At 40.8% G+C, this 144,179-nt stretch overlaps 1 protein-coding gene and 3 long non-coding RNA genes across 6 annotated transcripts; 1 reads left to right on the top strand and 3 right to left on the bottom strand.

The window, feature by feature from the left end:
- The first annotated feature begins 4,392 nt into the window (after positions 1-4,392).
- Positions 4,393-32,234, top strand: LOC137850531 (uncharacterized). Its single transcript, XR_011092582.1, has 4 exons — positions 4,393-4,873; positions 27,327-27,514; positions 29,350-29,541; positions 31,766-32,234. It is a non-coding gene; the product is annotated as an uncharacterized lncRNA (long non-coding RNA).
- Positions 21,007-23,739, bottom strand: LOC137851728 (uncharacterized). The gene is made up of 3 exons (XR_011093401.1): positions 23,644-23,739; positions 23,410-23,541; positions 21,007-21,733 (listed from the first exon to the last, which is right to left on the bottom strand). It is a non-coding gene; the product is annotated as an uncharacterized lncRNA (long non-coding RNA).
- Positions 32,235-40,957: 8,723 nt separating the features above from the next.
- Positions 40,958-121,012, bottom strand: STAC (SH3 and cysteine rich domain). Of its 3 annotated transcripts, XM_068670659.1 has the most exons (13): positions 120,442-121,012; positions 120,180-120,345; positions 92,081-92,354; positions 70,675-70,775; positions 68,680-68,761; positions 67,013-67,128; positions 62,317-62,389; positions 58,363-58,427; positions 57,322-57,410; positions 53,852-53,903; positions 53,340-53,477; positions 43,070-43,124; positions 40,958-41,539 (listed from the first exon to the last, which is right to left on the bottom strand). In XM_068670659.1, the coding sequence occupies exons 3-13, from the start codon at positions 92,241-92,243 to the stop codon at positions 41,292-41,294; spliced, it is 1,182 nt and encodes a 393-aa protein (XP_068526760.1). In that variant the 5' UTR covers positions 92,244-92,354; positions 120,180-120,345; positions 120,442-121,012; the 3' UTR covers positions 40,958-41,291. The 3 variants fall into 3 exon arrangements, with proteins under 3 accessions (XP_068526760.1, XP_068526758.1, XP_068526759.1); XM_068670657.1 differs by lacking the exon at positions 120,180-120,345 and having other exon boundaries at positions 120,442-121,010; XM_068670658.1 differs by lacking the exons at positions 43,070-43,124; positions 120,180-120,345 and having other exon boundaries at positions 41,296-41,539; positions 120,442-121,003.
- Positions 121,013-123,275: 2,263 nt separating this feature from the next.
- Positions 123,276-135,834, bottom strand: LOC137850530 (uncharacterized). Its single transcript, XR_011092581.1, has 3 exons — positions 135,307-135,834; positions 123,967-124,010; positions 123,276-123,836 (listed from the first exon to the last, which is right to left on the bottom strand). It is a non-coding gene; the product is annotated as an uncharacterized lncRNA (long non-coding RNA).
- Positions 135,835-144,179: the final 8,345 nt, after the last annotated feature.

The following is a 144,179-nucleotide window of genomic DNA, read 5'->3' on the forward strand; positions in this document are numbered from 1 at the left end:
TGTCATCGCGGAACCTCTCTCAATTATTTTTCAATGATCCTGGGAATTTGGAGAGGTCCTGGTAGACTGGAAGCTGGCAAATGTTGTGCCGATTTTCAAGAAGGGTCAGAAAGAAGACCCTAGCAATTACAGGCCTGTCAGTCTCACGTCAGTGCCTGGTAAAATCATGGAGAAGATGGTTCTCGAACTTACTGAGGCGCACCTGGGGGACAAAGCAGTCATTGGTCCCAGCCAGCATGGGTTTGTGAAGGGTAGGTCCTGCCTAACTAACCTGGTTTCCTTTTATGATAAGATCACCCATATGGTGGACCAAGGGAAACCAGCTGATGTGATTTTTTTGGACTTCAGCAAGGCTTTTGACACGGTTTCCCATAGGATCCTACTGGACAAAATGTCCACCATACAGCTAAATAAAAACATCATACGATGGGTGAGCAATTGGCTAACGGGCAGGGCCCAAAGGGTTATGGTAAATGGGGCTGCGTCAGGCTGGCAGACAGTCACCAGTTGGGTCCCCCAAGGCTCCATTTTAGGGCCAGTCCTCTTCAATGTTTTTTGTACAAATAATTTGTATGTAGGACTAGAAGGTGTTTTGAGCAAATTTGCCAATGACACTAAACTTGGAGGAGTTGTGGACCCTGATGAGGGTGGAAAGTCCCTGTAGAGAGATCTGGACAGATTGGGGAGCTGGGCGATCACCAACCGCATGAAGTTCAATAAGAGCAAGTGCCGGGTCCTGCACCTGGGACGGGGAAACCCTGGCTGCACGTACAGACTGGGCGATGAGATGCTGGAGAGCAGCCTAGAAGAGAGGGATCTGTGGGTCGTGGTAGACAACAAGTTGAATATGAGCCAGCAGTGTGCCCTGGCAGCCAGGAGGGCCAACCGTGTCCTGGGGTGCATCAAGCACGGCATCGCTAGTAGGTCAAGGGAGGTGATTGTCCCGCTCTACTCTGCGCTGGTGAGGCCTCACCTCGAGTACTGTGTGCAGTTCTGGGCACCACAGTATAAAAAGGACATGAAACTGTTGGAGAGTGTCCAGAGGAGGGCTACGAAGATGGTGAAAGGCCTGGAGGGGAAGATGTACGAGGAACGGCTGAGGGCACTGGGCCTGTTCAGCCTGGAGAAGAGGAGGCTGAGGGGAGACCTCATCACAGTCTACAACTTCCTCGTAAGGGGGTGTTGAGAGGCAGGAGACCTTTTCTCCATTAATGCCAGTGACAGGACCCGCAGGAACGGGGTTAAGCTGAGGCAGGGGAAATTTAGGCTTGACATCAGGAGGGGGTTCTTCACAGAGAGGGTGGTTGCACACTGGAACAGGCTCCCCAGGGAAGTGGTCACTGCACCGAGCCTGTCTGAATTTAAGAAGAGATTGGACTGTGCACTTAGTCACATGGTCTGAACTTTTGGGTAGACCTGTGCGGTGTCAAGAGTTGGACTTGATGATCCTTAAGGGTCCCTTCCAACTCAGGATATTCTATGATTCTATGATTCTATGATAAGTATGAGATAGTTTGTTACTTCAAACATGCACATCAGGTAGAAGGATCCCCTGTGCATCCAGCGCTGACAATAAAGGATACTTTGTCACTTAGAAATTTTGACTTCAATCTTTGAATCAGTTTAACTTCTGCTTTGTAACAGGAAATGGAGATGTATAAAATCCTATTCCATAAGCAATGACCTTTAGAAACACTTATGTCATATTTAACCCTACCTGAACATTCAGCCACTCTGAGGGTCAGGTATAGACTGCTCGTACAGACAATAAATTAAATTGTTAATGAATTAGATGTTTTAATTAAAACTTCACTGATTCGGCTCTGGTGACAGAAATGATTTCTGGAGAAGTAAGATTGTACTGAGGATAAAGTTGATGCTAGATGCTGGCAAATGAGTTAGAGAAATATCAAACTCTGTCTTGTTTTTGATAACTCTCCCTGTCCATCTCCTTGGGACACTGTTAGATTCAGGGTGCTGTGTTAGCTAGGCTTATGTTCTGACCTAGTATCTCTGTTCTTATCCATTGAATAGCTTCAGCATAATTGTTTGCACTTCTTTTTTGAAGAAAGCTTCTAGAGTGAGCAGTCTCAGGCAAACAAAACGTGTCTGTTGCTCAAGCTCACAGTTGCATTTTTATGCTAAATCACCTCAAACACTGGAGGTGAATTTGTTTTTTTCCTCTTTTAAAATGAAAGGGAAATACATTTGAAGAGCACTCTGTGATAAATGTCCAAAACAGGTTAGATGAACTTCTGTAAGGAGGTGACTGTCAGCTATGGAGGGGGTCCAAACCAGTACCTTAAAATAAGTGCCTGAATTTTAGGTCATAAAAGTTAGGAGACATTAAACCTTTTTACTGTGTCATTTACCAGCTGATCTTTTTTTAATGGTAGCAGAAGAATTTGAATTTGTCCAAGACCTAAGCTGTATCAGTGCCATAGTTTGCAAGAATCATAGCGTACACCACTCAAACCATGGTTATCCTGGATCTGGGTATTCTGGTCAGTTCTTGCATCATGTCAAGTATTGCTCCTGACCCAGGACTGAAATTTGCTAAACCAAGCTAGTGTGTCCCTGGATACATCTCATCTGCAATGCCCTCCCCTGAATGTCAGTGAGGGGTCAGTGTTTATTTATTGCACTCTGGAAAATTGCTTGGGCTAATTTATGTGAGGAACCCTGCTAGATGGGTAAGCATGGCAATCCCACTGCTCTCGGTGCAGCAGAGGGAGAATTAACAGACAGCTTCATCTGCCATGACAAAACTTCTTTCTGATGTCTGGGCCATTAAAGCAAATGACAGGTTTTACTGCTCTGTCCATCTCTCAGAGGGACATTGACAATTTGCTGCTTAAAACCCAAGTCACAGCAGAGCACTTAGCTGACAACTGAGACCTTGGCTTCAGCAGCCAATATTGATAATATACAGCACAAATGCCACATGAAGGGTGGAAAACATTGCTCAGACGTACCTTGTTGGAGTAGATCAACAAATAATGCTTCCTTCTGTTATGCTCCAAGAAAAGAACCTTTTTGCTCAGTGTGAGGTAAAGACAGAAGATACAAATTTTGATTTTCTTTTTATTTATTCCTGACAAACTTGATTTATGAATTAGAACACTTTTTTCATTACAGAAAGTATCTGCTTGGTGCCCTGACACAATGATTTGCCTCTAAGCCTTTCTGTCTGTGCATTTCCTAGCCACATTTGTAAACTGTCTTGTCAGTTCCATACATTTTAACAGATAAGTAAATCTTTCTCTTAACATTTTGGGGTGATAGTATTGCTAATATTTTCTGAACATATTAGTCCTGGACTTTTTAAAAGAGAAGATGTGTTGCTCTTTTGTGCAGCACAATAAGAACAAAAGCATCCTTGTTACTCTTTTTGGTCAAATTGGTAGAGTTTTTAACCCTTAACATCGCCTGCACACAAAGTCTTTTAACTGAGAAGTGCTCCATCAAAGCCTCGAAACTATTTTGTTCATATGCATGAATCATCATTTTTTCATGTAATCACTGAATACAGTTAATGAATGTGCACAAAACTTCTTAGCAATTTCACAAATTGAAAAAAAAAAAAAAAAAGCTTGTATCTGTAAAGTCTTTGAATTCCTCTCACTGCTGCGGGAAAAAAAATGTTTTTGCAGAGTTACATTGTTTAAAGGCAAAGAATGTGGTATTGAGATATGCTTGCAGTGATAAGAAAACTTAGCAGACAACCCTGTAAAATGTAGACAACCTGACTCCTTAGAACAATTAGATGGAAATCATGATGTCAAGTCAGAAAAGTGAGGAAACCTTACCACTTCAAACTGTAAAAAAGTCAAAAGAAATTTAACAGGCCAGCAACTGAAGGCCATGCATTGTCTGTGAAGCATTGGGTATGTTGTGAACCTGGATTACCCAGTCAATGGGAAAAAAGGGGAGGGGCCCGGTCATCGAGAAATAAAGTATATAAACTGTACTGTGTGACTAGTAGGCACACTCCTGCTTGTGGGATGCCCGCCACTGCAATTGCGAATAAATTACTACTTTACTGAGATCCTCACCTCAGGCTAAGTTATTGGTTATGGCTTGTTTCTCACAGTGCTAGCAAAGTAATTTTGTGTATATGGGATTCGAATTTGTGCATAGGATTCAAATTGCTTTAACTTTATCATAATTCTTTTGCCATATTCAAGAAGAACTACAGGTCTGCAATGAGATTCAATTATTTTGGCTTAGAATATGAAAGCAAAGCCTTCTTATATATAGAGTGGTAATTCGTGTCGAGAAAACGATTGATATTAATAAAGAAGGGGGAGATTTGGGAGTGTGGCCATGGGGGTCAGAAAGCCTTGTGGTTGATGATAACATCAGACTCTTAATGATGAGGCTATCAGGAATTTAAAGGGAACAAAGAAGGGTGATTCAGGAGACTCCATGCAAACTCCGGTTTGTTGTTCTCCAGCTGGTCTCTTGTTCTCCAGCCATTAAGGCATGGATGATTATGGGTGTTTACTGTTGTTGTTATATTCAAAGTTGTTTGACCAATGAAAAGTTGTTTTTGAAAAGGACTGCTGTGGGGAAAAGGGTATAAGAGGGGAGCCTGCCCTCAAGATAAAAAGAGAAAAAGGCCACGGGACGAAGTTACTTCGTCCCGTCATGAATAAAGAAGCAGGAAAAAGGAGTGAAGAGGTACAGGCTGGCAGAACGGAGACCAGGATGGGAACAGGCACATTGATTGCCTCATGAAGATAGGTTTGGCCAAACTCAGCAAACTGCTCAGAGAAGCTCGTACAGAAAGTCACTGGAAATGGGCGCACCGGAGCTGAAAAGAAGCTCAAGCTGAGAGAAGCGGACCCATGCACACAACCGCCTCCCGCTGGTAAGCAGTTGCACATTATGGGGAATCATAAGTCCTTAGAAACAAAGACTGTCCTGGTAACCTTACAGCTTATTCTCCTTATTAACAATCAGACAGTTTATGAGCCTGAAACATGGGACCAAATTGAGGTCAAGGTATGGGACTCTGCAACTAAAAATGACAGGGTTGCAGTGGGATTGCTCGGCATCTGGCGAGCAATCTCTGAGGCCTTAAAGAGCCATGTGGGACCACAGTCAGAAACGTGTGGTTTGCCAGACAGTGAGGGAGCTGCGGGCTCCTTTACTGATCCGACTGCTACGCCATGGGCCCCTCTGCTGCTACAGCCATCGAAGGCCTTTGCTGTTACACCCCTGTTGACCTGAACGTGCCTTTTGACCCAGGCCTATTGGCCTTGAAAAGGAGATGGACATGCTTTTCTTCTATCTGGGAAGAACGGGATACATAAGGCCTGAAGACCGAGTTGCTTGACAACTTAAAGGGAGACATATTGTTCAAAAGGAATGGAAAATGGAGACTTGTTAGTAATCAAGAAAAGGAATGGAAAATGGAGACTGTTAAGTCATGGAACTTAGAGGATTGTTTTTTACCTTTTCTGATCATGAATATGTATAGGCGTACTTGATTTTAGTAAGTTATGGAACTTAAAGGATTGTTTGTTACCTTTCCTGATTGTACGTATGTATAGGCATACTCGAGTTTAGTATGTAAAAGCAATGCTCTATATATTTAGTATGTTTGATGTTTGTGTGTGCGTGTTGGTGGAGCGTAGACTCCCCGCACACCCAGCGCTGTTTACTTGCCTTTTATACCTTTTATGAATATTTGTTTTATAAATATTACAAAATTCAGATTGAGTTGAGACTTCATTTATAACAGCCTGAAGCTCAATGAAGCTTTCTTAGAGGGGAAAAAAAAAGCAGAGGTCAACAATCAAGAAAAAATATCAGATTAACCATATATCCTTTAAAGTTTATTTCTATGCAAAATGATATATTCAGATCTGAAGGTAGTTTCTTCTATGAATTGTTTGAATGCCTAAACATTATTGTTCTAGAAGGGATCTGATTTGTTAGCTCACTGAAAGGTACAAACCAATTTCCTCCTCCATCGAGAAAAGAGATGACATGCTTTAATTTTATTTCTGTGACTATTAAGCAAAGATGCAAGAGAAATATCTCTTGCCCACATTTTGTAATGATGTCTTGCTACGCCCCCCTTCAAAGTTTCATTTCTCCTTTGATGACTGTGAGTAGCCAGCTAATCAAGCTGTCTGTGGCATGAATTTATTCATAGGGATGGAAACAGGTCATGAATAAAGATGTTTCTTTAAGCACTAGTGCATTAGCAGAAACCCAACCATGAATGTATTCCTGACAGTAACATGAAGTAAGACCAGACATCTGTTAATTATCTCATTTGTTATTTGTTGTTGCTGTTGTCTTTGTAGTTTTCTAGGCTCAGAAAGGTCAAATATAGTCCATGCGGAGATCCAGTTCTGCAGTGTCTTCCATTACAGGTGTAAATAAATGCTCTGTAGTGGAAATTTTGGAGGGCAGGATGGCTGCATAGCCAACTAAGGTCCAGATTCTGCTGTGCGTAGAAGAGGCAGGAACTGCACAGAGTGATTTAAATCATTATTTCATTGGATTGCTCTAGTAACAAGGTACTACTCATTGTGAGCAGAGGTCACTCATAACGAGAGCTCTTGCTATAATTAGCTGTCATTATTCTCAAATAGAAAGCACTAAAAAAAGCTCTCCAGTGTTTTTTTTTTTTTTTTTTTTTTCCTCCATTTTTTGTTTCACTCTGAGACAGGGAACAAGATAAAGGATGTTGATTTCTAGGTCTTAGCTAGCACAACTGTATGTTAACGACTCAAAGATAAGGCAATAAAAGACTCTATGCATAAATAATGGAACCAGCAAGAACTGGCTTGACTGCTGAAGTCTGTCAAAAACAGGAAAGGCCAGAAGATAAGCAGGGAGGAAGACTTCTGGCCCTCAACAAAAAACCACCAGAGCATGCCAGATGACCAACCACACAAGGACTCCAGTATGCATACAAACTGAGATGGAATTTACGTTAATGATTCTTTGGAGACCTGATGAACATACATGAGATATAAGAGAAATGGAATTAATATGTATCATACAAGAGATATAAGAGAAACGGAATTAATATGTATTTGTCCCACTAATATAAGCACACTGCCAGTAACTGTTGGTGCACAAGTTAGGTGGAGCTATTCCCCTTGTGTCCAACGTGTGTGCGCAGTGCCGAATAAACATACCCACTTTATAACTATTCCGAGGTTATAGAGTCTGTTTTTCTGCAAGTCAATTTGGTGAGCCAGGCAGGAGATGGGTAAGCAGGCCCCTCACAACAATGACAAGGTTACCTGGGTAACATTTGCAGCTGCTGGAGGCATATTAATTGTAATATTGTAATTACCATTGTAAGTGGTAATAATTGTATGTCTTATTTGCAAATGTCCGGGTATCTCATGTTAAAAGCATTTGTGTAAGTGTATGTGTTTGAGACAAAGTATTGTTGTGAAGTGAGTTACTCCTCGAGGAACATGGCCAGAGACAATACAAACAAGTCTGGTTATTTTTTAAAGCGATATATTCTTGTGGTATGAACGAGAAGTACAAGGGGCCTTTTTGTGTGATTGCGTGATTGTGCTGTGTGAGTGAGACGCAGCACTGCTGTGAAGTGAGTGCGAAGTTCTGATCCACGGTTCCATATTCTCTGCGAAGGGAATGGCAGGAGACAAACAAAGCATGTAACAGATCGAAAGGAAGTGCTGTTTTATCCAAGTGTAGGCTGGTGGTGCCCAATATATAGGCCCGGTGGTGTATTTTGTAATCCTGTTTTTGTTCTTAAATGTTTTGAGTGTGACAGGGAGGAAGGCCATGCATTATCTAAGTAACGTTCTAGAAGTTTTCGTATATTTGCTGTGGTGTTTGGTCAGTTTCCCAAATATCGGGGGTGGGGTGTGGAGGGGAGGGAGGAGGAGGAGGCTGAGTGATAATCAAAGTGACAGACAGAGAGAATCACTTCTTTGATAATTTGGGCTCAAGCCCTGGGAATATTTGAATGAGGGGGGGAACTTGGTAAGAAAGGGAGGGGAATGAATTTATTTAGGAGGGGTGTATTTAACACCTGGTGGACAGAAAGTGGCCTTAGATTGGGAACAACCTATCCCCAATACTCTTTTAAGCCCCCATATTGACAGCTACGTAGGAGTGATTCCTTGTTTTGTGTCCTAACAAAGGACATGAGAAAAATCCGCACTCGGCTTGGGTCTTGTTGAAATGTAAATCTTGCGAAAAAAGGTGGTATTGTCCGTCTAGAAGACGGAAGGCTGTGTGTCCCAAATGTTTTCCCAAAAGTCCCGTGGATTTATGATTGGGAAAGGGCCCATCAAGAATCTGAAATAGTAAAGTTTGTATATGGAAATTAAAAGTTTAATCGCAGAGAATTGGGACGTTTGGGAAGAAGACTGGGAAAAGACGGTGTGAAATATGTTCATCCGATTCGTGTCAATATGGAACAATGCTAGGGCCACATGACTGCGGTGGTTTTACTGTGCTAGGCAGCTAAACACCACAACTGCTCTCTCGTCCCCCCTCCTTAGATGAGGAAGGGAAGAAGTAAAGCAAAGAACAACTCAGGGGTTGAGATAAGGATAATTTAATTAAAGGGAAATAATAATAACTAAAGAAAGATTATTATGAACTAAACAATGTAACTAAAGGGAAAAAAAAAAGGAAAGGGGAAAAGGGAGGGGGAAAGGAAAAAAAGGGAGGAAAACAAACAAACAAAACAAATAAAGGCTATGTGGAGGTGCAGAGGAAAGAAATTGCTCTCTACTTCCCACTAATGAGCGATGCTTGACCACGTCCTTGCAGCAGGGCCCCAGCGCACATAGCTGGTGTTTGGGAGGAGGGACCGGTGTTCAGGAGAAGGGACCGACATTTTCACAATGAGAGCCCACCCCTCCCCTCTTCTTCCTGTTTCCACCTTTTATTGCTGAGTGTGACATCATATGGTATGGAATATCCCATATTTTTTAGGTCAGTTTTAGGTCAGCTGCCCTGGTGATGCTCCTTTCTCACTTTTTTGTCCACCCCATAGGAGGGTTAGAGAGAATCCTGATGCTGTGCCAGCACTGCTCAGCAGTAGACACAACGCTGGTGTGATACCACTGCTGTTCCAGCTACAAGTGCAGAGCACAGCATTGTATGGGCTGCTGCAGGGAAAGGAAAATCCAGCCAGACCCAGTACGATGATGAAATGTGACCTTCTGTATTACATACCCTTGTATAACCATAAGTCTAAGAGAAACAGAGTGGTTAATGTATATAGTTCTTGTATCTTGCAAAAGAATGGTCTAGCAGTTCATGTTGTTATATATGGAGTGGTAATTCGCGTCGAGAAAATGGTTGATATTAATAAAGAAGGGGGAGATTTGGGAGTGTGGCCATGGGGGTTTGAAAGCCCCGTGGTTGGTAACATTAGACTCTTAACGATGAGGCCATCAGGAATATAAAGAAGGTTAGAGGGAACAAAGAAGGGTGATTAAGGAGACTCCATGCAAACTCCGTTTTGTTGTTCTCCAGCTGGTCTCTTGTTCTCCAGACATTAAGGCATGGAAGTTTCTGGATGTTTGCTGTTGCTGTTACATGCAAAGTTGTTTGACCAATGAAAAATTGTTTTGAAAAGAACTGTGATTACCCAGTCAATGGGAAAACAGGGGAGGGGCCCAGTCATCGAGAAATAAAGTATATAAACCATACTGTGACTAGTAGCGCATTCCTGCTTGTGGGATGCCCACCATTGCAATTGCGAATAAATTACTACTTCACTGATATCCTCGCCTTATTAGTTATTGTTGTTGGCTATGGAGTGTCTCTCACAGTTTGGACTGATTCAGAATATATCTTTGGTGTAGTGTGTGCACATGGGGCAATTTGGAAATCCACACTTAAGGTCCTCTGTAGCCTTATCTGTTTCCAATTTCCTCTTCATGTCTTGGTCTAAATAGTTGTCATGTAGCTGCTGCATACTTGATGGTTGAAGAGATGAATCTCCTTTGAAAAACATAGGTATTTGTTAATCTTTATGAAATTGCACCAGACAAAGGTCTGAGCACAGTGTAAAGGGCTCTTTACAAGGAACAATAGTCCTTTCTATCTTTAACCATAACATGTTTTTGCTCACATTTTTCCCTTTGAACAGAAAAGATAAAATGAATGACAACAGGATCTGACTTTACAGCCTCTAATACGTGAAGTTGTCTGTGTGGGAGTCCTTGTGCTGCATTTTACTGAAAAACACCCAAAGAATAATAAAGAAGAAGTTAATTTGGAGAAGCATTAAATTAATACTGTTCTATGAAGGATATTCCAAATGCTGGGTTAAGACAAAAGAAACATCAATGTGGATGCAGAGGAAACTCCTATCTCATTCTATTACAGCAGTTGAATACTTGAGACTATTTAAGATAAGGTTATTTCTACATAACTCTTATTATTTGCTCTGATACTGGAGAAAATATAGCTGCATTACTGTGGTCCTGTGCCTGTGTGAAATAGTCCTGTCAAGATTAGCTCGGGGTTATATCATTTTAATTGAGAGCATAGACTTACCAAACTTGGGAGGAAGTCAGGAGGTTCCCTCCATACTTGCACTTTAAGGCAATTGTTTTGGGCTCCAGCTTTAAGCCAGAGCACCTTCAGGCTGTAATCTTTCCTCCTGCCCTTGCTTGGCTAAAGCTTCACCTTGCTTTAAGCAAGGCATGGCTTTGTCATTAATGCAGCTGCCTATTGATGCCAATGACATTAATAGTTTATTCAGTAGATGGTACTCAGTCATCCCCTCAGTCCTCCCATCCATCCACTGAACACTGCAATAAGCAATGCTCTGACACTTGCTAAATTTAGAGTTGTGGGGATTTGTTTTAGATGCCTTCATTTGTTTTGCTCGCAGTCAATGTGTTTTCCTTCCTGCCAGGAAAACATCCATTCCTTTTTTGTTTATTTGCACATCTTGGGGAGGGGGAAAAAACAGGGCAGGGTTACATTTTTAGGCAGAATTACACAGTCAACATGACAAACCTGCTTTGTGGATCCTGTAGGTGCTCGGTGGTCTTAATGTCATAGAGTTGTGGGATACCACTTTTAGAAGGTCTGCATGCATCTGGCTCTTGCTGACTTGATTTCAAGATAGATATGTTTTTGAAAACTGCAAGATGTAAATTCTTGGTACCAGGATGTAGACCTGTAGCTTGCTGTGTTGGAAGAAGGTGATCAGAGCATGAAATCCTTTCCTTGGAGTTGAATTGGGTCCTCTCTCTTAGGATAAGGACACCCAGTACTAAGTCACTCGATGACTGCTTTGCACTAGAGATGTTCTTCTTTCCCTGCTAATTTATCTCTTTCTTTCTTTGTGTGCTTTTCTTCCTGAAGCCAGACATGAACAGCACTGACTTCTTACACATTATTGAGCATGAGGTCTGAGGCAAGAGGTCCCTTGCAAAGGGGAGATGCAAGATGGTAGCTGTGTGTGAGCCTCCTGTGCCACCTCCAGAGAAGGTGGCAGTGCCAGCTGCTCAGCTGCCCTCTGACAGCTCTTCACACCAGTCCTCCCTGCTGCTCTGTGGCCATGCAGTTGTGCTGCACCAGTCATGCTCTTGCCATTGGTCTTCCAGCAGATGTTCCTATTCCAGTTTGTCAGATGGGGTTGGGAAAGGCCACTGGTGCTTCAGGGAGGGAGGGAAGTGGTGACCTCTGACAAATGTCCACCACCCCTCCTCTCTATGGGGTCTGGCCACCCAGGACAATGGGGAAAATTGTGTGTATGGGACCAGGCAGTGAATCTACCTTTTTTTTTTTTTTTTTTTTTTTAATGCCAGGAGATGAGTGGTGGTTAGTTGAGGTCAACTTTGAGACAAAGCTGGTGTTGCTTCAGGCACTGCAAGTGTTGTGAGAAAGGAGGGTTTGTTGATTTCCTTGCACTTGCCAAAGCGTATCATTGCTCATTTTGCCTTCTCAGCATTTTTTCTGTCCCTTTATGATTTATATTGTAGGTTCTCTAGGTGGTGCATCTGCACCTTCTTTAGGTACATAGCCTGATGGAGTGGCATCTCAGTCTGGTTGTAAATGCCTCCCATCCTAAGGGTTTGCCCTCTTCATTTTGACTCCCTGTGGAAATGATGCTGTGTGGTCACACTCTCAAAATGTGTGTGTCTCCCTTCCTACAAACTTCTGAACTCATTGTCAACATCAGTCATATCAGAGAGAGAAATATATGTCTCAAAGACTGTAAGTTCCTACAAGGATTATGAAAATAAATGTTTGGGTGGAGGACAGCGGTGCATTCACAACAGTCAGTAAGCTTGTGCCATGGAGGCATCAGAGAATCCCTAAGGGAAGAGACCCTGGAAACTTTGTTCGTGGAATTATTTTTAGAGGGGAATCATCTCTGTAATAACCTTGTCTTTTCTAAAAGTGGTGTTGAATATGTATTAGCCTAGGAGCATAAAAAACAGCCACCTGATGTAATAGGTATGCGTCTTGGTGGAGGGGAGACTCCCGGCGCACCCAGCGCTGTTTGCTTGCCTCTATTCATTTAATAAATTGTAAACTTTAATTGCAATCCTATTTGGGACTCAGTCATTTATTACACTGCCTTTCTTCTTGTCACATTCAAAACATTTAAGAGCAAAAATAGGATCACAAGATACAATGCCAGGCCCATTTATTGGTCACCACCAATCAAAACTTGGATAAAACAGCACTTCTTTTCGGTCTGTCACGCATTTCATTTGTCTCCAGCCACTCCCCTCATGGAGAATATGGAACCATGGATCAGAATGCCGCACTCGCTTCGCAGCGATGCTGCGTCTCACTCACACAGCGCAATCACGCAATCACACAGAGAAACCTCCAGCACATCTCATTCATACCACAAGAATATATAATTTAGAATGATAACCAACCAAACAAGTATTGTTTCTGACAGTGTTCTTCGTGGAGTGACTCATTCCACTTTGTTTCAAATAAACTTACACAAATACTTTCAACACAAAATACCTGGACATTTAAGAATAACACATACAGTTATTAACACTCCAGTTAATATCCCTCCAGCAGCTGAAAATATTACCCAGGTAACCTTGTCACAATTGTGAGAGGCCCACTCACAATTGTGAGAGGCCCGCTTACCCTTCTGCTTCTTATACAGTCATTAGCAGGTCCGTTCTGACTCCCAAAACTGGGATGCAGCGATAACCTCAGATTTCCTTGATCTACTCCCAAGATCACTAGTGGCCGCTCTATGGGACAGCAAATCCCCACTGACTGCTCTATTGGTCAGCTTGTAGGCTACCCTCTTCCCTTACGGGGACTATGCTGCACGCCAGACATCTTTGCATGATTTACCAGTTGCCCTGGCCACATGTACGACTTACAGGCCCTTCCTTTACTGTAAAACATACTGTTTGTCTGCAGCTTCAGGAGGTCTTTGTCTGCTCCCACAGTGTGTGGCTGAGAGTGGAGTTCCCTCCGAGCAAAATACTCAGGATGCACGTAGGGGTGTCCACTCCGCAGTCAATCTCGTAGCCGAGCAGAGTGTCACAGGGGGTAATCCCACCAAAGTCATACGCACCTAATGTGGCAACTTGCTTTGGTTATATGCAGTAAAGAGTTATATATACTTCATGCATATATACATATACATGAAGTTTACCAATATACCTATACATATGCATAACCTGTCCCCGCTTAGTATTAAAATTAGCTACAAGAAGTCATTTCCATAAATTCCTCTTGTCTGCACTTGCGTGGTGCCTTGTGGTGGTGGGCTCTGAGGGTCGTGGGGATGAAGACATCTTATGTCTTCATCAGGGTTGAACTTTTCACCTCATCTCTTTGCGCATGCTCTCTGAGGCCTTGATCACAATCTGGGCCATAAGGTTGGTTTGATCTGGTTCCTGGGGTCCGAGGGGCTCCTGTTATCTGGAGGTCTAAGCGCAGCACAGGCACAGTACATCACAAATGTAGCACATATTCGTTCTTAATCAATCACTCTCTAATTTCTAATTCCATGTTTCAACGGGACCTCCCGGATAATTTTACTTTTTCTGTAAAATATGAGTTGATATACAACTTTGCAGATTGACATCTCTTAACCCATTCAGGTCATTAAAGATCACCAGAAGCATCTTTGGATTGTGTAGACAAACCAGGGAGAGTACAAGGCTCCTGATGGCTGGCACTGCAGAGCAGTCATGTATTAAATATGAGATTAATGTTGGTTCTCATAATCTGGTTCAACACATAAGAATGTAAAGCTGTCTCTGAATGTTTTGCACATTATGAACTGTCATTAGTTTCTCCATTTGCTTGAAGTGCCCTCATGGGATCTGCAGGTCCCTGTCCCTCCTTCCTGCACTCTCCTGCTCTCTGGCCAGAAGCACTTTCTCATGCTGTGCCATGCAGGAACCATGAACACCATCAATTGCAAATATCTGAGTCCAGCACCAGGGCATGAAGGTGGGGAAACAGGATAAGAGCATGGTGGGAGGTTCTGTGTCGCTCTTGGTACCGGCAGCAGCCTCATGGTGCCTCTGTTGCCTTGATTTCATCCCAGGGCTGAGCTGCTGCCCTGCCTTGCTGGGGGGAAGCGATGCAGTGGGTGCCACGTTGTCTGGGTCTATGGAAAAGACCCAGCTGGGGTCCAGCACCCATAGGAAAGTAAGAGCAATGGAGAAATGAACTATGACTCCAGTGGTGCTCTGTAGCAGCAAATTTTCCTTTTCACACAGCTGCAGGCACAATATATGCTTTTTTTTTTCTTTTTCTTTTTCTTTTTTTTCTTTTTCTTTTTTTTTTTTTTTTTCCCTTGCTAATAGCAAAACAGAGAAACAAACCAACATTGGATATCTCCCTGTTTCCCACTTCAACCAAATTCCATTTTCCAATGGAAGAATATTTAATTCCTAAAGTTTTCATCCAACTTTACCACTGGCTGCTATTTCCAATTTCCTTCCCATGATGTGTTGAGCACCAGTAGTGTATCCTAAAGGTGTGCTTTCATCAGCTCCTTAATGTAGGTGAGTACATCTCACTGCAAATTACCCAGGCTTTTTGCAATTTGTCTTTTGGAAATGATCTGTAGTCTTTTTACGCATGGCCTCAGCTGCAAAACACACTTAAATCTTTGTCAAATAGGTAATAATGAAGAGAATATGTTTTTATGCAGCATGGACCTTCTGACTTCTGCATGTAGTAATTTCTAACCCTCCAATGTTCTCGATGACAGAGTTCAGAGCATTGAACTGTCAATCATCAAATGATCTGGAAAGAAGAAAAGAGACAGAGAAACTGAAGAAAATTCTGATACTGGAGTGAAACTTGCTTTATTAGCCAACAGAGCTGTAATAATGTTTCATGTCCCAATAAAGATTACTGCAGATTGTGCTTAATGGCAAACTAAATTAACTGTGTGTGCTTAATTTGGATCTGGTAAAACTGACATTTATTCAGAAAATACAACTCTGCATTGAAAAATTCACTTGCAACAACAAGTTTGACATTGGTCTGCCAAGCGGTCTGTATATGTGCACCCATACTGCAATAACTATATCTACAGTGCAACCTTAATATCCCTTACTGTCCCCTTAGACATTAAGCTGTCAAGACAAAGCCTGGATAACAGTGCGTGGGTGCTCTGCATGTTTGCACAGGGCTTTGAGTAACAAAACCATGCAGCAACCTTGTCTTTGCCCAAAGGTGTATCAGGTGGAAGAGGAACAAACAGGGGTGAGCATAAGGGTAACAGCAATGAGAATATTTGTTGGTGTTGACTTGATGGTGGCTACTGAGAATTGCAGATGCTGAAATCAGTCCCATGTGAGTTGGTGTTAGGGCTTTGGCAAAAAGACAAAGCAACCAGAAGCTTGCAATGAAATGGTGACAGTTGGCATGGATGTGCCTCTTTCTGAGAGAAGGCAGATTTTTAGTGGCAACTGGACTGCATTTCTGATGGTACATGTGATCTAAGGAGTGTCTTTATCATGGCATGGTTCAAATAGGGTTTCTGCAGCACCGATTTTTACCATGGAGTGAGGCAAGTGTGGGGTGCTGAAGCATCACTGAATAGGTTGTTGGTGTTGGCTTGTGTAGCAGTCAAGGTGTCTTACAGCTAATATGAAGGGTCATCCCCACATCTTTCATGTCCTTGGGGGAGCTAAGTCAAAGCAGCCCTGTTTTTGTGAAGATGAGATGACCACAGAGTGCTCTGGACTTCATCCTGTGATAGATGCAGCATTTCCTGAGCATCTGCAGGAACCTCTATGCCCTACGCACAAGTTCTGTGTTGAAAGAAATTATCCTCTGTCATCATGATCAGCCTCTTGGCAATATTGGCAGGTGCTACAGACCAGTTTCGAGTCATATTGGTGTATCTGGTCAGTAAAAAGGAAGATCGCAAGCTTCAGTCTCTGGGTCTGTCAGTAGCGCATAGTGATGAAACTTCATTTTTCTCTTTTCCAAGTGTCATGATTTTTTTCTCACTCAAATGCAGTATTTAATACATAACTTCATGTTGTTTGAACATGTCAGTAGCCCTTTACACTCCCAAAACTGCAATATATCTGTTTTTTTTTTTTTTCCCTGAAAAATCTGTGCTATTGTCAGTACCATATTTTTGTATTGCAAGGCTCCTCTGAAGGCTTAGAGCTGTGGAAAATCTGATTTCCGTGTTAAAATAAGAAATCACTGAAGCAATTGATGTGAAAAAAAGCATAGATTATTGCATGGGTATGAAAACAGGGAAGGAAAATATTAGTTCATATTTTGTGTCTTGTAGAGCAATCTGCCTGTGGTTTCCTTCTTGTGTACCTGACTCATTTATAAGTACAAAGGTAACTACCATCTTTTATGGACAAGCCTCAATTCAATCAATGTTCCAGACCCATCTGCTTGTGTCCAAATGAAATCTCAGCCTGCCTGTCTGGCATTTCCTCTTGATGTGTCATCCTCAGCTCCGGTTTAAGAAAGCTAAAACTCAGCTGTTCAACCTTCATCACAACTCTAAGCTGTTAATCAACAATCTCTCTTTTGGGGCAGCTCTGCTGTTTGGTATGTTGCCCGTTTCTCTTATTTTTTGAACACTTAGGGGATTCTGCTTGTCCTTTGCTTATGTCTTCACATTTAGGAGATACTCCTTAAACAACAACAACAAAAAAACCCACTAATCTCTAATCTTTTGTTGAATTCCTCAATAACATCCTCATTTGATGTGAGTGATGTGAGGCTGAAAGAAAATCCCCTCCCCCAAAAAACAGCAAGCATTTCATGAATACCTAAAATATCAATAATTTTATGTATGTTTACTTTCTTAAGCAGAGGCTTAGAGTATTCAGATTTTTTTTTCTTTTCTTTTTTCTTTTTTTTTCCTGAAATGTACTGGTATTGCTATTTGAGCAAGAGACTGGCACTTGTAAAAGCAGTGTGATTTGGAAAGAAGAACAGATTTTACTATAAATCTACCTACCTTTGGAATAACAATAGATTGACTTCTTCCACTAAAGGACTCCCACGGCAAGAGTCTAATAGCAACAAAATTAAAATGTTGACTGGACAAAATAACAGTCTTTCATCCAAAATTCATACTTCAGACCCCCAAACATGGCTGTGGTTTGGCATTTTCCTCTGGCCAGGCAAGGGAGCTGTGTGGTTGTATTAGATCCATGTTGCCTGCCTCTGAATTTGTATGGTTGTGCCTTGTATGGAGCTTTGTGGCTACAGCTACAGTTTGCAAAGAACACTGTTTTCTAATTCATTAATTTACTTGTAGCTGTTACCATGGTGCTTTTATTTGGCAGGCACAGAGCACTCTTAACAAGTGCACTGAAGTCAAGCTGGAATTAATTCCTGCTTTCTTGCTGTCTCTCTTCCTCGCTCCTCTGGTGGGGTGGTTTGGAAGGAGACAGTGAGGAGTATTTCTTGTGGTGTTATTCATCGATCAGCTACAGACAAAACTGCTGACTTACAAGGCATGAGAGCACAGAAATGGATTTTTTCCATCCAGTGTACACAGGATTTTCTGAGCACTGGCAGGAGAAGAGCCTGACGCTGCTTTCTCTCCAGATCTACCTTACCATCTCTTGCTTTTGAAGTCACCATGGGTTTTCCCCAACTGTGCTACATCACTGTAAATTGGGAATCATTGTTCTCTTTGTCTAAGTGTTTTTTCTCAGTGTGATGAGAAGCCACAAGAGCTGGAAAAGGGAAGTGCTTGCACAGAGAGCAAGTGTTTGCACAGAGACGAGGGTTTCAGCTTCTGGTGCTGCCCTGCCAGTGAGGAGGCTGGGGGTGCACCAGGAGCTGGGAGGGGATGCAGCCAGTACAGCTGGCCCAAACTGCCCACAGGGATGTCCCACACCTTATGGTGGTGGTGCTGCTTGGAGATGCAATGAACATCAGTCAGTGGATAGTGAGCAATTGCATTGTGCATCACTTGCTTTGTATATTATTTTATTATTTTCCCTTCCATTTCTGTCCAATTGAACTGTCTTTTTCTCAAGCCATGAGCTTTTAGCTTTTTTTCGCCCTGATTCTCTCCTCATCCCACTGAGGGGGAGGGAGAGAAGTGAGTGAATGGCTGTGTCATGCTTAGCTGCCTACTGGGTCAAACCACAACAGTCTCTTGCCATTGTCCATACATTTTTCTTGGTATTCCCTTCCATCTACTCTTCTTAGTATGTCTTTTGCATGGTGTCATCCTTCCTTTCCATACTTTTTTTTTTCTTTTTCTTTCTTTTTTCTGAGACTTGCTTTATTGTTATTGTAATGGTAGACCTGCCTCCCTTGTTTATTGGAAGGCAATGGACTAACAGCAATTATTATACATCTAGACATACTGACTTGGTTAATAAAAATGTTAATAGAAATTATTGAATACACAGAACATGCTGCTAAGTCAGCTCCACATCTTGTAGCACAACCTTAATTATGTAAATAATTCACACACAAATTGTTCCATTGAGTTAATAGGGGTACATGAGTAAGTGAGGATTTCTTATTAGGCATTCAAAATTGAGCCCAATGTACGATATAATGAGCCTATATTACAATAATTCTACCTAGCAAGGTAAAAATAGGAGAAGTAGGTGGTAGAGGAAGGAAAAAGAAAACAACAAAAAAAAAAGATGAGTATTTATCTTATTAACAGTTTGAACTAGTCTTAAAATGAGGCTGGGGAGAGAGAGCATTTTCTGGTAGTTTTAAAAAACACTGTACATCCTTTGCCTTGGGGGGATCACCTTTAAGTTTGGTTGTTGTTGTTGTTGTTGTTTTCTTGTCATTAATTCAAATAGCAGCAATATATTTGCTTCTACTATGGATAATGCCACATGAATACTTACTATATAGGTTCCTACTTTCAGTTCAGTTGCTGTGATCAGATCTCTATTCCAATTCCAAGTATTTTTTTCTATTAAAGAAAAATAGTACAGGCAACCAAAGTCCCCCATTAACATGTTAGCAGAATAGCTCTTGCTCCTGAAAATTCAATTTTATTGATAGTGATCTCCATCTGTAGCCCCTTTCTTGGTCCAAATAGTTTTGGAAGGTGGGGATGGACTAGAGAACAACAACTGAAGAGGGTTTTAGCTTCAATGTCTCATTGAAATGGGGACTGTGAAGTTATGTCAGCCTCAGTTAATTTGCTGGGTTTGCTAGTGTTACTCTGAGTAATGTGGTCTGTCATCTGTCCAATGGAATTAGCTCTATGTTCAGGGAACGAATGAGGAACTTTGAAACCCAAGCTCTAAGGAGAGCGCAGGATCAGTGTGAAAAGGGGAGGTGGGGATATATTATTTCACTTCACAGTATTACTTCAAACAGTATTGAATAAATTGACTGATGGGAGAGTACTCCTTTTAAAGTGAGTCTTGTCCATCCCTGTGGTTATCAAAGCACTGCATTGTCTTGCACTGTGAAACAGAGGAGGTCTTCTCTCTTCTGGTTTCTGCTCACCATTCCTGCAGGTCAGCTCTTCCCTTCTAGCAAGCCAAGGGACTGTGGCAGAGTATAACTCAGTCCCAGGCAAAGCGAGTTTCCTTCTCCTATCAGCCTTGCTTGGCTTCCTCCAGCAATTGCTTCAGTTTCAGCAGGTGCAAGACCCATTAAACTGAGGAAGTACAACACAGGGCAGTGGTTTAAATCCAGTAACCACAGTGCCTGGGAACAGCCAGTCTGGAAGCTTTATCTGAATTTCATCTGAGCTAGAGAATATGGAATCAAAAGGGAGAACAGTTAATATTTACTAGAATAGATACAGAATATATAATAGAATTAGGTACAATAACAATTAGAATCATTAGAAACCCCATGCAAAAGAATTTAATTCCCACTAGACCAAGGACTGCTTTTTAAACAAACTTTTTGAATAATAGGTCAAATATATATCATAAACCAAAAAGTGTGAATATAATTGTTGTATAAGTACCACAAATAACTTTCAGTTATTGAAAGCTGCCAAGTGTACTTAAGAGTCAAGTATTTACAGCTTATGGGAAGGAAATAATTTTTCCCTCCCCTCCCCTCTCCTCCCCCCTCCTCCCCTCCCCTCCCCTCTCCTCTCCTCTTAATCCCTTGCTCTGTAAGGCAGATTTTCTTCTCATTTATGCAGGTGGAGGTCAACTGCAGTCAGAGAGACTGGTTTTCATTTAGAAGAGTGTAATAAAATAGTCATTTTAAATACACGATATTAAATGAAGTCTTTTGCCATGCCAGTCTTTTTGCATTAGCTCATACTCTACTCTCTATGGTGAAATAATTTCTTGACAGCACATAGATATATTGTAAATATCTAATATATTCTGCACTAGTTTATATTGTCAGTGATCTCATCTGTTTCAAAGAACACTTTAAGGGAAAAAAGATACAATTTGACCTACAGTTTGGGTGTGACCACATTTTTAAAAAGCGTAGTGCAAAAAGCATGCAGCCCATCCGCTCTAAGCTGTTTGCTCCCTGAGATCTTGCATGTAAAGATTAATCATAGAGCAAATATCTGTGTGTTCTTCATCATTTTAAACCACTGAGTACACAGTATACTTTCTTTAAAGGAGAAGAAGCCAGTAATGTTTTACCCCATGGTAAGGAATGGAGTTTGGCTCCCTACAAGAGTCCAGGGAATCAGATACTTGGGGAATTCAAGGTGAGTTGCTGGGTTTGAATTTTTTCAGTGTCTTGATCATTTGGGACATCATTTTATTTCCATTTAATTTCCTTTGGTCTCCCGTTCTTTCTTTTACATAAAAGTGAAGGAAAAGTGTCACAATGGGCCACAGCTCAGGTTTTCCATGAGGAGGATTGGAGTAACAGGAAAAATGTAAGATCTCTTGCCTTGTTCATCTGCTTCATAAACAGCTGAAAAATAAGTCACACATATCCTTGTTTTTCAATAGCCAAACCTGAAATGGTAGATTTCCATCATGCTTGGCTTGTTTACCAGTGCACAAGCCACAAGGCGTGGAGGTCACATTGCAAACAGACTTTGTCTTGAAACGGACGTGCATCACACACTCACTGCCTCTTTACAGTGGAGAGATGGAAAATCAGTGCCTGCATTGAAGAATGTCTTGCATTTCATGTAACCCTATCCAACAGAGAGACACTTTTCTATATGTTGACAGGCTGCAGGTCTGATTATTGCTAATGGGGGCTGCCAGGACTATTAAGTGAATGTGTGCCCGCTTGTTGGATTGAAAGAAGAGGACTGTGCTCAGCTTCCAATATTTCCAGGCGTGTTCCCACTGTGACAGGTATATGTCTGTGATACCTGGAAAAGCAAAGTGGAAGGATGTCAGAGACAGGTCACTGGGCATGGGAAACCATGCTGCTGAGCGTTCCTATGACAAAGTCAAGAAAGTGTTAAGATTCAGTCACAGATGCAAATATTTTATAATGCTCCATGTACATAGAGCAGCATTAATTGTGGATCTGAAGAAAAATCACGTTAATATCCCAGTAGGTATTTACCTACTGTTTGCTAGGATGCAAATTGTGTCATTTCTATGCAAATATACAATGGCATACACCTATGAAAACACATGTGGTCGCAGTTTGATTGATGGTAGTCTAGCATCTCTAAGTGCCATGAAGTGAATTTATGGGTAGAAAAGCAGTCATAGTCAGATTTTCTTTCCCTGGTATCAGCACAACTTGATGGTCTTTGATGCAAAATCTGCTGCCTTCTTGCTGCTAATGTTGTAGTTTACTACAGTTATGTCTGCAGAACACTGAGGCAATATTTTCAACCCATTTGCACAAATGAAGATAAATTCTAGCTAATACTGAAAGGCAAGTTAATTCCATCCTTTTTTATATTTAGAAATATCTCTCTATATATGAACATCAGTATAGGTACTACAAACAGCTAATGTGGCAAGGTAGATAGAAGAAATTATTAGCATGGCAACTTGCATTCATATTTTTTTAGTCATATTTCAAAGATTTCTGCCACTGTGAACCTGAAAGGAAACAGCTATCATTTTAAAGGCTTTGGATAAAGGTCTGGTCATGATGTCAGAAATGTGTGGGCGTTTCAAGGAACCAACACAATCCAAAGGACAGGCATTAAAATACAACATTTTTAACCATGTGGGACCTGCTTCCCCACTCCCATATGTTTCGTAGATCAATATTAGCTCCTCTACAGTCAATAGAGCTCACTGATGTAAAACTGCTGTGTGCATGTTCTTAATGATTCATAGTTTTGAAGCCTGGCCAGTTCTATAATTCAACCCTCGCAAAGGCAAACAGCCTCCTGCCAATCTGCCCTTTATTCTCCCATCCTGTTATTTGTTAGGCATCTGTAGCCCATTAGCTGGCTTACTATGGTATTAATATGTGGTATAATTATTCATAGCCAGATCTGCTGATAAGAAATAGAATGCTCTGGTAAACAACTTGCTGCTTTTTTTCCATGACATCAACAACAAAGTCAAATGGGGTACTGGAAAAAGGATAATTCCCAGGATCATGTTAAAAGATTACATAGTTCTGTAGCAAAGGGGAAATCTGTTTTCAAAGCACTCATCAGGAATGTTCTCTGTCATTTTCAGCAGATACACACCAGCATGTCTTTGGCTCACACCAGGGACATAAAAATATATGTGGCTAATGAGTACGTAACAAGCTTGTCCAACTTTAAGAAACAGATAGGACTTCATGGTGTAATTCTTTAATATTTTTTTTCAGTCGTATCCCCTCCCCCCAGTGTATCTCTGTAAAAATTAGGGCCATGCTTCTTCACGCCTGTCTCCCTAAGCTAAAAGATTAAGTCTGTGGTAGCTCCTTTAGCACAGATCAACTTTTCTGTGCGGTCATTTATATTTGGGATTGCAAAATGTAACAGCAAAGTTAATATACTGGTACAATCCCAATTTTAGTCTCACTCATGCATGGGTTACTCAGGGCACACGTAATAGCAGTGACAGAAACATGTGAACACACCTGACCAATGGTGACTATTTTCCCCTTGTCCCCTGCTGCTGCTGCAGGCCTACATCTGTTCATATCGGCAGCAGAGTCTCTGTGGCTACGCCTCCAGGGGTAGTCACAGGGCTGGCCATAAAGGGAACCTGCCTGTGGAGGAAAAGGGCAATGGAGGAAAATGGTCTTTTCCTCTGTAAAACCAGCTCCTGAGGGTACAAAGGCTATTGGATCAGTTCCTGGGACTTTACTTACATGCCACTTTTGCAAGGGCCTGTTGCTGTTTGCCATCTGTGAGAGCTAGTTTTGGGGAAGCCCTTTGCTTACTGCAGAGCTGGCTGAACAGGTGACTCTGCACAGAGGGCTGGTCCTCACACCTCTTTGATTTTGTGTCAGTCATGTTGGCATGGGTACAACCCCCTGAGGCAGAACATGCCTTCCCATGTGTTTTGCATTATTGTGACTCCTCTGGCTTCGTTAGGGTTGCTGTGACATCAAAATCTTCCCCTCCTCCCCTCGCCCTTCCTAGTGGCTGGCTGACTAGTAGCAGGTTTCGAGCTTGAAATTAATGGTGATTAGACAACTGAAAACTCCGAGTAACACTGCAAACACTTGGGCAATGCTTTTTGAAAAAGTAAGTATTGTTTTTAAGGCTTAAAAGCATTTATGCTTCTTGTTCCTGGATAGCGCAATTGCTCCATTTTGTTTCTCTGAAGTGCATTCAATAACTTAGTGCAAGGATACTTATAATTAAAGGTCTCTCAGATACTTCCAGTGATTCACTCCCACTTTATATTTCAGGTTAATAATGATGTTTTTTCAACAGCAGCTGAGAGAGTTTGAGTTCAGTTTCAGAAGCGACCCTTACATCGCCTCCCACGTTTCACCTCTCCTTCCACCCCCTCTCCACCCCCATTTTTTTTTTTTTTTTCTCTTCTCATGGTTTTGCAAGGTTACTTTTATCTTGGGGCTAGTAGCTTCAGTGTTAGATAAAAGTAATTTTCTTAGTCATTTCTTTGTCACGTGGAAATTCTGCCAATCTTCTAGTATTTCCTCTATCTGTTCTGATACCCTTGCTCCTCAAAACGTAAGCTTTATTTTTGGTTTGAATTTGTCTCATTCATCTTTGAGTCCTTGGTGCTTTTTTATGTCTGTATGGACTAAAGAACATCTCACTGGCCTTGGCCTTGCTCTCTGAAAGTAATAACAGTAAATGACCAGATTACTCAGAAACTATTCTCCTTTTGACAAGCTTCTGAATGTCTAGAAGTCATTTTTAACACCTCTGGTATGTTTGTTTCCCAGTGCCTAAATTGTGACAACTTCTGTAGCTCATGTTCTTCTTATCTTTGTTGCCTGCATGTGACCTCTTTTGTTGGTAAATCCCTACAGCATCCCACTGAAGCTTCTTTTGTGCTGTGTAGAAAACCTGTGTAGCTTAACTCCATTTTAGTACTTCTCAGGATGCAACTATCCTGACCTGACCATCTGTGGCTTCCCTGTCTCAGAGGAAAATGTTTCTGTTTGTCTGTCTGGGACAGAGTTTGCATCTGCAGGCTCTGGTGCAGAGAGCGTTCAGATAGAACAGGGCTGTGCAGCAGAACTCACCAGGAACATTTCTCAAAGGAAGGACTCTCCCCTGGCTGTTGATTTTTCCAAACTACCAGTTTACTGTATATTTTATTAGGAACAGACAGTGCTGTTTCTTGGTGCACTTGATAGCACTGTGCCGAATACTTTGTGAAGGCTTTCTGTAACTACTGTGCAACAAAACTGTTGAACCCAACTCATATTCTTTACCAGGAGTGAAATCAGATCTGCTGACATCTTTTTTTTTTTTTTTTTTTTTTTTCTTTGTGGTGGTTGAAAAGGATTTCATCACTCTTATGTGAGAAGTACCTTTTACCATGTCTTTCCAAACAGGTGAAAGTGTGTTTGTCTAGTACTGAACTGAAACCTCAGCATCAACATTAGCTGTTGTTAATGCAATTTCTGCTGTTCTGTACGTACCCTGAAAACTCCTCTCTCCTGGCACTGACAGTCCTAGACCTTTCCCTGGTATCTTCAGCATAAGCTCAATTTTTTCATGTGTAGAGGAAAAGAAAAAAAGAAAAAAAAAAAAAAAGGGAAAGGGAAAACTAAACACATTAAGGAAATATCTAGAATCAACTCTTTACGCATTATGATTTACTCCATATCAATTTCTAATGGTTTCAGTTTCTCTTTCTGGTTTTTAATATCAGCAATTACTGACTTTATCACAAAACCAGGGAGTGCATTTAGCCAAAGGACAGGTTTTGCGTCATTGCAGTAGACTCCCTCTGTAGATGGTGGTCAGGATACGATGGTGCCAGCATACTTCTGGGCTAGTATTCTTTTGCCCAGAAGATACCACCTTACACAGAAGTGACTTGGAAACTTGATACAGCAACATACTTGCCCTGGCTGTAGGATCTCCTGAGAGGGGTATACATGCACTTCATGGGATCCAGTGCCTTTTTTTATCTTTTTTTAATGAATGCATATGTAGGCATTCAATTATTCAATATAAAACTTTCTTCTGGTTATTACTGATCATGTTTCATTCATGTGTCTCTCATTGTCTTGAAGCGTTAGGTCTTCTACCAAGTGCATCACCTCCTGTCACTTCCTTCTCTCCCTCCTCTATCACATTTTAAAAAATTATTCTTAATCCATTTTGTTTAACCTCTTCCTTAGTATCAGTTCAGCAGGGATGAAGGCCATCATTTAAAAATAAGGATGGTGTCTAGACATTTAACTTACTCCTCTGGGATTCCTTTGTGATTTCCAACATCAGGAAAACAGTGACTGCTGCTGGTGTTACTTTTTACCCATTTGTTTCATGGGTACTGCTGGTGATCAGTGCTGAAGTGCTGTATGTACTCATGCAAAGAAGGTGCATCTTTTTGGTGGCATTTATTCAACAAAAGACATCTGTCAGGTGGGCCAATACAAAATAACTTCCCTGTGCACATGCACCTCAGCATTTCTGACAAGTGTTTTGGTAACTTCCCTCTGACTATTGAAAGCAAGACAAAACAAAAGGGCAGCTGGCATGCTCTGTGCAAGGCTATATGTCTATGAATGACAAAAAATACATGAGTTGCATGGCTTTTTGCTTGAAATGGTGTGGTAATTTGGGTGTGAATACTGAACAGCACTTATAATAATGTCAGATTATCTTTTGCTGGAAGGACACCTATGTTCTGGAAAAGCCATTATGAAGTTATTATCTTCTTTTAATTTAATTCGAAACCATCCAGCCTTTTATTATGTCAGCTGCTGCATCTTACTACTGAGAGACAGTCAATTTGGGGAAAAAACAACAACAAAGAAACAAACAGTAATTAACTTATATATGTGTGTTTATCTGCAGACCAAGAGCAGCAGCAAGAGATTTTAGAGGACTATTCTTTCTCTTTGCTCACTGATATCTCCTCTGTCCCCTCTTTGTTTTCCTTCCAGTTGCCAGACTTACCATCTCGTGTACTCAAAAGGAAGCAGCAGAGGTAGTGGTGTGTTCTGCTCTGCTCAAGCACTATGCTGTGCCCATGCATTTGTACACATGGAGGCATAGGGAACACTGGGAGGATCAGACTTTTCCTTAAACCAAACTGAAGTTTGCAGAGATATGTTAGAATTTTGGGCAAGATGTTGAGGGTATCCGTGGGGCAAAGGCTGTGGGGAAGCTGTGATGGGGAGTTTAGGGAATGACAGAGGCCATGTGGGAGAAGCTCCTCCTAGTAACAGTATTCAAACATATGATAAGCTACACGGAGTCAGGACCTACCTGAACATAGTTTGGTCTGCATGAATTTTGTGGCATGTGTAAATGTAGGAAAAGTGGGAGGTGCTGCTCTATTGAATCTCTAATTGTGTGTATTTGTGTGTAATTGTGCTGCATCTGTTTGTTTTAGCCCAAGTGGACCTTGCTGTTGGAGTGGTGCTCCTGCAGGAAAGATGGTTTGAATCAGTGGGTGCTGTTTTTTGCCCTGATGATGCTGAGAAAAGACAGACAGGACCAAAAAACCTAGCTGGCATCTCCTGAAAACACTGCTGTAATTCCTGCCATGGCCCATCAGCTCATTCCAGCGGGTGGAAGAAGGTACGTGGATGCAACTGAATATGAGGAGTACATGTGCTTTTCTTAGATCTGGATGAAAGGGGAGGTGCTGCAGGTGTCCTTGCAGGTGAGCAGGACTGGGCTGGCTAATGGCCCCAGGTTGTTCCCTCCTGCATGAGCAAGTCCTGGTAGATGTATGTATTACACTCAGCTCATCTAATTGTGGGTACAGCTAGTGCAAAGTTCTCCATAAGTTTCTCACTCTCTTACAGCATTGCTTTGGTCTGCCCTGGATTCAGTTGTAACTCCTGGTTCAGCTGATGTATTAAATGCTCCGGGGCTGCATGGCACATCTACAGCATTTCACCCCAGACTTTTCCTTTGGCAATTGCCAAAGGAAAGTGTACTCCATGATCAAGTTATATTATTGAGGTGCTGTTGCCTGCCATTATTATTACCCTGAGTTATCAGGGGACTGAAACACAAGGCAATGCTGGGAAACACTTAAGTCTCTGACCCTCAGGTACCAGCACACCTTGATTTGGTAGCAGACAGCCTTGCACTTCACTTTTTAAATTATCTCACTGTTCCCTTAGGATGCTAGGAAGATAAAGCGTGTCCATTGCCCATTACCAAAGACTACATGACAGGCCCAATCTTGCTCTGAGACATCTAATTTGTATGCTCTAGCCCTATCTGTCTATTGTATTATTTATTCCTCTGGCTTTCCCACTTTAATCTCAGTTTTCAGAGGTTCAATTTTCCCTAGCTATCACGTTGTGTTGTGATGTATCATGAGTCATGCCCCATATACTGTGCAGTAATAGCGCATGCAAAGAAAATTGTTAGAGCCAGCATATCTGAAAAAAGTATCGTTTTTGTGAAAGCTGAATCTGCCCTGCTGCAGCAGAGCTAGTTTCAAGTTTCCAGTCTGAACAAAGTTGCTACCTAACATTTATTTTCTTTGAGATTTATTTTGAATACATGGCATTACAACAGCTTTGGTATCTTTTATGACATTCTTCTGTGAAGCCAGCAGGACTGTAATTAGTTCAATGTCCACTAAATGACAGCCCAGTGTGTGAACTCTAATCACAACTGCTCTGGGTGTTATTGGTCTTTCAGGACTTTGACTGAGCCAAGCCATGCAGAAATGGTGTTAATCTTGCACTGCAAATATGATTGAGAGCTTATTATGAATTTCTCCAATTTCCGCAAGATTGATGCTTTAGATCAACCTGTGTCTCTGAGCTCCAGCTAACAGGATATTCATGCAAAATAAAAAAAAATAATTGCACCAAATATTGAACTTTGATTAGAAGGCATCAAGGATTTATTAGAATTGGCCTTTTATTCAGCAAGAATGAAAAAGTCATGACTGGATGCTTCACACATGTGGCATGGGGATCAGTTGTCAACTCCAGGCGGTAATGCTTTTTTATTTTGCCAGCCATTGCAAAGCAAAGGGTATCCTTTCAAAGCAGTTTGTTTTGGATTAAGGTGAAAGGCAGAGTGATGATGAGAGGCTGCTAATTTATCTGAAAACCCTCACGTTAGGACAGCAGCCTGTTCCAAGGTGTAATTTCCAAAAGGCCCTGGCCTTCCGTGATTTGATGTGAGAATTCACTAGGAAATGAACATTTAGGTCATAGAGAAGCTGAAAATTTAGTCCTGAGTGCCAATGCCCTAGTGTAAATACTATGAATTGTTCAGTAACAGACAGAAAAGAAATTTTGACTTCTGAACATGTGGTTGTCTTTGAAATGTAATTTCACCCTTGTTTCCTCACTTCTCCCAATGAGTAAAAATTTGTAGCAACCTGATATTATCAGTAAATTTAATTAATTTTTCCTTCTGGAAACCTTTCCCTTCTTCAGGTTTCCTCTGAGATGAAAGCTTGTTTTGACAGCTGCTCAGGTGGCAAACTGGGATCCTGCCTGCTCTCTGGAATTATTTCAACATGTGCACTTACACCTTGGCTGAAAATCCAAACAGGCTCAACTGTGAAGCATGGCAGACCCTGCTGATAGGCACCATGACATCCTGCAGCCCTACTGCAGCTTTACAAGGTCTGAGTATGAGAGGCAGTGCTCATTGCCATCTCTGTTGAATAGGTTAACATTTTTCTAATGAAATTTCTTTTATAGAAATTGCAATTTATAGGTACCGAAGCATTTGATTTGAGATTTTGTTTATGTTGATGAAATTCCAGCTCTGCATATGCCACAGGGAAATTGTTTGCATGGGTATGTGATATCAAATTTCTTTAGCAGAGGATATATCAAGCTTAATGGAGAAGTAAGCCATATGAAAACTGTGGTTAAAAGGTCATGTGTTGGACACATCATATCTCCCAGAGACTCCTATGACTATGGGCTTTGCACTGTAAAACACCAGTGCTACGTTCCCAGTTGTACTGATTATTTTGTTATGTTGTGTTGACTCTTCAAAACAGGCCATTTCCCCAGTTCCTTGGCCTCCTTTAGAAATGAGTCAAAACCAGAAGGTGTTTTGATGACATCATCTGCCTCAGTAAATCACTGCTGGCAGTCTGCATCGAATGTGAGAGGAGCGCAGAAGCTGGAGCTTCCTTGGGTTTCCTTCACACACAGGCTCATGTGAGGAGGAGGAGGATGGTGGCATGTAGGGTGACTGTGCCAAAAGGACAGGGTGAATTGCATGTGAGCAGCATTTTGCTAGAAAAGGAAAATGCTTAGCAGTAAGGCAGTGGAGTCTGTTACTCTCCATCATACACAGTATGCCCTCAATGCAAACATGCTTCATCAAAAGGGTGGTATCCCTGCGATACCAAAAAATGGGTGGCAAGAAGTTTATTCATTCGGATAGTGGATTTTCACATCAAGCGGGATAAGCAGAAAGGGAATACCCACGCAGGCATTATTTTGGGGTGTGATAGGGAGACAGGATGCACAAAACCAGTAAATATATATATAATGAGAGCTCATCCAACCCTGCAGCTGCAGCAGTCTAGGGCATATATCTGTGGTGACTCCAGAGCCTAGCTGGGAGAGAAAACTTCGTCACAGAGATGCATAATGCAATCACTGTCTGAAGCATCCTTCTTCTGGAGCCTCAAAGGTGGCTGACTTACAGCTCCAACTGCTTTGTCTGTGTAGTGCCAGCATGGCTAACATAATTAGGAGGAAAGGCAGAGTCAAAGGTTGCCAGATGAATAATTTAATCTATAAATATACTCATTGCCATAAACATCTTTCTCAATTCCTTTATTGTTTTTTTTTTTTTTTTTCCTTTTACCTTATAACTCATTTTTTTATTTTCTTGTCAGCAAATATTCCTCACTCAGTTTTTCTCAATAACAATCCAAATGTGTTAACTATCACCTGCTACTTAGTTTTAAACAAATAGCTTGTCCCCATCTTACTAATTTCAATTGCCATGCTTAAATGATCTTTTCCAATCTTTGCTAACCCCAAGGCAACTCTTATCTGACGTCCTGATAGGTGACTAATGACTTTCCATTCTAGGAACCAATGTGAAAGACAGTAGAGAAATAAGACAACTAGAAAAGACTCTTTTTCTAACCTTCCTTTCACCTCAGTCATTTCAGGAAGGAAGGCCAGAAGGGTAATAAATGTTTCACTCTTCTTCAAGCAACACCATGGTGCCCAGTGTTAATTACCTGAAAAATATTTAAGTGAATGGACAGAACTGAAAAAGAAAAGTACTTTTCTCTTGCCAAGTTGGACTGGTGGCAAAAAAAGAGATTTCCTTCATGTCTGCTGACACTGTTAACATTCCCTCCCTTTGAGGAAGGTCCTACATTGCCCCTTACAACCCAGCCAAGCCTAAGAGCAGGAGTGATGCATTTCATGGGTGTGATTTCAGACCTGCCTGTGTATGGCCTTGGAGCTAAACTAATTCAGTCTACAGTGATTTACTGAGCACCAATTGCTACTGCCAGATGTTTGTGTTGTGATAATGCTTTGGACTCCAGCACTAGCTTGGGTATAAGATTCTTGATGTGCTTTGCAGCTCTAATTCTCTCTAATGAATTTTTATCACTCCTGCCCATTTGTTCTCAGCCCCCAGTAGCACAAATTAATCCAGGCATCAAATGATGTTGAGTTGTTCCTGTGCTTGGGCCCTACAAGTTTTATTTGACCTACAAGGTTTTCCTGATTCTATTCATCTTCCTTAAGCCAAAATTGGATTCCCAAACTTGTCTTGCCTACTTGAATGATGATCTGTCTTGTAAGGCTTTACAACTGGTACCTGACTGTGACACACAACTGTGTTTTTTTACATACCCAGGTCTCCCTATACCGTTTCCACTGCAGTTCACCAGCACTACTTGGATCTGAGCAGGCAAGCATCAACCTGAGCATCAACCCAAGCATCAACCCTTCTTACAGCATCCTGAAATCCAGGTTAACTAGCATATCACTCAGTCTGAAGCTCAGCATGGAGTCACCATTCCTCTGCAGCTCCATGCAAAGCTGAGTCCCTGCCTTAAATATTCACCAGCACTGACAGAGGTTGTCCCTGTGTCCCGACCAGTGACTGCTGTCCTCATCCCCATGTGTGTTGCTGGGCACTGCTTGCATCCAACCCTGGCCATGCAGAAAGTGTGAAATCCAGCATCACATCCAGAGGGGCTGAGCCAGGTGTAGGCTTTATAGATACTAGGATTGCTGCAAAGACAGGGGCACAGGGCTGGGAAGGAGGACTTGTGGTGATGTTCAAGCTTGGAGACAGTGTCTCAGGATGCAAGGGTATTTACCTTATTTAAGAGTGATTTATGGCCTCATTTTCAATTCCTGCTGGGACATCCTCTGTTTAAGGGCAGCCTTGAGAATGGGTTTGATATTGCCTAGAGGGTTTTGGTTTAACTAATACCAGCTCGTTTTATATCAGGCTGTGTCTGGTGTGGCTGGGGGGTATCATGCACACTGGCTAACAGGTAACTCTAATAAAGCAATGAACCCTGAAAGCAACATCTGTCTCATCCTACTCATGCTCTCAGATGATAATTGCATCACCTGCTCTGTACCTCATTAGCACTGACAGCTCTTCCTTCCCTTGCCCCCAAGACAGTGAGGGTAGGCACTTGTCCCATCTGTGTTTGGATTTCCACTAAGCATATGGTTGCTGTGGTTTAACCTGGCTGGCAGCTAAACATCACACAGCCGTTTGCTCACCCTCTCCCCTCCCTCTCTGGGATGGGGGAGCGAAATGGGAAAGCGAAGCCTGTGAGTTGAGATAAAGACAGTTTATTAAGACAGAAAAATAATAATAACAATAATGATAGTAATAATAACAATAGTGATGATAATAGTACTACTACTACTAATGTGTACGAAACAAGTGATGCACAATGCAATTACTCACCACTCGCTGACAGATGCCTAGCCTAGCCCTGAGCAGTCTGCCCCTCCCACCCTGGCTAGCCACCCCTATATATTGTTTAGCATGATGTCAGATGGTATGAAATACCCCTTTGGTACAATACTGCCCCCCCCCCCCCCAAAAAAAAAAAAAAAAAATAATCTTGACCCTACACCTTGCAAGAGGAGTGAATTGCAAATCACATTGCTGCACTGGCCATCTTCAGACCCAGCTGTGAAACAGGTCTTTCAGTGGGTCCAGATGCTACCCAGCTGCAGATCAGGCATTTTGCATTCCAGTTGCTCCAGGCACTGCCCAGAAAATGAAAGCCCTAGTGAAGAATATTGCACTCCTTCCCTTCCTTCTGCTTGGGCATCAGTGTCTATGGTGTGAACTGTGTCTGCAGGGGAACTGCTAGGAGACACTACCAACACAGAAAAGCCTAGCCCCAGCATCCTGCAGAGGAATGTCTCACTGCCACTTGGATAATCTCTGCAAGAAGAATTGGCTTTGGCAGGAGTAGAAAAGCCAGAGAGGGGAACCCTTTGCGAGGCTGAGCACAACACAATGAAGTGGCTGATTAGGATGTGCAGTGAGTGCAAAAGAGAATGAGAGACATTTGTTTTCATGTCGCATTTCTTGAGGCAAAATATGCTGACACAGAGTACTAAACCATGTGAATGGGCTGGTCACTGAAGATTTTCCTCCTGTATTTAGTATGACTCATGTAACACTTGGGCCTTAGGGACCCAGACTTCTCCCAAAGAGTCAAAATAAGGTCGCATCTGGTTTTCTCCTTCCATCCTTGGTCACATAGCAGTGGACCCTCATGAACATACAAGAGATTTAAGGGAAATGGAATGAATATGTATTTGTCCCACTTATATAAGCACACTGCCAGTAACAGTTGGTGCACAAATTAGGTGGAGCTATTCCCCTTGTGTCTGGAGTGTGTGCACAGCACCAAATAAACATACCTACTTTACAACTTTACAGGTTGTGGAGTCTGTTTTCTGCAAGTCAGTAGCATAGTAATTACTCAGACGATGATTTACTTTATTCTAACAAAGGTGAATTTATGTGCCTTCTTCATGGTGTGTGTATGTGACTGACTAGCCCTTTTTTGTTAATTTGAAGCCCACAGGAATGCTCCCATCTCTTCCTCTCTTTCAGGCCTCCAAGGAGAAGTTATTCTTTATTTTCAATATCTCATTATTGTGAGGCAGACAGGTCAAAGAGGTATGATTTACGTGTTGCTCTGACAATGTTTTCAGTCTGCCCATTTGCATGCAGCATACAGTCCTAACTTTGCTTGATGGATGACACACATTACAGATCAGTGAGTATCTTGACTGTGCTCAATGTATTGCATATTTGCAGTTCAACTGCCTGCAACTCTGGGTTTATGTGTTATATGCTTTGTCTAATACAGATAAAACTTGTCAGGGCTAAACTTCTCTGTTCATATAGCTGTCTGTCTCAGTACTTGTAGGGCACTGATTACTTTCCTAACCAGGTGCTAAGCATGTTAAGATAAGGAAGAAATCAGCTGAGACAGATTTTTAAGGGAATGGTGTTGTGGTTTAACCTGACTGGCAGCTCAGCACCACAGAGCTGTTCACTCACCTTCCCCCCTCCCTCACTGGGATGGGGGAGAGAATCAGGAAAAGTGAAGCCTGTGGGTTGAGATAGAGACAGTTTATTAGGACAGAAAAGGAAAATAATAATAATAATGATCATAGTACTTCTACTAATAATGTATACAAAACAAGTGATGTACAATGCAATTGCTCACCACCCGCTGACCCAGCCTATCCCTGAGCAGTCTGCCCCTCCCACCCTGGCTAGCCACCCCTATATATTGTTTAGCATGACCCCATATAGGATGGAGTACTCCTTTGGCCAGCTTGGGTCAGCTGTCCTGGGTTTGTCCCCTCCCTGCTTCACCCACAGCCTGCCCTCTGGCAGGACAGAGTGAGAAGCTGAAAAGTCCTTGGCTTACGGTAAGCACTGCTCTGCAACAATTAAAACATCGGTGTGTTATCAACTATTCTCATCCTAAATCTAAAACATAGCACCCTACCAGCTACTAGGAGGAAAATTAACTCTATCCTAGCTGAAACCAGGACAAATGTCCTCTTGCCTTTGACTTGATGTTATTGAATGATGTTATTAAATGTAATGAATAATTATATATAGATATTCATATCTATCTATCTATATGTTCATGCATTGTCTGTATGCATATATACAAAACAAGAAAAGAATGTCAGCTTATCTGATAGAACAAGTAATGTTAATTTGGGTAGATGTTGAATAGAGTTCCTTGAACCACTCAGCAAAAGGACATACATTCAGAACTGAAGCAGCCCTAATGTAGTTTTTCTGGGCCTTTTTATGTTGAGTCTGCCAAGTGTTCATTCCCACAACATTCTTCTATGTAAAGAATGATTTAAAAAACAACACTGTTGTACCTCTTAGATTCAGATGCTTATTTATTTATTTATTTCCCATGGAAATATCAACACTGTGATGACATATATTCCCACTGGGGGAAGTATTTATTCATCCTGCTTTACAAAATGTAGTGCACACATTCTGGATGATAATTTGAGTCTATATTTTTCTGAAATGTCTGAAATAAGAAATGAAACACTTTTGTTGTTCTGACTCTACTTGTAATACAGTAAAATATAAAAAGGAGTGTTCATATGAATATCATTTACATTTCCCCCTCTAATTATTATTACTATTATTATTATTTTTAAACAGGGACTGACCTGTGTTGTACATGTGCACTTTCTTTTGTGCTGTGAAATTTTCAGTGCTGTGATACACTGTGAAATATTAACGGAAAATGAACCATACACAAGTCTACCTCCCCAGGGGTTTGGTGCCTGTGTGATACTGTTGCTATCAGAATTTCTGGGCAGACACTTCTTGCAGGCAGGGATTGGGCCAGGCTAATACTCTCCATGTGTTTTTTTTTTTTTTTTAATTAAAACACTTTAAATTAAAATGTCCTTAGGATTAGTTCAATACTGTATTGAAGTTATATTTTTATTTAAATGCAAAATATTATATTTAGAAAGCTGCCCTTGCCCACCAGCAAGTGAAAGAAATTATGTAGAGAGAAAACGAGGAAAAATGCACTCTTTTTTCTCATTTCTGATAATAATCATAATTAGCAACTTCGGAAGCATTGTAAAAAGCACCAAACAGACGCATCGTAGTCACATGTATTTGTTATGCACATGTATGTGCCACACCTACACATCTAGAAACTGGGGCTAAGAAGTCTGTCCTAGTATAGACCTTTCCTCTACGGAAGTCTGCATATGATACAGCTATCCAAGGCTCCCTGGAGTGTCAATGAATAGAAACAGGCACTTGTGAGGCACAATATGGCTCAGACAAAAGCAGAAGGCTTCAATAGGTCAGATAAACCACACTACTGAAGTGCCCATTACTCTCTTTTCTGGGGAAGGAGTGGAGGGCAATTGAGTTACTAGCTTATTTGTAGACATTTTCAGTTAAATCAGATAAATTACATCACAGAGTTTTGGAAGAATGGTAACACTAACCAGTCTTTTCCAAGATAATAGATGAACTCCAGTCCCTGTGGAATTCAAAGATTCTTTTTACAGTGGACTTTAAATGAGACAAGACTGATATGGTTAGCTGCATTTATTCAGTGTCCTTTAGGGAAAGAAAGATGTAATTTGAGTGCTCAATAAATCAGACTCGTCTGCATACATTTAGAAGAAACAAGTTGGGTTCATTCTCTAAATATATCTGTCCAGTTCCATTGTTTCCGATGGTTTCCAGTGGCTTCTTCAAAAGGTCACAGCTCTTCCAAATCTCCAGTGTCACTGCCTGATAGTCTTCTCTAATGGCAGATCATGCCTGACAAATCTGGTGGCCTTCTAAAAAAGGGTTACAGTGTTGGCAGATAAGGGAAGAACAACTTACATCATCTACCTGACATGTGTAAAGCATTTGGCGCTGTCCTCCATGACATCCCTGTCTCTAAATTGGATAGACATGGATTTGATGGATGGAGCACTTGGTGGGTAAGGAATTGTCTGGACGGTTGCACTCAAGGAGTTATGGTCAGTGACTCCAGGTGGAGATCAATAATGAGTGGTGTCAATATTGGGACTGATGCTGTTTAACGTCTTTCTTGGTGAAATGGACAGTGGGATTGAGTGCACCCTCAGCAAGTTTGCCCGTGACATCAAGCTGTGTGGTGTGGTTGGCATGCTGGAGGGAAAAGAGAAACCTTAACAGGCTTGAGAGGTGGGCCTATGCGAACATCATGAAGTTCAACAAGGCCAAGTGCGAGGTCCTGCATCTGGGCCAAAGCAATCCCAAGCACAATCACAGGCTGGATGGGGAGAACAGTTGTTAAGAATCTCAACACGAGTGGGCAATGTGTGCTTGCAGCCTCGAAAGCCAACTGTATCCTGGGCTGCATCAAAAGAAGCATGGCCAGCAGGGTGAGGGATGTGATTGTTCCCCTCTGCTTTGCTCTTGTGAGACCCCACCTGGACCACTGCATTCAGCTCTGGGGCCTCCAGCAAAAGAAGGACATGGCTGTATTAGAGTGAATCCAGAGTAGTCCACTAGGATGATCAGAGGGCTGGAGCACCTCTTCTATGAAGACAAGCTGAGGCAGTTGGTTTTTTTCAGCCTGGAGAAGGCTCTGGGGAGACATTATAGCAGCCTTCAAGAACCTAAAGGGGGCTACAGGACAGCTGGTGAGGGACTCTTTGTCAGGGAATGTAGTGAAAGAATAGAGAGTAATGGCTTTAAGCTAAAAAGGGTAGATTTAGATAAGATATTAGGAATGAATTCTTTACTCAGGGGGTTGTGAGGCACTGGCACAGGTTGCTGTGGATGCCCCATCCCTTTTGGTGTTCAATGCCAGGCTGGATGGAGCTTTGAGCAACCTGGTTTGGCAGGGGATTGGATTTAGGTGGTCTTTAAGGTCACTTCCAACCCATATCATTTTGTGATTCTGTGACTCCATGATTCCTGTGTAGGCTCCTCAGTCTATAATGGCACTTGGTGCTATACCTAGTTAATTGAACCTCAACCAATAATTACAGCAAAAAGGCCTGTAGGCAATGTTAAAGGCACACAGTGTTTGTGGGAATAAGTGTCTTGTTCACCAGTGCAATGAGTTTGCAGCTGAACACGTACTGCAGCATCTGTTGCTGAAGTAAGTCACTGATTCAAAGTGGTCAGGTGTAGAGCAAGATGATATTACACTGAGATAAACTGTTGTTTATGGATGGGAGTAAATCATGACTCAGGCAGTTCATGCTCAACTCATGTTGGTCAAGTCCCCCTAGCACTTTGAAAATATTCTGTAGCCAGTTTTATGCTGTGATGTGATGTGGAATGGCTTAAAATATGTTCTGATCTGCCAGAAACAAAATTTAGGATAGCTCCAACACAAAACTTCATGTATGCAGTCTACACATACTACATACTTTACAGAAGAAATATTTAGAAATGGTTTGCTAAATATGGCAAAAGCAAGAGCTGTAGTTTTAAATGGCAATGCTCAGTAATGTCTGTTGCTGATGATTTTACTAAATGCTCTTGAAGGTGGCTAACTGAAAATGGTAGAGGTTGATGCAAAGAAACCAAGAAACATACACTTCTATTCTCCTTCCAACCATTGAGTATTCTTTATTAAGCAGAATATTAAATTAAATGTTAACAGCATTCATCTCCTAAAGTTCAAATTTTCTGAGCAAATGTCATATAAAGTCCATTCCATCTTCTGTCTGACTTTTAAGTGCTTACTAATTCAGTATCTATTGCAAACTGCATATGGTAGGAAAAAAATAATGTGATACTCTTCTGGATTCAGAGTAAGGCATCCAAAATTAACTTGAGGAAAATGCCTTTAATTCATCAAAGTGCTTCAACTTTAAGCATAAAAATAACCAATGAATCACATGCTTAAAGTAAGACTCATGTATGTGTTTCTTGCTAAATTAGGCATAAATTATGTCTCCATATCAAACAGCAACAAAAACTCAGTAAAAAGAAAAAACAAAATATACAAAGAAAAGATAACCATGAAAGCTTTGGTTCTGAATCAATGCTTGCTCAGATGTAATACAGTCCACATAAGGTTTGTTTTGTTTTACTCAATCACTTTATTACTTATTGCTCAGTATCAAAAGGAATCAAACTGACATTAATTAAAGGCCATTGTGAGTTGTAGGTAATACTCGTATCATTCTTAGAATAGTATGATGAACATTGTGGGGATAAATTGAAATGATAGAAGACTCAAATAGGGACTCACAGTATGATGCAATCATGTAAACAATAGCACATATGTATAAGTTAATACAGATTTCCTTTGCCTACTTTATAGGCCTGATCAAAAATAGCAGATATTTCAATTCTAACAAATACTTGATTTTTTTTTCTTTGAACTAGTGAATATATATATATGTATATATAAAATCTTATAAAGCAGAGTGGATTAACATGTCTCTACTGCTTTCCTCTTGATCTTTAAGGCTTATCAGAATCCTCTGTCCTCCCACTGAGTTTACTGGTACTTTGGAAAATGAGCTGAGCAAACATTCATTGTTTGCACTGAAGAAAAGCCATTTATAAATTGCTGATATTCTCACAGACGATACGAAATCAGATACTTTTGATCACCCAGAAGGACATGAATTATCGGAGTAGACCATTTGCACTACAAAAGACAACGTTTCAACAGTAAACAGCCCTGTAACTCCTTCCTCTGCAATTAAGTGACATGTAAGAGCTGCAAAATATGTCTCTGAGTGACTGCAGCTTGATCTACCATGTGAGCTTCTGGTCATGTGTAGCATTGCACTGGATTTCTTAAGGCTTTGCATAAGATCAGCTGTCCAACTAGGGCAACCCAACTATGAGACTTGAGCTGTGCAACACAGATTCAAACTGGAAGCAGACTGACAGCATCTTTTTAGAAATTGTGTCAACTTTGCAAAAAGGCTTTTACAAACCTGGCAGCATCTGGATTTCTTTCTGCAGTATTGGCATTTAGGGCATTCATTATGGGCCAATTACAGTAGTGTTAAAGACTGGCATTCAGTATCAAACTGGTCAAATAAGGCATGAATTCATCAGGGAGCTTTGGGATTGGATTTAATGTCTATGTCATAATACATGCTAGGCAGTTTAAATATATTTGGTACAATTAAATTAGGTTCCCTGTCTTGAAAGATCATAAGGCCCCTGATCTACAACAGGATTGGCACCGGCTGACCTGTGTAATTTGGCCAAGATCCATGGATCCCATGGGCTGCCCTCTGGGTACCAAAATGTTCATATGCCCAAAACATATTTGAAGGTGGAGGCTTATGCAGCAGACCAGACCTGGCTGCACTGTCTCACTGAGACTGAAAGGATTTATGGGAGGCTTCCGGTGGTTTATGCCAAAGTGGAATTTATGTCAGTGTATTTACTGCTGAATCCACAAAACTTCTGTTTTAGCAAATGAAAAATATGGCCTTGATGGGTAAAGAAAATGCTAAGACACTCTGTGCCTTTCTGTCATGAGTTTTGCATTTTGGTAATTACGGACTTCACTTCTATGTGCAGTCTGTCCTTTCCTACCATTTTCGGTCTTCCAGTGGGTCAGTTAGCTGTCTGATTTTTTACAAATAAGATTAATATATAAAATATTTTAAGTGCAATAAACACAGAAAAATATAAAACATTTCAAGTCTGTGTCTCTCTCCTGGCATTTTTTTCCCATTTTCTGTCTTACCAGATAAAGGTTCAGGAAACATGGAGAGACACTTCCAAGCAGGCTTCTGAATTGGATGACCGGCTATTTTTGTGACCTATGAGAGCAGTCATCACACCTGATGCAGGCTGAGAGATTTTGTTTGTATACAGAGAAAACAAAGGATACACAAGGGTTGCTACTGTTTTGTGTGGTAAGATGGCACAGAAAGAGTAAGCTGCCAAACCCCAGGGCACAGTGCATTTCTTGGTCTGACGTTAACATGGTGACTCCAAACTGCTTTGTTATGAGACAAAAATCAGGATTAAACGCTTAAACTGATTGGTTGATACTGGGGACAAAACTGTAGAACCACAGCCACACTTTATTACAAGCATTGGACTGAAGTATGAGGACAGTTTGAATGGTATTTTTCCCCCTCCCCCCAAATACACACCTCAAAAAGGTAAGCTGCCCAACAGTTACCTATGACACAAGAACAGGACACGAGTTTAGTTGTTCAGAGCAGCTGTCTGTCTCCATAAGGGTCATAACAGCCATCTTGCACTAGAAATCAGAAATCCTTTTCTTACCATATTCCTGTTAGTTTCCAAGGACCTCTAATTTTCCTGCTGTTTTCTGACTATGTTTTCTTCCAATCATTCCACTTTTCTTATTTCTTAGTGTTGCTGTGGCAGTCTAAATGTCTTTTTCTTCTTGTAGTTGCAGTTTTCTCACAATTTCCCTGAACATCTGCAAGACAGCCCATCTGGGTTGACACAGTGTGAGATGAGGCAGACAGGCATTGCCAACAAAGAGTTCCTGCTGCAGCAAGTGGGCTGTTGAAATCAGATGTTTTCTAAGATGTCTATGGGGACAAAACCTTTCTTCTTCCCACTGTATACTTTGATAAAGCCGTCGTGTTCCTTTTCCGAAGTCACGCAAATCTGAATGTAAAGAAGGTATAAAACCAAAAAACTCTTTGCCATGATCAAGAGACAAATTATTACATGCTATTTAGTACATGGGTTAGACACTCTGCTAGTTACTTCTGTAAGCATATGAATCTTTTGTTTAATTCTCACTGCTTTGACAAGAAACTTTGAACTCATGTATTCAGAGCATTACCATTCCCCCTGCCTCCCCGAAGTGCCACATATGCATGAGAGACATCAAAATCATTAACAACCTTGTAGCAGATCAAAGATTTTGAAGCTTGAATTATGACTTCAACCTACTCTTAACTATCATGATTTACTTGTCTGTATATGAGAAGCATGGGTAATTCAGACCACAGGCTACCTGGCTCCCTCAACAGTTGGTGTTGAAAATAATCTTGATGCCAAGGTGAGTCACACATAGTAGCACATCTGAATGCTGGCATATTCTCTTTGGCATGTTTAAAGAGCCCAGGCACTTCTCAGATGGGCAGTGGGTTATGTTATTTACTCAGCTCTCTCACCAACAGGTGTCTGTGTCTGTTTTGAATACCAAAGTACGTGATATGAATACAGCTCTACAAGTGTGTTTGTAAAACACATGCTCCTAAAGGAGGCAATTACAGTAGAAACCATATGGTCTTTACAATAGTACAAATATGACATCAAGGTAAAGGTTTGTGTTTCCTAAAGACCTTTGCAAACTCATGTACTTCCATTTTAGTGCCTATCCTGGGGCATGTTTGATAACATTTGAGCTATGTGAAAGCAGAGGGACTTAAGAATGAGCACACGAGCATCAAGACACATGGAATTAAGAACTGTTTTCAAACTTCTGTTCCAAAGAAGTATGTATTTCCTATTAATCAATTATGGTTAAAAAGAGACAGAAAACTGATTTTGCTATTGAAACCAACTCACTGATTTCTCATTATTGCCAGGTCTTTTAAGCATTCTGTCTGGACTAACAATCACAAATGCTCTGTCAGATAGCTATTTACAGTGTTTAATTATAATAATTCAGAGACTATGAAATGAACAAAAATGGCTCTAAAATGTTCCTGGCTAAATTAATTTCAGCATGACTGTTACAGATTGCATGGTGATACTTAAATACTACATCTGAATTCTGGGCTGGATTGTCCTCCTTTTGTCACACATATAAAATGTACTAGCAATACTAATGCTGCCAGTGAAAAATGAGAGGTCTTAAGATGGAGCTGAAGTTGCTTCATATTTGCCACCTCCAGTATTTGGAAATGGTCAGGTGCATTTCTGTAGCTATAAACATGGGTTTGGAAAGCAAATGTACTCTTTAATATTCTTACTTAAGCTACCTATGTAATTCTAACTGAATTGCATCCTTGGGGCAGAATTACTGGTCTGTATCTCTGAGAAAGGCTGTGAAAACTTCAATGACAACAGAAGAAGCCTACAAAACAAAACACCAGACTATAAGAATGACTGAGCACAGCAGAGAATCCAAAAAACACTTTAGTTGAAAGAGATAAAGTAAGATATATTCAGAAATAACTTAACTGGGATCTAGTATTATAAAGTTACTTCCCATTCTTTCATCCATTTTTTTCTGTTTCTGAAAAAGAAAGAAAGAAACAAAAAACACACAAAGAAAACAAAACAAACAATTGCTTAGATCCTGACTGTTGGCTGAACTTGTCAACATCTACCCTCAGGATTTTTTTATCCATCAGTCAGCTCTGAGCAGATGGGGGACACAAGCAATCAGGAAACAATCCTTCAAGCTGCCCAGTCATTTATAATTTCCTGTTCTTCTAAGTTCTGTGCTTTGAATTTGAGCTCAAGTGGTATATTCTCTTTGTCACTTTGAATTCACTCTAGTTTTCTGCAGCTGTCTTTTGCTTATCTTCTCTCTCCCATCTATTTAACCTGTATGTCAGCCACAGGCTGGTTTTGATGATCTAGTAATTTGGTTATGAGGACAGCACAATTTTGAGGGCTGTTCTGGAGCCTGCAGCTTTCCATTTCTGATGGCTCCCTACCACACAGCAGGATCCGTCAGTGAACAACACATACTGCTTTCTGTCTTCTGGCACCTCATTCATGTGTGCCTCTTCAGCACGGGTTATCTCTTCTGTCAGCACTCCGAAATCTCTGCCTTCTTGCCAGCCCATGATCTCTTCCAGGATTCCTTGGTGGTTAGGTTTTTCCATTTGAGCCCACTGTGTAATTAATGCTATCCACTTACTCCACGTAGTGTCAGTCACATGGTGTGTAGTGGGAATTTTCCTTTGAACATCCAATGTAACGCAGGTAGCTGTGGTGCCAAGAGGAGCTGCGCTTCTGTACCCACAACTTCTGAAGCAGCTTCAACAACCTCATGTGCCATTAGTATCTCTTTTTTCAGTTGGGGTGTAACTGGCTTCTGATCCTCAATAGCTCCGGCTCCAGAAACCCAGAGGTCAACCTCGAGTTTCTTCTGGGGTTTTCTGCCAGAGGCTCCAGATGAGGCCATGCTTCTCAGCTGCAGTGTACAGTATGTTTTGCACAGCTGGTCTGGTATGGACAGGCCCAAGGGCTACTGCACAAGCTATTTCTTGTTTGATTTGTTCAAAGGCCTGTTGTTGATCGGGGCCCCACTCGAAATAGTTTCTCTTCTGAGTCACTCAATATAGAGGACTCGCAAGCTGATTATAACCTGGAACATGCATTCTCCAGAATCCCATAAGGCCTAGGAAAGCTTGTGTTTCTTTTTTGCTAGTTGGCAGAGACATTGCTGTTATTTTGTTGATCACATCCACCAGAATATGGCAACGTCCATCCTGCCATCTTACCCCCAAGAACTGGATTTCCTGTGCAGGTCTCTTGGCCTTACTCTGTTTAATGGCAAAACCAGCTTTCAGGAGAATTTGGATTACTTTCTTCCTTTTCTCAAAAAATTCTTCTGCTGTGTTGCCCCACATGAGGATGTCATCAATGTATTGCAGGTGTTCAGGAGCTCCCCCTTGTTCCAGTGCAGACTGGATCAGTCTGTGGCAAATGGTAGGGCTGTTTCCACCCCTGGGGCAGTTGATTCCAGGTGTATTGGATGCCTCTCCAAGTGAAAGCAAACTGTGGCCTGCATGCTGCCGCCAAAGGGATGGAGAAAAATGCATTAGCAGTATCAATTGTGGTGTACCACTTGGCTGCCTTTGACTCTAGTTCGTACTGAAGTTCTAGATGTCCAGCACTGCAGCACTCAGTGGTGGCGTGACTTCGTTCAGGCTGCAATAGTCCACCATTAGCCTCCACTCTCCATTAGACTTTTGCACTGGCCATATAGGACTACTAAAGGGTGAGTGAGTCTTTCTGATCACTCCTTGGCTCTCCAGTCAATGAACCAACTCATGGATGGGGAACAGGGAGTCTTGGTTGGTGTGATGTTGCCATTGGTGCATTGTTGTGGTAGCAATTGGTACCTGTTGTTCTTCAACCTTCAGCAATCTTACAACAGAAGGGTCTTCTGAAAGGCCAGGCGGGGTAGACAGTTGCCGAATCTTCTCTGTGCTCAAAGCAGCTACGCCAAAAGCCCACTGGTACCCTTTTGGATCCTTGAAGTACCTTCTCTTGAGGTAGTCTATGACAAAGATGCATGGAGCCAGTCACAATGGGATAGTTTTGCCACTCATTCCCAGTTAGACTCACTTCAGTTTCCAATACAGTTAGTTGTTGGGATCCCCCTTTCACTCCAGAGATACAGATGAGGTCTGTCCCTTGGTAGCCTGATGAAGCTACCAAGGTAGCATTAAGGTACACTGTGTGCCAGTGTCCACTAGAGCTTTGTATTCTTGTGGTTCCATTGTGCCAGGCCATCAGATCCACACAGACCAGTAAGTCCAGTTATCCCTCTCCTCTAGCTGGCCAGAGGCAGGGCCCCTCTAGTCCTGGTTGGAGTGTCTGCCACTTAATTGTTGCAAATGAGAAGCAGAGGTGCCTCCATCAGGGTCAAGAATAACATCAGCCCTTCTACTGCCTCTGGGGAACTGCCCAACAGAAACTGGAGCAGCGTTTTTCTTAGGAGCCCCTCTTCTTGCTGCTGTATTTCCTTGCAGCTCACATACTCGAGCAGCTAGGGTTGAAGTAGGTTCACCATCCCACTTCCTCACATCTTCCCCGTGGTCACGCAGATAAAACCAGAAGGTACCATGTGGTGTATGTCTTGGGTATTCTCTTCCTCAAGCAGGAAAATACTGATTCTTAGTGCTGAAATATCACTTTGTCTGGGTGAGGAGGGATATGCTCATTCTACGAGATGGTCAAGCCTTTGGGAGAGTTTCTCTACAGCTGAGACACAGGCCCATAGCAGAACAGAGAGATTGTCCTCATATTTTTGAAGCTGGCAAGACAGAGTATACACTGTTGGTCCCACCCCCTCCTCCCAATTAAATACTGCCAGTGTACTGGCATGTGATGATGGTGCACTCTGCACCAATTTATGCCACATGGATGTTGTGCCCTGGACTTCATCGGGATCTTGAGATATCTGGGCATTGTCCAAATCACTAAAAACCATCTCCAGCACAGCTAATTCCCGCAGATGCTGGAGACCTTTATCCATAGTGGTCCACTTGCCTATCTGATATACAATATCTTTCTTATGGGGATACATTTCTTTCACAGCTGCCAGGAGTTGCCTCCAGAGGCTGAGAACCTGTGTCCCTCTCCCAATTCCTTTGTCAATTACCATTTCTCTAGAGAGGGATCCCAGCTGCTTGTCTTCATTGCTGTCTAATTGTTGGCTATTGGCCCCACTGTCCCAGCATTGAAGCAGCTAGGTGAGGATGTGTTCACCTGGGCGTCAACCATAATCCTTTCGTATTTCTTGCAACTCACTCAGGGATAGGGATTGGATGGTTTCTATTTCCTTTATGATTTCCATCTCTTCTTCCTGCTGTTTTTGTGATGGCTCTGCTTTAGAGATGCCTGCCTTTTCCCCTTCTCCCTCTGTCTTAGGAGAAGCTTCTTCCCTTACTAAACGAGCTGACCTCCGTTTCCACTGTTTTGACTTGACTGTGGGGTGACTGATACCATAGTTGGTTGGTCCTCTGGGTCAGTCACAGCACGTGTTATCTAGTCATCAGACACAGAGACTTCCTCCCTCTCTTCAAGGTGCTGGATGATTTTAAACAGTGTTTGATAGGAGTAAGCCAGGACCCAGCACAATGCTGCAAGCTGTCGTTTTCCAGCATTATCAGGGTCAGGACATACAACTCTCAAACATTGTATCAGGTTTTTAGGATTTGTTCAGGGGTGAAGTTCAAAATTATTGGAAGAGACACCCGTGACAGGTACCTGCCTATATTCTCCCACACACCTTGCCACCTGCCACAAGACTGTTCCAGGACAAATTCCCGGGTACGCTTTCTAAACAATCGATTAATCTTAGAGAGAAGAGGAAACATATTATTCAGAATTAGAAATAGCAATATATGGGTTACACATGGATATTCAAAATACTCAAAAACTGTTGTAATTAGCCCACTGTGAAAGAAGGAGAAGGTACCATTCCTGATATTATTCATAAACTGACATCCAGAAGAGGAAAGGAAGGCCGTGTAATTCTGAATATTCTCTAAAAGATGGTTTCCATGAGACTCAAATGATAACAGTGCAGAGCCTGAATGCCAGATTAAACTCAAGGCCAGTGCTTGGCAGCACAGCGATTAAAAAAAATGAACACAGATTGTAGCACACTCTCAGATTGGATATAGAGGAGAAAGGAGAACATGACATGGATTACATTACACATGAGCAAACAAGCAAATATTAACAGGACACTGAACATGGTGACTAGCAAGTAAGTGTGTTAGTTGTAAGAGTTTTAATCAATTCTATTGTTATCTCAACCCTTTGTGCCCCACATTGGGCGCCAAAAAGGACTGTGGTGGTTTTACCATGCTAGGCAGCTGAACTCTACCACAACTGCTCTCTCAACCCCCCCTCCTTAGAAGAAGAGGGAAGAAGTATAGGAAAGAACAACTCATGGGTTGAGATAAAGATAATTTAATTAAAGGGAAAAAAATTATTAAGGAAAGATTATTATTAATTAAACAATTTAACTAAAGGGAAAAAAAAGGAAAGGGGAAAAGGGAGGGGGAAAGGGAAAACAAAACAAAACAAGTAATGCCTGTGTGCATGTGCAGAGGAAAGGAATTATTCCCTGCTTCCTACAAATGAGAGCAATGTTTGACCATGTCCTTGAAATAGGGCCTTAATGCATGTAGCCAGTGTTTAGGAGGACAGACCTTTTCACAATGAGAGCCCATCCCTCCCCTCTTCTTCCTTTTTCCACCTTTTTATTGCTGAGTATGACATCATATGGTATGGAATATCCCTTTGGTTGGTTTAGGTCAGCTGCCCTGGTGATGTTCCTTTCTCACTTTTTTGCCCACCTCCCAGAAGGGTTAGAGAGGTCCTAATTCTGTGCCAGCACTGCTCAGCAGCAGACACAACACTGGTGTGATACCACTGCTGTTCTAGCTACAAGTGCAGAGCACAGCACTGTGTGGGCTGTTGCAGGGAGAGTTAGTATCCCAGCCAGACCCAGTACACCAGGTCAAGAGGTCTTCTGTTTGTCTCTAGGAATGACAGGGACACCATGGATTTCTACATCTGCTGCTGTCTGTGCACTGAAGTCCTTGTCTAAGTGAGCTCTGTGGATGGAAATGATAAGTAATTCGGGTTTCATGCCCATTTTTGCACAGTGCAAATGATAATGACAGGTTTTATATCATCAGTTTCACTAGCTTTTGGACCAAGAACACCAGCGTGTTTTACATATGGCACTTATTTAGGGTTTTAAAGTTGATGTGGATGCATAATGGGCTGTGCTCGGGTTGTAGGTCCTTGCAGAATTTGTGTGCCACTCAGTGTCTCTGAACGAATGTCCCTGTTGAGAAAGACTGGCATCAGTGCAAATCAAAGAGGTGGAAAAAAGGGCCCTTTTTCCTTCAAGCCTAGCTCTCAAGAGCAGCATCTATTGCAGGGGAGCACAAGAATAACTGCAACTTCACTTTCTGAGCTGGGTTTGTGTCAGCAGTGCAGCTGATTTTCAAAGGCAGCTGAATCATGCTTTTAGAAATTCAGTTCCTTTTAAAGTACTTCAGGATGTACAGTGTGGGTACCTAAAATAATTCCCAGGCACTGAAAAACCAGATACCAACAAAGCACCCTGACTAATCAGAAGACCTGAGCCTGTTGGATCCCCTAAGCTGCAATCCTGCCCTGTTGAGCCCAGCCTCAAGGTTGGGAGCCTGTGCCTGAATGTGTCCATTCCCAGGCTCTCCTCAGGTGGCTGGATCAGGCGTACAAATAGCTGCTTATATACATGTACCTAAAAGTTACGTTTTTTGAAATATGGGTGACCAGGAGTTGGGGGATGCCTCAGGGACGGCAAGGCTGACAGCTCTGGTTTAGAGGCTATGGCCATCACAGCAGCAGAGGACTGTTTGCAGTCACTGCAGAACCTGGATGGGAGATGCTTTCTGCAGTGGGGCTAGTTTACCTCAGTAATATTTAAAAACCACATTCATTGCAAAAAGTTGCACTGACCTTTACATAAACTCACAGTCCACATTTGGATAAGGCAGTTTCTGACTGGCAATCTTGTTACAAATGTGGTTTGGGGTTATTTTTGTTGCACAAGAGCACTTGTGCAATGTAAGATCAATTGAGTTATTTAATCACAAAGATCTAATCCCTAAAGTGGTTTATATTTGTGAGCCTGTAAACATCAGAAGAGATGCCAATGAAGGGTGTGAGTAGTTTTTGTTTGTTTTGTTTTTGTTTTAAAGAGTTTATTTCCTTTATTTAAATAGGATGTTAGAAGAGGAGTGAAAACAGACATTTAGACAATAGACTATTATGACTTCTTTAAAAATAAGGATGATCAAAAATCTTAGAGGCATTTTAAAAGAGAGGCTCTTCCAAAACCTGATGATACATTAGATACAACTTTTCAAAATGGTGACTTTTTTTTTTTTTTTTGGTGAAAAGAGGTGAAAACAGAGCCTGTAGGTACGCAAAGACACATTTGTATAATATGAGGATTCAGGTAGACTAGAGCAAGAGTTACAGGCTGGAGAAAATTTTATATATCCAAGTGAAGCTGCAATCACAGCTGGAAACTATGTAGACAGTATTGTGTGTGGGACAGCTTAAAAATATTAAAACAAACAAACAAAAAACATAAAATGGCCAGTTTTTTTTTCCCTGTTAAGAACCCTACTTTATTGATATCAGGGGCTAAGTCTGCCTCTCTCTTGAAGATTTGTGATTGAGCCCAGTGGTGCCCAGTCACCTTCTGAATTGGTTTCAGGAACCACAAGTCTGCCGCTGAACCCTAAACTCCAAGATGCTGGTGTCTCTGAAGCAGTACACTTCTTATTCCCCAGGCCGAGTTCCATATTCCATAATGAAACTTTCAAGGAATCCTTTGTGAAGACTAAACCATGCATATTGCACAAGATGTGCAAATGTGCTGTTTTGTTTTTCCCTGAGTGCTGCTCTCCTTGAGTATTGGCTTTGCCAGAAAGGTCCACATGAAGCCGAAACCCAACATGTTCTTCACAGGACATGAAAATACCAAATGATTCCAGAGGAAGCCTCACCCACTGTGTTTCAAACTTTGAAAATGGCTCTGCTTGCCTGAAATGGCTTTTCTTAGGTATTGTTGATGTGCTTATATTCCTTTGTGTAAAGAATACCCATCATTTTTTGAATCATGCTTTATAAGTATAGACTCTCAATCTGAGAATATTCATGTAAGGTACAGAGGAGATAGAGAACTGCAGTATAAACTATGGATGTTATCAAGCGATATACTGAAAATTCATATTACTGTCACTGAATGTTTTTTCCTGTTGGTATATCTTCCCTGCCTTCATTGTATGTATGGCCCTGGCCCCTCTAAAAGCCCTGCAGAATTTTCCCCAGTGAATTAACACAGTAAAATGAAGGTGATCTGCCATAAGAATAGGAATACAGGAATTTATTAGATGAGTTAATGAGTTTTTCTAGCTAAAGTGAGACTTGACAGGAATTGGTAGTAATGAATGATCTCTCCTTCTTGCTAATTTGAAACAAGCCAGTGCTTTGCACATAGTACATATATTGTGCTCATGAGGCTCTGGACACTGTGCCCAGAGAAAGCAAAAAAGCCTGCTTATATCCCACACATATTTCCCAAATGGAAATGGAATATATATTTTTTTTTTTCCAGAAGTCCTATTCAGATGATTTTTTTAAAACTTTATATGCATTCCATGCTGTTCACCTCTCCTAGCAGGAGAAATAAATGATGGGAAAAGAAAGGACAGAAAATAAGAGAAGTGTCTGAAGAAAGAAGAAAGGAAAATTGTCTTTGGAAATATAACATAAATTTTTAAAGTACAAAATTCCCAGTAAAAATTATTTTTTTTTCCCACAAGAATTGTTTTTCCACAGCAAAAGAAAAGTTGTTCTGCTAAAAAAAAAAAAAAAAAAAAAAAGACAATAAATTGTGCCATTCAGGAAATGATCTCTGAGGCAGGAACATGTCCTGCAGGCTGGGTCATGGAGTCCTTGTGCTCCTGCCTCCATGCTGCTGCTGCACACTGGTCCTGAGTAGGCTGCCAGCTCCCACTGGAGACTACTAGGGAGCCGAATCCCTTCATGGAGCTACAGGGGGAGGCAAATGACTTTCTGGAACTCAACCCACTTAGAAATTACTCAAAACGTCTTTGAAGCTCTTTCAGTGTCCCCTCTTTGCATAATTTGTGTGAGGGTGGAGCAGGCTTTGTTGGCTCCACTCCTTTTGTCTCAGTGCTCTGCACTCAAATGCTGGTGCAGCCTGATCTTTGTCCCCTGTTTTACACCAAACATCTATTTCCTTTTCTTTCTCTGAAGCCTCTCCCACCGTGGAGCAAGAACATATTAGCACTCGCTTTCACCCTCAGCATTTTTATGGATTTGAGATAGATGGGGTTAAATAAGTTTGCTAAAAAAAGGAGGGAGTAGACAGACAGGATGGATTCATCCCCTTTTTGCCTGCTCCTTTATAAACCTATTAAGAACTAGGGACAATCTGAAGCCCTTGTGTTCAGATGCAGCTGCCAGACCTTCCCACTTAAAAACTGTGGTCTTCTGAGAAATGAGGCAAGAAACTGTGCCCTTGCTGTCTGCAGAAGCAGCCACTCTGACAGAGAGAATATGGTACGTCCACCGACAAGGAAGGACTCAGACTGTGACCATTCCCTCACGCTGGCACACCAATTTCCACACTCATTTCCCCAAGCTCTGCCTTTGTGCTTGGTTTATACTAGAGCACAAAGGGTGCCAAACCTACAGTTCTGCTTTTTTTTTTTGATTTTCCCTGTGTGTGTGTATATATAAACAATCAGAAGAAGAGCTGGGTTAAAAAAAGAAAGAAAATTAGGCACCTTATCTCTTTCTAGCAACTTCAGGGCTGCCAAATGTAATAAGTGCACAGGAGCAGTTAAAATATATTCTGGTTATTGTATTGCTATGCCTTCCTTTAAAAGCTGCATACTGGACTGTTAGCACTTGTACGTTTTGCTATGCCACAAGGCAGCTGCAAAAGTACAAGTTAACCTTATCTACCCCTGTAATGAAACATTACAGAGGTTCTGCATGAATAAAATTATGGTCCTGGAGTCCACTCTGGTTTTTGCTCTACTTATATTAAAATCAGTGGCTTTCCAGGCACTGTAAGGCAACCACCTCCTGGTAATGTGACATAAATCACCTGAGGAAAGGAAATGCCTAAAGAAGTGGAAGAAAGCTGGACTTGACAAGAAACTGAGAAAAAGCTGGCTTCCTGTTTCATCAAGGTGTTGTAGAACCTAGGCTGTATACGGCTGTTAGTCAGCAGTCCTCCTATTTACATGAGCTTATGCCCCAAACTTGACTGTCCCTTACTACATATTTTGAGCTATATTCTTCTCTCACTTTACCCCAGCAAGCATTTATTGCAGCATCACTAGTCTTGACATTTGAATGTATTAAAAGTCCAGTAATAATTGTCTTTAAAGATGTACTTAGAATCAGATCAAAGGCACACGACAAAGTGGTGGCCGTAGCTTTTATGTTGTGAGCCCACCTAAATAGCACAAAGTAGAAGCTGCTGAGAATTCAGCAGGATGAATGGACCCTGCAAATCTTCTCTGATTGTGGTGTACTATAATTCAGAGCAGCACTTGTAGTTTAGAATAAATTATGACTTGTAGAGAGGATGTGTAAGTGGTATCACAAGCAATTAATGATTAGAGATATTTTGTAACCAGTTAGTAAGGGTTACATTTAAGATTCAGAAGTTTGTTCAGTGCTGTGTTAACTCTGCTCCTGCTGAAGCTGAAACAATGCACTGTGCAAAATATTTAGGTAAAGTAAGGTCTGGGGAGGGAGCTAATGTATTTTATTAGATTAGCTCTAATGGTATGGAGAAAAGCAGACCATTTGTCAGGCCGTCAAGGTCTACTTCTAAGACTCTGTTTTCAAGCTGTTCTTCTGAGGTCAGCAGGTGAGTGACATGTAAAGCATCTTTATGAACAGCTGTGAGACTGAAAATTTAGGCCACAATAGGCAGGGAGTACGTGTTCACACAAGGCCAATGCTGCTCTTAGCTTGTTGCTAGACTATTACCCCATCAATAAAAAATCTTGAATATGTAGTTAAATTGCAATGAACAGTATCTGCTTGTGCTCAGTTTAGACAGCTTTCCCTCCAGTCATAACAGACTGCTGGATGCTCAAGCCTCATGGGGATCCAGCCCAGGGGATCCCCATGCAGTTACCTGGTTCTCTTTCAGAGTTATCTGTCCCTGCTCCTTGCAGCCAATGAATGTCCTGATACACCTGTAGATCTTCTCATCATGTTGCACTCTCTGAACAAAGTTAGCAGGAAAAAATCCAGTTCTGTCATCAATTTTTCCCTGTGGAGAAAACATATTGACAGAAGAAGTTTATTAACACCTGGAGTTTTAATACAAGTTCAACATTGAAAATATATTATAAAAATATATAATATATATATTTATATATAATTTATATATATATATATATATATATATATATATAAATTATATTATATTATTATATTATATATATATATATATATTATATTATATATATTATATATATATATAATATATATATTATATATTATATATATAATATATATATTATATTATATATATTATATTATTATATTATATATATATATATATATAATCGATATATTTTTATATATATATATATATATCCCTCTGGAAACAAGATACATAGATACAAAATAATTAGCACATACCTTCCACCAGTCTTCATTGGAGTCTTCCAGAAGAGTGATCATATCCCCTGGCCTGTAATTAGAAGAGGGAAAGTGGATTAAGATGACTCAATAGCTATGCTGCATCAGCTCCCACAATTAGCTTCTAATAGGGAGGCGGTCCTTCCTTGGTCATTTTATCTGAGCATTTACTGCAGGTAGACTCAACGAGGCAGCAAGGTTTTATTAAATCATATTCATAATGTAGGAAAAGAGTCTGTATAATGAGGCTAGATCTTTATTGGGAGATGACATCTTCTATGAACTAGAATTTTTATTTCCTGTTTAATAAGAAACTGTTTAAAATACAGTCTCTATTTGTTACAGGCATTGTCTTGTTATTTCAAGACATTTCCCATTGTTGGGACACACTACTTTATCATCTGTGTTTTCAAGCTGTGATTGCAGAAGAAAGGCAGCAGGAAAATATTTCTATTTAACTGACAAAGGCAATTAGTCAGCAGGAAATATAATTCTGCTCAGGAATGTCTTTTTGATTTGAATGGGACATATTTACCTTTATAATGCACGGTGCAGGGTTGTAATTGCTAAGTATCAACATCCAGCTGACTAGTTCCAAAGCAGAGCTAGGAGAATAATTTGGCTGGAAATGCTGATAGTGAAATGTGCCAAGCTGATTTTTTACAGGTAGTTGAACAATTATTTGACCTCCTTCCCCTCACTGGTAGCACTTCATCAATGTTATTATGTAATTATAATAGTGCTGTGTTGTAGAAAATAAGTGGAAGCCCATTTGCAAATGGATTAACCTCAGAAATCTGTCTGCTTGATAAGAGGTATCTCTTTGATCTTAAAAAAAAATTAATGGTTGACCCCTAATTATTCAGCTTTCCTTGCACACTGTGTTAGGATTATTGTGTCACTGAGGTATCAGCAAAAGAGCTTGCATCACATCTGAAGTAAGTGATGAACAGAGGGTCCAGTTTAGTGGGCTCTCACAGAGTACACATAGAAGATACAGTCTTCTCCAGATGGAGGTGGGAGTAGCAGTGGACCTCTGGTCTACTTGCCCAACAGTTATCACTGCTGCTTATGAATGGAGAAACTGGCATTTAGTCTTTCCTCTAACACTGGGATCTGAACCAAAATGTTCTGATTTCAAAGAAAGTTGTTAATCAATAGGGCAAGAGGGTGGGATTTTCCTCAATCCTTCCTCAGGAAGCTGTTCCACTATGTTTGGAATAATTAGATGTTACTGCAGTGAGAAAGGAAGCTAGAGAAAAAGCATGACTTGGTACCCCTGTGGTAAAAGACTTCTTCCATGGTAAAGGACATCCAAGTCCTTTATTCCAGTCAACATTTAATATAAAATACTTAGGTTTTGTATGAGCCCACTTCAAAACAAATAGGCTGTAATGTCACTGGTGCCCTTACACTGCAGTGGGGAACATTTTCAAAAAGAAGGATTTAGGGAACTCCATCCTCCAAAAGCCTTCCAACCTTGTGGCTACAAGAAAAAATAAGAAAAACAAACAAACAAACAAAAACACAACACAACCAAAAAAAAACCCAAACAAATAAAAAAAACATTTCAGGCTGTCGGAGACAGAGGGCAACTAAACCTAAAGTTTTCCATGTCAGCGGTCTGAGCACTGAGATTTTACATGCAGGACCTGAAAAGTTTACTTTCTGATTATTTTAGTACAAGACTAACATAGATGTATCTAATCTCCCCAGAAGGATTCACAAATAGAAGTCTCAAGTGAATCTATATTACTTTTACTGCCTAGACTTAGGCTGCTAAGTGCCTGAAAAGAGGTAACCTCCTTGGTGATTACTGCTGGTTGAAATGTCTCTCTGGCCTTATCCTTCTTCACAGCCCTGGACAAGTTGTTTGCTCAACATCAGTGCTCTAGATTTCAGTAGGTGCCAAGGTAGATGTTCATCACTTCAGAGTCTGAAACACAGGGGTGCATGTCTCCAGGACTTGCTCTAGGCATTGTAAAATAAGGCTATCTCTTAGAATAAACTTATTATTGGGATATCCCATTTTACTTATGCCAGTTTTGGAAAACTATGCTGGCTGCTCCCGCTGTTGAAAAAGAAATCACAGCTGTGTCAAATACTAATTACTGATGTCACCAGGGCTGGTGCCTCTCAGCTGCAGCAGTCTGCCACCCATTGCATCCCCTCTGACATGAGCTCAGACTTCCAGAAATCTCCCCTAACTCTTCATCCCAGCTCAGTTCCTTCCCCTGCTAGTTCTTGTCATTCTGTTAGGCAGGATCAGTGTCCAACTGGTCCCTGACTCGGGGTCCCAGGACAGGGCGCGTCAGTCTTAACGGTGCTGCTATGCTGAACCCATCTCATGTGGGTTAACTCAACTATGTTAAATAAAAAGTCATTCAAACAACCTGAATCCTGCCTGGCTCTGCAGTCACCAAACAGCATTTTGGTGCTATTGGCAGCATGTATGTAATAGCGTTAATCCATCCATTACTAATTTATGGCCATGGAACAAACAACATTGGTGTAGCCAAATGACACAAGTCCAAATTGAGACTGGTGTCTCAGTGGAAGAATTGTCATGTCTAAAGAAATGCTAACAAAGCAGACTGATAGGGAAACTTGTTATTTATGCCTTACATCCCACCCATTCTTTCCAGAGCAATGAGAAGCTGCAGCTGGGAACACCAAAAAGGCTTTCTGTGAAGGAGGTGCTGACAACAGGGACATTTCTCTGGCAACTTCCTACATTCTGTGGCATGTGCATGTTTATTTTTATGCAGGGGATGCCTTGAAGAGAGTTGACACATTTAAAGTCAACAGCTCTAGCAAGGTCCTGCAAAATGTGAGGAGCATGAGTCAAGCTAATTGTACCCAAAGGAAAGATGGCCTTGCACTTCAGCAGGTTTGGATTACACCTTGCAGCAACTGGTGCAGAACTGAGGCAGGAAGTGTTAAAAATGATAATTAACAAGGTTATTTTGCAAAGCTTAGAATGCATCTTTCTGGTGAAAACATTGCAATCCAGCAGCTGGACATCATTTTTTTAAATTTATTTTTTTCTCAGATATAATATGAATATGAGGGAAAATTAAACAGGACTATTAAAATGTTCATCATTAGCATGAGAACTGGTGAGGAATTCCTAGTTGAAAACTTCTGTTTGAAAAAAAAAAAAAAAGGCAACTGAAAACTGAATGTTTTCTAGCTGAAAGCCATCTTCCTCCTGAAGTGATGTAGGTGTCCTTGAAACATTTTATCTGTTGTGTCCTTGCCAAAAAATTGGTCGCCAGCTTTGCTTCTATGAGAGTGTGAGTGGTTTCTATGAGTTTCTATATTAAAAAAATGTCTAGAACAAATGTCAGAATAAATTCTCCCTTCTTCCAAACACCCTTTTTCCCCTATCACCTCCCTAAGTCATATGTAACCATATAAGTATCAGTTTGCTTGGGTCAAATCAACTAATAAATATTTTGGGACTTTACCTCATCTCTAAGTCTTCATTTTCTTGTGGTACAAATTTGTACAAGGCAACATAAGTGTTCATTTGTAGCGTGCTTTTATAAAATGGTCCCTTTAAGAAAAAAGATAAAGAGAAAATGTAAATATCTGTCCTTTACAGAGTTAGAAATGAGGTGCAATATGTACCGATATCTGGCGCTTATTGATGTGTAGGAAAACTCAGGAATTTGGTTGCCTTTGTCACAGTGAGGAACCAGAGCCTGGTCTTCCAAGAGATGAGACAGAATCTCATTGCTTTCACATCTTGGAGGACTGTCACCCAGAAACACCGTTAGCCACTAAGGCCATAAATGTCTTCATGTATATGACACAAGATTCTCTGAACACCAAAATCCAATTTCAGGCTTCCAGAGGAGACAAGCAGAAATCTGAACAAGTTGGTCTTTTGGTCAAGCTCTTAAAAATAAGTCTGTCTTTTGCTCTCTGTTAATGTATGAATGTTGCAAGTCCAGTAATATATTACTGGCATTTTTATGATGTGTCTATTATACAGTCCTCATTATGGATGAGCTAGAGCTGTACAGTGCATAGCTCCAATGAGCAGAGAGGGAAAATCACTTTCTTAAACACCTCCTCTTCTCCACTGGAAATCTGGAGGGAAAAAAAAAAAAAAAGCACCTAAAACAAAGTCTGGGTAATTTTTCAGATTGTGTCAGGCCTGTGATTTTTATGTTACTGCAGTTCCGTTGTTATGACATGGCCTCCACAGTGGATTTTTTGTGTTCACAATGTCAATTTGTAATAAACAGAAGAAAGAACACAAAAGGCTCCATAATGGGTCAACCAAAGAGGCATCCAATCTAGTATACTGCTTCCAACTGTGGTCAGTGGCCCAGAAATGTTATAATTATGTGACAGTCAGATACTGACGCTTCCCCATAATAGTGCCCCAGCAGTTGTACTACAATTCCACAGTCTAAGGTAAATTCACAGCTGTCTGTAAAAATAAGCTTTATATATGTCTTCCCATTCCCATTGCATTCTTAGAAAAATTTTGCCCATACCGGGGAATGTATATTTTTTGGTTCTTCTCCAAAGTGTTCTGTGCCATTTTCAGAATATGTAAACACTGAAATAAAGCAAACATATGACATTTTAGGAATAGGTTAAGGCTCTTCACCTCATCAGAACCAGCTTAGTTTTGTTAAACTCTTCCTTCCCCCCCCTTACTTTCTTTGATCCCCTGTGCTCTCCTCTGAACCTTTTTATACCCCCAACAAAACCAGGTATCCCACTAACCTTGGCTCATGGCTCAAAACAATCTCTTTCCTGAACAATTTACAATCATAATAAATAAGCCATTTTTATCAGATGAATATGCATAGGTACAGCATAGAACCTAAGTCCCCCAATTGCATTGCTACTTAAAGCCCTGCAGCCTTTTCTTCACACTCAATGCTGTATTTTCATGTTTAGGACCAGCAGGATTTCCATTTAAAAGCAACTGCAAAATCTGATGACCATATATGAGTGATACTGAGGGAAGTTTGTAGCCAACCCTGCTTCTGGACCCTCTGTCCCTGAATGTTTGAGAGGCATTGCCCTCTCTCTCCAGTAGACCCTGCCTGGGGACACTAAATACGCTGCCTCTCCCTCTGATTTCATAGGGGTACTTGATGTGTCTTTAAGTCGAGATGGGTTATATGAGATACAGGCCTGTATGTTCGGAAATTTGCTTCTAAGTTATTAAATCAGAAACTTATGGAGGCAGCATCTAACAGTACCTGATACTAATCAGTTACGCAGTATTCGTAATTGCTTTGTGAGCTGACAGATGCCTGTCTTCACTTATGTCCCTGGAAACACCACAGTGGCTTTATTACATTCATTGAATCCCCCTTCACATTTGAGAAATGACTTGGTGTTTTCTGGATAAAGTCTGAGTATTATTTTAATAGCTGGAGTCTTTCAGCAGCTAGTACCATCAGCTTCTCCTCCCACCATTTACACCTGCAGGTGTTTCAAGCAGAAGCTGTATTTTGTAGTCTCTAACAACATTTTGCAAATCTCAGAAACAGTAATAAGGACCAGGCTTATTGCTTGAGTTTATTTTCTTTTTGTTTTGCTGTGATATTGCTTCATGTGTTCAGAGAAAATAAGTGGCTCACTGTGCACTTCACCAGGTCTTGTCACAGAAGGACACTGACCCTGCACACTGTCACCAGCACCAGAAGGGGGAACCTTATGAAAAAAAGAAGAAAAAAAAAAAAAAAACAACCAAACCAAACCAAACCAAAAAACAAACAAACAAACAAAAACAAACAAACAAAAAACAAAAACAAAAAATCCACCACCAACAACAAAAAAAACACTTTGCAAAATCTTAAAGCAGAGAAGTATACGGGTAGCTGGCATGTGTATAAAGGGGTATAAAGTGCGCACTGGCAGTGTTTAAATCCTACTCAAATTTCTATGCCTTTTTAATTTTTTTTAATCATTATTTTTCTTTTGGTAGAGGAAAAGGAGATAGGAAAGCAAATTGAACAAGTCCTGGTAAATGAGTTGAGTAACCAGGAGCACTTTGGATTTGCAGAAACTCTTTCATCAGGGTAAGTGGATGTACTGCAGCACAGCAGCATGTTCAGGGTAATTTCTGCTCAGTGACAGAAAATAAAGCCTGGTTACTAACATGTTTTGTGAGCCGTGGTGCTGACCCAGGTGGTGGGGAGGGGTCATGGACCATATCCTTGTGTATACAGAGAAGTGCCCACCAAACCTGGCTTTGCCAGGAAGAAGTCCCACATTTCCTGAAATCCCTGTTGATAACAGGCTCATACACACAATTTAAAGTACATTTTGGCCTGTGGAACTTCTGTTACAGATGGCAATTCACAGTAATGATGGAGTGTAACTGGCTTAGAGGAGGCTGAAGGGCTGGAAATTAAGTATGTCATCTTACAGTTGTAAACTAGATAGCTTTGCTGTATAGTTCGTGTGCCAGGGCCTGAAAGACACCATCTTCCCTTGAAGTTACTGTCATATGTCTACAGGATTGATTACATTGCCATGCATGTGCTGAGTCCTTTTTGCTGTTCACTGTTCTCATTGTTCCCATTAAACAAAGAGGCTCAAATGTGCATATTCCTAAAATCTTATTTCCAGAAGTCAGCTTTTTTTTTTTTTTTTTGAAAGAAAAGAAGTGGAATGGACCTGATTCATCAAGGCATTAATGTGGAACCATCTGCTAAAGAGGCAGTGGACAACTGAGGAAAAAGGAGTGGGAATCACCCTGTAGCAATATTCTGAATTTACTTTGTTACATTTTTAATCTCTGTTTAGCTCATGGTCTCTGGATATTGGAAGGAGGCACTTGAATCTGAAAGGCATACAGCTATGTAATTCATGTCTCCACAAAACAGAAATCCACCTATTTTCATATTTGTTTGCCCTAGCAGCAGAAGACCAAAAAAAAAAAACAACCAACCAACCAACCAATCAACCAAACATTTCCATAGTTTGTGCAAATAGTACAGGCAGTTTATTAAAAATCTACCAAGGGGAAATTTTTGGAGTGACTTGTGCATAATTTATACCCTGAGCCTCTGAAGGATGGACTGTAAAAAAGCCAGTAGTGATCAAAGGAATTGTTAATGTGCCACGGAAGTTATTTGGAGGTTTGACACATGCTTGGTTTTTAAACTAATCTCTTGTAGTAAGTTCCTTGAATGCCTCTTAGTGCATTAAGTGAAGGCAGATCTCACAGAAAAAAGTATCTTTGGATTTCAGAAATGAAACTCCTGTTCAACAATGAAAAAAAAAGTTATCTGGAAACTCAGACAGGGCCAAATTAATCTCAGGTGGGCAGGATTACAAAGTGTAAAGCAGTATGAATTCTTTATCTTTAACCAGGTCAGAAAAACTTACACTTGCGAGATGGAAAAGCTAAATAAATTGTCAGAAGAGAAAAGATAATGTGGATGGGATGTTTACAGAATGAAAGGGAGGAAATGACTGAACACAGTGAAGAGAAGTGATGGCACCATGTGGAAAGTAAAGGAATGAGGAGGCGGTAGCATAAAGGGGGAATAGACAGCTAAAGCTGGCATTTCACCTACGTATATTACCAGCTGCACTTAAGGATCATGGGGGTCTAACAGAAAAAACCTACGCTCACCGTGATTTATTTTTGTAGCGTACATCTCATGTGAGATTCAGCAAAGTAGACTCCTTGTGCTCTTAGAAAAGATTCGATAGAAGTGCTTCAAACCTGTTTGTACTTATTGCTTCCCTCACCACGCACCTTACCATTCAAGAAGAGGGTCACGAACACTACCCCGCAGTGTCTGAGATTTCACCCCTAACTCTTAAAAATCCCATCACATCATTGCAGTAAAAACATTACTCTCACTGCAAAGTAGACAAAGGAGTTGGCTACTAATATTACTGGGGCACATACTGTCGTTGTACTGAGAAGCTGCAATTATAATCAGGATTCATTGTGATGGATATTTTATAGACATATGGATATTATATGATTCATTTCCTACCCCAATAAGTTTATGTTATATAGAGATATGTAGACAAGTTAGACTTATAGAAAAAGAAAAAAATAAGGTTTATTTTTGTTCCCCTTTACCAATGTGGAACTGAAGCTTTTAAAGTGATTACAGCAATGTTCATGAAGCACAGGAGACAGGGAACGGACCTGAACCTTGTCTCATGTCAGGACACAATAAATTAAGAAAACCAGTGGCTTGGATTTCATCTAACATTCAAAACAAATCCCTTAAATTCTTTCACCAACTACTTGTGCCACCCACTTCCCCCTTCTAAAACCAGAATAGTGCTGAAACATAGATATTCTATAAAAAAAAACATCCAAAATAGGTTGCATACATGTCTGCATAAGGCTAATACATCTGAAGATGCTATCCAGGAGTTGGACTTGATGATTGTTATGGGCCCCTTCTAACTCAGGATATTCTATGATTCTATGATCCTGGCCTGGGAGCACTCACCACTGTTGCTGCGTTTCCTGCTTATGTCAAGGCTGCTGTCGGCTTCCTCAGGAACTTCTGCCAGGTCAGCTGTCTGCAGGGACAGAAAGAGGAAATGAGATGGGAAAAAACAGAAAAAACAAGTGTCAAGGTGAACTAGGACCACACATGAGCCTTTGGGAAATGCAGCATTTGGGCGCTATCAGAGCAGAGCAAGACAACCTGATGGGTTTGCACAAAACATTTTATCTGGTGGTACACAACAAATACCCTACTCCACAGGAAGTAGTAAAAGCCCAGAAAGAACTCCAAAACAGATTTCCAGCCTGGAGTAAAAAACTTTTTCAGTGAAAAGTGAAGTGAAAGTTAAGGAAAAAATGACTATATGCTAAAAAATGTAGTTGTCTTTATATAATAGAAGGGATTTTGTGGAATTTGTAGATGATGCAAGTTTTCCAAAAAGCTGTCTACAGAAGAAACTGGCCATTAATTGAAACTATTGACTATCAAATTATTAACCTTAAATATTTTTTTTCAGTAAAATAACTGTAGCATAAGTGTGGTTTTAATTTTGTTAACATGTTTTGAAAGAAGGAGCTGGAGAGTGATGGAGTTGGTGAAGTCAGTTTTGAAATATCTGCCTTTTTCTTTCATCTGATTGGTATAGTTAGAGGCAAATTAAACCAAAATATTGTTGTTAGAATTACTATGATTTCTGATGTGTACAATATTAATGTCAATTGCTATTAGGGACCCATTGTTCTAGGATATAGGGAAATATGGGATGACAAAATCCCAAGCGTTGGTTTCTCCATGTATAGCCTGAGAGGAACCACAAGCTACTCCAAACAACTCTGTCTGAATCTGACCTTACAGAGCTTCAGTTTCTGAACTCTACCCCCATGACTTCTTTTGGGTAAAACATCTTTTATAACTATACTAAAAAACAAACAAACAAAACTTTACACTGAAGAGTGAGACAATGTTTCCAGTATGAAAAACTGCAAGTCCTTATATGCTCCTAAGCTTTATTTATTTATTGTTAACAGGATTTTAAGTTAAATCCTTCCACGTGTCTTAATTATTCTATGACACTCTAGAATTACACTGTATACACAACTCTATTCAGTGATTTGTAGACCTTTGCCTGAATTTCAGGAAGAAAAGCCAAATGACAAACATTCATTGCCTTTGTTCAGGGAGCAAAAATCAGAATTGCTTTGCAGCCTTTTATATTATGTTTTCCTTTCATTAATGCTGACAACAAATATTTTTTTTTAGAAAGTACTTTAGCAATTTAGTATATTTCCTGTAAATTTATTTCCAGTATCAAGAACTTTCCTAGCTACTTCTCAACCCAAGTATACTGATGAATGAAGGAGTTAAGAGTAGATTTATGCCACAGGCATCCTGTGATTATTTTGTTTCCCTTGCTGTTTTCACAGCCTTATATTTTACTGCTCTGTTAAGCATTGTTTTTAGACTCAAACTTTTGGACCAGGCCATGCTTGTCTTGCACCTTGCACAAATGGGTCACCCCTGGATAAGAAGGCACTGCAATAGAAATGATAACAAGGAGTCAATGTAGAACAGATCTACGGATTTTCTAATCACTGTGTGGGGAAGGGAAAGACCGTTTTTGTTGAAACAGTACGGGTACTTTTCAGTTCATTGCTATGGCATAGTCTTCTTAGACTAGCATCAGAATTCTTAATTAGCTTCATACTTTGTTGGGTACTACTGCATGTGGGATGTGCAGTGACTGTCTTTTCAACATATATATCATCTGAAACCTCAGGCATGCCAAAGGACTAACTCAGTTAAGAGTTATATGACAAAGGGTCTAATAGAAATCACAGAGGTACAAAGCTGCTTTTGAGAGGAGCTGATCCCCCAAACACTAACAAGAACTGGAATCACATTTACATCACCCCAAGTGACTTTATAAATGTGGGTTGCAGAAACACATTTTGAAGGAAGCAGTAAGTACTAAATCTGGAACATATGGCTACTTTCTTTTACAGGAAGTGCAGAATCTGGGCTGAAAATCATAGTGGGTGCATCCACACTGCTTAGTTGTGTTAAAAATACCTTGGCTAATTCAGAACAAGACAGTATCTCTACACTGCACAGGCATGAGCTTCAATCCTGGAAGCTGTAGAGGCAAATCCCAGCTCCTGGCCTTTTAACTAGCCTTGGCAGGTGCAGCTATACTGCTCTGACCATGAGCTAGCCCTTTGCTGGCTTGGACACACCTGCAAGGTGCAGTAGGTTCCCAGATGTCACCATATCCCTCGTGTCCATAGTTTGGTCCCACAGCAGAACCCCAAAGCAGTCCCCAGCTCCCAGGACTGGGGCATGGATGAGCCACAAAGGCCCAGTGATGCTGTGAGCCTCACCGCTGCATTGCTGCTTCTATTTTCCAAGGAGTAGAGCAGCACAGAGTTGAGGAAGTACTGGGGAAGGATTTTAGTCCCTATGTGTTGTTAACTGCACAGACAGTTAGCATGCATACTCCAGTGCATTTTTACCTGGGTTCTAAGGGCTCTGTGTCACTCTCTGCTCTGGATACTGGTCAGTGCCTGCTCCTTGGTGACACATAATGGCTGTGAAGCTCTATGGCCCCATCGTTTTGGATAGGACTGGGTCTGCCCCTGGTTTTTATCCTTGATTTAGTCCACAGGCTTGCACTGGCAGAATGTATGGTTTCACGTCTGTTTATTCACAGAATCACAGAACTGTAGGGGTTGGAAGGGACTTCGAAAGATCATCGTGTCCAACCCCCTTGCCAAACAGGTTCCTCGGAGCAGGTTGCCCAGGTAGACATCCAGACAGGCCTTGAATATCTCCAGAGAAGGAGACTCCACAACCTCCCTAGGCAGCCTGTTCCAATGCTCCGTCACCCTCACCATGAAGTTCTTTCACATGTCAGTGCGGAACTTCCTGTGCTCTATCTTGCAGCCATTGCCCTTTGTCCTATCCCCACAAACCACTGAGAAGAGGTTGGCTACATCCTTCTGTCCTCCACCCCTCAGATATTTATATACACTGAGGAGATCCCCTCTCAGTCTTCTCTTCTCCAGGCTGATTCAGTTCTCTGTGTTCTCTGTTTTCTGTATGCTGACACGTTTTATATTCTCTTTCAGCCTCAATACCCTGGAGAAATTCCCACAATGAACCTGTGTTCCTCCTTCTACACCCACACCCCACCTAGTTAAGGTCAGCTCTCTAGGGAAAGCTGACACAGCATTCATGATTTCTTTGCATGAGTATTCATATATATTATATATATCATATATATATCATATGTATATTATTCATATATTATATTCATAATTCAATGCTTTATTTATTTATAATGCAATAATTACATTTGTAGAACTTCTGTTTCAAAGTAAATGAAATAATTGAAAGTAAGAACTGTAACCACAATATGACAGGTGGTAGAGTCACTTTTTTTTTTTAAAAAAAAAAAAAAAAAAAGAATGAAAATTACCAAGTTCCTTTTAAGGCACATACGAGAGTATATGAAGGACATATCCTTCAATAACCCCCTTGCAGATTACACTTGGTTCTTGTGTAAATTTGTCTGCTTTCTTTCCTATCTGAGTCAATTCCAAGTCTGTTTAGAGGTCACCTATACCATCTGAAATTGCAGTTCAGTCATGTGAGTGAGCTTATGTTTAAGTCCTAGGAAAACATTTTACCAAACATAAATAGAATTAAGCACAAGTCTAATTAAACATTAAGTATTCATTCTGAGGGCTGCAGACCAACTCTCATGGTGCCTCCATGCATGCCATCTTTTTTTTTTTTTTTTTTTCTTCTGAGGTAAGTGCAGGAAAGATTGTCAGATGGCATGGGTCTAATTTTTAGGCATGACAATCAGCTTCAGTCTGCAGTGCATTCAGTTGTGATTGGTTTTCGAGGGGTGAGGAGAATCTCTTGGGAAAAGAAAGACATTACAAGACATTACCTTACACAAATGCTTAAGTGGTATTACTGAACTAGGTAAGGATTTAGCACAGTCAGGACTAAGGGAACTCTCTTTTCCCTTGTCCTCCTTTTCCACCCTCTTGCCACAGTCCTGAAGAAAGTGACTTTCATGACAAGGGAGAATGAATGACAAAGATTAACTTTAATGTGAAAGTCTCTTTATTGGAATATAACAAACTGAGAACACCTGTCAGCATTTGGGATTTGGAGAGAGGAGCCCAACCCTGTGATGCCCCCCTTGAGAATACAATGGAGAAGGAAGAAGGTGTACATCTAAATCTAGGCTCTGATGACTTCAAACCCAACACTGCCATTTGTGTGAAGGGTAAATGTCCACTATCAGCAACAGGCAAGATGTGTTCACTCTGGGATCACAGTTAAATATTCCTGTTCCACTTTTCCACAGATACGCAAAAATAAAAAATATAATTTCCTTTTCCAATCTGATAGGAGAACATTATTCACTTAATTTGTACTTTATTCTTTTTCTCAAGAGTCATCAAAAAGATACTTAAAACCTGAGTTTATGAAAATAAAGTGTTTTCTTGTCTCATTTCAGGAGCTGGGAATGAGCTTTTATGTATTTATTATTATTATTATTATTTATTTATTTTTTTTTCAGCTTGAAATGCAAGTTTTGTGAACTCCAGTACCAGCTCCTGTGAATCAATGTGTGTTGCTCCTCTAAAGAGAAAATGGAACAAAGGTGTGGGATACTTACAGAATTCCTGTTGGGAGAGTCAGACCCACTGCCAGAACTGCCCTTCTTAGTTTTCTGAGCCAAGGAAGTCCCAAAGCGGAGAGTTTCGTACACAGGATCAACTTTATTGCCACAGGCTGCAACAGAAGGAGCAAAACATGCATCAGTCCCTGAAACATATTTCTGGCTGTGTTCCTGCTCCACTTGGAGAAACATCTGCTTGTACCGACATGTTGGGATGTATGTTTAGAAATACAAGTTGAGAGACTATCCAGATAAAAAGCGCTTGAATAACTTAGTGGAACTGGCTTTTGCTAGCAATTTTTTTGCTGCCTTTCTGCTCACATAAAGATCATCCTTCCCTCATACAGATTCTCTGAATCCCTGTCATGGGAAAACCATGAGAGAGCATCTGGGTGGTGTGCGTGGGCCATCACCTTTATGCCATTAACCCTCATGGCACTGCTACTGCGATAACATGGATAAGCAAGATGACCTGGATCTTCCTGGAGAGATGTTGATCTCCCCAGTGTGGGACAAACAGGGGCCTGGGGGCAGTCATCAGAAAGTACTCACAGTTAGGAATTTGCTCCAGGTTGCTCAGCACAGTCTAGGGGTAGCCAGAAAGCCCACTACCCCCACGGGTGTGTCTGATCATTTCTCATTCCCATTCTTCCTCTAAGCTAAAATACTCTACCGTGGCAGAGAAATGGGTGTCTTCAATTGGCATGAATGGATCCAGATGAAACCCTTTTATCTTTACTGCATTATTAGACCTCAGCCTCCTTTGTTATACAAGGCAGTAAACACTTAGCATACAGTACCTTAGCATTACTGTATAAAAGGAAGAAAATTTTGCCAAAGTACTGAAAAAAATACATGGAATTTTGATTTTTGATGAGAAAAAAGCACACCTAATTTTTTAGTCAAAAAAGTCATTTTCTCAAAATGTTTCAACTATTTTTAACAAAAATGAGAGATGTTTTTTAGAAAGAGAAACTTAAATGAAATTAATTTGACTTTTTTTTTTTTTTTAATCATTGAAAAAAACCAAAATGCCATTTTAATAAACTCCTATTTTTGGCATTCATCTTTTTATACTGCCAGGCTTGCTTGGTCATAGTACTTGTGGAAAGGAGTATTATCCAGAACCAACTGAGCTTCTCCATTTCAAAATTTTCCCTTTCAATTATTACAGTGAGCGAAATATGGCCTTTTAAATACTTGGGAAAACTGTAGAAACATTCAATAAGGAAAAAAATAAAGTAAGAAAGGTGGGTGAGAAAGAACAGGAACCTAGCAAGAGCCAGACCAGTAATGCAAACGCCTCTCACTGTTTTGATGTCTGTCTCTCACCTGGGTCTTCCCAGCTCAGACCTTCACCTCAGTATTCTACTGTCACCTCTCTTCTAAGTTTCTACCTTGAGATCAGGTGGCTATTATTATAAATAAGATTATTGCTAAGAGGTTATGTGTAGGGGGTTTTGAGTGAAATGCGCAATAAACACACCCTCTCCTCTTCCAGCTTTGTATCTTTGAAGTGGTCCTTTCCTGAGATGGCAAAAGGACATCCAGTCACTGAAAGGAGCTGGAAGGCTGCTGAGGGCAAATACCGTGCTGGAAGTCTGCTCTTGCTGTTGCAGAGCACTGCCAAAGGGAGACAGAATGGAAAAGCAATCAAAACCTACCAATAGGCATCACTTCTTTGATGCAGCCAAACTGTTCATGAATGAGTAGTGGTGAGCTGTAGTACCGTCGAAATCCCTTTGGCTGGAGGGAGAGAAAACAAAAACATATGAAGTGAATTGCTACCATGATTGACATAATAGAAATAAACTCAGCTCTTTGTCTAGTGGCATAACAGAGAGGATTTTTCTTCTGTGAAGTGTGGCAAGGATGGAAATTTGCCTCCTGTTGTTGAGTCACTGCAGGGTGCAGAGATCAGGGATTTATTTGATTTTTTTTTTCTCCTGGAAAAGAATAATTTCCTGTATTTATGTGGAAGAAGGATGGGCTCATTTCCAGCCTCCTCTTTTCCTTTGTCTTACACATAAGCAGCACTAATTAATTGCAGCAGAAGTGCTGAATCATTAGATGTTCTGGGAAGCTCTGTGTTCACCTCTCCCTTTCTTCTTATGTGAATTTGCACTGATTTGCATTTGCTAAACAAGCATCTATCCTTCCCCACCCTGTCTCCAAATCTCCATGTTCTCAAGTAAAAAAGTTGTGAAACCCAAGAATTTTAAAGCTTGCTGCTGACTGACCACAGCTTCCACTGCTTTTTTTTTTTGTCTAGCAAGGTCAAAAAATTCACCAAGTCAATACCAGATGTCCCCTAAATGTCTGTTTGTAGAGAAATGCACTATAACAACTCAGGCTACACCACTGAAGAATACCACAGTATTGTCAATGAGGTTGTCCTATATCACTCTAAAGACCATTCTTAGAAGATTAAATATTTTCTGTTAATTTTCTACCTACCATCTCAGGTTGGAAATATCTCAAGTAAAGGCTGAGTACCCAAAATGAAGGTGCTAACACCTGTCTTTGGAAATACCTTTCAAGGCACTAGAGATTCACAAAAGGATTTTCAGACCTCTGATCTTTGCAGGCCTTTAGAACCTCTAGCCACACTGAGAAGTGGAAAAGCCTCCTGAGGATATGCATATTTTCTGTATCCTATATTCAATATATATTAAAAAACAAACAAACAAACCAAAACAAACAAACAACAACAAACAAACAAACAAAAACCAGAACTAGTTCTTTCACTAATGAGCTGCAGTATGGATTATGAAGGAATGAGGGGACTGATATATATGGTTTCTTGTAAGAATAAATTCCAATTCCCCAGCCTCAGTTTGGCCCCAAACAAACCAAATTCAGACACCACATGAACTCATAAAACTCCTATGACTTTGCTGGACTTCCTTCTGCTATAAATTTTGCCTCTTGTTTTCTGTTTTTGTAAACTAGTGACCACAACAGTTGAGGCTGGGATCAAGCAATGTTTTTCCTCATTTAATATATAAGGTTCTTTGTTTTTAGCTTAGATTTGTCGTAAGTGCCTTCAGTTGTCACATGTTTGCAACAGAACTGAAACAGGAATATTTGTACCTATTCTCCGTATTCCAAATAGTAATTTTCCCAAGTGTTTTTTCTTTTTTCCCTAGAAGTAACCAAAAGAACCATTTTCCCATAAAAAAGTCACCAAGATAAGTTAGAATAATCTCAAATACAGTATCCTGCCTTTGCCAGTAATGAGAACCTGCTGCTCAGAAGGTGACCAAGGCACTAAGGTGCTGTGTCCATACGAGGCAGGTCTCCTCTCCTACTGAGAGATTGCTTCAAGCTCTGTACTGCGAAATCTCCTTCAGTTTTTTTTTTTTTTTTAAAGATGAATTATGATTTTTCTTCAAGCCCTAACAGTGGAAAAAACCAATAAAACATAACTGAAGGCTTTTTCTTTTGTTAAACTCTGTAAAAATATTTGACTAATATGTAGTTTTTCCTGTAGAAATTTCAACTACAGAAAGTACAGTTTAAATCATAGGAATTAATTCTGATATGTAGCTAGGTTTGGATTATGTAGTTGTATTTTCAAGTAAATGCTAGCCTGGGGGTCTGGCATACAAAGTAAGGTGTCCCCCACACACACTTGCTGCCCTGGGCTGCTCACTTACCAGCTTGCCCATGCAACGCTGTTGTCCAATACTGTCTGCACACTTGTGGTGGATGCTCATCTTACAAGCTTTACAGCGCAGTCCATGTTTAGCGTTTGTCCCTGTGAAATGCAAGGAAATAATTTAATTAGGCAAAATCAATAGTTTCCATGCACTAAACAAATTTCCATGCATTTAATGAATGACCAGAAAGAGCTGATGGGTAGGTCAGTAGTGTAAATACTGATGGCAAACTTTACCTTGCCTATTTTTTTTGTACGCATATATACATGCATTTTCTTTACATCCTCTTCAATTTAGGCATTTCTTCCCTAGGCTCTTTCTCAAGCTAATGCTGCCTTCAGATATATATATAGAATTATGCTCTATTGTGTTATAGTTCTGTTAGTGATATCTCATCCTTATGAACATCAAACAAAATTCCTTTACTATTTCATAAGTGTTTGGCATGGGAGCTGTGTATGGCTGAGTGAGCTACCAGAGGACCATTCAGGCTCAGAAGCTGTCCTTGGGAGCCAAGCCATCAGCAGAGGGACAGGTTTCACGGGTAAGAGGTAGCTCCAGATGTGCATGAAAGGGGTTGAGACATCTTGCTTAGTGTTACCCTCCCATCCACCTAGAGGCTGCAGCTCTTGCTTCCCCAGGCCAGTGCTCAGGGACATGCACAAATTGCTCCCTGCCCCTTGCATAGCCCTGAGCTGGGCAGCAAGGATGTCATGGACCTTTCCTTGGTGTCCTTCAATGACAGTGAAAAAATCTAGTCCCACAGTCTGGGGAGCTCCAGCAGAAATTTTGCTGTACAGAAGCAGACTTCTCCTTGTTGGGCAATAGTTATTCTGCATTATCTTCAATGTGGACCTACTCTTAAATATCAGAGCTGAATCTGTGCTTCCAGGTAGGAGCAGTCACTCTTATTCATACACCTGTAAGACTTTCTGAACTATGCAGTATCAGTTAGGCTGCAGCAACTATTTTCCTCCTGCCATGGGACTGTATAAGTAGGATGAATAAACAGTATGTCAGTTCATTATCCTCTACAGTGAGAGTGAACTATGTAGTAAAACAAACAAACAAACAAACAAACAAAAACAACAATCAAACAGAAACAAACCAAAAAAATCTCTTGACATTTTAACAAGCCCTCCTTAGTCAGCTATGATAGGAATATTAGTCAGAGGAGTCAGAAGATCCCACATCTGAAAGTACTCATGTAGCTCTTGGTTATTTGAGTAGTTAGCACCATGTACACACTGCTGACTTCACTCAGTTAAATGCTGCTTCTGAAAGAAGCATTTCAGGGAAAGACGCAACAAACTAGTGTCAAAAAAATGAGCCCTGATAGGACCGCTTTCAGGGGAGGATGTCCCTGAAGTAGCCACTTCCATAACAGGCATAGGCAGGCTGGAGGAGCTGGGGTGGCTGAGCAAGGTCCAGGTGTTTCATTTGTGTGCTGTTTGTAGGACAGGGAACCGGCATCTTCACTGCCTTGCTGCCAAGGCCGTCGGAGAGACAATGAATGAATGGAACTGAGCATTTTGGGGTGCACTCTGGGGGCCCCCCATGTGCTGCCTACCCATCCCTTCTCAGCTGAGCAGGGAGACTCACTGCTCAGGTACCTGCAGATTCCTAGCCTCACTCATAGGGCCTTTTTTTCTAGTAAGCACAAAATTCACTGGAATATATCCCTGCTCTTTTGTTTGTTTGTGTTTGTCTGTTTTCCTGTATGGTTGCACCTGTGTGCTGTGAGGACTCTTTTCCATCTCTTCTGATGGTCAATGACCAACACAGACAGCTATGAGAAACTGGGACTTCCTCCACATTGCTTTACTAGATCTAATGAATGGAACAAGAAAGGAAAATGACATCTTATTTCACCTACAAAACAGGTATTTAGCATTAGTGTTTACACTGAGTCTAGCTCTCTTCTCAGGCTTGTCTGTAACAGTGTAATTCTTACCTGCTTTACCAAGTCACTCCTGAGATGTTTTCAGCTAAAAGGGTAGACAGTGCCACAGTCCTTTCTGCTGGCTGTGTTATGCTATTCCAGCCATTTTAATGCTAATGTTACATGGTATAACTGTGTGACCACAGAAGATACACATTTGTTGATGTAACTGAGCATCCAAATGATGTACAAAAATAATGCAAAGTAGACATGCTACTTTCAAAATCAAACAACTTATTCAGAAGAGAAATCTGTGGGCATGTAGAAATGAGCCATGATCAGTGTAATGCAGTAAGTTACAAAAGACTAACACTTTACATTTCTATTACTGAATACCATTTGTTACATATGGATAGGTAAATAGTTGCTTCGAAGAGAGGAAAAGTATTTCACACATTTGAGTCTACAATAATTTTTTATTTTTTTTTGTTTAATAAAAATGAAATTGCCTTCAACTACCAAAAGCTTCAATCATCAATTCATTGTTACTTTTAACTATTTGGTTTACTCTGGGACTAGGCAGCTTGGAAGCAATTTGCATGTATCTCCCAGCCTCCCTCTGAGGGCTTAAAGAGGAAGAGTTTATTCTGTGTTTACACTTACCCATCATACCTCAAGCTCTGAAAAAGGCATTTCTACAGAGAATATTTTAATTTTCCCCCAGGATAAATCTTTCTTCTCCAGTTTCTTTTCTCCATCACACTAACTCAAACCTCCTCAGAGGATCATGGCTCAGCTATTTCAAAACTGCATGCCAGAAGTTAGACAAACACATACTGGCAGTGCATCTGCTCCCAAAACTCTTGAGATTCAGTACTGAGGTACAGTGCTCACACTGTGAAGGACTGGTCCACACGTGGTACAGGTGTAAATAAGACCCAGGCTTGACCAATGGGGTCAGTTTTTGGGCTAACATGTAAACAAGCTTGTTGACTTTGCAGGGCTTTGTTTGGCTTTGCTGGTTTTGGAAGGCATCCCTATAGTTTGAAATTGGGAAAAAGTAGGCCGAACATGGGTGTTGCGAGCAATTTACATAAAGCTGACTGAACTTGTTGACAGTCACACCAGTATGAAACAGGTATTTCATGATGCCTAAAGTAGTAGCATAGGATATAGCAATGTCTAGAAACATTATTTGAAAATAGATTCCCCTACAGAGCATGAGAAAGCAAGGAATTTGGACTGAGCATATGTTAAACAGTAGAAAATACGTGTATTAACCACTAAAAGAAAAAAAATATAATAATGATGGTAATAATAATAACATACCGGGGCAGACTATTTGAGGAAACTTGGGTAGTTTCACTTCTCTCTCATAGGACACCAGGATGTGTTTGAAGTTAAAAGTCTCTCTGTGGTGGGCTTATTCCCACTGGGTTAGTCTTTCCACAAAGTGAAATGTGGGGAAGGGAGAAAATGAGGAAAGAGTTCACATTTGAGATGGCCAAAGCAGTTTCTGGAAGGGGCACTATTGTTGTAGAACCCGTGAAGTTTGGGACACTACAAATGCTCTTCTCAGGGATTTCTGCTGGGCATATTGTTCTGGCAAACAGCAAGCCTGGTCATTGCTCTTTGTTTCCTGCCCCCCTAAATATCTGGCAGCATGATTGCAGCCTACGATTTATTCCCAATAGTAGATATTCCTCGATGCCAACCTTAATGCACAGCTGGCAGCTACTGGTATAACGTACTCACTGAAATGCCTTTACCCATCCCAAACATGCCAGTCATTTCCATTTGTGGTGGACCAGAAATAGAGGGACTAAAGGCTTTGCAATTAAGCTGAACTTGTGTACCCTAACTACCATTTGCTTCAGTTTTCTCTCAAAGGAGGAGGAGGACAACTTTGATGGACTCTTTATCATTGTTTTAAATAAGTAATGATCCCTATTCCCTTCTCCGAAGAACCTTATTGTGGTTGCTTAAATTCTTAAATACTGAGGATATCAGAACAAAGGTCCTGCTCAGTCCCTCTTTGTTTGCAGTCTTGAGATTATTTTTGTTCAAATCATTTATACTTCATTCAGTGAACAGAGTGGACAGTGTTTGATGAATGGGTACCTTTATTTAACACTTCTTTCTCATAAGACACCAGGGTGTGTTTGAAGTTAGAAGCCTCTCTATGATGGGCTTATTCCCACTGAGTTAGTCTTTCCACTTCTTCATCAGTCAGTATGTGTTCTTTTACATCATCTGCGTATTTCCAAATAGTAGATGATTAATAGCATCACTTTCCTGTGGTCCCCCTGTTTTTGCCTCTTTATGCCTTGCAATATGAACGTATTTGCCAAAACCAGGATGCCATGGTGTTGTGGTTCTGCTCGAGTGGGCAGCCAAGCTCCACCACAGCCGCTCTCTCACTCCCCTCCTCAAAGAGGAACAGGGAGAAAATAAGATGAAAAAGGCTCAAAGTTTGAGATAAGGACAAGCAGATCACGCAGTAATTATTGTAACGGGCAAAACAGGTTCGGCATAGGGAGATAGTAAGATTTATTGCTTATTACTAACAAGCTAGAGAAGTGAGAAACAAATGAAAGAAACCAAAAGCACCTTCCCCCCCCATCCACCCTCTTCCACCTCCTCCCCCCAAGCGGAGCAGGGGAACGGGGGAACGGGGGTTATGGTCAGTCTACAGCACTTCTCTGCCACTCCTTCTCAATCACTCTCATTCCCTGTGCTGTGGGGTCCCACCCATGGGATGCAGTCCTTGATGAACTGATCCGGTGTGGGCTTCCCACAGGCAGCAGCTCTTCCAGAGCTGCTTCAGATATGGGTTCGTACTACAGGGTCCATCCCTCAGGAGCAAACTGCTCCAACCTGGGTCCCCCACGGGCAGCAGCTCCTGCCAGGTCACCTGCTCCTGCGTGGTCTCCTCTCCACGGGCTACAGGTCCGGCCCGGAATCTGCTCCAGCAGGGGTCTTCCACAGGCATCAGCCTCCATCGGTACAGGGTCACCTGCTCCACCGTGGTCTCTTCCATGGGCTGCAGCGTGGAACCCTGCTCCACCGTGGTACTCCATGGGCTGCAGGGGGACAGCCTGCTTCACCATGGTCCTCACCACAGGCCGCAGGGGACTTCTGCTCTGGCACCTGGAGCACCTCTCCCCCTCCTTCTTCACTGACCTTGGTGCCTGCAAGGCTGTTCCTCACTCCTCTCAATCTCTCAGCTGCTGTGTGGCACAGCATTTTTTTTGCCCTGTCTTAAATACGCTCTCACAGAAGCGCAAAACAACATTGCTTATTTTCTCGGCTCTGGTCAGCAATGGGGCCCTTACCAAACTTGGGCAGCTTCTAGATCCTTCTCACAGAAACCACCCCTATGGTCCCCTGCTACCAAAACCTTGCCACGTAAATCCACTGCACGTGGCTCCTATCTGAGGGACTAATAGGTAAAAGAGGAAGAGATGTCTCTGATAAGGCACTACTTGGCCCAGATACTGGTGTTTAAATCATGAAAATTGCAAGTTGTTAGAACTGTGGTTTAGAATGGAAAGTACTATACATGTGTAGTTGACTTGTAGCACACATAAACATACCTGTCAATGTAGTCACAAACTTCATATAGGAAGACAACACTCTGGTGTCCTGGTGTCTTGTTTATTAACACATCTATTCACTTTATCATGGTCAGTAAATCTGGTATAGTTTTGCAAATGAAAAAGCCAAAACTGCCAAAAGAAACAGTGTTTCACTGGAAGCAAATGAGGAAAATTCATTTCAGGATACTTGAGTAGCTCTTAAACTTACAAATGAGGTTCTGTCACAGCTGTTTTCTTCAGATACCAATTAATGCATCCAGACGCCTAACACTAGAAGGACATATTGTTTTGAGAAGCAGGTCATATTTAATAGCACCTTGCTAGAAATACTCCACAACTGGGTCAGCTCCCATCTGAATATCTAAACCAGTGGCTAGGTTTTTTGGAACAGCCATGGAAAATTCAATCTTAAACTGTTCTGATAATGTGACCCTAAATACTACCAAAAGGACATCACTTCCATAAATCTAAGCCTTTTATGGAGGAAGTCCTAATGGGATCAGAACACCTCAAACCAGGTGAATGGAAACATTTGAAGGCAGAGAGAGATAAAGGAGATGGAAAGGGCAGAATTCGTTTCCAAGGATTTATGCCTGTCTCTCCAATGAAAGTAATTTAGTAACCACTCTTCATTTCAGGAAAGTGACATTTATCCTAGGGAATGCAAATGAGAATTGCGTTTGTCACAGGCTTGCAAATAGAACCTTTATCATCCTCTTGGCCAGAACAACTACGGCTGCAGCACTGCTGGATGATGCTTTTTGCCTGTTGTTTCTAGACTCAACATAAGATTTATAGCTAGTAAGGGAGAATGAGCTCTACAGCCTGAAGAAATCTGAAAGAAAATTTCAAATCTTAGTAACAACATAACATCATGCTGAGTATATAAAGACAACTATATTAGGTACTTATGCTAAAGTAGGGAAAAAAAAAAAGAAGAAGAAAGGGTAAAAAGATTCAGGTCTATATCAGTAAGAGATAGAGAGAACTAAGAAGGGCAAAGACACAGGCTGGCACCTCCAGCTAGACCAGTTGTGACCCAACCACTATTTTTTGTTGTTCCAGCTGAGATGAATGTGCCAATCAGAAATTGTTTCGATTTAAAGCTTTCATAAATAAATACATTTAAAATTAATTATTTTCCACAGAACTTCTGCTGTGGGAGGCTGATAAAAATAATAATTACCTTGCCCCCTTTCTCCCTGAGAGCATTTGGAATTGTCACTGGAAACCTGTCTCTGTACCAGAATTCATGGGAAATGGAGAATTTAAAGCAAGCTGGGCTAGTACTGTAGCAGTGAGGAGTCTGGGATGTCACCTTGGATGGAGAAAGAGAAGTCCCTGGAATGGCATTTGTGACTCTATATCCATTTCTTAGTCTTTGCGCAATGTCCTTCCCCCTGCTCCCTTCTTCATTTTTTTAATCGTTTTTGTGTAAAAGCTCTGACACTGAAAGGATGGAGACTATTTTTAAAAATTCCTCTATGGCTACTTCCTTTCTCCATAGCTGGCTGCCACTGGAGACAAATGCTCACTCTCCTCCTTTGTCCTCACTCTGCCTCAGAACACAAGAGCTGCAGATAAAACAGAGAATGACATTTTCTGTGCAGGATACCTGCCCCTTTTAATTTAAAAATCTTGATTCCCCAAAATCATTATGTTAATAAGGATAAGCTAGACATCATTTTGCTCATCCTTCCTTGGTCTTCATCACTTTGCCTTGGCTGACCTCAGGAATTGCCCCTTTACCTGCCCTAGACAACACCCTCTTGCTTCACCTTCTTAAATGACACAGTGATTCCATCACTTGCCCCAGCTGACACACAGAATCCCAGCTGGCCTACAGATTGGAGTCCAAACCCATGCTACCTAGACATCCTAAATGACCAGCCACTGAATGTCAATCCTGTGTGATAGTGTTGGATGGTATGTTGCCAGGTGTATTAACTGATACACAGATACTCCTCTTGCATAAAATTACCAGTACCATTAGCAATTTACCCATTGCGCTTTCTACTGCTAAATATAGGACCAAATGGATTATTCAAAAAAAGTACTAAGGAGAGGGGAAATGTTCCTAGACTGTTCACAGATAAATGGATTACAGCAGCTCTTGGCATTTCCATTTTGTCAATTCAAAAGGAAATATCTTCCTTTTTGAGGAGAAAAAAAAATCACACTTTACAGGTAGCCTTCCCTTTTGACTTGCCTAGTTAGTCTACACTCATTTGAACACTGGCAAAAACACTCCATGCATGAATACCATATGGGTAAGATGAAGAGATCAAAGCATATAAAGAAAAGCAGGCAAAAATCTTATTTAGGCAAGTTTTCATGAGTAAAAGCAGCATGGAATTGACTTCAAAAGTTTTACCTTCTGGTTGGTATTTTTTCTATAGTTAAATCTGTCAGTTCAAAACATGCTGAGTTACAGGTAGGTTAAACCTGTAGTTCTTCTGGAAGAGGAATGCTATACAGAGAGGTCCAACACCAGGTATGATCTAGAAGAGGAACCCCTCTATTTGCACCCAAGTTGCCAGGTCTGGACCTGACAGCTCAACTGGTTGGAGTGAGCATCCCGTTTTCCTGAGTTCATCTTGTGCCAGTCTAAACTGAATTGGGTGCTGGGACAAGCTGTGACTTGTATGTTTGTATTTTGTAGAGCAGAACTTGATTTCCAGCCACAGTACCTGTCCTGTCCAATTAATAATTTTTAGATTATGTGTCCCTGAGAGGTCTGGGTCTATTTGAGTGCCTACCCCATTCAGTTTCCCTGTAACAATATACAATATTTAAACAGCACAAAAAGTTACCTTGTATGTAGGCAGGCTACAAAATGGTACATAAAATTAGAACCGACTTCTTAGTGACAGTTTTCTTTAGAAACAATGTGCTGAGAAAAAAATGAGGCAGAAATAGGCAAGTTTTCCTTCAAGGGCTGTTACAGAAAAGAAAAATATCCATGCTAAAATAAAGTTCTTTCTAAATTCATGGTTTCAAATCATACATAACAGCAAGAGGAAATGCCTTTATTTCTCTGGCAAATCAACTTCATAACTTCTTTACTTCCAATGCTGACAGCCTTTTTATACTGTGGTACAGGACCAATGAGATTTACTTAAAAGGCAAATAGCCTTTTCCCGTCTCCTGGTCCAAAAGAGATTCTCATTTTTGATGTTTAATGATCACAAGAGGATGAAATTCACTGCCCTGTACTGAAAAAATTGGCTGCAAGGGTTTCTTTTGGCAATGCTCTTTTCACATATTCAGCAGCTTTGCTATAAATGTCTGCCCCTGAAAGGAAATATCCACCTCCATATTTCTTAAAATATTGTCTTATGTTTTTGATCATCTAAATGTTAGTTAAGATGCAGGAACACCATAATAAATAAAATAACAGCTAACTGTATTATCAAAAGAAAAAATCCTGTCCTCTAAAACCCAAACTTAATCAATGTCTCTAATGTTCTTTGCTCTAAAGAAACTGTCTCTAATATCTCAATAACAACTATTGTAGACATGCAATAGCACTCCAAGACTTCTTTGTAGATCTTTGCACTGGGTTGTTTTGCTGAGAAGGAAAATAGCTCAAAGGTGATAGGAATGGACTTCTCTATGAAGGTTGATATTGAACTACACCAGAGATTGTACGAGCGCTGAGAAGGACAAGGTAATACGGAGAAAATAAACCTGGTATGGTGGCCCAAAGAAAGACTAGGTGGCTGATTGGTGGCTGATCTTGGTCTTTGTAATATTGGCAAATACAACGTGGACAGTAACTCTCATTGAGATGAAAATGATTAAAGTCAGATTTCAAACAAGGTCCCCATGTTGGCAAGCTCAATTCATTTGTACCTCTGTTCTTATGCTAAAGTGAAGAGCTGTCCAGTTGCAACTTTTTTTCCTTCTGTTTGGAGATGCTTTGAAAAAGCACATGAATATTTTAAAGCCACTTATATGAGAGAGGGAGTTAGGAGAATACAATAACTCATTAACCTTTTAGAAAAGAATTTACTACCTTTTAGAAAAGGGGAAACAGAGAGGGAGTTAGGGGAATCTTATCAAGTAGAGATAGAGTGCTGACAGCATAAAACGAGGATGGTGCAAACTAATTAAAGCAAGAAGCCTTGGGCCCCTTTACCAAGGTCAGTTTCCTAATAAGAGTGTGAACCTATCTTAAGAAACTGGTAGAAACTGGTCCTGCGGATGGACAAGAGCCAAGGAGAAACTGAGTCTGCACAAAGACAAGAGGTCAACTAGTGGTGATGAGGAAGAGTCATCAATCTTCATCCCCATGACCCCCGATGACCACCACCAGAATACACTGTGCAAGCGCAGATGGGAGGAGTTTATGGAAATGACTCCTTGGAACTAACTTTAATACAAAGCGGGGACAGGTTATGAATATGTATAGGCATATTGTGAAACTTCATGCATATGTAACTCTTTACTGTATAAAACCAAGGCAAGTTGCAGTGTCAGGTGCGCACAACTTTGGCGGGACTACCCCCCATGCTGCCCAGCGCTGAATAAACGTACCTACTTTACAATCTTACTGATTGTGGAGTCCGTTTTCTGCAAGTCATATATATGCTGAAATCTTGATTTTTTTTTGAAGGGGTTATACCATTATCGAGCAGTTGAAAACAAGAAAAATAGTATGTGAACAAAGACTACACTGCAAAATGTGTCTCTAGGCTTGCTGAAAATGTGGGAAAAGAGTTATAAAATAAAAGAACAGCCTGCTCTTAGCAAAGAGAATTAATATTCTCTCTGCTCTGTTAATGGATTTTTAACATTACTTGTTGGTTACAGATATCCATCATCAATGGGCTTGAAATGAGAGGCTGCTATGTGCTAGAAGATTAGAGCAATCTGACTATAAAAGGTTTAGTTAAAAAAAACAACAAACTGATATGTAAACAGCCAGCTGCTCTCTGGCCTTCTGCTCTTTCAGACTTACTGAGGGTTTTGGCTCTTCAGTGGTGCAGCATGAATACTCCCTCATCAGCGCAACCTCATTGTTACTTTTCTTTGTTAGTGCAGACAGACTAGCAGGCCTGCAACAAAGGGCCTCACATGACATGTGGCTTACCATGGCCATGATTCTCCTCCATCCCCCTCTTTTACCCATTTCACAGTAACTGGCAGCAAAGCTGGAAGGTCGAGTGACAGAGGATAACTACACTCATCTCTGCCTAACACCTATTGCATGGTCAGGATGTGGCCACAAACAGGCTTCTTCTCCAAAGCCATTTCTGCCCTTGGATGCACACATAGCTGGGTAAGACTTCATCAGAAGCTGCAGGTGTAGGTGACAGCAGGATGTGGTGAGATCAGAGATGACTCAGGGCACTGCTGTAGGTAACTGGGCAGGTATAACTGATCCCAGCAAAATGGTTATACCAGTTTTCAGGGAATTATTTTTACTATTAATCACGGCATGCTGCTTCTTTACAGAGTTTAACAACCATATTGTATAATGAGGTGTTTCAGTTCCTTTTCCACAGCAATTATGAAAGCAAAAAAATGAAATGCTAGATGTGGAAAAACATTCAAATGAAACTTTTCAACCCACATGCAAGTTTTCAGAAAAAATCTTTTTCAAAACAAACTGACAAATTTCAAGAAAAGATTACTGATTTCAGCAAAATGACAGAAGTCAGGCATAAAACCACTTTAGACTATTTCTGTCATCTACTCAGAGTGGCAATCTCAGCCTTCACTGTTACAACCTGAGACCAGATTTAGACCCTGACTCATTACAATGCTGGTTTAAAGCACGCTTACAAGTGCACCTCTATGTGGCATCAATTATTGTTTAAAAGAAAAATAAAACTTCTTTCAAATGATTACATGCAAGTTTTTGCAGCTCAGCAATGCAAAGTAGTGTTACTTGCCTTGGGGTCAGTCTGGGAAGCAAAAAAAACAAAAAGGACAGTTAGCTGAAATTTTACTTGATTCCTACAAATTAAACCAAAATTACCAAACTGCTTTCTGAGATTTTACCTATCCCCAGGAACAGCTTCAATGCATCACTGAAAGTCTCCAGGGTTAATAAAGATTTGCATTATCTCAATTCATCCTAGATTTAAGTAGGAATAAGCCAAACCAATTTGGGTCATAACTTTTCTCATCTGCATGCACAGCTTGCACCAGCATGATAATGTCATTTGTTGTCCAAAAGCCTGATTTAAAGTATTGACCACATAATTATATTACCGCTATCAGAGATAAGGAAAACTATAGGCATAAACAGTCTAGGTAGCTACAACTGTCTGGCCTGTACTCTGATATAACCTTAAAAAAAATAAATATCCAGTAAATTCCATCAAACAACTTTGCTTTTAGCAAAATGATTTCATACGTAAGAGGAGCTGTTTGTTGGTGGGATGCCTCTGAAGCCATATATATATATATTTTTTTTTTTGGCGGGGGAGGGGGGAGTATTGGGAGGAGATTGCACTGGCACAGATGGATTTTACTAACAGGCAGCTGGGTCAATACATGTATTCAGATTTAGGAGATGGAGCTGTCATAAGCAAAAAATAGCTAAAATTGTGAACACTAACTGGCAGCAGATAACTGTATACACATGTTTGAACGTCCACAACTGAATTCCTGAACTCTAAAGAAGGAGCCTGCTCCTTGCAAGTGGTACAGCTGCTAGGAAATTTTGATAACACTTGGACTAAACAGATGTGGCACATTTCAAATCCTCCAGCTAATAAAAAGACATGAGGCAGACCCCTCAATTAAGAGGCTAATCATGTTCTGTTCTTCTTTCTGTACATAGTCTACTTAGACTGGAGAAACTGTAGGCTTGGTTTCCAGAAGAGCTGGTGCTAGAAGATAGATTTCTGAAAAGAAATGGCCTCAGAGAGAACAAGGTGAAGGCTCTGGTCAGAGAGAAGATCCTGAAAGTAGGGAAATGTCTTCGAGATGAGGCAGACGTGGAGATCAATGTTGGGGAAGGTCCATGGACCTTGGCCAGGGGTGGTCAAGTGTAAGCAGCATCACTGCAGGAATGAACATAGTTCTTCAGTATAACCCACTATCCTCTCTATGTTGGCATTTATGCTGCCTTGCCTATAAGAGGTACAGAGGGCTAGCATGATTTCTGATTCTTTCATTAAGCAACAGGCTCAATTTTACAGATGAGGCATTTTGAAAGAGCATCTGTGAGAAATGCACTCACATTCCATCAAAGTTTTTCTGTTGCTCTTCAGCAAAATCTGTTTCAGCTAACAAAGAGTTTGTTGCCCTTAGAGAACACCATTAAGCAATACACTCTGCCGAGCATTTCATCAGCTTGTTATGGAAAAAACTGCTTGTCAGAGGTTGTTGCTCATCTGCTGCTCTTCAAGAGAAACCATCCTGTGTTTTCCCTTCTGGTGATATTTAAGATTTGTTGTACTCAGAGATTGTTTGTCCTATCCATAGATTATTAATGGAAAATGGATTTGTATGCTCTGCTGAGTTGAGGGACTAGGTTTAGAAAAACAGATCTTTGGTGTAACTTCTCCATGTTTATTAGCTATAACAAACATTACAAGACAGACAACATCTTAACATACAGCTGTAAACAGATGTGCAGATGACCCCTTGATGATGCTGATATGTTGTGCCTGCGTTCAGAGAGGTAGACAAGGTGTCACTTTATGACACTACTTTGTCCCCAGGTTTCAGAAAAAGACCTGGGGCAGCACAGAGTCTTCCTGGAGAGTATCATATGCCACAGGGATTGTAAAGCCTGCTACACTTCTGAGAGTTGCAGCTTGAAAAGCAAGCTATATTAGCATTGCAAATACTCATTCCCTCATCAGTACACAACCCCCATTAATGTGTAATGCTACACCAATGAAGCCAATCAGGGAAATACTGACTATGGCTTTGTAGTTCACAATGACTCAGAGATCATGTTAGCCATAACCCATTTCCACTCTTGGCTGGGAAAGTGGAATTGTTTTCAAGGGAGGAAGACACATGCTTCCATCCCTTTTATTAAGACCAAATATTCCAAGATTTTCAAAATCATTACTTGCATGTTTTAAAGGAAACTATAATGTAACCACAGTTTCCAAGTGCAGAACATGTCTTCAGAACTTCAGAAGAAAAAGAGGGGATTCGTGTGCATGCAGCACCCTTCATCACATAAGATAAACTTACGTCAAAGAGGAAAAGTTACAGATTCTATATAACCTGGAAAATTAAACTTTATGCAATTTAGAGTAGATAACTAATTAACTTGCATTTACTTGCATTCATATTACAAAAGCAGAAAGAGTCTGGGAGAAGTGATAAGTCTCAGCAATCAATGCTTCATATGAGCCACAAGAATCACTGTTCTCTGAGACGTCCTTCTATATTAAGGACAGCAACAAGCAATAGTGCGCAGGCATTTTACTCTACATGATGGCAATGCCCTACTTGAAAAAACATTTCTGACAATTGCCTCATTTTATATATTTTTGCAACTTCTAGTAAGGTGGAGCTCTTAATAATTTCCCTTCTAGATGATGCTTTTGTCAGCTATATGACAATGTGCTATCCACATAATAGTGATACTCTGGTCGACAAAGCCTATGTAGAAAACATATTTTTACTAGAAGGTTGGTTTCAAAGAAAATGTATCTAATTTGCTTATCTGAAAACACCTGAAGTCTCACATGAGCTCAGAAAAAGTACATAGAAGGACATAAAAAAAAAAAGTATTCTTCTTCATTCCCGGGTCTTAAAAAAAAATTAAGTTTACCATTACGTTCCTCTCTAGGGCTGATCTCAGGAGCATTGTCCAGCACCGAGCAGTCACAGGGACCTAAGATAAGCATTACTTCAGCTACATCGGTGTCTTTCAATGTAGTTTTGGGTCATAATTATCTAGGCTAACATAACTTTGAAATACTGATTGTAGATGTACTGGAAATGTTTTTGTTTTCCATCGAGTTAGGCAGCAAATGTTGGTCAACATCTTTAATGTCTCTTTTCACTAAGCATTAACTGCAATTTCATATTAATAGCAATTTTACAAAAATTACAGTGAGCTTGAAAATTATCTAGGAACAAATGTGAAACATGCTTGATGCTGTTCAAGGACAAATTTGAATTTAAAATATATTTCCACCCTTTTTTCTCAGCTAAGCTGTTCCTGATTATCCAATTTACTGATAACATTCCTGCCTCATCTCAGAGGAGGAAGCCCTCCCAGAGGATAAACAGGGTAAATATTTCCTTTTCAATGTTTGCTTTAAAGTATGTTTAACTATTACAAAACAAACAAACAAACCAACTAATTTAACACACGTATAATGTCTGGCCCTCTTGTACCTACTTCACAAATGTGGGGCTGCACAAATAGGATGGTTTTTGTCACATTTAGAAGAAATAGGAGAGGTACCCATGGAACATATCTATACTACATATACTGTATGCATGTCTACTTTCCACCTTTTCATCCACACCTATTTATTTTGCTATACAAATTATCCATTTTCTGGAAATTTTACAGAGTCCAGATGACATTGTCTATACCTGACTAGTATATAACTAGCAGTTAACTGCATGCTGCATAAATTGATTAATGTAGCACTTCCTATTTCCAGCAGGCTTTTGGTTAGCTCTTGTTAGAAGGCTCTTCCTGAGAAGATCTATGCTTATGGAGAATTATTAACTCATGAAAGAAATCATAGGAGAAGCTTGGTTCAGTATCAAGCTAGTAGATATGTTAAGATCATTATTTTGCTTTTTGTTTTTTTTTGCAAATGTGTGTTAAAAAATAAATAAACACAACAAAAACAACACAATGTTTCTTTTAAACTCTTGCACAGCAGGTCAGAGGGGACTGAAGTAATCTTTACTTGCTCAGTGATGCTCAGAAGTACTAGAGGATTTAGGTGCCCAGATCCATTCTGAGTCAATTGAAATGAGAAGCTAATTCTCCCTCTAGCTTTACTAGAGCGAAGGAGGAGAGACAATGACTTAGGCCATTTAAATAATATATGGGTTGACATGTGGTAGCAGTCATTAACGAGGTTACACAACTACTCTTTTCCCTCACAATCAAAACCAAAAGAGGCTGGATCCAGACTTTTCAGAAAACCTCTTTCCGTAGGGAAACCTGTTGCCCACTTGCATTAATAATAAACAACAATCATAGACACAATACTATACCATAACACACTATCATCTGGAAAATGGACCTAGGAAGGCTCAACTGTGACTGCACAAGCCCAGTTGGTCACAAAGCTTCGTCCACAAGCTGCTCCAGAGGCATCTCCTCCTCATTGGCAGCTCTTCACCCTTTTCCACAGGGAACAACTCCCGTGTTGTTGCGGCGGCAACGTGTATTTACCTTCCTGAGTTCATCTGGGCTGGCAGATGTCAGAGTGTCTGGGAGGAGGGGAGAGCAGAATGAACACTGAATGAATAACATTTTTTCCTTTAGCCTGCAAGAAAACTTTCAGAAAATAAAATTACCTTTTAAAAAAAAAAAAGTTCTGGGGGAGCTTTCCAAACTACCACTGCTTGAAAACACAGTTTCATTTTGTGATAGATGTCAAGTAGTGGTGATCAACCTGTGACTGTTTATAGCATCCTTGTCTACCTGCATAAAGCATGCTTAAAGGCAGGATTGGATCAAACCAGAGTATCTACTTGAAGCACTGAATCAGCAAGCTCAAAACAAAATGTCAAGAATACTCTTTATGAAGGAGCTGGTCAGACTGGAGGCAGAAATCACTGACTGATATGTGAAATTCTGCTATATTTAATAATAATAATAATAAAAAAAAAACACAACACATAAATTAAGGTTAGATAAACACTTTCTCAAACTGTGGAGTTTTTCCATCACTTATTAGTTGAAGTTACTGATAGACTGGAAGAAGAGGTACAGATTTAGTGACAAAAAAATAGGGGACCATAGCTGCAAACTAGAACTCTTTTTTTTTTTTTTAAAATCTCTTGCATTTGAAAAGCTGAGGTCACTTTATCAGTGTTGAGCCCAGCTTTATGGAGGAAGTTGCATTACCACATTGAGGGGAGAAGATAGCTGAAAGTTCAAAAGCCACAGCAGCACAGTGGATTAAAGAAACACAGGCTGTTTTTAAAAGATGTGTCCAGAAGGAATTATTCATGGCTCTTGGATGGATGGCTGGAGTTCCAAAAACACTGGCTAAACCAGAACAGACGGAGGTAGGAGTGAATCAGTACTGAAGAGACAGCACAATTTCACTGTTTAAGTGTACTATTAGTAGACTAAAGTAAACTGTGCTAGTTTTTGGAGTTATTATTAATTTTTAGCTGTTTGTTTTTTTTACAGGTTTCTGTCTGAAAACTAGCAACCGAGCTAGTTCTGCGAGAGAGGAGGTACTGAACAATTTACCTGCAAAAGGACTGCAAAGGTCTGGAGAACCTGCATCCAAATCAGAAACGTGATTGCCCTGAGACCAACTATAAATGCACAAATCTCAGGTACCTAGGCCACAGGCTTGACTGTCCTGTTGAAGTTTCAGATTAAATTCAACCGTATGTTGGCTGCAGATTGTGGGCAATCACATTGCTAGGTACACCTCAGAAACACAAAGAAACATAGAGTAATGTTATAAATGACTACCTATTCCCTTAAAATGCAGTTTAAAAAAATCAACTTTCAAGTCAGCTATTTTTGAAAGCAAAGTGACTTACTTTTTTTGCTACACTACTTATATTTGACTTAGATGGAAGTACATTAATTGCATGTAATATGCTTGGAATGTGTGGGAAATAAATTTTTTCCATATGAGTCAGCATAGGAAATGAACTGCAAATGATAAAATGTTGAGAAGTCTACAGACGGAGATTTTTTTTTAAATACACAATGTTTTTCAAGAGTAGATTATTGACATCATGTTTTCTTACAGAGCAAAGTACCACAGAGATGACCAATGACACACCAGAGACTGAAGAAGATGAAGAACTTCCTTCTGATCACCATAGTTAAAGCCTGTAACCTGATGCAATATTAATTTAATGGTTTCTCTCTTTGCTAGTGCCAGACAGCTTTCCCTCCCTGTATTGGACATTGCCAGAGGTCAACACAGTCTTGCTAAACACAGAAGATTGTAGATAACACCAGGCCAAAACATATCTGAGTTTTCTTCATTTTCTTTTCAGTAATCTAAAATAAACAAACCAGCATCTTCTAAATGATGATTGAGCAATACATTACCTTAGATACTTTGGTTTTCAAAATTTTCCCTTGTTGGGCTTAGATATTAAAATAGTAATGACATTAATTAAAACTAAGAGCAAGAACAGCAATCAGTTTCTAAGAGTTGTACTGTGAGGGAATGTTCATAGTATGAAATTATGTAACCCATCATGGAGCTGAATCCTCACACCTAAACCAAACAGCACCTGGAGCTCACAGTGGCAGAAGAGGATGAATTCAGAGTGGCGAAAGAGTGAGTGGCAGAACAGAATACAGAGCCCTGCTCCAACACACTATTGATTTGCTCTGAAGTTATGTGAAGTATTACTGTTGACTTCAGTATTAAAAGTGAAAATTTTATCATGGTATTTGATGCTGCAGAAAGACTCCATTAACTTCAAATGGATGTTCCGTGCACTTTACAGAGCTGCCTTGTATTTGAAGTAGTCTCCCATATTTCATTAGGCAGAAAATTACTGCTTCTATGTCAAATTTTCCTTCCGTTTACAGAGCTGGAGATTTAGCCCCAGTCTAGTACAGTTAGTAGGAACACAGTGACTCCCATCTTTAATGCGAGGTATAAATACACTATCAATATTGCTTTTTCTTCATTGAAAGTAAACCAATAGACAAGAGTTTCTTTTGAATATGTTGCTATACGCTCTGGGATGCATGAAAAGCGTTTGAGTGAGTAAATTTGCATCATAGTCATCCTTGTAAACATCTTTATCTGAACGCTGAAACCAATTATATGAATTTGGCTTTTATCTTCTAACTGTACTTCTGTCAAATGAACTAACAGGTGCACGTGCTGCATCCCAAAGGCAAAATTTGGCTCATGGTGCCTAACGATCAAGGAGAGATGATGCACATATTTTTTGTAGGAAGATAATGTTTCATGCTCCTTTGCTTTAATTTTGCTGTCACTGAAAAGAACAACACAGGGATCCTGCTGCCTCCACTCCCAGTGTTCTGTTCATGCTGAAGCTACAGACAGGCTCTGCCAGGCCAGAGACCAAAGCGTGTACTGCGTGTTCGTGCTATGCACAGTTCATCATGCTGCCCTGCACCAAACAGAGCTGCTCATTTCATAGATTGGAGAGCCATTTAAGGTGAACCTGGAATCATTCTTGGTAGTAAAATTCAAACCATCTAAAGTCAAGCTGGGATTTTCCTGGACTCTTTCCCCCAGTCTTCAAAACATGTATCTAGCCTTTGCCTTTACTCTCATGAATAAGGAATTTAGAGCCATAGACTCATTACTCTCAACTGTCACTGCCCATAAAAATGCAAATCAAGGGAACTAATAGGCTCCCAGATGCAGGCATAAATTCAGAGCCCCTGCACAGTTTTCTTTTTTTTCCTCTTTCTTTTCTTTCTCCAGTTTGCCTTGGGAGCAGGCTTGACATGATTTCCTGAAAAGCTGCCTGCTTTGCTTCACCATCCCCATGACCAATGGCTGCACAATTTACGTGGATTAATTGAGCTACAAACAGTAACACCCAGATCTCCCATGCTGCTTAAAATATCATACAGTGAAAACATGCATTGTGGTAAGGGTCAAAGACAGAGGATCATGTTAATAGAGTAGACTTTTGTCTATGAGAATAAGGGCACCCAGACTAGTGCATTATAATGTAAAATTCTTAACAACTTCTCTGCTCTGCTATACCTCCAACTGAAGATGTGCTGGGGGAGGTCAGAGCAATTCGCCTGACTCAGCCTGCCGCCAGACAAAAATAGATCGTGTTAGCTTCTTCAACAATTATGAAAGGTTTCTTTTTTTTAATTAAGAGGCTATGATACAGAATAGAAAAGGGAAACCCTCAGAGGATATAAAAGAAAAGGAAAAATTCAGAAGGCAGGTGGGGTTAAAGCTGATGTTTTGAAGCTTATAGTCATACTTCAGGACTTTCCTTTCCCAGGCAGGATGCAGCCTAGCAAGGGAGAAGGGCACGGGTGTTTATGAACTGGAGTTGCTCTCTGCAAAGTTTGCTGCCAGTAATAATCTGTCTTGAGCAGCAGTGTTTTGGAATAGAGTTGCTGACTCATACAGATTTGTGATCATACTAATCTCCATACAACTTTTATGAGAAGCTGCCAGAAATGAGCACTTACATTTGTAGTATACATTTGTGAAACTGAGCTACAATAGAACATCCATCCACATTACAAAAAGAGACAAGTTCTGGGCCTGCTTCCATACAAGAAGTACATTTCATCTGCGTATCTTCCAGACTTCCCTTCAACCTCTGGACTACGAAATTCCCTAATACTTTTCTCCTTCCCTCTTAGACTTGTTCTGCCCCTTAAAGTACAAGAAACCTTAAGAGGCTGGAAAATAAGACCATGTATATGGAATCAAAACTCCTCTATTTCCCTGTATTCAGTAGAGTCGTGGTACAGAGATGATGAAATCAAGACTCATGCATTTAATCCTGTAATTTTCAGAAGCAGTATTGTCTTGCATTGGATTTAACATTCTGCAGACAGCTGCCTTTTCCAAAGAATAATAGCTGTCCACACAAGTGCGTATGTGTGCAGGGGGAGATGACACTGAGCACTCTCATGTGGAAAAGAATACCCCCTCCTTTGAGAAAGGTCAAGCAATCTATCAGCATATTTCAAGAATTTACCATACTTTTTTACGAAAGGCAGTGACTTCCACACCAAGGGACAGCTTCTTCCAGTAAGCTAGTTTCTAGCTTCTTACAGCAAGCTAGAAAAATTACAGGCAATAGTACAAAAGTAGTACAAAAATTGTACTTAAAGATTTGTACTACCTCTACATGAAGCTAAACCTGTGTTTCAAGTCTTTCGCTCCATTTACTACCTAAAAACATTGAAATTCTATCACTCACACTGGTACACTGGCACTGAATTTATTTATCTACTTTGCTGGGACAACTAGATGATAAACAGCAAGAAGACCAAATCATGTGTATACCAAGCTAGCCACAGAGATGTGCATTTGTAGGACCACACTTTTGACTAGCAGCTCCTATAGCTTCCCACAGTGGTCACCATGCACTTTCTACACCTCTAGCCACTTGTCACCACTTCTTTCCTGACCTCTTCCTGTATAGTTCCATGCGCAGTTTCAGAGAAGAGAAAGGGAGACCCTTTAAAGGTACAGTGTTTGTATGAGGCTTTTTGAGTACCAGAGACAGGTAGAAGAGAGAGACTTAAGTCAACAATCTCAAGGAATTCTGCAGTGTGAATTCAAATGTTATTTATCTGTTGACCTGGTATGCTACAACACGTGTCCTAGAGAACCAATGCATACAAGTAGCTTGGAGCCTACCCACCACCCAGACACCCAGCAGATGCTACTATCACCACAGTAAATGGGAACTGGGGGCACTACAGGGCTGGGGACAGTCACAAAGAGCAAGAGAGTTATAATTACCACTGTAGAAAAGAACAAATTCTGCTGTTTCTAGTATAAAGTGCAACAAGACTTGGGCTTAGTGCTCAGTGTAACCTGGATGAGCATAGAATTTAACTGTGGCAGAAACCCTCACCTGTTATTTATGAGAAGTGTATATGCCACCAAGAGAAGAGAACTGTGAGTGAATGTACAGTTTATATTAGTTTAGCAGATGTGGCATGAACACAGATCCTTTTTGTGTGAGTATGTTCAGCTAGACATCTGAGCTTACACATTATGGAAAGGTCACCTTGCATGTTCCAACATGGATGCCCACACAGAGTTCAAAAATTGTTTCTTACCAACAATCATGTGGTTGCAGACATCACAGAAGGTGGGTTTTTTGAAGATGTGCTCCTGGAAGATGTGAGCCTTGTTTTCTGGCAGCTGCTGGGCTCTGGCGGGGGAGGATGCCTGGCTGTCTGAGCTGGGGAGCTGCCCTGTGCTCGTGCTCACCTCAGGCATCAAGTCCACTTGCAGTTTCACATCACTGTTAGTCCTCTGGAAGAAATTGTCTGCACTTTTACTCCGCAAGCTTTTGGTCTTGAAGGAGAGCGAACGTTTCAGCTTCTGCAGCTGCAACAAATAACCAAACTATAATTAGTGCCTCTTCCTCTTCAAAAGCAAGGCAAGGCAAGGCTGTTGGTTTTGGTGTGTGTTACTGCTAAGTGAACCCGCCTATAGCACCTAGAAGCCATCAGCAAACCTTGAACCACCCGAATAACAAAACTGACTCTAGATTTTAACTAACAATTTCAAAGCAAGGCAAACAGATTCCTACTAGGAAATAACCCACTCTACATATGCTTTCTGATAGATAATAAATGCTTCTATTTGTTCTTTCTTTCAGGTATAACAGCAAAGAAATACTGCAGAGAGTTATGCACATAGTCATTTGACAAATACATCCTTTGTATTCAAGCATGAGAGAAATTAGAGTATTGTGTGCTCCTTCAGCAGTCTGTAGAGCCATTTCAAGGACAGATGTTATATGCCATTACAAGAAAAATGAATTCAGTAAATAAATTTGATGTGGTTATATATCTTGAATTTGACAAAAATGGAGACTACATGCAGTTTTGACTGAGATTTTTTTTATTATTGTTGACAATTTTCTTAAGGAAAAAATTCTAAGGAGCAGTAGCCATATAGTTAACTAGTCACCTAGTAGGTTAATATGTTAATTAATACTAGTTAATAGAGATATCCACATATTTTCTTATACATTGCATTGTGTATTCCTTGTCAGATTACTAAGCATCACAATAGGGCATCATTAACTGAAATTTAAATTATGATTCTTTAACCAAAAACTGTCTCGTACCTTATCACAGGTCCTTTTAACCTTCCCCCCAAAAAGTTTTATACAAGGCTGAGATGGACACTAGGTGAGCCACAGAAGCTATAAGTGCATCTGATAGACAAGTCTGAAGTTTTATCAATCCTGACAGCCCATAAATAGAGTTTGGGAACATTGTGGGAAAGCCAGCTTTGCATCTACTTCATGTTTGTTATTTTTGACGTGTAATATCTCCATCTCAGCTTTTACCTCAGCATTATTTCAACCATCACAAAATCATTTCAATCACTGCTGCAGCTCTCTGGGGAAATATGATGTAACGACTGAAATTTTCCATGCCACACAGGCTGTCTGTGGTAAACCAGCATGAATGGTTTATATTAGAAACTGTTTATGTTAGAAACAATGATGATCGGGAATCATAATTCACACTAATATAAAGGGAAGAAGTTCACACACTTTCCCCAAAAAACACGGCACCAGTGTGTCACACTGACAGTGCCTCAGAGCCCACACTCTTCCCAGTTACTGTTTTTGATCCATCTATTTTCTTTGTGAGTCAGTCAAAACCATGCCATGGGACAGGAGCCTCCAGGCACCCTCTCCCACCTTCACATGCAAGCAGCTCACTCTTGGAGCATTGAAATGCTCCAGCTCTCTTTCAGTGCTGTACAACATCAAAATAACCTAAGTCCAATAAATGGGCAAAGGGATACCATTGCCTCTAGTTAACAGTGTTTGTGTTTGCTGCACAGAGGGTTTTGCAGCACTCTGCTGGAGAAAGCGTCTGCTCCCTGAGCTGTTTCCATACTTTGGGAAGCTGGGAGGGATCAGAGCCAGGGGCCTGTCCCACGCCCCTTGCAGCCACAGCTCTCTCTGTGCTCACAGGAGGAGCCCCAGATCCAAAGGAAGGAAATACCCACCTGTTTGCCAGTCAGGCCTAGGTGGTGGGGAAATGTTTAAATAAGAGCAATTAAGTCATTAAATGTGAACTGTGAGGCAAGAGCAGTTTCTGGTTTCTGAAGCTCTTTCAGCTGAAGGCGAAGTTGTGGACTTGCTGAGCCCAAAAACCACCTTACAACAGCACCGACGAAATGTGAGATCCTCCCTCTCCTGCTTTGACGTTAAGTCAATGGCACCCAAAATCACTGAGGTTATTAAGCACTGAAATTACTTCATTTCCCCAGTGATGACCAGAGACTCAGTAATAATTTGTTCCTTGCTCTTGAAATGTTTCCCACTGAAGTCAGACTTAATTAGTACAGCAAAACACAGAGAATTACAACATCACAAGGTGACTGAAATGGCATTCATTATTGATTTGCCATCCATTTCTACAGTGCCACATGAAGTTAATTAAATTTCAAAACACTGCTTCTGCCACAGAAAGAAGATAAAGCTGTGCAATACAGTATTTGTTTTATCATGAAACAAGTGTCTTGCTAGCTCAGCAATGCAGGATATTTTAAGGAACTCTGCGTTTTCTACCTTTATTGCATTCTCCCGTGTAAAATCATTTGCACGTCTAGGTACCCTTTCAGCACCTTATCAGCACCCTTTACTCACCTAGGCAGAAAAGTCTGTAGTTTTTCAAAGAGTACAGCACTCGGGCTATGCATGTCCACATGTGCACTCAGGTGAATGTGCAACAGTGCATATTCCATGCATCTACAGCCACAATGTTCAGGTCAGAACACAGATATTCAATAACAAGTTGACCAAGTTACATCTATAGACCTAGCATACATCTCTGTACAAGCTAATAACCCTGAGATCTCCTGAGCTCTGTCCTGTGCTAAAGTTGTTAAATCATTTTCCAGACCAGGTAGGCATCCTTGTTGCTACCCAAATGCAGATCCTCATTTTGCAGTTTGCTATGAACTGGTCCTACTCCTTAACTAGAAGATTTTCAATGTTAACACAGGCATATAATTTGCCTGATTTTGATCTGACATAAACTGATTTAAAGTACTTGTGATGCCACTCCTAATAGAGATGTTCACCTTAGGCAGGAATCAGCTCTATCAGTAGAGAGAGGGAAGTATGCAAATTTGATTATTATTAATTTCTTTCTGCAGAATTAATGAGCCCAAAGTTAAATCATAGAATGAAACACTGGTGAACTTTGGAAAAAGGTGAGACTAGGGTTGCTCTGCAATTGACAGTACTTGAACACTTCAGTGAAAAACTCATATATTGGGACTGAACAAAACCCTAAACCAATCATGAAGAGGCTTTAAGAAACACATCTTCGAATTCTCCTGGGCCTTTCATATTTTTTCCTTTGCAAGGAATAGGAGAAGCTTACAAATTATCTTTCATTTAAATACATAAATTAAATCAAAATAAGATTCCCACAAGCACAAGAGCTTTTCTGGAATTGGGATTGCATCACAATACTTCACAATACTGATGTTTCAGAAACCTGAACCCTTGCTATAAAATTCAGGATGCTCTGGTGGTTTTAAATTAGACAGGGAAAAAGTCTGTCTCTATTCAAACACATTTTATCAGTCACATGACTGAACATGCTGAGCCTACAGGCAAGGAAAAGATAAGTGAAATACCTAAACACTGAGCTTGATTAACCTTTTCTTCAGTAACAACCAGCACAATCTTCATCTTCTTTAGAATTACTAAATGCAAGGGATTGGGTAGCTCTGATGTACCACAGCTTATCAACACCTCCTGTGCTTCCTAATTTGCTTATACTATAACTATTTAACTGCTATAACCAGAAAACAGCAGGCAGTGAGAGGACAGCTACTGAAATTCATTCGTAGAGTTAACAGCTGCCACTGATATTGATTTGAATGGGAATTGTACCTGCCCTCACTAAGACTTCATTTTAGTCAAACACTGAAAATACACAACTCTTTTCTACAATTTTGTTTTAAGAATTTCCTGTGGAAGTTAGGAAGATACTGGTGATTTGAACTGCTTTATAATCACTAGCTTTGCAATTAGAAAAGATAAACATATTTCCTGTCATCCACCCTGCAAAGAATAATTTATTCAGGCTCCTAACTGCTTCCCTGATATCTACAAACTTTTTTCCCCTGCCTCTCTGGCTCTGTCTACAGTAGCAGACATTGTGGCTCAGTAAGCGCAGATCTGCAGAATGAAATGTGTGCTGAGGACCCAGCATACATACTGTATACATTTCAGGGCACAGAGTACTCTGAACCAGCCTAGCCCAGCAGCCCTGGTGTGCAATTGCTGCACACCTGGAGCACAAGCAGGATGTAACCCCAAGAGATGCAGTCTGTGGTCTGCGAGGCTGTGCCACAAGGACCAAAGAATACCGATCAACAAATGGGAGGTTTGCTTTGAAACTGCACTCCCAAATCAAACTAAAATGCTAAGATAGGTGCCCTACCTGCCATCACTCTTTCTCTAGCACAACTTCTCTATCACATCTCTTACCATTCAAAGCTCAGAGAAAGCCCCCTCAATCCCTCCACATGAACACTTCATTCCCCTTTCTGAAGCTCTCTGCTTACTCTCTGCTTACTAAGCTCTCTGCTTAGTGATCAGCCACGGTTAACTGGGAAGATAAGCTGTTCTATTATATTGCGTTTGCTTGGACCATCAGCTTTGGCATTCAGAGCAACTCTTTTGGAGCCTGCTCAAGTCAGCTTAGTTCTCAATATGTTTAGAAGCTTACATGGCTCCCTTCTCAGCCATGGCTAACTATCCTTGGCAGTGTCAGAGGCTCCTGTGTGGCACAGGGCCAACAACAAGACTGTTTTTATACATTTCTGCACTTAGCTACCTTTCACGAGAAAACAGCAAATGAAAAAGGCTCATCAACTGTCCTTTACTGACAGACCATATAACTAAACTCTCATTTTAAGACATCAGCTGTGCTACTGTTCCACCAAAAAAAAAAAAAAAAAAAAAAAAAAGATAATATTGCTTGCTCTTTTCTATCCCTTTCTTTACACTAGTGTTATCAGTATCATTAAATAGATTACAAGTAATGCAGGGCATTAACAGAGTTGGAATGAGCTATCAAGCCAGTTTGATTCCTGCAGTTCTTATAAAACATACCTATTTTATTAGCTATGCAGACTAAAAGTGCTCTGTCAGTGGTTTTCACTCATCACTGTGAGATAAATATCCACTTTCTATTAGGAATTATTTCTACTTTATTTCGGTTTCTTTCAAATTATTTGACTCTCATGTTGTTATAAAAGACAGACTTCAACATGCAGGGTTGTTGTGTATATTCACTATAGATCATGTCAGGTATACAAGACATTTACCAAAAGGGACTCAGACCAAAACCCTTTCAAAAATGGGAAAGAGCAACAGTGTTGACAAATGGAATCTATTCTACCAAGTACAGTTCATTTGCTGGGTCAAGGAGCATTCAATTTGTACTACCAATCCCTTGAACATACTTCAGATGTTAACTAGATTTATTGAAGGGCTGGATGTTACCAGCATGTCAGCTAGCCTGGCAGCACTGTTGGGCTTCAGCTAGCTACACTGATTAAGAGCAAACAAAGAACATGCTCAAACAAAAGTGCTTACTTTTGTGGGCATGGAGGTTGGTTATTTTATTGTTAAAACTGGGGGGCACAAAAGTAAGGGATTTTTGAGCACAGGTGAGGGTGGTAGGTTTTATTTATTTCTCTCTCTCTTTTTTTTTTTTCCTAGTTTGGATTTAAAATGCACTGCTTTGGCATTTTAATGAGCAAAAATAAGATTATGACATGCCCAACAAGTATGCAATTTCATAAATATTACGTGTGTTTGCTGATGAGAGAAGCACCATGTCTTATAGGATTAACAAAATAAAATGATATTTCAAACACTTAAGGGGTTAGTATTGTTTACTGGCAAAGCGTCCATGATAAAATCTTTAAGAAAAGCCGATCCCTTTTCTATCTTCTGCTTTCTAAATAAGAAATAGAACAAATACAATGCTAGTACAAACTGAAATGGCTAAATTGACTTCAATTACTGTTTGTTTATACAGTCTGAGAATCTAGCTCTATCGTGTACTTGTGTCTGCCCTAGCCAGCTTTCCTGGAAGCTGTATCTTTTTAATCCACTACAGATAAAATGGGAATGTTTGTTACTCCAGAATCTGCTACATATTATATTTGTGTATTTTCCCAAACAGATTGCATAGCTGGCATTGGAACAAATATGTTTGTTATTGCTGTAAAAAAATAAATAAATCTGTCTGCTTGAATAGGGTATCAGACTAGTTAAAGGGGAGACCTTTTCCGTAATACTTAACAATAATGTTATTGATTTATTGGGTACCTCCAGCTACTCTGGTTGGCTCTTGCTGCTCTGACTATTATCCTTATATTACCCTCCATGCCCTCCACTGTTTCTGGAACCTACCCAGTGATCCTCAAACCTATTTAGGTTGTAAGCCTGTCCAAGCAGGGCTCTTTCTGTGATTTTGTTTCACATGTGGAGTCCTAACTACAATGAAACACTCTGATTGGCACATCAGAGCATACATGTAGAAGTGAAAATCCCTGAATGAGCCTCAGGGTTTCAAAGCACGAAATCTGAAGAGATGCTCAGGTATCACTGCTCCCACAAATGTCACTGTGAATCACACATTATCAGTACTGATGTAGTACATCCTTGGCAGCTGTGTGTTTGCATATCTAATTGGCAGACCTCTAAATTATCAAGAGGTACGGTCTGCACAGGTAGCCAAAGTGTGTTTGCTTAGCAGATTTCTCCATTCTGTTCAACTCTCATCTGGTTTAAACCAAGCTGAAAACTTTTTCTAGTTCTCAACAAGCTGTTGGTCTGAAAACTTACAATTTGGGGTACATCTTCTAGTATTGCAAGGAATCAGAACTAGCGAATATGTGAAACAAATGTGAAAAACAATGTCTGAAAAATATGAAAAAGTCTGCCTTGCACTCCAAATTCCTTTATATAGACTCAAAATTCAGCATAAGGTGTGGCAGGACAAATTACTGAAGTCCAGGGAGTGGCAGGTTTGAGGCATAATTTATTAACTATAGCAATTGCCATCAAATTTCAAGGAAATCCTTTTTTGTTTCCATTATGTTCAGAATAGTCTACTTAGTCTTGAAATATAAAAAGATTAAACTCTGTGTTAGATATTCTGCAATTCTGACTTACCCTGAATTTGTTTCTTCTTCACTGCCAAATATATTTTACTATTAGCTTCAAAAGACTCACTGTCATATAAACATTTTAAAACAGCTTGTAAAAAGGAGGTAACATATGCAAAATAAATATAACAATATTTGTAGGCATGTGAAAACCAGAACATTTTTTTAAACAAAAATTAAGCAAATCATTCTCCCCCCAAAACAACCACATTAAATACCTTTATTTATTTAGCTGAAGCTGTCAAGTTCTCTATCACATTTTCAAAAAGCCTTATTTTGAAGTATTCATCTGTATTCTTTTAATCTAGCTCTACTAGAAACAATAATCTAGAAAGAAGAGACCATATGTTATATTTCTGTTTCTGACAGATCTAGTCTCTACGAGTATTTCTTCAAATTCCATAACATTTGATTCAAGTTTGGGGAAAATGCTTGTGGAAGAGTGGCCGTGTTTTATCATCGTATATGTGTTGTTCAGCCATAGCTTGTACTAAGCTTGTGTCTAAATACAGTGCATCTTTCTCAAATTTGCAGCATTTCAAACAAGAATATCTTTCAGAGAAGCTTAACATCAGCTTTCCCAAGTTTATCATCCAAATCATGAAAATCAGACTAATAGTCCCAAACTAAGATATACTGTTTTTAGTGTTATTACCTCAACAGTCATCAATTCTTCCTCCTCTGTGAACATGTGCATAACTCAAAACATGTTACAGACCAAACTAAGCAACACTTCACCCATGACCAAAACCTTGGTGATATGGTGGCTTGGTGTTTTTTTTTGTTGTTGTTTTGTTTTGTTTTGTTTTGTTTGGGGTAAGGGGTGGAAAAGGCTTTCTCCCTTCTATTTCTTCTCCTGCCTCACCTAGCAAAGAGGTGCTCTTCTCCAGATCAGAGGGAATGACTGTAAATCCTGCATTTAAATCCAGGATTATATTTCCTTTTACCCCAAACAGCAGTTCCAACATAGGTGGCACCAGCTGCAAGAGATCTCTTCTAATTCAGGTTATGAAAAGTGGCTGGTGGAATAGCTGGCTACAAACCTCTGTGTAGCTCTTGTATAGTTGGGCAATTGAATAATTTCCACTCTTTTCTCCTGAAGCCAACAGGCAAGTTCAAAAAGGAAGCAAGAGATGGTTAGAAACAGTCCTTCCATTTCTTTAAAATCTCCTTCTAACATTCAGATTCAAAATGGACACGTTTACAACATCTTGGTTTCTACTTTGGGTTTCACCTCAGGCGTCTGGTCGCTAAGTAGGTGGTCATCTCCATACTTCGTGCCCATTAGGATGATGCACATGCATGGTTATCTCCTGCCTCTTGACATAGAAGGAATTTGGGCTGTTATCTCTGAGGTCCCTTCTGGGAATCCTGAATTTTGCTGCCCCATTTGGATATCTCTTTTCCATTTCACCTTCTATACAGAACAGTGATTTCCCTTTGGTAACTCCTGATGTGCTCATTTACTAATCTTTGTTGCAGTAGAAGTGACACAACAAATTTTGGAGATTAAAAGACCAGATTTCAGAATAATGTAAATCCAGGCAGGCTTGCTGAGGGAATGAAGCTACACTGTACATACCTGCTGAGAGTCTTCAAGAATAAAAATAATAGAGCCTTAGTTTTGCTTCTTTCCCTTCTCATAAGTAATCTGTGGTGAATGTTATTGCAAATGTAAGATTAATCATCCTTGATTGTATCTTGTGTCTGTCCATCTATGAAGTGTACATCATAATTTTCACTATTGTTCTTATGAGAAATCAAAGCTCAGTAAGACCCACTCAGACCTTTTAAAAATCATGACTTCTGCTAAGAAGTGCTGGTCTACTTCTACTAATAATTTCTATTAATTTATTTTGTTTTCTCTCTCTCTCTCTCTTTTTTTTTTTTTCCTTTTTCTTTTAATAGAGCCGTTGACTTTAAATGGTACTATGTCTCTTGAAGCAAATATGGAAATACATCTCGCAAGGAGGCTGATACTAACTGAGGGCAAATTAACATCAGCACCAGATCCCACATACTGTATAATCACATTTGTATTGTCTTAAAAGAAAAAGGAGGACTGAGATCTATGGGGAGTTGTTTTAGTTAATATTCTGTCAGTGTTTCCACTCCTCCTTCTGGGGTTCCAAACTTAGGCTGTTAAAATTGCTTCATGATGACAGCATGTAAGTGCTCAGCTCTACAACAAAGTTGTTGTCACTGGGCCAAATCCTAAGGTCTTTTCTTGCTGCTAACTCCTGCTGACTTCAGTGAGAATGATTCCTGAGTAAAGGCTTGGGGTTTGGCTGGACTATAATTTTGTTTGTTTTGAAACGAAACATTTTTTTATAAACTATTTTACACTGTGCATTAAAAGCAAAGGATTTCTGCATGCAGCATGAATAACCACCTGGCCACATGTGGGATCCTGTTATCTGAGTGACTTTTTTCATCCCCTCTCAATTCTCCCCTCTTTTTTAAATCCTATTACTGCTTCTCTACAACCAAATGTAAATAAATCCAGGGGACACCTATGCCTCCTGCTTCTTTCGTCTTTCCTAGACATTTGTTTCAAATTTGTACCAGATGTGACTTAATTCTGTCCACACTTCTTGTTTAACTACTATGGCTTTATTCTGACATGGTGTTACCTCATTTTCTGATCAAAGAAACAACAGAACTACATTGCAAGAATTTGTGTGCTTTGTGGCCTATTAGTTTAAAAAACAAACAAACAAAAAGATGCCTTATTTGATCCACAGGTTGGCTTTTGGCTTATTTGACCCCACTGGTTTCTGCTCCTTGTTTCTTGCTGTCAATTCAGAAATAGAGATTCAGATCCAGATTGTACAGCTTGTTCCCATCCTTTGATTTCAAACTCTTCTCAGTGAAAAGATCGTGTAGGAACTTATACTTTAACAAAATATTAGCAATGTTTGCTGACTCACTTCCAGTTTTCTTGTTCACAGTCCCCTTCATGTGCTTATTTTTACAACTTGGTTGCAAATTTTCTGCCTTCCATCTGCTTTGTTTCTCTCCTAAAGAGTGACACTATTCCACCATATAAAAGCTGCTTCTTGCAGCTTCTATTGAGGCCAGGATGTGTGGTCACTTTGGCAATGCCATTCTGACACCCAACAGGACCCACGCTGTCCTGGTGCAGAGCCACATCACTGCCCTGGCACCACTGTGACCAGCACCCATGGTTTTGTGGGGAGTGTCACAGCACTATTTGAGGAAAGCCACTTAATTCCTCTGGGGTTCTCCTAGCTCCATCTGGGGGCCCACTGAGTTTCTTGCATCTCATATTTCTGGTTCTAAAGTCCTATAGCAGCTACCAGATAGAAGACAAATGCTGTGTTAATTAAAATCTTTTCCCACCTTGGCAACATCTTCCTTGTTTTCTCTGCAAGTTTGTACTCACCTAATAAATGAAGCATATTCAAACTTTGTATTTCTGGTGTTGAGAGAGAAAAGAGTTGTTGGTATTGACATAAGATGCCAACACATTTAACAGGAGTTGCTTAAACAATTGGAAAGCAAGGGAACTTGACCCAGTAAAACACTGTGAAGCCGTCTGACAGAAATAATGGAAGACTTAAGTGGGAGCAGCATGTGGCATGGGGTTGCATGAGGGATTCAGGCAGGCAGGGGAACAGTGGAACAGAAGAAAGATAAGGCAAGGAAAGTCAAGGTAGGACAGAAAGGACAGAAAGCATTTTGAAGGATATGAACATGAACCCTTTGTAAAACTGGATATTTCCATAAAGTATCTCACTTCGTCTAGTCTACTGTCAGAATAGCTGAAATTCTTGGTATCAGCAGATTGACACTGATTTATAAGGAGTGTAGCATATTTCCACAGAAATCAGAGTATGGACCAACTGACCACTGTTGAACTGAAAAACAAGCACGTTGCTAATTTCTGAGATTTATGTTTTCTCCTATTGACTGATTTCATATATACATATGTAATCAGTGGTGACTGTGCTGGAGGGATGATAACTCAAGGAAAGGAGATATTTTTTTCTGGACTTCAGCAGCTGGTAGTAAAGATGAAATGATGTTACCTCAATTGCTACTTCAGGAACATTGTATTTATTGCAGTGTATTCCCTACAGTGTCAGAAAAATTAGGTTGGTTTTCTCATCTTGTTTAAAAAAGGTCTGACTTTTTCTTGTCTTGACTGAGTGGTTACTTCTTGTGGCCATCATCTAGTCACAACTGAATTCTCCTCAGAGGCAGATCAGGCTGTTAAAATTTTTGTTTTAGGCATGGCTGTCATTTTTTTTGAATCTTTGTGAAATACTTTTAATTTATCTACACTTAAGCAGGTCTACTACAGTTGCTGGCATTCATCTTATCTTTCATAATATCCAGGGAATCATTTATTGAGAGCATTTTTCTTAGATGTCAGGTAGGAATGTCTTAAAAAAAGTGCTGTTGAAGGGCGGCATAGGAATTCAAGGATGTATGTAGAAACCTACATCACTAGAGAGGCAGGAGCTCAAAAGCCCTTCACTGGCAGCAATGTTGAAAAGGGATCATCCTTAGTTACATTGCTCTTCACCTGCCTACCCAGAGAGGAGACTAGGACAGACTGAGACAAAGAAAGACTAAGAGGGTTTCATATCTACCAGATCAGGAATGTTTTCTATTACCTCATTGTGTGGGTTCTAATTTTATGTAGTTTCCTGCAAACACATACAAAACCCCATGATTACATTAAAAGATAAATAAATAGGCATTCACATGTAGGGAACAGACAGTATAATGCCACACAACACAAGGAAACTAAAATGCAACTTACAATATTTATTTGTGAATAAAGCAAGCACAGCCTGTATATAGATGCAAAAGAAGGTGCAAACTGTAAGGTTTGCTTTTTTTCCAAGAGTACTTACAACATGAGTGCCAGTATCCACAAAATGTTTATAAAAAAATCCCTCCTCCTAACAGAAGAACCTCTATTCATTTTCTTAACAGGCATCTTTAAACTTAGCTAAGCTTGGAAACCTGGAAGTTTTGCCTGTAAAGACTTATCTTGCATTGGCTTATTGTACTGGAGAGCTTGATCCATGATTAAAGCATGTGGGTGAGAATAGGAACAGAGAGAGAGAGAAGCACTGAAAGGCAAAGAGTGAGCAAACAAGCTAGCAAAAAGGAAGTTAAGAGTTCATCTGCATCTTTTGGATGGCCATGAGAATGAAGTCCATTTGTCATTACAACTATCTAGAGAAGATAGATCTAACTGCTGTGCATCTGTCAAAGACTTCTCTGTGCCCATACTTCATACGTCATGAAACTGGTACACGATTCATCTTGTAGCTACAGTTTAATAGTGGTACTTCACATCTTGAAGCCTGGGTAGGCTCACATTTTTCTCTCTTTCTGTCATAGGTACATAACTTTCCATTATAGGTCTGGCTGGAAAACAGCAATTCCACTTAGCAAAAGTTTTCAAAGTTTGAATGATTTTGTTCCACGTTGACATAAAAAAGAACAGCAACATTTCAAAACATCTTTGAGTACTATCAGCAGAACAGTAAACTTCCAGGAGAGGAAATGACCTGTCAGTTTTTGTCTGCAAGGTTTAAGATCTTGCTCTGATAGACTCAAAGTGGTGTTCACCTTAGTTAAATTCAAGTTCTTAATCCAGCTGTAGCTGTCTACTATGGCCAATGGAAAGTGATTTCCTCTCAAAGAGGCTAATTCAGAGAACATAAGGCAAGCTTTTGCTCTAAATCACCTTTGATGAAACAATTTCAGTCTGTGTCTGTTACACAGAGAGACTGAACTTAACAGCCTAAAGTTGGTCTCTAATTACAGGTGGGACTGTATCACTTAACACATATTTCTTCTCCCTTTTTGACTAAAAATTTAATCTGTAAAGAGGGAAGGCTTCCTGAATATGCTTTACACAATCAAGGAATATGAATACTTCCATAAAAGCACAGGTTTTGACCTTAAAAAAAGAGCACTTGACAAGCATGTATTTGATCGTAATGTTCATTACTAAAAATGTTTGGCATACTATTACAAGTCAGGTTATGTTTATTTGTAAATAATTCCTTAATGAGATAATTTGAATGGAAAGAGGATGTGTGAACAAAAGTGAGAAACAAGCTGCATGCACTTATGAACAATATACGCTAAGTACACTAAGAGGTGCTCTTAAAATAAAAAATTGTATATACTGGGTCCTTGAGTTGATTGATACCAGTTGAAAAAGTAACAGTAGGTGCCGTTTAAAAATCCATATGGATCTGAAGGTCTTAACAACTGGAGCCTCAATTTAACAGCACAGAAATCAGTGGCACTTTTCCAAGTTTGCCCTGATGAATTTTATCTACGGCATTTTGTTAACATGTGAGGATCGGCTCCGGGGCAGACACGTTCTGTAGCAGAGCGGGGAATCGAGGAGGGCAGGGCTTTTTTTCAGCATCTAGGCCACTCGAAGCAGCCGCAGGAGCCGCCAGAACTCGGCAGCCCGCTCGAGGGAGGCTGACAAGGCGTGGGCGAAACCAGCAGCGCCCCCTACAAAGGCAACCCCTAGGGAGCGACCAGGACGGGCAAACAGGGCGTGACGCGGCAGTTTCCACAGGCAGGGAGCGCATAGGCAGGGCAGAGCGTCCCTCCGCACTCATAAGAACAACTCATCTACTGGCTGTATACCTATAGCTAAACCGCCATGGTTTCCCCTAGGCAGACAGCTCTTTTTAGAAAGTCTGTGGCCACCCAGATTGAGTGCCCGCTCAAAAATGTGGCACTTCATGTCTCTGGATGCACTGAGTGCCTGAGCCTGTTGCTGCCATCTGAGGGTGGCAGAGACACCGTGTGTGTGAGGTGTGAGCTGGTGGATGGCCTGGTCAGCCTGGTGGCAGAGCTCAAGGTGGAGGTGGAGAGGTTGAGGGCCATCATGGACTGTGAGCAGGAGATAGACCCGTGGAGCAACTCCCTGCAAGGCCTGAAGGAAAGGCACCAGGGTGAGACACCCCAAACAGTGGTGGACCCCTGCCCTGTCTCTGTCGAGCAGAGGGAGAGGACCTAGGAAATGAGAAGGAATGGAAGCAGGTCCCTGCTCGGCATAACAGGCAACGCCCTTTCCTACCAGCCCTGCCTCCCCAGATGCCTTTATACAACAGGTTTGAAGTCTGTTGGAGCTTCAGAGACTGGTGGATGAGGATGAGGTGAAAAGTCTACCCAGGAGGATGCCTAGGGTGAGGAAGTCGACTCCACGCCTCAAAACTGCCTCCACTAAAAAGGACAGAAGAAGGGTGATCGTTGTAGCTGACCCCCTTCTCAGGAGAACAGAGGGCCCTATTTGTTGACCTGACCCTACCCATAGGGAAGTCTGCTGCCTCCCTGGGGCCAGGGTCAGGGACATTGCCAGAAACATTCCTAACCTGATTTGCCCCTCTGATTACTATCCTCTATTGATAGTCCAGTCTGGAAGTGATGATATTGAAGAGAGAAACCTGAAGGCTATCAAATGGGACTTTAGGGGACTGGGACAATTAGTAGATGGAACAAGAGTACAGGTCATGTTTTCCTCTATCCCTACTGTGGCAGGGAGGGATGCACAGAGGATCCAGAAAGTCCACCTGATAAGCAGGTGGAAACATAGGAATTTATTTATTTATTTATTTTCACCATGGGGTGCTTTACTCAGCACCCAGCCTGCTAACTGCAGATGGGTCCCACCTGTCTTGAAGGGGAAAACAGACACCAGTCCAGGAGCTGGCAGGGCTCTCATTGACAGGGCTTTAAACTAGGGGAGAAGGGAGATGGGGCTGAAACAAGGCTTGTTAGAGCTGTACCAGGGGGAGCAATGGCAAGGCTGGGAGAGAAGGCAATGGCCCAGCTGAAGTGCATCTACACTAATGCACGCAGCATGGGCAACAAACAGGAGGAGCTGGAAGCCATTGTGCGGCAGGCAGGCTATGACTTGGTTGCCATCACAGAAATGTGGTGGGACCACTCTCACGACTGGAGTGCTGTAATGTCTGGCTATAGGCTCTTCAGAAGGGACAGGCAGCATGGAAGGGGTGGTGGTGTGGCTCTCTATATCAGAGTGTTTTGTTGTCATGGAACTTGAGGCTGGGAATGATAAGGTTGAGTCCCTGTGGGTTAGGATCAGCAGGAAGGCCAACATGGCAAGCATCCTGGTGGGGGTCTGTTATAGACCGCCAAGCCAGGATGAGGAGACGGATGAGGAGTTCTACAGGCAGCTGGCAGAAGTTGTGAAATCACCAGCATTTGTTCTTGTGGGGGACTTCAACTTCCCAGACATATCCTGGAAGCACAACACAGCCCAGAAAAAGCAGTCTAGGAGATTTCTGGAGAGTGTGGAAGATAGCTTCCTGACACAGCTGGTTAGTGAGCCTAGTAGGGGAGGTGCCCCGCTGGACCTTCTGTTCACAGACAGAGAAGGACTGGTGGGAGCTGTCTTGGGCAGAGTGACCATGAAATGGTAGAGTTCTCTATTTTTGGCAAAGTCAGTAGGGGGATCAGTAAAACTGCTGTCTTGGACTTCCAGAGGGCAGACTTTGAGCTGTTTAGGACACTGGTTCGCAGAGTCCCCTGGGAGGCAGTTCTGAAGGGCAGAGGAGTCCAGGAAGGTTGGACACTCTTCAAGAAGGAAATGTTAATGGCTTAGCAGTGGTCTGTCCCCATGTGCCCAAAGACACGTGGGCAAGGAAGAACACTAGCCTGGCTGAACAGAGAGTTGTGGCTGGAGCTTAGGGAAAAAAAGAGGGTTTATGAAAACCCTCTTTTTTGGAAAAGAGGGTGGGCCACTCAGAAGGGACAAAATTAGAAAGGCCAAAGCTCATCTGGAGCTCAATCTGGCTACTGCTGTTAAAGACAGCAGAAAATGTTTTTATAAATACATTTAAACGAAAAGAAGGACTAAGGAGAATCTCCATCCTTTACTGGATGCAGGGGGAAACAGTGACGAGAGATGTGGAAAAGGCTGAGATGCTGAATGCCTTCTTTGCTACAGTTGTTAGCAGCAATACCGGTTGTTCTCTGGATACCCAGTACCCTGAGCTGGTGGGAGGGAATGGGGAGCAGAATGTGGCCCTCATTATCCACGACGAAACATTTGGCGACCTGTTAAAGCACTTGGATGTACGCAAGTCAATGGGGCCAGATGGGATCCACCTGAGGGTACTGAGAGAACTGGCGGAAGAGCTGGCCAAGCTGCTTTCCATCATTTATCAGCAGTCCTGGCTATCAGGGGAGGTCCCAGTAGACTGGTGGCTAGCAAAAGTGACGCCCATCTACAAGAAGGGCTGAAAGGTAGACCCGGGAAACTATAGGCCTGTTAGTTTCATTTCAGTACCAGGTAAGTTCATGGAGCAGATTATCTTGAGTGCCATTATGCAGCACTTACAGGGCAACCAGGTGATCAGGCCCAGTCAGCATGGGTTTATGAAAGGCAGGTCCTGCTTGACGAACCTGATCTCCTTCCATGACAAGGTGGCGTGCTTAGTGGATAAGAGAAAGGCTGTGGATGTGGTCTACCTTGACTTCAGTAAGGCTTTTAACACCATTTCCCACAACATTCTCCTCAAGAAACTGACTGCTCGTGGCTTGGACTGACATCGTATGCTTCATTGGGTTAGAAACTGTCTGGGTAGCCAGGCCCAAAGAGTCGTGGTGAATTAGTCGTGGAGTTAAATCCAGTTGGAGGCTGGTCACTAGTGGCGTCCCCCAGGGCTCAGTACTAGGGCCAGTTCTCTTTAATATCCTTATTGATGATCTGGATGAGGGGATTGAGTGCACCCTCGGTAAGTTTGCAGATGACACCAAGTTAGGTGCGTGTGTCGATCTGCTCAAGGGAAGGAAGGCTCTGCAGGAGGATCTGGGTAGGCTGGACCGATGGGCTGAGGCCAACTGAATGAAGTTCAACAAGGCCAAGTGCTGGGGCACAATAACCCCAAGCAGAGCTACAGGCTGGGAGATGAGTGGTTGGAAAGCTGCCTGGCAGAGAAGGCCCTGGGAGTATTGGTTGATAGTCAGCTGAATATGAGGCAGCAGTGTGCTCAGGTGGCCAAGAAGGCCAACAGCATCTTGGCTTGTATAAGAAGCAGTGTGGCCAGCAGGTCTAGGGAAGTGATTGTTGCCCTGTACTTGGCTCTGGTGAGGCTGCACCTCGAGTACGGTGTTCAGTTTTGGGCCCCTAGCTAGAAGAAGGACATCGAGGTGCTGGAGTGAGTCCAGAGAAGGGCAACGAAGCTGGTGAGGGGTCTGGAGAGCAAGTCTTATGAGGAGCAGCTGAGGGAGCTGTGATTGCTCAGCCTGGAGAAGAGGAGGCTCAGGGGTGACCTTACCACACTCTATAGGTACTTTAAAGGAGGCTGTAGTGAAGTGGGGATTAGTCTATTCTTCCACATGCCTGTTGACAGGATGAGGGGGAATGGGCTAGAGTTGCACCAGGGGGGTTAGATTGGATATTAGGAAGAACTTCTTTACCAAAAGGGTTGCTAGGCATTGGAATGGGCTGCCCAGGGAAGTGGTTGAGTCACCATCCCTGGTGACTAAAACACGTTTAGATGTAGAGCTTAGTGATATGGTTTAGTGGTTCACTGAAGGACTTGTTAGTGTTAGGTCAGAGGTTGGACTAGGTGATCTTGGAGGTCTCTTCCAACCTAGATCATTCTGTGGCTGAGGTGCCCAGTCCAAGGTATTGCTCAACCTGTGTATACACAGGAGCAAGTGTGGTGGGGATAGTATTGTTAGTTTCCCTGTTCAATCCTAAGATATTTTGGTTTTCAGAATCATTACCCCACTGTTTAAACTGGCAGGAGAAACACTAGCAAACCAATAGGGAATAGTACACCTATATGTGTGGTATGTGAGGAAGTGACTTTTGTATCAGGTCAGAAATCTGACTTTTGGCCTACAAAAGCTGGTGCTTCCCTTCACTATGCATGAATAATTTTTGTGAAAATCAAATGAAGGTAAATATGGGGGTAGCAGAAATGTGAGTTCAGCTCTAAAACCATATTTAACAGCATTTACTACAGCAACCTGTCAGGTTGAATTTTCTCGCTCACCTGAGCTATGTCTCTGTAGCCTATATTCCTTTGTCTTACTCTGAAAAACAAGCTAAGAAAAAAAAATCCTAAATACTGATTTTAATAGTTTTGTGAATACCAGTTTCTAGTATTTTGCTCCTTTCTGAATCAAATCTAATCATCGATTACTGTAGGTCAGGTGCATTTTGCTTTTCTATTCAGAACACCAGACTGCTAAAATGATCTTTATTAATAAAGCAGTGCATGTGTGGCATTTTAATAAAGCTTTTAAATAGCACTCAGAAATGGAGCATATTATGTCTCAAGAAAAGAAAGGCATTGAAGTTGTCAACTGTTACTCATCTAAAGGACTCTTGCAATTCTATGCTGAACTTGCAGCCTCCTGCTGCTGGGAAACACCCCACTCTAATACTTATTAATGCTGGGGTAGTTTTAACAGCTTCATAACTGCAGCCCTTAAATTGTAACACTTATATGTGACAATGCTTAGTAAACTACTCTCAACAGCTGAAAACAGGTGACCTAAGAAATGCATTGGACAATGAGGAAACTTCTGTGAGTGCCTAGCACATTCTTGTGAGTACAGACATGCAACACATTTTTTAAAGAAATAAGAAGATATGCAAACCATTTAACATATTTAACTGGTGATGTCAAAGACTTAAGAAGTCTGCTTTTCAGACTTCCATTGTAGATATGTTTTGCAAGTTTCCCTATCAAGAAGCATGTATTGTATCGGTCTGTCTAACCAAGGGAGTTTCTTGGAGAAGGATCACATGCCAAAGGAAAACAAGATCAAGTTATTTCAGTCATTCACACATAGAGTTATCATTTTCACTGCTGGTCATCTTGGCTAATGAACATACAATGTTTGCTTAAGCTTAAGTTAGAATATAGATACTCACTTGGAAAAGGCAGTGCATTTAACATTGATTGGCCACTTGCCTATATAGTTATGCAGAGCTGAATACAGAGTCAAGAATATTCGACTCGTGCATTCACTACTAAAAGATTAGTCTTCTGCCTGACAAACATGGGGAAAAATTATCAAATATGAGTCTGATACAATCTTCTACCCATCATAAGTATACATCAATGGCTCAGGGAGGCAAAAGGAAAAATACTTGTCATGGAAGGACATATAAACAACAGTTTGGAATCAGGTTGTAATGATATACTTCCGTTTAAATTAAATAAACTGTAAGGAAAAAATGAACCTCTAAACAATGTTTGGTAGTTCAGGAAGATAGCCTTTGATGTGCTACATTTCCTTGAAGAAATTCAAAGCCTTCACTACTTTCAACTCCGTAGGGATTTATTTTACACCACATAACACTCTGGAATGTGACACAGAAGGATACAAGCTAGAATATGTCTGAAATAACGTCCACCAAAAGATGTATGAAGGTCTTAGCAGTGGACTAGAAAGCAGCATAGCAATGTAAGCAGTCACTGCATCTCTGCTAATGAATGCTAGCTGTCAGCAAGTACTAAGTACACACGGCCATGGGCGGTGCAATAGCTTTGGCCTTTGCTAGCCATGAGGTATCAGGTTAGAGATGTGTTTCGTTGGTAAAGAAGACTGAACAGAAACTGTCAGATATTGGATGTACTTATAAGAGGTGTAGAATTTCTTCAAAGCAAATATGTTAATACTATCTGGAATATGAAATGAAAGGAAATAAAAATATTCTGTGCATGTGTGTTCCTGGCAAACTACATGAAAATAGTTACCTCAAAAAGGAAATTAGGAAAATACACAGCCCACAAAAAATGGTGGAGAGGGGAGCAAGAGAAAGAACAAGAGAAAAAAAGAAAACTGCAAACAAATACATTTGTATTTAATAAATAAAATCAGATCTTTCAAGCTGAGTTGCTTAGGTTTAAGCATGTTAATTGACAAGAAAAGATGAGAGTCCCTGTAAAAGGCATTTAAGGAAATGTCAAAGGATTTATACAAGCTGAGGAAAGGTAAAGAAATAGGCTGAGGTACAGTAAAGATGGGATGAAAGGTAGGGTCAGAACTTAATGAACACTTCATCTCACTTTCTTCCCAGAACAATGATCCTGGGGTAAAAAAATAAGAATAATAGGAAAGAGTTTGCAGAAACAGATGGTACGACAGCCTGTTTCAAGAAAGGGGAAAAGAGATCCCAGCAAATTATTTGTAGGTCTGACTTCAGCATTGCTCAATGAATATAGAAAAAAACAAACAATCAAAAAAACCCTAAAACCTTGTAGACCAGTTGTCTTGGATAAGACGAAAAATATTCCAGGCAAAGACAATGTGCTAGGTTGAGGTAGATTCTGTCTATTTAGATTTTATTATTTTTTCAGCATGCTAGCAAATAGGAATCTATTAGCTAAGCTTTAAAAGATGGGAAATAGTGGAGATATTTTAAGACAGAAAGGAAAGTCAGTTCAGTGGAAGATTGCAACTGCTGAAAGCAGTACTAACTTGAAGGAAGGTCATTAGTGGAGTTCTTCAAAGAACAACACTGGCCATCTTAGGGCCAGTCTTGCTCTCTGTATTTTCATTACTGAATTTGATGCAAAGTTTAGATAAGTCCATTTCCTTCTGACATGAGTCTGGAGGCATCGTCAAAACTGAGAAGGCCTGGGGCTTGAGGGTTGGAGTCACAGAAATATGATGAAAGCTCAACAGTGCAAATGCAAGGCACCTGAGACCTGTTCCAAACCACTCCAGATGAGGATGGACAAATCTACACTATTCACTGGAAATTATAGAGGAGAAAATGAATGGTGACCTCAGGTTGACCAAAGAGTGATGAGGAGACATAAACAAGGTATAGGAAGGACCTAAAAGGCAACAGAAGCAGGGTTCCTGGGAAAGTTAGTGAAGTATTGTACAAGGTCATATACAGAATACTGTGCACAAATTCAGTCACCCTTTTTCAAGAAAGATTATTCAAAAACTGAAACAGGTGCACAGATCTGCTACTAGAATGAGATGAAGAATGGAGAGGTAATGTTATATCAGCCTGCCTTCTTTTGTCTAGAAAATAAAAGGCTCAGAAGAGATACAAAAGTAATTGATGGAAGCACAGATTTTTTTCCAATAAAGGAAAAAACTGTTTGAACTAAAGTAACATTATCAAAAATGGAAAGGTGTTGGAACAGTTTGTTCTGGATGCCATCTCCAAGCAATTGGAAGAGAATAATGTTATGAGGAGTAGTCGCCATGGATTCACCAAGGGGAAGATGTGCTCGACCAACCTCATTGCCTTATCATAATGGCATCACCAGCTGGGTAGATGGGTGGAGAGCAGTGGATGTCATCTACCTTGACTTTAGCAAGGCTTTTGATACTGTCTCCCATGACATCCTGATAGCAAAGCTGAGAAAGTGTGGGACAGATGAGTGGACAGGAAGGTGCGTTGAGAACTGGCTGACTGGCTGAGCTCAGAGGGTGGTGATTGGTGGCGCAGAGTCTGGCTGGAGACCTGTAATTACTGGTGTTCCCCAAGGGGGTTGGTGCTGGGTCCAGTCTTGTTCAACATTTTCATCGACGACCTTGAGGGAATAGTGTCTGCCCTCAGCAAGTACGCTGATGACACAAAGCTGGGAGGAGTAGCTGACATGCCAGAAGCCTGTGCTGCCATTCAGCAAGACCTGGGCAGGCTGGGAAGATGGGCAGGAAGAAACTAAATGAGGTTTAACAAGTGTAGAGTCCTGCACGTGGGAAGGAACAACCACATGTATCAGTACAGGCTGGGGGATGACCTGCTGGAGAGGAGCTCTGAGGAGAAGGACCTGGGGGTCCTGATGGACAACAGGTTGACCATGAGCCAGCACTGTGCACTCATGGCCAAGAGGGACAAGGAGCATGGCCAGCAGGTCAAGGGAGGCGATCCTCCCCCTCTACTCTGCCCTGGTCAGGCTTCACCTGGAGTACTATGTCCAGTTCTGGGCTCCCCAGTACAAAAAAGACAGGGATCTCCTGGAAAGAGTCCAGTGGAGGGACACAAAGATGATACGGGGCCTGGAGCAGCTTCCCTAGGCTGAGAGACCTGGAGAAAAGAATACTGAGAGGGGATCTCATCAATGTGTATAAATACTTGAGGTGTGGGAGACAGAGGGATTTGGCCAACCTCTCTTCAGTGGTTTGTGGGGACAGGACAAGGGGTAATGGCCACAAGACAGAGCACAGAAAGTTCCACACCAACATGCGAAAGAACTTCTTCACAGTGAGGGTGACGGAGCACTGGAACAGGCTGCCCAGGGAGTCTCCTTCTCTGGAGATATTCAAGGCCCGTGTGGATGCCTACCTGGGCAGCCTGCTCTAAGGAACTTGTTTGGCAGGGGGGTTGGACCCGATAATCTTTCGAGATCCCTTCCAACCCCTTCAATTCTGTGGTTCTGTGAAAAATACAATGCCACACAAGCTGGACAGAAATGAAATTAGACTGGAGTTAGAAGGAAGAGGAGAGCAGAGGGCATCTCATAGCCATTAGAGCATCCAGGTGTTGAGACAGCCTTTCAAAAGAAGTGGCAGTAAATTCTGAATTCAATAGCATTACTTTCTGAAAAAGAGTACAGGGTAACAGGCTGTGATAGTAGGGCTGGACTGTCTTCCAGCTTTGAAGACAACTTGTTTTGTTTCAGTGAAAATTTGCACTTCTTAGTAAATCTTTTTTGTTTTTTTTAAACCGCTTCAGAGTTAAGTCAAGTCATCTTTAGTTGTTGAAAGATATTAGACACTTTCTTCATTTTGGCAAAGTAGAAAGTGTGGATAGAAGAGAGTGAAATGACATTTCTGTTTTGCCTAAGATACCTCAATGAGCCTAAGAAATGATCTGACATATATATATCAAAGCAAAAGCAATACCAGAGTGTTTTAATCAGGGAAAGATTAAGAAAGAGAGAAAGGCCAAAATAAATGTAAATGTAAGAACTGCTCAAGAAATTATTGATAGGTACAGAGTATTACTTTCTTGCTCCTAAGGAAATCCTCCTGTACATAATCTGATCTAACACTTCATGAAAAAGTAACACATTAAAATAGTTAAGCTCATTGCTTTCCCTTCGTCTTACCTTCACAGTACATACTCACTTTTTTATGCAGAGGCATATGGGTAAGATTAAGGAGAACCCTTTTTTTCTTATGCTTCCACAAGATTTTTTAAAGCTGTTTGGGGTTCCTTTGAAGACTGTAGCAGTAGTTTACATACTGAATATTAATCACTAGTATGGAGGGTGAAACACTAACTGTACACCATACTCCCTGCCTTTTTTAAATATTCATTAATAAAATAAATATTCATTATCCATTATTCATAACCATCCATGGAGCCTCATAAAGTATTAACTATTTAAGTAGGGAAGATCTCTGTGTAACTGCATAGCACAAATCCTACATGATTTAAATCCCACAGAATCCTATTAAAATCCAAAGAGTTTCAAGTTGTTTATGTTAGTTCAGTATCTAATATTAACACCTGGTTTTGAAAATTTACATAAGCAATACTGCTCCACTAGACCAGTAGGACAGGACAAAGTAAGTTCAACCTTTTTGACTGATTTGGGTATATAAATAACTTATGTCTACATCTTGAACTTCAGCACTGTATGGTTTACTTGGTTCACGGCTTTTCAAAAACTTCCATTTTATGTATTATATATCATGTCAGAAAGTACAATTGTGCTACATCTCTTGAATTGTCTTTCCTGAATTTGAAGATAGCCTGCATTTCCCTGAATAGTGTCTGCTGAATAGACCATGTATGGAAGTGTCAGACTAATGGACTCATTTATTTTGTGAAACGTATAGTCCAATGCCATATTTAATTGGAGTGGTTTTTTTGTTTGTTTGTTTGTTTGTTTTGTGTTTTTTTTTTTTTTCTTTTTCATTTTTCAGCTATTCAACTTACTTAACTGACTCAAGTGTAAGCAATTTGTCAGGACAATGAAATCATGGTGTGGAGCATTCATACCAAAGATGTATTACTGCAGCACATCACAATTGCAGCTGAAGCTTATAAAAAGTAGATGAAAATGGACAAAGCTGTGAAAGAATATTTGGCCTTCACAGATGTCCACTGCTGTCTACAAGTAAGTAACTTCTACATGACAGAATGCTTCCAATAGCAAGGATCATGGCTTGATAACCTTTCTGGGGTGCATGAAAGAACTGGACAGATATTTTACATATTTTAAATGAAACACTAATAATTTGAAGTCCAGTACTGACCAACCCTTCTGCTGCTAGCGTAAGCATCACAGATGCTCAGGTCCCCTTAAAATTTAAAAATGGGAAGGGCATTTTCTAAGATGTAGTCCATTGTCTATGAATACCCCCAGCCATTATTCACAATACAGCAAAAGTGCCTTGACTCACACCTAGAGAGAAATTAGCAGACGGTCTCTTTCCTCTTCTTTGAGAAATGCCAGCTAAATATAAAAAGGATAAAGCTAACAGAGTTGTGTGCCAACTATGCCAAAACATATAAAAATATTGCCAGGTGTATGAATCTTTTCTTTTGACTCATATATCCCTATATTTTAGTTTTCTTTATTAAACTCCAAGGTACGTGTGCATGTAAGAGACATTAGAAATATCTGATCACTGCCACTAGATTTCTGCCTCTATTGCTAACTTAGAGATTGTACCAGCGTGCAGTGTGTCTTTAATTGCTACCAACAAGAATAAATCTTTCCTTAGGATCCATTAGCTAATGACTTCCTCCCCTGCTAAGTTGTAATTCTACAAAATTGTTTGTCAAACTGGCCATTTGCCTTCTTGGAAGCCAGATGTGAAGGATCCAAACAGGTAGGAGATGTGACTACAAACACATGCATGTAATCGTATTAGCAATTATATGCATTTATATGGTAACCTCATAAAGTTATGTTCTTAATATATTTTAAGTATCCACTCAAGTCTTACTTAGGTCTGAAGCAAATATTTTCCAGAGCCAATAAATTAATAAGTTAATTACTAGTTTTGCAGCATTCGTAACCATTCAAACTCTAGGGTTTTTAGATCAGCAGCAATATATATAGTTCTATAGGATGGCCCAGATACAGTGAGTTTACTAGCCTTTGGAGATCTGTTTGAAGTTATATTAATAAGACAGTACACTGGAGGTGTTACGTGTAACGTAGCTGAGGACACACAATCCCAAAGACACGTTCACAGAATACAACAATACATCTACTACACCACAAGGCAAACATATACTTCTAACATGTAAATAGGGCTCAGGCAATGTGGTGTACTGAAAGTGCATTTGAATTTCCTCATTCTGAGCAGCTGCACTGAAATTCAGCTGTGAAGATGCTCATGACAAGGAGGACATGCACTGATCTTTCAGCTTTCATCATCTGAGTGTGCTCACCTGTAAATATACTCCTAATCCATAAGAAAAAGCAGTGGGAAGTTTTAGTGTTTATTAAAAGTGAGCTGCTTTCCTGTGACAGATCTGTGTGACTAATCTTTGAGAGTCATTCCTCACAGTTTCAGCTACTTGTAACAACCTAAAGTTCTGCCTCTCAAACTCATGCTAGTCAGGAATTGCAATATCTCCACTGTATCATCTTTTGAGTACAGTCTGAAGTATGCTAGATAAAACCCTTTTATTGGACTTTGGTACTGTAAGTGACTATCTGATACCATGATCTACTTAAAAAAGACTGGAAGCAAGCTTTCCACATTAACTCAACATTAGTTTTTCAAAATTGTCTTTCTGCTGAAATGTTTTCAAATGCATTTTGAAGGTTGGTATTATCCGTGTTGTTTCTGTTTCTATATTTGGATTCATAATAGTGTTTTGCCACAGAAACAAGTCATTGTGGGGTAATTAGATACTGCACAAACTGTTCTGCAGTAACTGCAGAAGACAAGAACTTGTTAACCTATGCAACAGAGAAATCTCAAGAAAGCTTAGGCCTCTGTGAATGACAGGATAGTTCCCTCAGCAGGGGACACCACGGGATAAAAACTTGTGCACAGGCTGTTGGCACACACTGATTTATGCTTTTGTCAGAGTCTTTAGCTTCTGAAGTATATCAATTTCCTTTGTAAAAAAAAAATAATAAAAAAAATAATGTTTTTGTGAAATCATTGAGAATTTTTCCATCCTCCAGTTTACTAGGACCAAAAAAAAAGAAAGCAATTCTCCTAATGATCTGAGGGCTCCCTTGACTCCATTTATCAAAATAATACAACACATTTTCTTATTTGTAGTTCTAAAATGTGAATACACAGTTTATATGTTTACTTAAAATATCTGTATGCAAGTAATGGTATCAACTACACAGCCACAGATTTTGCCTATTGCAGTATATCACTTGAAATGCTCACAAGACTGGGGAAACTGATGAGAATGTTTGATTATAAACTATTTAGTAGTCTATTTGCTCTCTTGCCAGATGTGCCTAGCTCCTTTTGTCATCCTTAAGAGCGCATTCACATGCAGCAAGAAGGATCCCTACATGTAGCACTTCTCCTTCTGTAGATTTAGGATTCCTGCCTGTTCTTTCATTTTGGGCACAGTGCTCTGTCACCCAGTGGGAAAGTCCCTTGTGTGAGCAGCATCTCGAGCTCCATATCCACTTGCTTGGCACTGAGTGAAGACGGTAGCTGGGAGCAGAAGGAGCACAGAGCCTTCCTGGCCCTGGGCACAGCCCTGCACATGCAGTGCAGTGAAGGCTCCTGTTATTTCTGGGACCTTCCTGGGGGGCTGAGCTTCCCACCAGACAAATAACAACTCAGCAGTTCTAGGGAAGTGCTCTCTGCAAAGGATTTAGGTATGATGACCATCAAATGATCCTTTTACAGCCTGGGATTGAAACAATAATCCATTTACTTTTCATTTCCCACTAACCAGGGAGACTGCAGCAGTGTATATGTAAATATGTGTATGTAAATACCAGTAGTGCTGAGTGTATATGGTGAACAGGGTGAATAGGTAATGCTATTGTTGCTGGGAGAGCTCTTTTCCTTTACAGAGGCTGTTTTGTATAGGGAATACCTTACATATCCTCCTTGGAGTATAGCATTTAAAAAAAATCCCAAAGCCCACGTCAGAATTCTTCACACAGAGACTCTTGCAACTCGTGCTCCAGAAACCTAGTTGTAACTGTGGAATAACCTTCCACAGCCTTCCTATGTTAGAAGGCTGTGGATGTAGGAGCAGCCTTCCTACATTAGACCCAGGCAGCCAGTACCTTCAAACACGGGCCAACACAAACCTTCCCTGTCAGGCTGTTTTGCTCATACGGTGCTTCCTAAGGCTCTAATCAGCTGTAAGCTCCTAGTGACAAGGACCTCCCTATTCTTACATGTTTACCCAGCACACAGCATCACTGTGGAAGCCTACAGGAAGGTCTAGCAGGTGCTATCATGGTATCAATCATAAGTAGGTAGCAGAGAATAAGTAAAAGTCCATTATCCAGAAAAGCCGCAAAGAACATTCATTATCTAAGATTCATACTTTTCTCCATTTACCCCTCTATCTTCCAAGTCACATACTGGCAGACAGAAAAACTTTTCATGTGCAAGTCAATTAAAAATTGAGGTCATGCCATCTGAGCTGGATGTTGGTTTTCAGTAAGGTAAATTGAACCACATTTAGTGATCAATACATAAAAGGCTGGGGGAAAAAATCATTTTCCAGGTAGTGTACATAATGACTCTTGTGCCAAAACTGCCTCTTATATCCCATTTCAACTGCTGGCTTGTTAAACAGTGAAAGTTCACTGATGGGTCTGCCAGAATAGATGAGGCAGGTGAAACATCCCAAGCCCCCAACAAAATTCTCCTCTCCACACCTGTGAGAAAATCAATCTTTCCAACTATGAACAAAACCCTTTAAGTGATCTGATGCTCAGTGTGAAAATAACTAAAATCATCTGTTGGCATCGATCCCTACCCTGACTCCCATCACTCCCCCCAGGTCATTTGAGTAATAAGGAGGTGAAAAATACAAACCAAATTCTGCAGACACAAACATCTCAAAAGGCAAATGTTTTTCCAGTTCAGAACCCTGAGCCTCCCAGGTGACAGGGAGAATTCAGAAGTCAGAAGTACGAGTGTCAGAGCAGGCACCGCAATCAGAGGTGGCTCACAGCACTCTACTGCTGATCCTGGCAAAGAGCTGCAAATAAAAATCAAAGCAACACATCTCTTTTCAAAACAAGGGAAGAGTTAAAAAAAATAGAAAGGAAAAGAAAACATCTAATTCTTCAAGTACCTTTGATTCCTGGCTGGTGGTTGATGCTGGAGAGGGGGGCTGCTCTGTGCTCTCCACTTCCTTCTCTTTGTCCACGCTATCCACGCTGACTTCAGTCATGCTGCTCGGAGGAATCATTTTACCTCTAAAACACTGCGACTATCAGGAAAAAGGGCTACAGACGTTTCTTGCTTTTTTTTTCATTTAATGTCCTCTTTCTTCTCTGCTCTTCTTAAGCAAATGAACTCCAACCACTCAGTTTCACTACATTTGCAAGAGCATAATTCTCTGGATTTTCTTTTTTCCCTTATCCTCCTCCTCCTTCCCCTCCCTCCCCTCCTCTATGCAATTCTGCTGCGAGGGGAGCAAGTTATTGATGGCTCCATAGGGCAGTAGTGTGCCTGCTTCTCTCCTTTCCCCGATCCTCCTCTCCTCTGTGTGAAGCCTGGAGGTGTAGAGCAGAGTCGTGACTGTCAGCCCTGCGATCAGATGGGAGTGAGGCGAAGCAGAAAGCCCCAGCCATGCACATACACGGGGCACCGGAGGGAGGAGTTATATTTCTAATGCTTTGAATAGCTTTGGGGAGCATGTGCTGTCATAGTAGTGAAAGAAAGTAATGTGTGCATGCGCATACACACACACACAATACACACACACACAGGCAGGCAGGGTACATGAGGTTTGGCAGCGTTTTACCTTTTAACTACGCTGAAGAAGGCAGAGTTTTAAGGGCAGCTTTATATTCTCATAAATCTGGTGATTTCCCCAAGAAGGGCTCTGGAAACTGAGAAGAAAAATTACTCTTTCTTTACTTTGTCCCAGAGAAGATTATTAAGAATCCTAACTACTGATGTCTCTAAAACACCCACCCTGCCTTACACACCGAGCAAGTGACAGGACAGGGGAAGGGGAGAGGCACCTGTGTGTGGCTCCATGTGCTTTTTCTCCCCTCTAGGGCAGAGGAGCCCTGCTCTGAGCCATGCACACGCAACCATGGTCAGCCTGAGCTCCTGCCACTGTGTGAATCCTGTACCTGTAGGTTGTCATAGTGATAACACTCGATCAGGCTGCAACAGAGCAGAGGCAGCTGTCGGGAAGGGCCTGCCAGCATTCCCCAGTGCCATCTTTCCCAAGGATGCGGTGCCCAAAGTTGTGCTTGGGGGACTGCAATAATGCTGGCAGAAGGTCAGCACGACTTTGCTGGCTGGCTCAGCTCTTGTCTTGGATTTGAGTCAGCTGCAAAGGTGCCTGTCAGCTCTCTTCCCCGCTGACTTAAGGTCTGCATGGTGAAAGGTTAAATAGATTTGCTCCCCACCAGATGTATGTTCTGCAGAGCAGGAGCCACTCTGTATGGCTGCTGGAGATGCCTCTTTATGTTTCCTTTGAAGAAAAAAGAAAAAAGCAACCCAAATGTGTTTCTAATAAGCAGTGCTTATATCCCTTAAAGTGAGAAGGAAAAAAAAATAATCTTGCTTAGTAGATTTTTCTTGGAGATACAGGTAAAGGTGTTTGGAGATGATTTGCTGACATCTGGGCCAGATAGGCGTTTCAGGACCTTGTCAGCTCTGGGAGAAGGTACCAGATTCCCTTCTAGTCCCATTCCTTAGAAACACAATCACTACCTGGGGCTGCCTTGCAAGTCTCCTCTGCCCCCAAATGATCCATGGGTGAAAGTGAAGCAGTTTATCAAGACAGGGATTGTACAGATGAAAGCCTGAGCAGAAAGTGCCCTGCAGCCTCTGTATTCTTTGTAACTATGCAGAAACCAGGAAAAAAAAAAAAAGACTTTCTTTGAATCTCTGGTGAATTTTTAGGACTGGCAGTTAGATGGGGAAAAAAGCCTTTTTCTTTGAAATAGAACATATAAGATACTGAAATCTTTAACAGACAATAAACATGAAATACCGCAATGCTATTTGTACCACCACTTCAGAGCAAAAGCTCATCTTACGAGTCTGCGAGCAAAACCCATTATTTGGCCTGTAGTCGCTAACACCATTACAGGGATCAAAATGAGAACACAGGTTGCTGTTGAGGCAGCTTCAGTGGCAACTGAGATTGAAGCAAGGAAACACAGAGTTTGGAGGGGCAGATTTGGCAGGTGAAAGAATTGATTTCCAAGGGTTTGAATTTCTAAAATACAGCAATGTCTTAGACTGTACTCTTTAGAGCCAGAGGAATTCTCTAGGCACAAGTCTCACATCTTCTACCCACTAAGTGAGATTTAGGTGCTGCTGTACAATCAGCCTCCTACCAATGAGGCAGAGTCACCATTTGGGAGAATTAGGGTAGCTGCAGGCAACAGAGATCTTGGCAGGGTGACAGCAAATGAACACTCCAGCTCTGGCAGTGGTGTCCTTCCCTGATGTTCCAGCCCAGACAGGGCAAGGGCATGGGGTCTGCCTGCTGCAAGGTTTGCTCTATGTGTCCAGCAGTGGAACAGGTGAGAATCACAAAACTATTTTTCATTCATGTCCCCAGCAGTGCCAAGAAACAGTTTTTTCTGCCAAGAGGCTCAAAAGCACCTTCTTATGGTGAACTTATAGGCCACATCTGAAATAGGCCTGGAGAGGCTGGTTAATAGTTAATGCTCTAAGTGTTGTAAAATCCTGTACACATTTTGTATGAAAAGCTTGTAACGTCATGACTATGTAAGTGACTGTCATACCACTCTCTACTCCCCCCCCCCTTTTTTTTTTGTTTTACCAAATTAGTACTGACACCTGCTGCACTCCCTCTCTTCTCCCAATTACTCACTTGTCAACCATGACTGATCTGTCAGTTTCTTGACAATTAGCCTCGGAAAGATGAGTCAAACCTAAAATCTTACCAAAAAAGCAAAAAGGGAAAGAAGCTGGATTTCTTACATTTTTATTTCCTTCCACAAAAGCTGACTATTGAAAATAAAATATTCAGTATAACAAAACAGACTGATCAAATTAGATGAGCCTACATCTCCTGCTCTCTCCCACGCTTCACTCTTGAGAAGTTGGACTTGTGATTAGTGCCGATCAGTCTCTAAGTGAAGGTACTCAGCGGAAATATGAGCACTGCAGCACAGTGCTAAACAAGAGGAAATTGAACAGATTCTCTAGTGAAGAGATGAGTGTAGATTTCTGGAGTAGGGAAGGGAAATTTGGATGAATAAAATATGAGAATGGATTCTCAGCCCCCAGCTGAAGTTGTTGCACTGTGTAAAGGCACTTGAATGCTGCCTGGAGTCACCATCAAGCACTCTCTTGTTGGGTGGTGCAAAACTGAGTGCATAGATGCTATGTTTCATCCTCCCTCCTGTCTCTGGGCCACACACATGAAGGTGACAGGGTATGATGCAGAGCTCTCCTCTGTGCTGGGACTCCAGCTGTTCTTCTTGAGCACTGTCTGTAGTCCGCGCAATCAGAGCATCCAAAAGACTCCTGGCACCAGGAATACATACTCTGATTATTAATACACACTGCTGTACTGCCAAGTCCTACCTGCTGTAGAGCTCCACAGTGGCAAGATTAAATTGATGTAGGTGTTTTGGCCCATGCCATATTCTTTCACCTTCTTCTGGTGCAGATGTTCCTCTGATATATTTAAGCATCTTTCTGCAAAAGAGTTACATGAGCACAGCTGGATTTCTCTAAGAGGAAAGTTATGAAGTCAGCACTTATCAAAAGATGTTATAACTGATTAGACACCCCAGGCATTTACTAGAGAAAAATACTAAGGATAAAGGAGAGAGGAAACTACAGGTATAACTATTTACTGCCTGGTGCATAAACCAGCTCACAGTCCCGAGCAAAATGGGTATAAGGTTGCTTATAGAGACGATACTGATAAACGACACTTTTAAACCACTACGTTCTGCTCTCTAGGAATAGACAAAGCAGGGAGGAATCACGATGTCTGCCACCAAAGCACAGCCCTAAAAGGGAAGAGGATTGCAGTCTACTGAGAGTCCAAGTGGTTGCAGACTGAGTGCCATAGAAAACCATTAGACATGGAAAAAGGATATCATTCTGGTACTTGCAGTACAACTTTATCATCCTCTCTCTAAGTCACTCAGTTCAATTTGTGAATGTTCCAGGTGAGAACTTGTAGCTTTATTTCTTATTCCACCCAATTTTGTCTTTGTGGAAACTGGCAACAGGATACCCATCCAGTACCATTTGCGATGGGAATTTTACTTTTGGCGTAGTGCATTTGGCCAGACATATCAGCAGACATGTTCACTAGGTTGTACTCTCAAACATTCACTATTGCCCACAGCTGGCTACTAGACTGCAAAGACCAGACCATTGCTTTAGCAGAGAATTTGCCTGTGTTTCCAAGTAACAGGCTTGTGGGAACTTATCCACCAGAAAACATTGTACCCAAAGAGATAACAGTATTAAAATAGCATCAGGTGGCTGTTCCCCCCCCCCCCCCCCCCCCCCCCCCACACACACACACTTTGTTTTGGTTGTAGCCACATACCCCTTGTTTGCTATGGGTAGAATCTTGGCAGCTCATCAAGCAGCTAACATAGCAACAACCCTTCCCACACCCCAGGATTTCATTTATCAAAATGCCATCCAAGGGAAGGGCTACAGTCACCAGCTCATCAACCTGGAAGCAGAAGCCAGTCAATGCTCTGAAAGCATTTACGGTACTAATGGGATAATGTAGACTTGTATTTTGACTAAAACGATCTCAAAGTACTTTTTGGAGTTAAAGCAGTAAGCCTCCCACTGTTCCCAGGAGTGCTTATACTGTAACAACGGAGTAACAATAGAGGAAGCCAAACCAACAGATTTGTGCTTGTGCTTAAGTCTGAGATAAACAGAACCTCTGCCTGAGCATTAATTTCAAAACCCATCTTTCTCTCCATCCATGGCAATGCTACAGGGAGTGTTGCAGAGACCACAATGCAGCTTGGGCAACTTGAATCTATCTTTCAGAGAGATTACGATAAAGATGAAATACTGCTACCCTGCCATCTAGTTCAAGAAAATGAAGAATGCAGCATCCTCTTGTGACAGCAAGAAACGTTTGAGAAGGGAAGAAGAGGATGTAGTTATAAAAGATGGAATTTAGCCAAGATACAGCATGTAATATGTTCAGTCTTACAAAAAGCATTGAGGTACCTTTAAATAACTAGCAACAGTCCCAACCTGATTTTACATCTTTGCTAGCAGTGTGATTCCTTCTCTCTTTTTATAGGAATGTGATATAAAAAGAGGCCCATGGAATCAGTAGCACCACTTCCTGCAACTCACAGATACTTGTAGAAATTCCTGGCATTTAATAGCCATCTACTGACTCAGTCTAATATGACTGTAGCGGGAATGCCCTCACCCAGTTCAAAGGGTTGCTGTGGTGGTGATTCAGCTATGCAAGCACAGTGTAGTAAATCCTTTCAGGGTATCTGTGCTCCAAATATTTAAAGAAGTAACAAAGTTATGATAATTAATATCTCCTCCCTTTTTTCTGAACTCTGCTTTAACCTCACCCCTGTTCTCCAGGATGAAAGGCCTCATAGAATGTAAGACTCTTCCTGATTACCGTCAGTACAACTCAGAAGACTCTCATATAAACCCAGCCAGCTCTACCTACTTCTTCTTCTCAGCTGGTTCCAGGGTGGGGTGGGAGGAAATCCCAACAGGGTCACCATCCTGGATCTTGGGCCTTTTTTTTTTTTTTTTTTTTTCTGAGTAGCTTTCAGTAGGAAGGAGCTTTCTGTCATCTTTCTTTCCTAGATGTCCTCCAACCTGAATTCTCCCTGAAATTTCCTTGTCCAATTGTCATCCTTTTCAGGTATGAGCTGAGTATTACAGCTCACAGGGCTTCACTGTATTTGTCTCAGGTACCTGCTTGTTCCATCACTCTGGTATAGAAGAGTGTATTATAAAGAGCTAGTTCTTAACTGATGCCAGTGAAAATGAGCTTAGAGCAAAATTTTGCTTGGAATGTAAACAGAATCCAAAACAAGATCTGCCCCAAACATCCCCAGCATAGCTAGTGGTGAACACATGGATATGTTTTTTTTTTTTTTTTTTTTTGTTTCTACAGATATCTTATGGCTACACACCAATTTTTAAAAGGCTGTGCATGCACAGAATTTTCTGTCTTAGGTAGTTATAGCATGTCTGTCACTGTAATATTTAGGCACAAACATGTATGCTGAATGCAAGATAAACCTCCCTGTCTACTGCAAATCTGAAACAGTTATGCTATCATATTTTGTGTTGAAAGAAAATAGGATTTCTTAACGTGCCAATGACCTCTGTCAGAAAAGCAGGACTTTTCTACAGAGTGTCAGAACTCAGTTACACGCAGCAAATCTTTAAGTGCCTTTGGACCTGGTAGGATGAAAGGCTTCACAGAAATATCAGAAATTATCATTGTCAAGATCAACGTTCCACTCTATCTAATTAGTGCATGTGTCAAATGGAATAGGAGTGTGTTTGATGAGTGTTGCCCACTGTTATGTAAGTTATTGTAATGATCTATTACAGTTCTTAAACAAGAATAAAGGAAATGTTCAGCCTATTATAAACTGAATTGGAAAGCAAATATATTACAACCCAAATATATTGTTTTTGTTTCTTGAATCTTGATAAGATGCAAAACTTGAAAGATATTGATGGAAGATGGGCTATGTTTTCTCTACATAGCTACCAAAATTAAAATGTTGAAAATTAAAATGTGAAGTAAAATGTAATAATTAAGTTTCCAAAAAAAAAGGTAAATCTTAAAAACACTGCAAGAGGTTATCTGCAATATTTTGTATTATTTTAAAGTAACGAAAACTCTTATAATTCAGTGCAAAATGATAGTAGGAGGGCAGATATGATCAGTACTCTGATTCTATCAAATATAATCAGTACCTTTTTAGAAGGGCTGTGAAAGGTCAATTTACAAAGGAAAAAAAATCAGGTCTCACTATTATGCCTAGGAACAGTTAAAAAAAAACAATAAGCATTTTAGCTGAGAACCTTTCCAACCAGATCTCTTGATAGATATACCATAATTTTTTTGAAGCACTCCAGTTCATACAATAGTTGTATTTTGTTGCTTGAAGAAATAGGAAAGACTATGATCACTTGCTGCCATTTGAAATCTCAACACAGAGCTTTTTGGAGTCACTGCTCCTTTTATAAGTAAATTTCATTGCCTCATTATCCAAAGGGGTCAAGCCCAGCTGCAACAGCAAAGAATTTCATGAGGAAAACCAGTCAAGATTTTTAAAAGTACAAACATCAGAAAAGAAGAGAAATAAAAGAAAAAAAAAAGTGGAACATTTTTCAAAGTATTAACAACTTTACTTTCCAAATTCCTAATTATTTCTATTCTTTCTTGGATAAAAGAAAGGCAAAAGCAAACAACAACAAACCAAACAAATACAAAAAACGATTAAGGTTTTATTTTGTTAGTCATATCGCCTGCAGTAACACCATGCCATACATGTAATTCTGATGTCCCAGAGTGGCTGTTCAGGCAGAAAAGGATTGCACATTAGACCCGGTGAAGAGCTTTCCACAGAATGCGTTACCTCAATTTCAAATAACAATAACTGAACTCTGTGGTTTTAGACTGAGTAAGCAGGATCACAGAACGATTTTGGTTGGAAGGGACCTTAAAGATCACCCAGTTCCAACACCCTGCCATGGGCAGGGACACCTCCCACCAGACCAGGTTGCCCAAAGCCCCATCCAGCCTGGCCTTGAGCACCTCTGGGGCTGGGGCATCCACAGCTTCTCTGGGCAACCTGTACCAGTGCCTCATTGCCCTCTCAGTAAATAATTTATTCCTTATATCTAAACTCAGCCTCCTCTCTTTTAGTTTAAAGCCATTACCCCTTGTCCTATCGCTACATTCCCTGACAAAGAGTCCCTCCCCAGCTTTCCTGCAGGCCCCCTTTAGGTACTGGAATGCCACTATAAGGTCTTCTTGAAGCCTTCTTTTCTCCAGGCTGAACAAACCCAACTCCCTCAGCCTGTCTTTATAGAACAGGTGCTTCAGCCCCTTGATCATCTCTGTTGCCCTCCTTTGGACTCATTCTAATAATTCCACATCCTTCTTGTCCTGGAGTCCCCAGAGCTGAACGCAGGATACTGAATTATGTTGTAGATTTATTCATATGATTGGTCAAATTGATTTTATCAAGATTATTCAGCCAATAAAATTACAGAAGTGATGATTTAGGTCAAATATTTAAATATTTATGTATCATTTTAAAGTTCTGTTTCCTTTTTTTAGTCCATATACAGCCTTTTTTTTTTTTTTAATGGAACATGAGGAAAGAAAAGACTAATGAGCAAAGAGCATGAGGATAGCTGAAACCTAGAGGAAAAGCAAGTTATTCCACTTTCCTAGGAAAGACTAATATTTAGGATGCTTTAATTTAGCCAAAAGCAGAACTAACAGCAAGGCACAAGTGGTTTAACTTTTAGGGGACTAACAATTAAAGGAATAAGGTATTTATAGTACAAGAAGTAGCCATCATCACATAATGCAAGGGATTGTTTCAAACTGGGGCATTCTTCTGAGATCTCAGAGAGAAGGAAATCCAGTGGATGTGGTAATCCAAATGATCAGAACATTCAAGAGGCACAAACACTAGGAAGATATAACATCAGTCAAAAAAGGATTTTGATTCATAAGATAATACGAAAAGGAAAGTATTATCAATCAAGCTGCAATACAACAGAAGATATTCTCTTTCCAAGTGAATGTGACCAGCTTTAAACATGAACTCATATGAACACACAAAGTTTATACCTAAACTCTTAGGTGAAGAATAGAGCTTTTCAGGTTCTATTTTTCAGTCCTGCTATTTTGAGTTTTTACAGTACCTAGGATCTTCCTTTGCTTTCTGGCTTGTCTTGGGTATTACAGTAAAAAAAAAAAAAATAAAATCATTTAACATAGTGGATGCATGTCTGCTCAATCCCAGGAGCACTGTAAATCTAACTTGTGAAACATTTGTCTGTATTCAAAGACCTTAACATCAAAATTTTGCTTTCCCTTCTCCCCCACACTCCCAGCTTGCTGTGATAAATGAAATCCTGCTTTTATGCACTGACCATCAGAAACTAGAGGAGGAGGTATTCAAGCATTTTAGCAATGAAAAATAAACCCACAATCATTTTCATGATTGAAATATTTGAAATATTTTCATATAACAAATATTAAAAAAAAAAAGACATCAAATAAGAAAGTAGAAGCTAAACACTAGATATTTATATATATATATATAAATGTATATATGTTCTTATGCTGCATACTTAGCTATAATATAATAATAGCTTCACATATTGCAGAAACATTGAGTGATAGACAATGCTAGGCAGAAGTGCTCAGGAAAGATGGGGAAAAGATCACTGCAGCAAGGACTCCATACATCAAAAGAAACAGTACAGAGAATGATCCAATTTGGAAAAAAAATAGTTGCTGTGTATTTGTGTGACCACCTAATAAAAGCTTTGTGTAGCAAATCTATTTTTGTCTTCCACACAGAGAAGAAAAGAAGGTGTGGAAATGTGAATGACATGTTTTAACTGCAGATTGTTGGTAAAGCTTTTGACTTTACAGAGGTGTATTTTTAATCCTGTTGCAGCTAGTGGATTTATAAGGATACTTGCAGTACATCTTAAAAGCAGTTTCTCCATCAACTGAAATACTCTGTCCTCAAATCTCCATGGGTGGGATTTTCAAAAATGCATCGTGGGGCTTTATCTTCTTCCAGAGATGTGAAAACTGCCTTCCTTTGACCCAGACAAAACAGTTGGACCATAACTGAGCAGTTAGCTGAAATCCCTACCACTATGCTTGTACAGAAAGGTTTAGATATATTTTACTTGTTACTATTTCTCTTACTACTAGGCACCTAGAAATTACGCCTGGACCATATGCTCAGGAAAAAAATAAAAATAATCTGGTGCTGGATTCACTCACCTTACGTCCGTATTTTTTTTAAAAAAAAGTCATGATTGAAAGCTTTATTCCACCGAACCTGAATTTTATCTAATCTAGATGTAAGAAGGAAGTTGATAGTAGAGTCAAATACGTGATAATAATGCAGCTAAAAAAAAAAACAACATTTTTTTTCCAAGTCCATTATTGTCAGATGTTGTTTGCTTAGCAGCTGGTAAATAGGCTATCAAAAAAGACATGGGGACAGTTTTCCAAAAGACATGAATGACACCAGGGCATCAAACTTTGGTTAACCAAAGACGGATAAAGTTAACTTTTTAGAGAGAATTCTCGTAGTATAAGAGAACATATCTCCCTCCCATCTAGGGAGGCACTTTGAGAATTACAGTAATAGCTTCTGTGCCGATTCTATAAAACACCATCCCTGAGCAACATAGCTTTGCATGTGAAGTTTCAGTCATATTATACTACTGACAAGGGGAAGACATTCACATTCAACTTCCAAAAAACTAATTGTTTTTAAAGAGAATTATCTTAAAGGGGAATTTTGAAGATGCATGCAAAATGCTGGGACCACTGAAATCAGTAAATGGTCCCAGGATTTCATCCCTGCAACCAAATACAGATGGTTCCAGATAAGGATGTCTGGTGAGATATCTGTGGGAATAAAATGATTCTGAAAAAACAGGTCAACACAGTTATCTGGCAAACAGATCAGACAGTGCTATTATAGTCAGCAGGCAAACCACTTTCCCTGTTAATTATATGCATCTAGTATCAGAGAGCTAATTATCCAAGAAAAAATTAAAATTCCTAAAAGAGCAGAGAAATGAAAAAATGGAATACAGACAAACATCCCTAAAGTTTTCACTCATGACAGTCTTAGCCTCAGAGATCAGCATCAATTTTGACTGTGCTTTATCCTTTTTATTTTTTTTCCCTTCAAATAGCATGAAAAAAAGAAAAAAAAAAGTTCTGTACATATAACTTTCAAATATTTACTGCCTTCCAGCACTTCTTGTACCACTTGATTATACTGAATTGCCCTGATTATTTCTCTTTTTCTGTCACTGAGAGAGAAAGATCCCTGAAAACAAAAGCTTACTTTGGAAAATAGTTTTACACCAGTAATTTCACCTTTGAGAAGACTGGTCATAAATTCCTAGAGCCATGAAGTACACCAATAGCTATTTTGTTAAGTATTTAATCTCATCAGTTGTGATCATTATATAAAACAGAAATTAATGTTGGAGTGAAATTCCTTCCTGAAAATGTAAGTTTTCTCTGAATACATATACGTTTTATAGCCTATTTCACATAACAACCCTGCTAAAAAAAAAAAAAAAAAAAAAAAGGTGGAGGAGCTATCTGATAGCCAATATCTAGACCTCTTTCCATTCCATGTATGGAAAGAGGATTCCACCTATGTCCACTGAAATAGCTATGAGTCAAGACACTATGGGACTATGCTCTTCATACTGTTTTCCTTTAAAAACAGCACTTTTTACTATTTATAGGAATAATAAGACCAGAAAACAAGATAAGCTGGAAACTCAAGTTGCATTTGAAGACACATTTAGAAGTTACATTTTGATAGCTCTTAAACGTTTTTAGATCAAGCCTAAAACCCCCATTCTCGACCTTCACCTTCACTACTGCCAGAGGGTATAATATGAGCTGAAGGCAAATTTACAGAAGAATACACCAAAAGGAAGAATAAGTATTATCTTGGCATTACAGAAACTATATTAAACTATATCACCTGGGACCACAGAAGAGACACAGGTTAATGGAATCGTTGCTCTCATTTTGTAAATGTCTACCCATGTGGGAGTAACAACAAAATATCTGTTACTATTTTAAATGACAAAACCGAACCAATTCGTCTTAGGTGTCAGACATCCCTACTCAAAAAGGACAGTTCCTGGTTTTAGGAATTGTCCTTTCCTATTTTCTGTAGATTTTCTTTTAATCTGTCTCATAAAGATGTGTAACTATTCCAATGAATTTCATCACAGTTTAAAAGCCATGTCCTCATTTCTGCCTCAAGGTCTCTTCTTAATTCCTTTCAAATGTTACACGTTAGTTCAAGAAACAAAGATTTTCTGTTTTAACTAGTCACCTTCATTATCAACTCATATTCTATTATCACTCCCGGACAAGTAAGTGATTTATATATTCCTTATAGGGCTAACTTTGATCTTGGAGGACTGATCTAACAAACAGATTGTCAGGGCTCTCCAACAAATTTAATATATTATTGTTTTATTCTGAGAATACCTCTATACTCTAATCTCTAGTAGGATTTATTGCCAGATGCAGAAACACAATGCTTATCAGATGAGGCAGAGTTGTAACCAACCAGATAGGTTTTCCCAACATGAAGGAGGTGAGTTGTTGCTCAGTGAGAGCACTTCTGGTGTCTTGATATTTACTGCAGACCCAGTAGGGAGCCACCAACAGTAAGGCTTCTGGGGGACAGGTCTGAAAGTATCTGAACATGCCCATTCAAGCTGCAGCCAGAGGATCTTCCATTCTTCCCCAGGTGGGGAAGGAAAATGTGGAATTATAGAGTAATTAGTCTACACAAAATCTGTGCGCATGTATTCACACCATGTAGACTTGGAAGTGGGATGCAGGCAGGTTTCACAACACGTTGGGGAGAAAGGTAGGGTTTGGTCATTGATTTGCTGCCTCCTTGGATGTATTTTTCTACCGAGCTGAGAGAAAGAACTGCCCACTATTTATCAGAAATGAATGCCTATCCACCGTAGACTCACTGGTCACTGTGTCTTGATGCTAGCATGAAGGTCTGTTGTTTAAACTGAAATGTTTTTTTGTTCACTCCTAAATTTCTAAATTGACAATGAAAAGTATATTAAGTATCATATCAATGTTTATTGAGCCTTTTCTAAGCCCACCTTTTCCGTTGTAAAGCTTCAGTCATGTTGGCATGAAGATATTCAGCAATATGCTCTAAAGACTAATACCTATATATCTAGTTATTGAATCAAACGTCTCCTAATTCCCCCACTCTTAGACCAATGTAAACTACGCTTTCCCACCCAGAGTATACCTTAGCCTTTCATTGGAATAGTTGTACATAATTTCTCCTGTCTCTTCAGACAAAGCTGTACAGTGTTTATCATTTATGGCGTGGCTAAAGCCTTTCAAATCTGTGAGTCATTAGACCTTGGTCAAACTATGTGAGCTCACATAGTTTGGTCAAACATAGAGAACCTTGACCTTGGTCAAACATATGTGAGCTCACTCTTGGTCAAACTACGTGAGCTCATGTTGTAAGAACAACATGAAGTGTGCATGTAGAAATGCTTTGCTTGCTTATCTGTCGTACTTCACATAAGCCTTTTTCTAGGCAAATACTCATGAGCAATGGTCTTTCTACAAAAGGAGGGAATTCACTGGGTATACTGTGTTCAAATGAGCTTTTCTTTCTGAATGTAAAATTCTTACTGGATGTGAGCTCTACATACCGATGCATATTTGAAATGGAAAATGTATCAAATGGAGCAGAGTGCTGCAGCTGCATGAGCTTCTTGTGTCCCAAATTTGTACAATTTGATACATATATATATTTAAATCCCTTACTATCTTGCTCTTTTACCCTTACTCATCCTTAAGAATTCACATCTTGGCTGGAATGTGGGGTTTGGGTTTAGTTTTGCTGATACGTGAATGGTGGAATTCACCGCAGTGTTTTCAAAACTGATGACAGCACCTGAAACTTTCACAGCAGAATATCCTATTATGAAACACTTCCACATGAAATCAAATGAAACTGCAAAATGTGTCTGATTTTGATGTCAATCTGTCAGGTGGTTCATCTATTTCAAAGGAAAGTGATTTCAGCAAACTTTGATGCACTTGATATTAGGAGTGCCTTAGCTTTAAAACAAAACAAAACAGAAACAAACAAACAAAAACAAACAAACAAAAAAACAAACCACAAAACTTGAACACAGTAGAGCACCTGATAGATCTAGGTTTCCAGACATTTAGAACCATTTCCCTTATAAGGGTCAACAAAAAGAACGTTTACCCATACTAAATTTAATATTGTCACATGAATGCTGTGTAACTGCTTGTCAAAGTCAGCAAATAATTTAAAGGCTGCATTGTAAGACCTACATTTTCTTTGTTAGTAGGGTACTCCCACATTTAGGAGAATATTAAACATTAAAATATATACATATGAATGCTGCAAAGGCATGGTATGCTGTACTAATTGTTTTGATCACAAGAATTACAGCAAACAAAATTAGCTCCTGGACCACAACTACAGAGTGAATAAATCTCACCAGTCTAAACATCTCAAAGTTTGGAATTGAAAAAGACAAACATACATCTGAATTGTGCTTCTCACAGTGCAGCATTCTCCCCTCTGTTTCCCTCTTGATTTTGCAGCCTATTAATCAGACAGTTCATCTCAGTCACATCCCTATCGCATCCTTCTCTCTGCTCCAGTGCAACTCACCAAGTGTAGCCTCTTCACATGTTTTCACATTGATGATACTACAAAATTTATATCTTATGCAACACTGGAAGCTGCATTTTCTAGGGTCAGTGGTCTTAGGCAAGCGTCTCAGTCACTAGAATAGAATTGAATGGAAGCACTAAATTATGAAATGTCTGCAAGAACTGGGGTCCAAAACTGCATCTGATGTGGCCTCTCTCAGTCTCTGAAACAAACACAGTCCACACAGGCATACCTTCTATACAGATTTAAAGCAGTTTGAGATGGCCCTGCTACCATCTACCAATGACAAGCCAGTTTAAACAGCACGCCCTAATCTCCATGTACTGATTGATGTTTTGTGAGTCTCTCCAAGTCCTTAACCTGCAAATTCTCCACCCACTTTTTCCCTCAAAACAGCCCCAACCTAAAACTATGACCTCTGTATATGTGTGATACAGCTTACCCACAGCATGTCAACAGGACGGGCTTTACTTCTTTGGCATTACCTTAGGCATTCAGCCTCAATTCTGTCCAGAAAAGCAGCTTGTGAGGGACGTCAGTAAAGGTTCATTTAATGCAAGGCAAAAACAGTTAGAAATCAGGACACTGAGCCAAACATGTTTCTCAATCAGGTTGGCTTGGTGCTGTGAACCAATCAGCCTAATTAGGCAGTCATGATGAGGAGCGACTGTCCTCTCTAGAAACACACAACTGTGTATGGAGCTGGCAAGGATAATTAGCTCTTTATCAGAGAGCTCTGAAAGAAGCAACACATTAGCACGGTGATTACCACCGAATGACACCCAGGTGCAGAGACTTGTGTAGCTGTGTATATGGTACTGGGGAATTTTAAGCCTGTCACGAAACTGCTCCAATAGCTAGGTTCTCCAAGAAAAGATATAAAGAAGACTGAAGGATGGATGTACATTCTAGCAGAATTAATCAAAAAAAGTCAAAGCTATGAAATGTTTTTAAAAAAAGGCAATCATATTGCTGCAGCTTTATAAAGTTATTTCTGCTTTAATACAGAAAGAACTGAACAAAACTTATTTTAAAATGTTGAAATAAGAGACAATTTCTTTCCATACTGCTGTATCTGTACAGTTTTTTGAGTAGTCATAGTTTCTAGTCCTTATGATTGTGACTATAATTTAGGAAACATTAATTGGAATACTATGAAGAGTAGAAATGTCTGCAGTCGCTGTCTGAAACAATAGCTTGGATGGGTATGAATTACTTTGTTCACCTTAGAATATATTAACTCTGAAGACTGATAATAACAATACTGTTACCATTTCACTACTCTTAATTTCATTTTAAATGTATAGCTAAAGCACATGTTTCAGAAACTTACATTCTCTCTCAAGTGACAAAAAACCCTGACTATCTTTTGTGTATGACCCCATCCAACCTGCTGGTTTGTTGGAGTTTCTTTGACAAAAATGTTTTCTTTTGGCAAGTGGTTTCTTTCCTCTTCTAGAAAAAGGATCCATCTGCAGTGAATCCTGGTGATGTTCCTTTCTCACTTTTTTGCCCACTCCCTAGGAGGGTTAGAGAGAATCCTGATGCTGTGCCAGCACTGCTCACCAGCAGACACAGCACTGGTGTGATACCACTGCTGTTCTAGCTACAAGTGCAGAGCACAGCACTGTATGGGCTGCTGCAGGGAAAGTTAACATCCCAGCCAGACCCAGTACAGCACAACAAGCTGGTGGGAGATGAAGGCAGCGGAATTCCACAGCCCCCCTTTGACTCCAATTAAAATGAGGTCCAGGAAGCAATTACTCTGTGAAAACATATTTATCTGCAACCACCCGGAAGGGGTGGCATTAATTAAGAGTTTTAATGCTGTTGCCTGATTAGAAAGAGGAAAGTTAAGGTTAGCAGTTTTTTGCTTGTCACAGTGATTCAAAGCAAGGCTATGGGGAGCGAGAAATAGTACTTTCAAGGTAAGGGAAGCTTCACTTTCAAGCTCATGGCAGCTATGCTTTTCATCTGATGACTGCATAAGTTGTAGAAAGAGAAAGGAACAGCCCTAAGAATCCGCAGCCTAAAAGAGCATCATGGATTATGGAAAGCAGTGTCTGCTTCAAGAAAAACTAAACTCATCTGCATCAGTCATTAGGAAAGGAGGAACCTTATTTTACACATTTCTTTTGAACCCCAGTGCTATCCCATTACACCTCAACCAACATGTCTCACATTTGGGCAAACACCAACTCAAAATGTGTTTCTTTGGGTTCTGGATGCCTTCAAAATTTGTTGGTACTTTTGTTCTTTTCATTACCAAGTAGTGAGAAGTTCAGGGGCGGACATACCTCTCCTGGTGATGTCAAGATCACTGTGAAAGGGTCTGCCACCCTACTTTTGACAATCAGGTCACCTTCCTTGCATTCAGAGTGAGCTTGTCAGGTACCCTGCCAGGTAAGTGGGCTCTAGTCTCTGGCTTTTCCTCTTAACAACAATACCTGTATGAAAAGTCCTATTTTTTGCCTCAAAGAGGCTGCAGGTGAGGAAACCAACTGTTTGTCTAAATCCCCTTGTACTACAGGGTTTGCTAGAAAACTTTTTCCAAGGCTACTGTACTGCATCCTGAGCTGAATTAAATTGCCCTTTCCCACATGCTATGAGTAGGTCTGCTCCAATTTCCACAGACAGTTTATATTTCATCATTTTCAGTCTGGCTGTAAGGAGAACTTGAGTCTGACAGCATGTCCAGAGGCAGAATATTTCCTACAGCTACTCCGGGTCACTGATCAGTAGTGGCTTTAAGGAAGATGCACAAGTATTGAATCATCTTTCTGCACTAGTCCAGTTCAAGAGACTTAGTAATCAGACCTACCTTGGGCAGATTATTAGAATTTATGAGGCCATGGCCCTATGGATTATATGTGCTGCCTTGACAGACAGAAACAATAGGTTTATATTGGATTAAGTGGCACTGTATGCCATTTGTTATCAAAATAGCCTCTTCGTGTGTGCTAATTATTTACTTTGCTACTGAAAAATACAACGTGGTAATATCAACATAGAGCAGCCAGCACATAACATTTACACTGAACTTTGAGTAATTTCAAGTACTATTTTAACATTAAAGAATGGGGATTGTAGAAACAACTACTGCTCTCATCTGTTTAGAGTATGACCAGAACAAGCTCAATTGCTCTTAAATGCTATCGTTCTCCTTACATATGGTGAGTGTTATTGATAGTAAAATAAGTATTTATGCATATACAAGCCATACTTCTTTATTTGCTGCACAATTAAAACACTACTGTTTTCATCTGCCAGGCAGAATGGTATGTATATATTGCAGTAAAACGGTGCAAGTCTCCAGGGCTGACTGCAGATGATGTTTTTAAAGATGATCCAGAAAGATGCATGTTCAAGTGCTGTTTTGTGTCTATACCGCCAACTAAAATGAGAAAACTAACCTCAGGCTACCCTTCCAAGATCGCTGAGTTGCAGACTTCCCTGAAAGCAGCCAGTGCAGGGGGTCAGCCAACAATCCCTGTATTGTATGCCATTCAGGAACAATTCCTTCACTTTTATTCTCACGGTGGGGAAGCAAGATGCTTAAGGAGATCTAGAGAGGTGACAGGACTTTCTTCCTTTTCCACTGCCCACACGGTAGGTCCAAGACACAGGACAAGAAGAACACTTCTAACGAAAGAAAAAGATTACACTATCACTGCCTTCTAGGAGCTAGACACCAGAGCTCTAGCCTAAAAACCACTATCCAGCTCAATGTGTCACAGGCTCCTGAGCAGAGCCACTCAGGCATGCCAGGATCCCTGCTGCTATTAGTTTAAGCTGTTTTTATTAGTTTAAGATCAAGCTCAGCGTTTTTCACCCCCACTGGCCTGCTGAGCACCCTGGCCAAAATTCCTGTAGCAATAGTTTTGGTTAAAAACAAACGGGGGAGAGAAAGAAGACAGCAGAATTTTTAAAAAATATATCCTTTTGAAATCAGAAAGACACCCACATTCTGTATTTTCCTGTATGTTAAATGAAGAAACTGTTTTTCCCAGGATAAAGTTACCATGTGTCTGAATTTTCCTGGCATTTTGTCCTCAGACATTTTGTTCAGGAACAGATAAAGCATTTAGCTATTCCCCTGTAATTTCAAAATATACAGAGTACCCCTTGGAGCAGTAAGTCTGAGTGGCCTACCCAGCATCCAGAGATCTGGATAGCCCTTCTAGAGGCATCAGGCACGTGGCACGGAGCTGGATGTTCTGCATGGAACAGAGTTGACCCTGGATAACCGTATATAAGCTATATGTTCATGTAATAGACTGAAGTACAGTTTCAGCTAGCAATCCAGATACATTCACTGCAGAATCAACCCCCAGATGAACAGCATGTCTGATATATCCAGCATGCATTGAGTTTACTCTGAGTGCCTTTATACATATGTGTATCTGGATGACACCTGAGGAGCCCTGGGCTAACCTACTCGGAAAGACTAGAGAATGATAGCGCTGAGCAAGTGATGCCTTTTTATACAATGAAGTATTGAAGATTTTATGATAAAATAGCAATGCTACATCTACTCAGCATGTGCCTGCACCACGTGATTGCTTTAGTTCTAGTCTACCTGGCTTATTTTAGCCTGACGGAAATGCTTTACTACAGCTTTGACTCCATTTTGAAATGATCACCTGCTGTGCTGTTCTCAGTACTTGATAATTCTTTCCTGAGTAGCAGACATCTTAGAGTGTTTCTGTGAGAATTCCTCTACAGAAAGTTTGCTCAAATAATGCCTGCTAATACCAGCCCTGAGAGCTGAAGACAAGGATTGTGAATGTTCAAGATCTACAAAGAAACAGAACAAAGTCCCTAACAGGGCATGTGAGAGAACTGATTATTCTTGTTAAGGAGAAAGAAAAAATAAATAAATAAGTAAATTCAAATTTTTCTCTTTAAATTATCAGAGAGACTAAAATGGCACTTGGTTCTAGTCTTATCATCTTCTGATTCAATTTTTCATACTTTCCTTCTGTTTCCTCTTCCCTAAGCCCTCATTCCATCCCACAGCTGCATGCAGGACATTTTAGTGGCTTGATGGAGGAACAGTGCATTTCCTCAATACAAAATTGAAACCTTTCCCTTTTGTAATTTGAATTGAAGTGCCACTGTGTTTATTTCTATTTTAGGGTTGGCATCATTCTCATGCAATGATGTATGAGCAGTGGCTGAGTTGAGTCTATCAAGGATAGCAGTCAAGAGTACTCTCAAGAAATCCTCCACAATAATACTGGACACTAGTGCATCATGTTTGGATAGAAGTGAGTCATCATTTCCAGCCAACATGAGCACTTGCACAGTTTGTTCCTCCTCCTGCAGCCAGCACCCCACTGGCCTCTGATGCCAAGCGCAGCTCTGTTTCTGTACCAAGGGAACGACTATGTCAAGGCCAGTGACAAGTTAGAGATCCATCCTACCTTGTATGTCAACCTCACTGTTTTTCATGTTTACTAAGCACCAGCAACTGTTCAATTCAAGCAGAGTATCTGGACAGAGAAGAAAACTTTGATGACAAAACAAAAAAGGAGGAAGATGGTGACTGCTATAAGTATTGATTGCCCTTCATTATCAATAGGCACTGACTCTATTAAGAAAGTGGTAAACTTATACTAGAATACTGAAAAATAACATAAACATTGATTGTGCCTTTCAGTGGTTATAAAAAAAAGACGTTATCACAAACCACTCACAGAATCACAGAATTTTCTAGGTTGGAAGAGACCTCAAGATCATCGAGTCCAACCTCTGACCTAAAACTAACAGTCCCCACTAAACCATATCCCTAAGCTCTACATCTAAACGTCTTTTGAAGACTTCCAGGGATGGTGACTCCACCACCTCCCTGGGCAGCCCGTTCCAATGCCTCACAACCCTTTCAGTAAAGAAATTCTTCCTAACATCTAACCTAAAACTCCCCTGGCGTAACTTTAGCCCATTCCCCCTCGTCCTGTCACCAGGCACATGGGAGAACAGGCCAACCCCCACCTCGCTACAGCCTCCTTTAATGTACTTATACAGAGCAATAAGGTCACCCCTGAGCCTCCTCTTCTCTAGGCTGAACAAGCCCAGCTCCTTCAGCCGCTCCTCGTAGGACTTGCTCTCCAGGCCCCTCACCAGCTTCGTCGCCCTTCTTTGGACCCGCTCAAGCACCTCGATGTCCTTCTTGTAGCGAGGGGCCCAAAACTGAACACAGTACTCGAGGTGCGGCCTCACCAGAGCCGAGTACAGGGGGACGATCACCTCCCTAGCCCTGCTGGTCACAGTGTTTCTGATACAAGCCAGGATGCCGTTGGCCTTCTTGGCCACCAGAGCACACTGCTGGCTCATATTCAGCCGACTGTCCACCATCACTCCCAGGTCCTTCTCTGCCTGGCAGCTCTCCAACCATTCCTCTCCCAGCCTGTAGATCTGCTTGGGGTTATTGCGCCCCAGGTGCAGGACCCGGCACTTGGCCTTGTTGAACTTCATACAGTTGACCTCAGCCCATCGGTGCAGCCTATCCAGATCCTCCTGCAGAGCCTTCCTACCCTCGAGCAGATCGACACACGCACCTAGCTTGGTGTCATCTGCAAACTTACTGAGGGTGCACTCAATGCCGTCATCCAGATCATTGATGAAGATGTTAAAGAGGACCGGCCCCAGCACCGAGCCCTGGGGGACGCCACTAGTGACTGGCCTCCAACTGGACTTGGCTCCATTCACCACAACTCTTTGGGCCCGGCTATCCAGCCAGTTTCTAACCCAACGAAGCGTGCGCCAGTCCAAGCCAAGAGCAGCCAGTTTCTTGAGGAGAATGCTGTGGGAGACGGTGTCAAAAGCCTTGCTGAAGTCAAGGTAGACCACATCCACAGCCTTTCCCTCGTCCACCCAGCGCGTCACTTTGTCGTAGAAGGAGATCAGGTTCGTCAAGCAGGACCTGCCTTCCATAAACCCATGCTGGCTGGGCCTGATCGCCTGCTTGCCCTTCAAGTGCCGCATGATGACTCCCAAGAGGATCTGCTCCATGAGCTTCCCTGGTACTGAGGTCAAACTGACCGGCCTGTAGTTCCCCGGGTCTGCCCTCCGGCCCTTCTTGTAGATGGGCGTCACATTTGCCAGTCAGCTGGGACCTCCCCCGATAGCCAGGACTGCTGATAAATGATGGATAGGGGCTTGGCCAGCTCATCTGCCAGTTCTCTCAGTACCCTTGGGTGGATCCCATCCGGCCCCATCGATTTGTGCACATCCAAGTGCCGTAGCAGGTCACCAACCAGTTCTTCGTGGATGGTGAGGGCCACATCCTGCTCCCCGTCCCCTTCCACCAGTTCTGGGTACTGGGTATCCAGAGAGCAACCGGTTTTGCCGCTAAAGACTGAGGCAAAGAAGGCATTGAGCACCTCCGCCTTTTCCTCATCTCTTGTAACTAAGTTTCCCCCTGCATCCAGTAAAGGATGGAGATTCTCCCTAGTCCTCCTTTTTGTGTTGATGTATTTATAAAAGCGTTTTTTATTATCTTTAACGGCAGTAGCCAGATTGAGCTCCAGACGAGCTTTGGCCTTCCTAATCTTGTCCCTGCACAGCCTCGCTACATCCTTATAGTCCTCCTTAGTGGCCTGCCCAATTTTCCAAAGATTATAAACCCTCTTTTTTCTCCTAAGCTCAAGCCACAATTCTCTGTTGAGCCAGGCTGGTCTTCTTCCCCGCTGGCTCATCTTTGGGCGCATGGGAATAGACCGCTCCTGCACTCTAACCTTAGGGAATTGAAAACCTCATCAAACAAACAAAACCTGCCAACCGGACAACCTTCCAATTAAACTAAAAGCAAAAATGCATTGACCTGAACATTTTTTTTTTTTTTGAAAAAAAAAGAAAGAAAAAAGGTTTGATTTAAATTCTGAAAAATTAAAAATAGAAAACTTAGCAACAAAAGCATATAAACTTTCTCTGCTACCAGAATACACAAGAAACCTACAATTCTCTATCAGTGACAGGAAGAACTGGGTCTGCAACTGGGCCATCAGTCCAAGAATATTCATACATTTGACATCTCCAGGTGTCTACAAATATAGCAGGATTTTTCAAATGAACTCATCCCTTGGCAGGACAAATAACATGTTTTATTTTTGTGTTTTTGTTTTCAAAACCAGATAACTTCCAACTTCTTCATGCTGTAGCATTTGTGTTGAAATTTTAAGAAGCGCCTCCGCAATCCAGACCCTGGAACAATTTTGAAAATCCATTCTCTTAGCCTGGTGCATAAATGCTTACTGTGCATTAAGTCAGTTTTGACATTAAGGCCCAAAATGTGAGGACCACCTAGCTTTTGCTCAGATCTGATTCTCAAAGAGAAATGGTGTGAACCACTGACTAAAATAGGCAGGAGATATAAGCATTTTAAAAACTGATTAATTTGTCATTGAACCATATTAAAAGGGGGGAAAAAGCTGGGTAGAAATATAGCCTTTAACAAATGTAATTTCCCACTTCTTTATGGTCCTTTATGCTGTCTTCTGTAGTTAGGACTGAATCCCTTCACTTGATTTCAACCCCTATTAGGTGGAAGTAAATTTTCCTGAAACAGTGTTTATGAGGAAAGTGACAGAGCTCTAAGTTTGCCAGCAAAAGTTTAGACACAGATGGAATGGTATGTGTCAGGGAAGATCAAAATAGCTAAACTTTTACACAGAAAAAACAACAATAACAACAACAACAACAACAACAAAAACAGAACTGGTACCTATTTGAAACTAGTAAAACTGTCTGGATTGGGGCTTGTTGATGAGGATGAGAAGGGAGGCAAGGCTGAAATGGCAGCAGTCATGGTCATGGAAAGAAGCTGCATAGGCCTAAGATGACCTAAAGCATGTGAACACATTTGCAGAAAGGCATGCAGTGATAGCCATTGCCACCTTGGGATCACATACTGCGATTTTGATCTCTGAGCAACCCTGGAAAAGTTGCGAAGACAACATTTATAGAGAAAAAGGGCCTTCAGGGGGCTGCCAGTTGCTATTGCAAGTAGTTAGCTCATTAAGGTAGATCTTTACTCATGGATAGTAGATGCAAGCAAGCTCAGGTGATGTGTGCGGATGGGATGTGTTTCTCCCTTGGTGAAGTCAGTAGTAGAGGTGCCTGCAAAAGGCATGGCTGTAGCAGAAAGCCTGATGCTACCACAGCCCTGTGGGTTGCCCAGAAAGGGAAAGAACAGTGTGTATACCTAGCATGAAGTTTGTCAAGGAGCATGGTCAGCACGGGGCTCCATGCGTGCACAGCCCTTTGAGGGAGGAGTAGCAGCCTGTCTGAGCAACTGTCTGCCACGCTGTTCATGTTGGCTCCTACTGACAGCAAAACAGGGGCAAGGTGCCCTTAA

Source organism: Anas acuta, chromosome 2 (genome assembly GCF_963932015.1).
Source record: "Anas acuta chromosome 2, bAnaAcu1.1, whole genome shotgun sequence".
Lineage (NCBI taxonomy): Eukaryota > Metazoa > Chordata > Aves > Anseriformes > Anatidae > Anas > Anas acuta.

Bases quoted from the DNA above. Each gene is read 5' to 3' on its own strand.
- STAC (XM_068670657.1), bottom strand. From the start codon at position 120,558: ATGATTCCTCCGAGCAGCATGACTGAAGTCAGCGTGGATAGCGTGGAC. The intron at 70,776-92,080 runs GTAAGAAACAAT...TGCATTTCACAG, and splicing joins CTGCAACCACATGATTGTTG to GGACAAACGCTAAACATGGA. The intron at 53,904-57,321 runs GTAAAGTCCCAA...TTCTAATTACAG, and splicing joins AATGAAGACTTAGAGATGAG to GCCAGGGGATATGATCACTC.